Raw genomic sequence first — 133807 nt, 5'->3', positions numbered from 1 at the left:
AGTGGCAAAAATTACTTTAATGATTACCTGCAATCAAATGTCCATAGAAAGCAAGACTTTGGGTGACTAAGTAGTTTCTTCAATAAAAAAACACTTTATAGACAATGAAGAAGTTGGGGAAAGAAAATGATGAGCTCAGGGCTTTAAATCCCCAGCTGAAGGTCTGGGTAAAGGATGAGAAATATTCTGTGATTGCCCTAAAAACAAACAAATTTTTCTGTAGTTACAGGGCCAAGATTTCTGGAAACCAAAACCAAAGTCCAATTCAATTGAATTCCCAATCTTATCTCTTTTGCTAAAGTTAAGGCAATGATTGGAAAGGAGTGGGACCCTAAAATTTGAGAAGGAGACATATAGGCATAGTCAGTATGGCTGGGGACCTTGAGTTCCCAGATTCTGTCAAGTCTTCCATGCCAGTAGAAGAAATTCTTTCTCCCATGTCTAAGGAAGTGATTGTCCTTATGCCAGAAGATCATGCAATGGTCTCTTCCAAGGCCTTACAGAAGACTGGTGACCCTCTGCAGGGTGAACTCATTGATTCTAGACCAGACTCAAATTCCAGCAAGTCCCAACAGATACAAAATATGACCTATGAGGTTGCAATGCACACCAGACAAGCTGCAAGATTTTACCAATTTATAGCAATAAAAATTTGGGGGACATGTGTGGGAAGCCAATAAGGGTGTTGGATCATAGCGGAAGGAGTACAATATTGAACTGGATGGAATTTTTTAATAACAATACATTAAAATGTGTGTTATGTTATATAAATTAAAACAGAGATCCAAGTGTTCTTGATTCAGTGTGTTAGCTCAAGTGGCTGGGAGTGACCCTGACAGTTCCCTTATCTGATTGACTAATGCCTGGACCCAAAGGTAATGACACTAAGACTTTAAAGAAATAGCAAACAGAAGCTTCTGGTACAGAATGAATGGAAGAGGGGGAAAAGTAATACCAGTTTCAGACACATTTAGTCTTTAAGAATGAATGAAAAGAAACGGGTATCATCTTCACCATGTCTAAGAGATTCAACCCTTGTGAAGTTAGTCTCTGCTTTTTACACTAATTCCAAGTCTGAACATCATGGGTCATTTTTGCCCAGCCTGGTGTACCATTTGCAATTTGCAAATATTCTTGCAAGCTAAAGTCTGGGAGATGTGGTTAATTTTAATGAGAGGTTCTAATTAAACCATTTAGCCATTCAAGCACAAAACCCTTCCTCTCTTTTCTGTTGTTCTTTCTCCCATGGAATTAGTCCTTTTGTTGAGTCCAGTAAGCATTCTCCCAGCCCTAAGAGCTATGGATTCCACCAGTTTTGCGACTTTCAGTTATGACCCCAAATTTCCTCTCTGTGGGTTAGGGAAATGTGAACTTCTTCATGTCTTTGTTGGCTTTAATTAATATGTCTGGGTCAGAATCCAACAGACCGTATGAGCCATCTCTAACCAAGGAGGAAAATAGAGGAGCCTGAATTCAGCGCCAGATCTGGGGGCTTCAGCACTCTCCCGGCTCCTGTCCCCAGAAACACTCCAGTCCTCATGAGTTTCAGCAGAAAAAGCCCTCATGGGTCTAAGGAATAAAGTTAGCTGCCTGAATTAGTCTTTTAAGCAGATTCAGTTCCCAAATGCTCTTTGTACACTTAAATTCTGTTTCTTAGTTTGAAAAAAGGTACATACTTCATGTTTTTGACAACTCTTTCTTCTATAAAGATCTTACTTAGCCCTTAAAAAAAAGTCTTTTTAAATGGAAGGCAATTTTGCAATGGCCTCTTAAGAATAGAAATCTTAATGTGTGACCTAGGTGAATATTTCTTTTAAAAAAACTCTAGGAATAAACAGAAAGAAGAAAGTGTTCTGAAACTCATTGCCCATTGTTGAAATCATGCATAGCATCCATCACTTACGTTAACCTCACTTATGTTCCTTGAAATTATTCAAGGGGCAATATTTGGTCTCTTTCTCCAAATTTATATGGAACTTGCCGATTTAATTTCATTTTAACTTCTTTTCATCTATTATTTTTATTTAGGAAATTTTATCCTTTATCATACCAATATCATAATGGAAAAGTTGAGCCATCACAGTGTGAGAGATTAATTCAACATCTATTATTTATTAGAAATAGTTAGTTAAAAAAAAAAATCTATGGTTTGGTTAAGTGCTGTGCCATGTAACCCCTAACATATTCTAATTCCAATTTATCAAATTATTAAATTCAGAACAATTTATTGCAGTTTTATGTTTTCCCAATTGTAAGATAAGAAAAATATTGACTGTTGTTAACACTGTACTAAGAGAGCATGAACAGAGCTTTGCAGGCACCACTTGCTAAAAATTGCTTAATAATCCTGCACTGATTTATGCCACTGTAGCAGTTTCATGCTGGATTTTCCAGTATCAAAACAGGGGTGTGGTCGCTCTGTAAAGATGAGCATTATGCAAGAGCAAACATAAAGAATTCTGCTCGTGGAGGATTACTGGACTGAATGTCAATATTATGACATAGCATGAGTGTGTTTCACGTTTGGTAATTGCAATCATTGTTGCTTTTGTTGTGGTCATCCATGTGCAATGCTTGGTGTCAGTCTATTTATCTCTTGTAAAAATAAAATACAGTGTGTGTGTGTGTGTGTGAAAAAAAAAAAAAAGAATTCTGCTCAACAGAATTTGCAAACTGAGACATCGCCTTAAAACAAATACGAGGGGCTTCCCTGGTGGCGCAGTGGTTGAGAATCTGCCTGCTAATTCAGGGGACACGGGTTCGAGCCCTGGTCTGGGAAGATCCCACATGCCGCGGAGCAACTGGGCCCGTGAGCCACAACTACTGAGCCTGCGCGTCTGGAGCCTGTGCTCCGCAACAAGAGAGGCCGCGATAGTGAGAGGCCCGCGCACCGCGATGAAGAGTGGTCCCCGCTGGCCACAACTAGAGAAAGCCCTCGCACAGAAACGAAGACCCAACACAGCCATAAATAAATAAATAAGTAAATAAAGTGAAACCTTTAACAAAAAAAACAAAACAAAAAAACAAATACGAGACCTTTACTTGAAGCAGCCTTCATTTTCTTCCATAAAGCATGACAATTGTATAACAATCTTACAATCTTTGCTTTATGGTAAATCTCATTGTGTAACAATCGTTATGTAGTAAATATTTTATAATAATTTCTCATCTACTTGAACAAGTCAAAACTTTTAAGCTCCGCACTCATGAACTTCCCCCAGAATGTTTCTAATTCAAATGGCAAGATTCATAAAATGTAAAGATTAGAAGGCTCTTATAAAATATCCAATTCTTCTCTCTTCTAAACATTTTCTATAATTTGGGGAAATTTTTAATAATACAATTTAAAGTTATTTCTTCTCTTCTTGGATCTCTCTGCTTTGGCAGCTACAGTTAGATTTTTTTTTAAAAAGATGATTATCATTAAATCAAGAAGTTCTTGATCTTAGTTAATTGCTAAACATTTTGATGCCCAAAGTATGTAGGGGCCCCCTTAAATCTCATTTAAATGACATCTCATGAACTATTTCTTCTTACTTTTGCTGTGGATTAGTGGTTTCTGAGACATTGAGTTAAAATGTAAGTAGGGTTGCCAAATAAAATACAAGACATACAGTTAAATTTTAAACAGTGAAAATATTTTTATTATACTTCCCAAATATTGTGCAGGATACACTAAATTTTTTCACGGTTTATCGGAAATTCAAATTTAACTTGGCATCCTATATTTTTTCAAACAGCTTTATTAAGATATTCATGTATCATAAAATTCCACTACTTTGTGTACAATTCAATGGTTTTTAGTTTTTCACAGAGTTGTACAACCACAATCATAATCTAATTTTAAAACATTTTATCACCTAAAAAGAAACGCTGTAGCCATTTTCAGTCACTCCCCTCCCTACCCCCTTATTCCACAGCCCTAGGCAATCACTGATTTACTTTCTGTCTTTATAGATTTGCCCATTTTGGACATTTCACATGTAGGGATTCATATAATATGTGGTCTTTTGTGACTGGTTTCTTTCACTTAGCATGGTTTCAAGGTTTATTCATGTTGTATGTATCAGTGAATGTGTTTTTGTTTGCTAAATCGGGCAACCCTAATCATACGGCAACATAAAATAAAACCACTTTGCCTGGTGTAAGGCCAACAACTGTCCTTTACTACCAGACTCAGATCCGAACTGATCCCTGGAGATATTCTTTCAAATTCCTTTGTATGTACTCTCAGAATTTGTCCTTCTGCATTTGGAGACCTGGGGTCAGAACTATCCTCAAGGCAACAGGATTGGGGCAGTTAGTGGAGAAGTTGCCCGGAGTCAGAGGTAAAGGATGGAGAAAGAGCTGGTGCCCCAGTTGGTAGTAAAAAGGACCTGAAATAACCTGAAATACACAGAACACACAAATACAAGGCGGGGGTGGTCAGAGCTGGATGTCTGCATTCCACACTCCCCGGGCTTTTCTCTTTCCTTTGAGATCTCCTCTTGATGATGTTGGCTGTCACCAGATTTTCCCTCTATGAAATGTTAGAAATCACACAGTGGGGTTCACCCATGACCTAAAGTTTGGGCTATCCTTGTCTGTGACAGTGGTCCTCAGGTAGAGGATGTGATTTAAAGAAACAAAAACAATTTTGCTGTACCAGTCAGAAGATCTTGATTTCACATCCGATTTCTCGGCTCTAGAGAAACTCTTACAAAAAGTCAGCTTTAATGCAATGCATATCAGCTCCATTTCAAGGAATCCAGGGCTTGGCTAACTTGTTCCCAAACTTTAGCTCGTTTCTTAAGTTTTTTTTTTTTAATTTCCCAATCCACTTCAAAGTCCAAATATTTATGGTTCCCTGAGAGTGGGCCACTGTACTTTGCAGCACTGCAAACCTGAGGCAGCATTTTTCCCTGCCAGGATTCTAGAGGGAGACAAAAGAATGGTATAGAATTCACTGTGGGTGAGTTTGGTCTAAAGAAGTGCCGTTCCTTCCGTGCTGTGGGAACGGTATCTGGGAGCCACGGGGCACCCAGGACCAGAGACGCCTCAAAACCTCAGGAAAGTGCAGCCGCCCAGCCCTCAGCTCCACGCAGCCCTCAGCTCCACGCAGCCCCTGCGCCCCTCTGCTCACCCCTCACTCCTGACCAGGTCAGTGAGGAAAGTGCTAGCATTTCCCAAATCAGATTTCCTCATGTTCACTAATTAACAACAGCAAGACATAATGCGACCAAGTGCATATTGTACGCGTAAAAACTAAATAAGAATACCCTAAAAATGAGAAATGCATAAGAAACAAACACTCACAAAGCCACTGAATAACCCAGGAAATTGACATCCTATCCCTGGGCCTAGTAATTTTCAAACCTACTTCCCTCAAGAGACCATTTGTAAGGCATGAATGATAGTTATTTTATCAATCTATCCATCAAGTATTATACATTGAACATACCCCACAGTGTGTAAGGCACTATGAAATGATTACCTGAATTTAAAGTACTAAATGCATTTCTTTCAAATGCATGGGATTATCTCATTATTTCCGAATAAAAATTCTAATTACAAAAAAATTCTGAATTCCAAGATTTTATAGAAACTGTGGCCTTGTAAACAATGAGTGAACCCTCACAGCAAAAATTCCTTAGGAAGATAATGGTTCACTAATCCCTCCTGGCTGGCATAATATCTTGGGTTTGGCTCATTGAACCAAAGAGATAATTTCAGCTGTGCATCATTTACTGGACAGGTCTTTTGAGGGAGTAAACCTTTGATAAGGAGTAATTGGGAGGACTCCTCGCATAGCACCCCTGTACTACTTTATACCTATATTGTATCTGTGTGTGTGTGTGAGTGTGTGTGTATTATACACACACACACAGGCATACTTCAGAAATATTGTGGGTTCGATTCCAGACCACTGCAGTAAAGTGAGTATTGCAATAAAGCAAGTCACACAAATTCTTTTGGTTTCCAAGTACATATAAAAGTTATGTTAACACTACGTTCCAGTCTATTAATTGTGCAATAGCATTATGTCTAAAAAAAACAATGCACTCCCTTAACTAAAGAATACTGTATAGCTAAAAAGTGCTAACCATCACCTGAGCCTTTAGCAAGGCATAATGTTTTTGCAGTAGCAACATCAAAGATCACTGATCACAGATTACAATAACAAATATTAATAATGAAACAATTGAAACATTTCGAGAATTACCAAAACGTGACACAGGGACATGACGTGAGCAAATGCTGTTGGGAAAATGGTGCCGATAGACTTGCTTAGTGAGGGGTTACCACAAACCTTCAATTGTAAAAAAAGGAAAAAGAACAATATCTGCAAAGCACAATAAAGTGAAGCACAATAAAATGAGATACACTTGTCTATACCTTATCCTACGCTTAACTAAAATTAATCCATCTAATTTATCTCTAGAGCTCTTTCAGCTTGAAATTTCCTGGATTCTGTGTTGTGTCAGCATCTAGCTCAGACCTGAGGGAACAGAACCCAGGCCAGCCCTATGCTTTGAGAAATGGGGGGATATGGAGCAGGAGGTGCTGGCTAAGGGAGCGAGAGCCAGTGGGGGTCCCAGGGCAGAGAAGAGACCGTCAAATAGGTGGAGGAATCAGATGTGAGCTGTGCTGGCAGCAAAGTAAAACTTGGCCATGATCATAGTTTTACCCAGAGCTAGACCTACACCTGCAAAACTGGATTTACTGGCAAAGTGCCTAAAAATACGCTCAGTGAAAACAGTCTACTGACCCTCTTCTCAGAAGAAATGACTGCAGGACACAATGGGGTCAGTCAGCGTCTGAGCCTTTGTTTGTTTTGGTTTTTTTTAACATCTTTATTGGAGTATCATTGCTTTACAATGGTGTGTTTGTTTCTGCTTTACAACAAAGTGAATCAGCTATACGTAAACATATATCCCCATATCTCCTCCCTCTTGCGTCTCCCTCCCACCCTCCCTATCCCACCCCTCTAGGTGGTCACAAAGCACGGGAGCTGTGCTATGCGGCTGCTTCCCACTAGCTATCTATTTTACATTTGGTAGTGTATATATGTCCATGCCACTCTCTCACTTCATCTCAGCTTACCCTTCCCCCTCCCCGTGTCCTCAAGTCCATTCTCCACATCTGTATCTTTATCCTGTCCTGCCCCTAGGTTTTTCAGAACCTTTTTCTTTTTTTTTTTAGATTCCATACATATGTGTTAGCATATGGTATTTGTTTTTCTCTTTCTGACTTACTTCGCTCTGTTCGACAGACTCTAAGTCTATCCACCTCACTACAAATAACTCAATTTCGTTTCTGTTTATGGCTGAGTAATATTCCATTGTATATATGTGCCACATCTTCTTTATCCATTCATCTGTCGATGGACACTTAGGTTGCTTCCATGTCCTGGCTATTGTAAATAGAGCTGCAATGAACATTGTGGTACATGACTCTTTTTGAATTATGGTTTTCTCTGGGTATATGCTGAGTAGTGGGATTGCTGGGTCGTATGGTAGTTCTATTTTTAGTTTTTTAAGGCACCTCCATACTGTTCTCCATAGTGACTCTATCAATTTACATTCCCACCAACAGTGCAAGAGGGTTCCCTTTTCACCACACCCTCTCCAGAATTTATTGTTTGTAGATTTTTTCATGATGAGCCTTCGTTTTAATGCCTAGAAGAATCTGCATTTACACAGTCAATTTCCTCCTACTCTGGAGTGAAACTTTTGACTTCTCCTTTGTTGAATCCTGGCAAAAAAGGGGCCGGAGGTTAATGGACTTGAGAATCCAAGGCTCAGTAATATAAGAACTGTACATTCCATTGTCACTTAAGCTCCTACACATTATCAGACTAAATAAAAGCAGCAAAACCTCACTCATCTACCATCCAACTCTATGGCAAATGCATAAGTGGGAATTGGGAAAGCAGAAGAGGGGCCTCGTGATGGGGTGGAGATTTCAGGCATTGGAAAGACAGTGCTTGGGTTAAAGAGAGAAGGACAGAGAGAAAGACAGACAGACAGAGCATTGTGTAGCCATTCCTGTTAACCCACAAAGCAGGCAGCCCACATTTTGTAGAGTATATTGGAGGGAAGCAAAGTCCTCTAAAGAAATCAATTAATAAAACTTGTATGCTTCAAGGCCTTGATTTGAACAAGTACACAGAGCTGTGATTAGTGATACAAGCCTTAAAGAAAAAGGAAGAATTTGCTGCAGAAAAGAAGAGCCAGCAACACAGGGACAGCGTAAAAATGTCAGGCGCTCTGGATGGCTGGGACATGGACCATGCCCTGAGCTAGGGCTGAAGTGCTATTAGCTGATCCCTAATTACAAGGAATAGGAAACCAATGTCAATACCCAGAATTGTTTATATCCCTATCCAAATAAGCTATGATGTTGTCTCGTTATGTTCAAGCTTTCTCAACAAGTTCAAAGTCAGTAAACTTTTAGAATATTGGCTTACTTCTGTGTGCCTTGCATGCAACATAATTTCAAGAGAAGCCCCTTGGTCTGTTCTTAAGACTGCAAGGCTAAATTTTACACTTATAGCAAACTTGGAGTTCGGGCTTTCCAAGTCACAGAAATAGAAGTGAAAGAGGGTTTACACAAACATAAACGCTAACATCAGCGAGAAGTGACGGGTAATAACAATAAAGAGAAAGAAAATAGATAAACTCTAAACTGCCAACCCAAGTATCAGAGAGTGCAGCAACACTTCAAACCCCGTCACACATCTTTGTGACAGACAGTTAACAGCCTAAGTCTACCAAAACAGTACAATTGGAATTAGTATATTTGATTTTTAAATGTCGAAAAGTAAGCAAGGAAGTTGGGAAATATTTTGTCCAAAGGGGTTATAGAAAAACAGAAACTTGGCTACCTAGAGCAAGTTGTCAAGAGATGTGGACAAGTTGAGATCTACGCTGGGTTAAGTAATGTCTCCCTGAAATGGGTATCACCCAGAATCTGTAAACATGACCTTATTTTGAAATAGGGTATTCACAGATGTACCCAGGTTAAGATGAGATCCTGCTGGATTAGGGTGGCTCAATGACTGCCATCCTTATAAGAAGGGGGGCATTTGGAAACAAAGGCATGGAGGAGAGAAGACCACATGAAGACAAAGGCTGAGATTGGAGTTATGCTATCACAAGCCAAGGAGCCCCAAGAATTGCCAGCAACCAGCGGAAGCTCGGGCGGCAAGGCAGGATTCTTCCTTAGAGCCTTCAGAGAGGGCATGACCCTGCCAACAACTTGATCACACAGCTGTAGCTTCCAGAGCCGTGGGAGAATAAATTTCTGTTGTTTAAAGCCACCCAGTTTGTGGCACTTAGTTTTGGCAGCCCCAGGAAACTAAAACAGGAGCCTATTCCCCCTGGTTCATTCCATTAATTGAGACAGTTGCTTTTGAAATACATAAATGTCATTTTTTTGAGTGATTACCATTTTCCAGACACCATTCTAAGCATCTTGCACTTGATCTTTACAATAAACCTCTAAAGTGGATACTGTTATTATAAGGTAAGAAAATTGTGTGTGTTTTGAAGCTCTGTTGTTACAGATGAGAAAATGAGGTAGAAGAAACATCAGAGGACTTGCTCAAGTCCACTCAGCTAGTGAATGTTGAAATAAGAAATTGCACTCAGGCAGACTGGCTCCAAAATCATGCTCTACCGCCCACATGACACACTTTGGAGGCTAAACCATCCAAATCAATTGTTTTCATAGAGTAAATGGTCCAGATAATTCACTTAGCTTCACTGTGGTCAATTCAGGTCAAAAGTTGGCAAAATAAAATACAGTGAATTTTCTGGCTCATTGGTGATCTCTGCCACCCATCTTCTACTCTATCAATATGGTGCTTGTCATTTCTTCACTGACCATGCCATGCTATGCACTGGTGCCTTTGCAATAGTTAGTCCTATTTCCTGGAATGTTCCTCCTGGCTTTGGCATATTTTATTTATTTATTTTTTTTTAAATGAAGAGTATTTTTTTTTTAAATTTAATTTTATTTATTTATTTATGGCTGTGTTGGGTCTTTGTTTCTGTGCGAGGGCTTCCTCTGGTTGTGGCAAGCGGGGGCCACTCTTCATCGCGGTGCGTGGGCCTCTCACTATCGTGGCCTCTCTTGTTGCGGAGCACAGGCTCCAGACGCGCAGGCTCAGTAGGTGTGGCTCACGGGCCTAGTCGCTCCACGGCATGTGGGATCTTCCCGGACCAGGGCTCGAACCCGTGTCCCCTGCATTGGCAGGCAGATTCTCAACCACTGCGCCACCAGGGAAGCCCTGGCATATTTTAAATCGCATCTTATATCTCAAGTCATAGCTCACACGCAACAGTAAATGAATATGCATCTAACAACAGAGCTTCAAAATACACAAAGCAAAAACTGATAGAACTTAAAGGCTACTTGAACAGATGTGTACTTTTCATTGGAGACTTTAACACTCGTTAAAAGGGGAAGTGGGGCAAAAGAGGTGTTCCCTCCACGCGTAATTCAGGAATGCCAGAACATTGTATTCTCTTTTCCTCATGCCCTCCATACAAACTACTCCTGGTTCACTGGTGCCTGAAATTCCATAACTTATTGCTTTGGCTTAAAGCCAGGAGAAGGGAAGGGACATAAATTTCTTCTTTTCTAGAGCTGACTATGTGCCAGGTACATTCTTACTTATTCTCCACATCAATCTTACGCATTGCACTCTTTTATAAAAGAAGGAACTGAGGCTCAGAGAAGTTAAGTAATTTTTTCAGGGTCACAAAGCAAGTAAATAGAAGAGATTATAACTGAGCCCGAGGTGGGTTAACTCTAAAATCTACTACTCTAGGCTAATATTTATGTTGGCCTAACACTGTATTGTCTCTGTCTTATTTAATCTTTACTCTCAGAGTAAATAAGCTTATCAGGGCAAGACCATTATAAATATTTTCAAATCCCCATCGCAATAGGAGAGCAACATTTAAAAAACCCTCCGACAATCTTTTCAATAAAATTAGGTGACACGGTTTACTCTGCTCTGGTGGTTTGGGTAGGACCAAACCACCACTATCCACGAAACCTACTCACAATCTTTATAGGTTAGGAAATGTGTGAGGATCTAAGGGAAGAGGAGAGGGAGTTCTGATGGTATAGGAGCCGGTGATGTGCTCGTAAGTTAGCTCTCAAAAACATTTAAAAACCACCAAAACACATAAACAAACAAAACTCAGAAACCAACTTGACCTGTAGTGTTTGCTGATCTTCAGGGTATAAATACTCCACCATAGTTAATGTCACTGGCTGCAGATCTGGGAAGAGCTGACACAGTCAAGTCTTGCAAGAATCTCAGCTTTAGAATGACCCTTAAAGCCACTGTTGAGAGCCTTAGAACACAGACCTTGCAACAAAAGCCTACCCTCCCGACAGAGGACCCTTCAAGGACCCCAGAAATACTCCATAAAAACTCTCTCCTAGGGACTTCCCTGGTGGTGCAGTGGCTAAGAATCTGCCTGCCAATGCAGGGGACACGGGATCGAGCCCTGGTCCCGGAAGATCCCACATGCCGCGGAGCCACTAAGCCCCGTGCGGCACAACTACTGAGCCTGCGCTCTAGAGCCCGCGAGCCACAACTACTGAGCCCGTGCGCCTAGAACCCATGCTCCAAAACAGGAGAAGCCACCGCAATGAGAAGCCCGTGCACCACAACGAAGAGTAGCCGCCGCTCGCCACAACTAGAGAAAGCGTGTGTGCAACAACAAAGACCCAACGCAGCCAAATATAAATAAATTAATTAATTTTAAAAACCCCAAAAAACAAAAAAAACCAAAAACTCTATCCTAGGAGGAAAAACTCTCTCCTACCCTGAGTAAAAATCTTCTAGTAGTAGAATAAATTGATCAGGTCAGAGCACTGGATATAAAGAAGGTACAAAGGAATAAGATCTTGTAACTGTGGAGGTGAATCCATGGAATGAAATACTTTGAAGTGACAATGGGGAGCCTTCAAGACAGAAAGCACCTTGGTCTAGCCCCTACTCCCTGCATGGCAATATTGCTTTTAAATTATAGGAAAACCCACCTTATATAAGTATAAACATTAGAAAAGAAATGTAAATCAAATATGAAGATATTTTAAGGAAAATGAGAAAAATGAACTAAATACTGCATTGGCAGATAAAGAGGCATACCAGAAAAACATGGCCACAAAGCAGATTGAGAAATGTTTCCTAATAGAAAATGAACTAACAATAATTTTTAAAACTGTAATAAGTTACAGAAACATGACATAAATATGACATATGAAAGTTCAAAAATGAGACAGTTCCACAAGAGGGATGTGTCAAATAAGAGTGGAGCGAGCTCAGGAAAAAATTAAAAAATAATACTTTATGAACTAAGCCTAAGCTAGAAGTTACACAAGAAAAATTAGATGTCACAGAAAGCATAACAAGGGAGATTGAGGTTATAAAGGAGGAAATTAAACAGAAATAAAGAAAAAGATTGTTTATAAAGGTAGATGTAGAAAATAGGCAAAGAAAAATCCAACAGTGTACAACTGGAGTTCCTGAAGAAGGAAACCAAATCAATAGATCAGAGCAAATACTAACTTAAGAAATCTGTGATGAGATAAAAAGACACTTGAGTCTATATATTGAATGGGGTCAGTATGTACCTGGGAAACTCAACCAGAATCATCAGCAGTGAGACACATTCTAATTAAACTACTGGAATTGAAAGATAAATTCATTTTGGTCTCCAGACACAACCCACCACCACCAAATATCAATTTTTTGATGGAAAAAAGGACAAATTTGAAATGAAACTCTGTTCATACAAAAACCTGCACAAGAATGGTCATAAAGACTTCATTCACAGTAGTCAAAACTGGAAACAACTAAATGCCCTTCAACAGTGAGTGGTTGAACAACCTGGTACATCTGTACCATGGAAATCTACTCAAGGATAAAAAGAGATGAACTATTGATACAGGCAATAGCTTGGATGAGTTTCCAGAGAATTTCCAGAGAATTATTGTGAGTGAGAAATGCCAGTCCCAGCAGTTACAAATTCTATGGCTTCATTTATGTAACATTCTTGAAATGACGAAATTATAGAAATGGAGAACAGATTAGTTGTTGCCAGAGTTTAGGAACCACATGGTGGGTAGGAGGTAGACAAGGTTATAAAAAGTCAACATGAGGAATCCTTGTGGAGATGTGTCTTGAGTGTGGCGGTGAAGATACGAGAAAATTGCATAGAACTGAATACACACACACATATATATGCAAAACACAGTTAAAACTGGGGACATCTGAATGAGATTGGTAGATTGAACCAACGTCAAAATCCTGGTGTGACATTGTACTCTAGCTTTATAAGTTGTTACCTTTGGGGACACTGGTAAAGGGTACACAAGATCTTTCTGTATTATTTCTTACAAATGCATGTGAATCTATAGTGATCTCAAAATAAAAAGTTTAATTTAAAAAGTGCACTGCTCTGAGCTAACCAATGTTTCACAATCAGTCAACATAGAGGAAATTTCGATGACGAGGATGATGGTAGTCATGGTGATAGTGGTGATTATGATACTAATTCCCATTTACTGAGCTGTCACTGCAGGTTCCAAGAGAACCGAGGCTTCCTCTTAGTCGCCACTGCACCCCAAAGACTAGCACAGTATTGAATAAATATTTGTTGAATAGCTGGTATTGAGCAAATACTGGTTGAATAAACGAACAATTCTGCAAGATACCTATTATTATTCTCATGCTTCAGATAAGAAAGCTGGGACTTAAAAAGGTTACGTAATACCCAGACGTCACACAACTTATAAAGAGAAAAGTTAGGATCGGCTGATCACAAAGTCCGCTATTAATAACGACGTCAGTCTCGCAAAACGCTAGGGTAACTTCCAATAAACCAACATGAATGCTCTTCATTTTGGTATCACCACTTTAACTGCCTGGCATCTCTCTGCTGAATCTCATGACTATTCTTATTTACAGTGATGCATCCTCAGCCCTCCCCCCTGTCTTCTTGTTCTCTGCACATCCTTGTGAGACATTATTATTAGTGCCACTGTGTGTGAAGGGAAAAGGAGACTAGTTTACGCGTGTTCAGAAAATCTACCGATGACTAGAGCATTTTTTTTTTAAATTTTTATTTATTTATTTACTTATTTTTGGCTGTGTTGGGTCGTCCTTTCTGTGCGAGGGCTTTCTCTAGTTGCGGCAAGTGGGGGCCACTCTTCATCGCGGTGCGCGGGCCTCTCACTATCGCGGCCTCCCTTGTTGCGGAGCACAGGCTCCAGACGCGCAGGGTCAGTAGTTGTGGCTCACGGGCCTAGTTGCTCCGCGGCATGTGAGATCTTCCCAGACCAGGGCTCGAACCCCTGTCCCCTGCATTGGCAGGCAGATTCTCAACCACTGCGCCACCAGGGAGGCCCCTAGAGCATTTTTTTAAAGCATGTTAGATGCTTTAGTAATTTCCACTAATTTCTGAGAATACACTTAGGAATCACCTTCTGAATTTATCTTATTCCAATTTAAGCTGCCCACATAAAAATCTGCGAATGGATCCGCTGTCAGGCATGAGAAATAGTTTGAAAATAATAGGTCTGGCTGCTTCGGGGAAAGACCATTTAGGAAACAAACTCCCCTGATGTAAAGAATAAACACTGGGGCTTCCCTGGTGGCGCAGTGGTTAAGAATCCGCCTGCCAATGCAGGGGACACAGGTTCAAGCCCTGGTCCGGGAAGATCCCACATACTGTGGAGCAACTAAGCCCGTGTGCTACAGCTACTGAGCCCGTGCTCTAGAGCCCGCAAACCACAACTACTGAGCCCACATGCTGCAACCACTGAAGCCCGCGTGCCTAGAGCCCGTGCTCCGCAACAAGAGAAGCCACTGCAATGAGAAGCCCGTGCACTGCAACGAAGACCCATGCAGCCAAAAATAAATAAAATTTAAAAAAAAAAAAAAAAAAGAATAAACACTGGAAGTAAATTCTCCAAGATGTGCAAAGTCTTTATCATTAGGTAATGAGATTATGAGTTCTTTTTGTTTTTCTGCATTTTTCAAGTTTTCTGCTCTGCATGTATATTATTCTTAAAAATAATGTAGTAAAAATAAGAAAATGAGTAGTCTAGGTAAAAATTTTACAAATTTTTTAATTTAAAAAACAAAGATATTCTGGTATAAACCTATCTTAGCCCAGGTTGTCTAGAAATCAGAATGAAGGACAATGCATTCGTGCTAACACTTCATCGGGGAGAACGATCCCGGGAAGGAGAGAGAACAAATATTATAAGAACAGTACTGAGCTGTTCAGAAGCACAGCTGATTCTCCATCTTACGGGGGGTCTTCAGAGGGGCTCAATAAACTAACAGATGTCTTGAAACAGTCCATGGGGGCAGGAAGAGAGAAGAATTTATTCATCAACTGCCATCTCTCACCTGCCAAAGTGTACCCTGCAGGATGTTAACTCCTCATCTCCTGGAGGAGCAGGGGGCGGTATCTCCAAGCAGCCAGTGGGAAAGCAGACCCCAAGACAGCGGTGGTGGACTCTTCCCACCAAGCCCCTCCCCCGCCATCTGCAGTCATCAGCCTCAGGGGCCTGTTCAGGGGGACAGTGAGTGCGGGCTCCATGAGGTTCCCAGGGGTCCCCTGGCTCTGCGGCAGGAGGCCGGGGAACAACAGGAACCCCCAGAGCACCACCATGGCGCCCTGGCCCAGTGAGCAGGTAGACGCCCACTTGCCATTGCTGTCAGCACGTGATGGTGGCAGAGCTAGACAAGCTGCCTCCAGAAAAGATGGAGCTTCCTGTCTGGGAAGGCAGGCTGGTTAGGAGTCAGAGAACACAGGCCGGTGCCTCACGCAGGGCACCCAGAACAGGCTGTCAATATGTGCTGTCCACAACGGTGCCTCTTTGGGCCTTCAAGGGGGAAACATCAGAGAGGGAAAAGTTCTAGGTTCTATGTATCCGTGACTCACATCCTGATGCCTTGATTTTGATGAGAAAAAATTTTAAATCACCCTCTTTTTTACTGCAGAGAAAATAAGATAGCAAAACCTTGCAGGGAACTTTCACTGAGATACGGAAATGACACTGCCCAGCTGGATGTCTCAGGATAATGCTCAGATTCACTGGTCCCAGCATCTCTCCTTCTAGGGCATTCGCAGCACACGGCCCTAGGGACCACCAGTCCCAAAGTTCAATGTGGATGGAGCTGGGCAACATGGCAGTCCGACCACGCCTCTTCCCCTTCCTTATATCCGTAGGGAGGCGACCGGGACTCCAAATTCAGGAAGTACAATTTTCTTACAAATTGGGGTCCCGAAGACACAAGAAAAAGAAAAACAGGAAGCGGGAGGGAGAGTGACGTCTGCAAGGGCTTCTGTCCAGCTCCTCCTAGGACTGTCTTGCTTTACTGAGGCCTTGGGCTGGTGACTCCGTTCTTAATTTTGTGATGATGAAAATGCCATACAGAGTTTTGGAAGAAACATCCAAAAAATAATATCATTACACCCTGCATCATATTTTACCTTTCTAGAAGAGTCCCCCCGTTCCCCAAAGATAGCATTTTCTACTGTCTAGAGCTTTCATTGGGGCACAGGACACAGAAACAGGGCTTGCGGAAAGACAAGAGGATTTTGCAAAGGGAAACAGAGGCTGGTGCCTCTGGTGTCTGAATTACACAAATTACATTGGTCCCTTAGCCTGCAGTGTCTGATAAGTCTTCTCTTCCTCACTTTTTGACAAGGATCGTTGGCATCCTTGTAGGTCACCGATGTCCCAGTCACTCTCACATTTACAGGGAGCTGGAAATGAGAATAATGGGCACAGTTGGACTCATCTGGGTTTTGGTTTCCGCTCTTCCATGCCTCAAGACTTTGCTGGGATGGGACTTAGAAGCTTCTAGGGATCACGCATTGGCTGTGGCCTGTGGGTTTCATTGTCATTCAGATGGGCCCATTTTTTTAGTGAATGACTGGATCCATAGTGGGCAAATGACAAATGGGCATGGGGTGGGTGAGGAAGGCATTCTCCTGTTTAGATGTAAAAGTGAGAAAAAACAAAAAAACAAAAAAGAAGAAGAAGAGGGAGAGAGGGCAAGAAGTAAGAAAGAACAGGAAAGAGAAATCTCAAAAACTGGGAGATTTCCATAGCGTAAGTCTGTAGTTTATCAATATATGCCATAAATATTTACCAGTCCCTTCTAATGTGTCAGGAATGGTTCTAGGAGCTAGGGACAGATCAGCGAAGAAAACATGTCTTTGGAGCACTTACAATCTCGTGGTTCCACTGGAAGGCCCATTTAGGATTCTGTGGCAAGAAGGAAGCTATTAGGTCTTGTTTAGTTAAGACTTTGAAGCTCTTCGGGTCCCTTTGACATCATCCCCTAGTCAGAGATCTAAATCGAGATCTGCTTCCTACAATCCAAAAGCTGAGACACGGCAGAGAATTCCCCCAGCCCCAGAGGACTGGCAATTGGAAGAGAACCAGCTCAATGAACATGTCGTCAAGCAACAGATCAGAGTCACCAACATCCTGAGGAACCTTCTGGGTAAGAGAAAAGCATCCTGGCTATAACTACAGTGGGGGCTCATCTGCTTCTTCCTTGAGTGGCCGCAAAACAGGAGCACATCTTTATCTTCAGAATCTCTCCAGGAATCCACACGGGTGCTTCCGGTGGGTATATTGGTATCGTATCACCAGGTGTGCCCATCCATGGACTCTCTTCCCACTGGTGCTGTGATACTGTGTTTTCTTTTTTTTTTTAATAACTTTTTTTGGTCATTTTTTTCTTGTTAGAAAAAAACCCATTTACTGTTGAAAACACTTTAGAACAGATAAGTAAAATGAAGAAAATTAAAATCATCTATAATCCAATAATCCAAAAATAGAATTTGGTGCATATACTTCTGGTCTTTTTTCTTTGAGTATGTATTTGTGTTTTTGTAGTGTTTGTTTTGTTTTGCCTTACAAAGCAAGATCATATCACACACACTGTTTTGTAACTTGCTTTTTTCTGCAACAATACAGAGCGACCATTTTTAAAGGTGATTTCACCAGGGAGGAGGGCCCTTCTTACAAAGAAAGATTTGTCTGTTGGGGTTCGGGCCCCACTTAAGAGCTCTGAGCTCTGCCAAACCAAACAGAAAAGAAAGAATGAAGGAGGGACCTGGGTCTGGCAGCGCCGGCATCTGCAGTGCGGGCCACTCTCCCTTCCGGGCGAGGACATTCCAGAGGCACCTGAGTCCGATGCTCTCATCCCCTGGCCTCCCCTTCAGATACCGGCCACCTTCTTCTGGACACGGAGATTCTCCACTCTTCTCTTCGGCATCCGAGGAGGGTGGGGGTGAGGGGGGCTTGGGGATGCCAGGGTGTTAGGACCCCGGGTGGAACGGCCCCCACAGACCCCAGACACCTGCAAGTGGCCTGGAGGTTCTGAGCTAGACACATCCTCTGTCTTTCTGGACTATCATTCCACCTGCAAAGAAGAGGTAAAACTGATACCGGTTCACCTCCTAGGTGGGCTTTGCAAAATCCTTAGAAGGCGTTTTGCATTAGCTTTAGAAACTCGCTGTGCAGGCCTCTCTGAGCGTGGCATCCTGCCCGCTTTCTGGAAGTGGCTGCACCACGTTTAAGCCAGGGGTGACCGCAGCGGGGTGAACGTCCATCTCAGAGGCGCTGGGGGCCTGTGAACTCCTTCAGGCTCAGCCCGCTGCAGCTCCAGCCGGGAACCGGGTCCCCGCATGAATGCAGCTCGAGCCCGGGGGGATGCAGGGACGCGGGGGAGGCGGGGATGCGGGGATGCGGGGATGCCGGGATGCGGGGATGCGTGGCAGGGAGCGTGCGTGCAGAGTCCGTGCTCACCCGCCCAGCCAGGGTTTCTGCAGGTCATTCCAGCAGGTGCAAGAAAACCTTTTCGCTTGCTCGTCACAGCTGGGTTCCGATTTTAAAACATAAAGGCTCCTTGTCCTGAAGTCACCCAGCCTGTCTAACCACTTTGGAAATTTCTTTCTGCTTCGCAGAACCCGGAGTCAGTCATCCGACGTCGTCCTGGGTAGTGAGCCGGAGTTATTCATGCACCGAGCCTCGAGCCTCGGAAGGGAGCAGCCCTGGTTTTCGTTTTCTGTGAGGGAGGGGGAAGCAACGCTTGAAAGGTTCAGCTTGCCCAGCGCGCTCAGACACACTTGACTTTGAGAACAGTAAACATTCTACTACCTGATAGAGGAGGAGGAATGATTAACCTGCAAAATAAAACATTGCGGTTAATGGTTGTAGGTGGGTATGGACACATGCTCTCTCCTTTGACCAGACTTTAATCAGGCTCCTCTGAGCACCTCTGCTCGACCAGGCCCGAACTGGGCTTCTCTCCCAGTCCTTGGAGAATCCTGTTTGGGCAAGAATCCTGCTAAATCAGTTTCATGGAAATCCCCACCTTGGTACCCGACCACCCTGGGCTGCCTTCAGCCAGAATTCTGTTGAGTTGGTCTAGCAAGAGCCCCCTTACCCCTTAGGTTTTCCCATCCCATTCCCATCTCAGTAATTTCCCATCCGCTGACCCCTGCCTGCTCCTTGCCTACAAATCCACATTTGTCTCTGTCGGCGTTGGAGTTGAATCAATCTCTCTCCCCTGCAAAACCGCATTGCAATGGCCCCTCTTGAATAAGTCTGGCTAACTGTCTTTAACAGGTGTCCTGAATAATTTTTTTTAACAGTATCTGTGTCTGTGTTGAAAGATCCATCATGCAGTGATTACCGGTTTTCAAAGAATTCGTATAAAATCCATTTATTAAACATCATTTAATCACTCCTTCATGTCAGGCTCTTGCACTAATTCCCCAAGGGAATCACTTGGACCATCTATAATATTGATTTGAAGTGTGTGGTTGGCAGAGGTCTGCAGGAGTGGATGTCTGACACCAGTTTGTAGAAGTTTTCTTGTTGGTCTTATCCTTACAGCTGAAGATTCCTTGTCAACTTTACTTTTCAAAGCAGAAGCTCTAAGCAGGTGAGTACAGGCATAGGATCCCTCTGTGTGGAAGAAGCCAGATGGAGGGTGCTGGGTGTCCTTTAGAGAAGGTGACAGCTGCCACCAAGATGTCAGAAGGCCATCACACCAACCTCCCTGTTCTCCAGCCTTTCATTTACATGATTATTTCATAAGAAGAGGGGAGAAAAGGAGAGGACCAACAAACCAAAACGAAAACCAAAGCTCTTGAATAACACGAGAGTTAGTGAAGTTACCACTCATTATCCTGAAAATTATAAAGAGAAAGAATCAAGTTATTAAAAATTCTCTCTTTCCTATAGGAACTATATTTTAGGGTAATTAAATGGACCTAGTAGATGAGGGGGAAAAAAGCTTCTATATAGCATAATGCCAGCCAATAAATGCAGGACAGTATATTAAAATTACATTTTGCAACTTCTAATTAAGTAACTGATTCAGACAATTGCCAGTGATGGATGTTCAGCTGAACCTTATAATAAAGGGATTAGGCTGTCATTCTCTAAACCCATTGATCCATCTTCGCATGACTAAAAGTGAGGCAATCAGACCTGTGTGGCAATAGGATGTGTAGCATGTCATCTATGAGATATTATTACAGAAAAAAAGCAGGGGGGAGGCAGGCAGAAAGGGACTCAGACAAGCTTTGAAGTCTAACTCCCTGTCCACAGGAAATCCAGGGGACAGAGAAACAAGCCAAATGACACCCTGGGGAAGCAGTCAGCCAACACCAGGATGTGGAATATTTTACAAGACGTTGACTGCATGTCTTCAACAGGTCAATGATAAGGGATAGAAAGGAGGAAGGGACTGTTCTACATTAAATGAAACTCAAAACAGACTTGAGACATAATTAAATATAATGATGGACCTTGTTTGGATGCTGATTCAAACAAACCAACTGTAAAAAGACTGCTTAGTCAATCAGGGAAAATTGAACATATATTGTGTATCAGGCAACCTTTAAGGAATTACAGGTAATTATGAGATGTAATAAGGTATTGTGGTTATGTTTTTAAAAAGTCCTTTTATTTATGGGTGAAATTACGTAAGAGGGGAATAGATGTGGGTGCAATATCATGTAGACGGTAGATGGCAAAGTATGAATGGCTACAGAGCTGAGTACAAGCATGGAAGTGTGGTATTGTCTCTACTTTTGTGTATGTTTGAAAATTTTCACTATAAAAATGAAATAAAATAAAGGGTAGCGATTAGAAGTAGAGAAAATATTGCAAATGTAGTCTAAGCAACTGGTAAGCACTAACACCTCTGATAAACGCATGAACTATCACAGAGCTCCTCCCACCCTGTGTTTAAACGATTCAGTATTTAAACACATCTTGAACGTAGGGCTTCTTATTGTTTCCTGTTAAATTTGGCATTTGGGATTCAGTCCTTTGCTGAGACAGTGGTTTTTGATTATCACCCAGGGTCTAAGATTCCTCAAGCTACAATTCTTCAATACTCTAACGAGCATTATACAACTAACAAGAAGACACCCTTCGTTCAAAAATCCTCGAATTCCAACAGAAAAAGCCCTGTCCTCCAGAAGCAGCGGTGCTGACAGCAGCAAGCATTGTTTCAGTTGTAAGTGAGTTTCAGGCCTCCCCTAATTCTCTTATCACTGAATAGGAACCTATCGGGTAGGAAAAGCAAAGCCAGCTTTACTCAGCGCTGGACAGGTCTGTCTACTCTATGAACGCTTGGTGAGCCTGGGGGCTGTCTGGTGTGGACGCCAGCCAGCACCCCTTCATCACCTGCAAAGCTCTTCCCTGATATGTTTACTTTACAAACTTTTATGTGCCCTCAAAACCCAGCTCGCATAACAGGATCTGTTCAAGGATGATGGAAACACATTCCCATACAAGAAAAACACAGAGCAATTTCATGAGGATCATGAAAACAACTCCAGGGTCACTTCTGGAGGAAGCCATGCCTGTCTGCTGCTTCATCACTTGATCCCTATAAATCACCTCCACTGGGGTTCCTTTCTACCTTGTATCTTTTATTTATTTTTATCATGGAAAGTTACAGACATATCCAAAAGTAGAGCCCCCAGGCACCCTTTACCCACTTTTAACAATTATTAACATTTTAAAAATCTGGTTTTGGGGGCTTCCCTGGTGGCGCAGTGGTTGAGAATCTGCCTGCCAATGCAGGGCACACGGGTTCGAGCCCCGGTCTGGGAAGATCCCACATGCCGCGGAGCAACTGGGCCCGTGAGCCACAATTACTGAGCCTGCGCGTCTGGAGCCTGTGCTCCGCGGCAAGAGAGGCCGCGATAGTGAGAGGCCCGCGCACCGCGATGAAGAGTGGCCCCCGCTTGCCGCAACTGGAGAAAGCCCTCGCACAGAAACGAAGACCCAACATAGCAATCAATCAATCAATCAATCAATCAATAAATCTTTAAAAAAAAAAAAATCTGGTTTCATCCACTTCTCTCCAACCTGGTTTTTTGTCTTCTGGAGCATTTTAAAGCAATTCCCACACATCCCATCAGTTCACCAGTCTTGTACCCACTTCTATTGCAGTAATCGCATGGCAGTAGAATGTGCTTGCATGCCAGTGTCTCCTGCTGGACCACAGATCTTCAGGAAGAGGATTCCTTTATGCTTTAGCAACCAGCACAGAAACTGGCCCATGGCAGGCGCTCGATAAACACTTGGAATTCAACGTGTAATTAAGGTCAACAGCTTTATTGCCATAGACTTAAGGTCTTTTTTTCCTCTTTTTTTTTTTTTTTTGCCGTGCCGCGCAGCTTGCGGGATCTTAGTTCCCTGACCAGGGATCAAACCCACGTCGCCTGCACTGGAAATATGAAGTCTTAACCACTGGACCACCAGGGAAGTCCCAAGAACAGGTCTTAATTCACAGAATGCATAATGCCTCAGTCATCAAATCCATATTTAGCCCAAACTCATTTATTTAGGAGCAAACACTGGCAGCATTAGAGTGGTGGCTGTGTAGCATAGTGGCTAAGCACGTGGGCTCTGCAGGCAGAGTGCCTTGAATTGAATCCCAGCTCTTCCACCAGTTGCCGTGTCATTGGGTAGGACAGACTGTATTTTCCAAAGATGGCTGCAATGATCTCTCCTGTCCCCCCCTGTTCTTCTAGGATGTGGCCATTTCCCCGTCAGGAGGTAGGGTTTATATTCCCTCCTCTTAAATGTGAATGGGCCTGTGACCATAGTTGAAGTGATGTTATGTGATATACAAGGCCAGGTCATAGAAGGCAATGCATCTTCCACCTTGCTGGCCAGACCACCCACACTGGAGCTCTGTGCTGCCATGAAAGCATCCAACTACCCTGAGACCGCCATGCTGTGAGGAAGCCCAAAGACCACATGGGAAGGTCCTGAGACTAAATGGAGAGATGCCTGGCTAGCCCCATGCTGCTTCAGCTCCCTCGTTCTCACAATCCCCACTATCCTAACTCCAGCTACTGTCAGATGAGCAACTGCCTGAGTGACGGCAGACCAGAACTACCCGGCCAAGCCCTTCCTGAATTCCTGACCCACTGAAACCATAAAAAATAATTGTTGTGTTAAGCCATCAAGTACTGGGATGATTTGTTTTGCAGTGATAACCAGAACACTGGGCAAGTTACTTAACTTCTCTGTGCCTCAGTTTCCACATCTTTAAAATGGGGATAATAACAGTACCTACACCATGGTGGGCTTTTAGTAAGAACAAAGTTGCCCGGCACACTGTAGCCCTCAATAATATCAGTAATTATCATTTGCGAAATATACATGGTTTAGAAATCCTGATCAACCTAATAAAGATATTATTTGCCAGTTCTCATATGCCAGGCAGGCTGATACATTCTGGGTAAAGGTGTATTCTATAAATGAAAAACTACTTCAAGATGGCTGTGAGTTTTGCATTCTCTCAACGACTGGGGAGAAAACAGAATTTAAAACATGGCTCGACCTGTCACTTGCATGGTATATGTCACCTGAAATGCAGGTGTGCCTGGCAGGGTTGACTTTGGTTACATGTTCCCCTCTGGTAAAACACGCTTCAGAAAGCAGACACAAAAGGCCCGGTGATCACTTTCTCTTTTGTTCTCAGGCACAAGTAAATTGAGTGGAAGGGAAGGTTTCTCATAAATTTGACCTTTGAAGAGAACCTGAATATACTTAAACTACAAATTTCTTTTCTCATGCATGAAAACATGGGATTTCATACTCATTTGGTGAATTGTATGCAGTTCTTTAGTAGCTGTGTCTGAGAATGGCATCGTTGGCTAAAATAAAAGGAAGATGGTGATGGGGCTCACCACAGGATGGCTTGAGGAGCCCTTGGTAGAAATGTTTCAGAACAAATCCACAAGCAAGAGAAAATGCACATTTCTATTCGGTATCATGTGTTCATTCAACAATCTCTAATCACTAATGCTGCACCTAACCGCTTCTTGACAATTATAGTCATTACTATTTATTCACTCAACCATTAAATAACACAACCCATCTCAAGTATTTTTTTACACTAGGAGTTGAGACACTTTTAGTGACTTTTCTGGGGTTTTAGATCAAGAGGAAAGGTGTGTGCTGGGACTACATAGACCCTCCCCATTACAAGAGTAAGCTTAACTTTTCCACTTGTTTTGTCCTTGAAAGCACCCCCTCTTTCACTGCAATGCCAATGTGGAAATCACAGCTCAGAATTTTTTTTTTTTTTTTTTTTGTCTGCGTTGGGTCTTTGTTGCTACGTGCGGGCTTTCTCTAGTTGTGAACGGGGTCTACTCTTTGTTGTGGTGCGTGGGCTTCTTATTGCGGTGGCTTCTCTTGCTGTGGAGCACGGGCTCTAGGCACACGGGCTTCAGTAGTTGTGGCTCACAAGCTCTAGAGCGCAGGGTCAGTAGTTGTGGCGCACGGGTAAGTTCCTCCACGGCATGTGGGATCTTCCCGGACCAGGGCTCGAACCCGTGTCCCCTGCATTGGCAGGCGGATTCTTTTTTTTTTTTTTCTTTTTTTTTTTAGTGATGGATGTTAACTAGATTTATTGTGGTGATCATTTTGCAATACATACAAATATTGTATCATTATGTTGTACACCTGAAAACTAATATAATGTTGTATGCCAATTATACCTCCTCAATAAAAAAATAAATAAAACAAAACAGTGGCAATTATACTACCTTACATACTTCTTTAATATTTAAACCTCGTAATTACAAAAAAAAACCAATAATTTGTAAAATCTAGTTTACGAAGTGAAGATGACAGCCAACATTTGTGTAGTCCAGAGAAAGCTGCCTATGAATTCACTGATTTTCAAACTCCAAACCTTGCATATTTCCCACTCGCCATGCAATCTCCAACTAAGAAAATGAAATTAAACGAGAGTGGTTATTGGAATTATTTCACTTATTAACTATTGCAGGTGTTTGTTTAAACTGAATCCTGTCGTCCCAGATTCCCTGAAGACTGTTCAGACTTTCCAAGAGCAAGTACAAGTCAGAGGCATCTTCTTCTGATGGTGGTAACAACACCACCTCCACCACAACCAGCTCACTGTGCTTCCTGAGAAAGGGTCCTCTTCTAAGAGCCTGATGTGTATTGACTCACTGCCTCCTCACGATAACCCTGTGAGGCACTGTGGTGGACAGACTCTAAAGGTGACCCCACAATCCCCATCTTCTGTGTTCATACCTTTGTGTAATCACCCCACCCATACCTTTGAATGAGTGGTGGGTGGGACCTGGGACTTGCTTTTACTCACTAGAATACAGCAGAGAGAACATGATAACATGTGTGTGATTATAGTGCCTGCCTTGCTGGAGCCTCTCTCCCCCTGGCTGGTTTTGAGAAAGCAAGTGGCCTTTGGTCACCAGCCAACAAGAAAATGAGTCCCTTGGTCGTACGACCAGAAGGTCACACATTTTGCTAACACCTTCGGTGAGCTTGGGAGTGGATCCTCCCCCAGTCAAGTCTCAGATGAGACCTCAGCCCAGCCAGACCCTTTGACTTCAGTCTTGCTGAGGACCTGGCTGAGCTGTGCCTGGATTCCTGACCCAGGGAAACTGCAGACAATAAATATGTGTTGTTTCAAGCCACTGTGCGTGTAAGTAGCATTGCTCTTCAGCAATAGATAACTAACACAGTGCTGTGGATATCTGCATCCTTGCTTTACAGGGGGAAGGTTAAATAAACAGTCCGCGTTCACGGAGTGAATGAGAGGCAAGATGAAAAACCAGGAAGTCTGGGGTCTGGACGATCAGCGTTAACCACCGCGTGTTACTGCCTCTGCTGACATTTTATAGCCCACCTGTCTCACTCCCGCTTCTGAGGGTGGGGACTCCTGTCCTGAAGCCATGGGCCCCATTAGGGCACCAAACCCAATCCCTTGCAGCCCCGGTGCCAAGGCCGTGGCATGGCATTTGTGCCGGCACAAAGGAGAGAGCAGGGGTAACGGGCCATGACTTCCCTCCCATGGCCCTGGCAACTGGAAAGGAGCAAAGCTTGGTCCCACACCAAAGGCTCCAACTGCCAGGTGGATTCTTAACCACTGTGCCACCAGGGAAGCCCTACAGCTCAGATTTCTTAACACCTATTGTTAAGAACAGTATCGAGAGAGGCTTTTAATATTCTGGGTGGAGTTACTAATGGACCATGAAAGAAATGACTGAATGAAAATGAACGTAAAGAATCTTTTTTTTTTTTTGGGCTTCCCTGGTGGCGCAGTGGTTGAGAATCCGCCTGCCAATGCAGGGCACACGGGTTCGAGCCCTGGTCTGGGAAGATCCCACATGCCGCGGAGCAACTGGGCCCGTGAGCCACAACTACTGAGCCTGCGTGTCTGGAGCCTGTGCTCTGCAACAAGAGAGGCCGCGACAGTGAGAGGCCCGTGCACCGTGATGAAGAGTGGCCCCCGCTCGCCGCAACTAGAGAAAGCCCTCGCACGGAAACGAAGACCCAACACAGCCAAAAATAAATAAATTAATTAGTTAAAAAAAAAAAAAAAGAATCTTTTTTTTTCAAGTAATGTGAAGACTTTTTTAAAAATTCAATGTAAGAGCCATGCTCTGGAAAGCCTCTTAATAAAAAGAAGAATTCAAGGATAAAGAATCTAAGGCTTTCTGAGGAAAACTGAGTTGAAGTTGCACTTTTAGGACCACAGATACATAAAATTAAGCAAATTGGAAATTATTTTTATGCCAAAGGCAATACCATCCTCATCCTCTTGGTAACATGCAACATTGATTATCCACCAGCTCTTACCATCAAGAATCAGGAGTCAAACGTTAATCCATAGCTCCCCCAAATTCCAAATTTTAAACGCTTTATATAAAAATTTATACCCCTGAGTGGCGCATAATACTGGTAAGGAGTAATACTGAGCATCAAATGGCAACACGGTACTAAGACAGAAGACAGGGTCCTCTCATGAGGGACAGATGATTGTGGCCGGTGCACAGAGGCAGGAAGGGAAAGACTCTGAGGTCCTGCTGGACACTTGTAACCTCAGTGAGTCAACAGCTCCTGCAATTGTGTGACAGTTTTGTTTTTGGGACCCAGGAAGATCATGATTTCATGTATTTCTGAACTAAGACTTGCAATTTAAAAATAAGTGAATAGAATACATTCACAGTAAAATGAACGACATGGGAGAATTCCTGGTTGAGAAAGGATTACGCTATTGAGGGAAAGCACAGACCTGTTTATGTGGTGTATTTACACTCACACAAATCACACTGACATCGAGGCTAACAATTTTAAAGTGGATGCCAATGATTCATCTGTCCTGACACGCACTTAGTACTTCGTGTTTGACGATGGCGGTGTTAACACGTGAGACCTTTATTACATAAGCACGGCATGAGACGGACCTTTGGATTTTTCAGACATCAGGTTACATCCCCTTAGTGAGTCATGAAATCAATTCAGCAGGTTAAACCAGGAGTACTTTTAACAAAACAGAGTAGGATATAAAATATAAGCGCATATAGAAAGTATTATCTCATGAAATTTTTGTTTACAGTTCCTCTTGTGTATTTAATTTTTATCATTCTCATACCGAGTCTATGAGATAGTATTATCATCGTCCACATCTTACAGGTAAGAACAGAGACAAACAAAGGGCAACATGAACAAAGTCACTGGAGCTGGGATTTGGCCCTAGACAATCCGACAAACTCCTGTGGCCTCCGCCTGTAAAGCTGTGATAACAGGGAATTCATGTCCTCCCTGCCCGCCACCGCCCCAGTCTCCCCGAAGATGGGCAGCGCCGGCTCTAGAACACGGACCTATTTCCCGTCCTACACACTCCACCATACCTCTGCAACCGTGTTCTGAGTAAAAGCTGTTCCACGGGCTTCCCTGGTGGCGCAGTGGTTGAGAGTCTGCCTGCCAATGCAGGGGACACGGGTTCGAGCCCTGGTCTGGGAAGATCCCACATGCCGCAGAGCGGCTAGGCCCGTGAGCCACGACTACTGAGCCTGCGCGTCTGGAGCCCGTGCTCCGCAACAAGAGAGGCCGCGACAGTGAGAGGCCCGCGCACCGCGATGAAGAGTGGACCCCGCTCGCTGGAACTGGAGAAAGCCCTCGCACAGAAACGAAGACCCAACACACCCAAAAATAAATACATAAATAAATTAAAAGGAAAAGGAAAGGAGGGGGGAAATTGATTAAAAAAAAAAAAAAAAAAAAAAGCTGTTCCACGAAGCTGAACTCAAACAAGCGCAAAATAAATAAAAGATACATAGAAGCATATCTGAAAGAGAACATATTTATTTACATTATTCTTTTCCTTTTTGAAACTCCTACACTTTTAAATAATAAAAATCTCTGGGAAATGGGGTAGTTTTAAATTAAGATATTTTAACAAAGAGGATTTTCACAATATGATTTTTATTTACATGAATTTTCAAAAGTTTTAAATAGTTCTTTTCAAATTGCACAACATAACTAAAAGCTCTTATTGAGACCTTGCACCTTTCTCAAAAACTTTTAGTTTAGGGAATTATGCTTAGAATCAGAATCTCGCAGTTCAGATACTGACAGGTAAGGATCTTGTTAACATACTTAAAAATACAAACCTGCTTCATAAATGATCCACCTTTTGGCTGCAAGCTGAACCTAGTTGACATGTTTTGATGGTAAGCAAAGATATTTTTTAGACATCTTAAATTGCTTTAAAACTTTCTGGAAGTTTTCTGCATCAGTCACGTGACTGCTTTCCGCTTCCTGTGTATGTATTCTGAGCACACACTAGATTCACGAGGATGGATTTACCTCCGGTTTAGCCAACTCTGAAAGAGACACCCAGGGATTCAGAACTTTCCTGGGGCAGACACTGGCGCGCGTTCCCCTTGTCCAGTCATATTTCAGATGCTTAACTTTCCTCGGCCACTGCATGTGCAAATCCCTTACTTTGAGAAGACGTTACTATCCATAAAATGACTTTCAACAGTAACAAAGGACTGACATCCTTTCACGTCACACTGACAGATTTCAAATATTTATTAGTGAAACTATAAGAGAGGATAGATTTTCCTAACATTTTAAGCATGAGTTCCTCTGAAGAGTTGGTATAACATCCATTAAAAACCGGCAAAGATTAACTTGTACCATGATCAAGCTACAGTTCACCATGAAAAACTTATACAGTTCTGTCCAGCGTCTCCGTAAGAACAGCCGAGGCCCGTCCTGAACATCACGCGGCAGCGATGGAGGCGTCGTCCGTGAGTCGGCCCTGGGGCTGCCGAGTGGAAAACAAGACGGGTTTACAGAATGACAACAGTAGCGCTATTAATTGAAGAGATTTTGAAGTTCTTGGAACTGTTTCACGAAAACAGAAGAGACGTGTGCAAGTATCCAAACAAAATGTGTCGCTTTCCTCCCCTCCCCGCACCCTCGTTCTTCACGTGAGCCTGGGGACGGTGACCGCGCGGGCTCCACGCTGCCCGCTCCCTCCGTGCCCAGCAGACGCCACCAGCTGATCCCACCCGCCCGCGGAGTCCACCTCGTCACTACTTTCCTCTTAACCTGGTGTTCTAGCAGCTACCACCAATCTATCAAGGTGCCGCGTGTGAAAGGGAACCTGGCCACCATTCCTGCTCGAGCGGTAAAGCTTTACCCTCTCTCCCTTGCTCAGCCTGTGTCCCGAGCTTTAAGCAGGCCACAAACCTGAGCTAACAGCAAGCTCTTTGGGATTCAAGGTTTCCCAATCTCCTGTCTGAGAAAAAGTGATTCACAGTGAACTCTAGGGTATTAACAACGAAGATGGCAAGGATTGAAGCAGCAGATAAAAAGAAAATTTCCCTTTCTCGAAGTTCACTGATTCAAACAATTCAAAACATCACATCAGAAGAAGAAACGCTAAGAGTGATTAAAAGGTGTCATGACTGTTTTTAGGTGGAAAATTTCTGACAGGTCAGCAACACCCCCGAGAGTCATCGAGTAGCTAAAAGAATGAAATTCTTGCAAATGACTGCTTCACTGATGTACGTTAGCAGACCTTCGTGGGAAAAGCATGAGAGACGGTGTTTGGGACATGAAGTAGATTAGCATTACAACCTCAGCACCACAAGCCCACTGCTGTGTTTCAAGCAGCTGATTCCTGTGGGTTCCCTGGAGCAGTGAAGGGGGCGCTCCGGCTCTGATCTGTTGCTGGGCAGCTTTATGTACGTACGTAGCATGTGTGCATGTGTGAGTTAGGCATCTGAATGGGATGAACGAAAGACTAGGCTGCTGGTCTTTCATACTTCATGTAATTTTTAGGACTCATGGAGGACATTTAGTTTTAGAAACAGAATAAATGGCTCCACCAGGTCAAATCCTTACCAAACACAGCTTTACAAACAGGGACAGAGAACAATAAATTCGTGTTCTTATCATGCGATAAGAAAACAAATCTATTTTGCAAAGGAAGAAAAATATGGATCCAAGCTTGTTCTAGGGCGGCACTGTCCAACAAAACTCTCCGTGAGGATGGAGACGATCCACATCAGTGCTGCTAGTTGCATGCCTACCGAGCGCTTGAGATGTGGCTAGTGCAACTGGTAACTAAACTTTAAATTAAGTTTTAATTAATTTTAATCTCAATAGGCACATGTGCTCGTGGCTACCATACTGGAATAGCACAGGTCTAAAGTTTAATAAAGGTATGACGGGATGTAAAATTTTAGTCAGTGATTGTTCATGAAGTGGAAAAAGGGTAATCCTCATTCACTGCCCTTAGAGTGACAGGTAAAACAATTTTAATTATTGAGTTTTCCCAGATGATAAAGGAGCTGGCTCTGAATAAGCCAGTCAATGTTTTTAGCAGCTGTCAAGTTACTAGAAGATGGTTCTTAAATTTAGAGAAAAGATCATGGCAGTTAGAAAAGGGCGTGCTGATTAGGTTACAACTTATGAATGTTTATTTTTCTCGAACCTTTCCTTATGGACTTAAACACCACCTTGAAGAGGTTTACTGTGAAAAAAAATCAGAAGACGGAACTACACTTATCTGGGATTAGTTTTGGTGTTCTGAGCGCTTCAGAGATTAATTGATGGGAACAAAATGCTGCTTCCTCAACATGATCAACTCTCACATCTCAAACAAGCTCTGTTTGTTCGGCTAGAATAGGATCGGGTCTGTACATCGATAAATACTTTCACGCTGATGAAAGCCATACTTCTGAGTTTAGGAAGAGCAAACTTCGCAGGGTCAAACAGCTAAAAGGACATCAGAGACCACCCATCCCACCGCTGCTCCCCAACCCAGTCATGACTTTTCCCCTGCAGGGTAACCTCAGACGTGACAGTGAGGAAGAGCAAGGGAAATGGCTTTAGAGTGTGACGAGGTGGAAATGTTAAGAAAGCCACTGTTGTGTGCAGGCGGGCAGTATATGGGAAATCTCTGTACCTTCCTCTCAATTTTGCTGTGAACCTGAAACTGCTCTAAAAAAGATAAAGTCTTAAAAGAACAAAAAGGCCACTGTTTAAACACAGGAGATCCAAAATTATGAGATTTAAAAAACAATAATTTAAAAGTATGGTATAAAAGGGAACCCTTTTGCACTCTTGGTGGGAATGTAAATTGATACAGCCACTATGGAGAACAGTACGGAAGTTCCTTAAAAAACTAAAAATAGAACTACCATACGACCCAGCAATCCCACTCCTAGGCATATACCCAGAGAAAACCATAATTCAAAAAGAGTCATGTACCACAATGTTCATTGCAGCTCTGTTTACAATAGCCAGGACATAGAAGCAACCTAAGTGTCCATCGACAGATGAATGGATAAAGAAGATGTGGCACATATATACAATGGAATATTACTCAGCCATAAACAGAAACGAAACTGAGTTATTTGTAGTGAGGTGGATGGACCTAGAGTCTGTCATACAGAGTGAAGTAATTCAGAAAGAGAAAAACGAATACCGTATGCTAACACATATATATGGAATCTAAAAAAAAAGGTTCTGAAGAACCTAGGGGCAGGACAGGAATAAAGACGCAGACGTAGAGAACGGACTTGAGGACACAGGGAGGGGGAAGGGTAAGCTGGGACGAAGTGAGAGAGTGGCATGGACATATATACACTACCAAATGTAAAACAGATAGCTAGTGGGAAGCAGCCGCATAGCACAGGGAGATCAGCTCGGTGCTTTGTGACCACCTAGAGGGGTGGGATACGGAGGGCGGGAGGCAGACACAAGAGGGAGGAGATATGGGGATATATGTATATGTATAGCCGATTCACTTTGTTGTAAAGCAGAAACTAACACACCATTGTAAAGCAATTATACTCCAATAAAGATGTTAAAAAAATAAAAATAAAAAAAGTAAAAGTATGGCATAGAATAGGAGCTTAGAGGGTGAATAAAAATGATTTCTGTGCAGATGCAAAAAAAAAAAAACAAAACAAAACTGTGTAAGTCTGGAAAGGTAACAGGTGGGAAGACTATGACGGATACATGAACACAGGCTAACTTATAATTTACCAAATCCCAGATTATATAAACAAGGCTTCCCCAAAGCCTGACAGATACAAAAAAGGAAATTGTAACTTGTCATCCAGAAAGGGGGTATAAACTTAAAATAAAAAGAGAACACACAAGGGACTTCCCTGGTGGCACTGTGGTTAAGAACCCACCTGCCAATGCAGGGGGACACGGGTTTGAGCCCTGGTCCGGGAAGATCCCACATGCACAGAGCAACTAAGCCCATGTACCACAACTACGGAGCCTGCACTCTAGAGCCTGCGAGCCACAACTACTGAGCCCGCATGCCACAACTACTGAAGCCCACATGCCTAGAGCCCATGCTCCACAACAAGAGAAGCCACCGCAGTGAGAAGCCCGCGCACTGCAATGAAGAGTAGCCCCCGCTGGCCACAACTAGAGAAAGCCCACGCACGGCGGCAAAGACCCAATGCAGCCAAAAATAAATAAATAAATAAATTAAAAAGAAAAAAGAAAAAAAGAGTGTGATCCTCTGTCAATTATTAAAAAAAAACCACCACAACAACAACAATAAAAAAGAGAACACACAGGATTCATATATGTTCATGTATCTCTGGTTACCAAGGGAAACCAGAACTATCTGGAGAAACAGCCTTAATTTAGGCATCAAGAGTGGCTTAACCCGAGGCAAAGTGACGACAATCCTACAGAGTCCTCTACTGCAGGAACCTGGAAATCGTACCACTGTTAAAAAATCAAAACATTAAACCAGAGTATAGTTTCTGACTGGTGATCATTTTCAGAAAATACCCAAATCCAGTAGTATTACACAGTTAGAATCAGAAAAGTTCAGGGACTGTATTCAGAAAGTTAATCCATTTTGATTAAAAAATAGTTACAAATTAACTACAATTTTAAAACATACTTTTAAAAAGTAAACAAAAAATTAAAATAAAGAAATAAAAAAAAGAAAAACAAAAATAGAAATATACTTTACTAAACGCCAAAGAAAAACCATGTTTAAGGATGCCATAAAGATAAATCTTTACCCAAGGGAATAAAAATCTTTGAAATTAGATCTAAAAAAAATCTATAAAATAGAAATCTAAAAAAAATCTATAAAATAATAACTTTATAGAAATGAATAGCAATAGTTCCAAATTTATATAGTAACAGTCAAAGCCCTATCCTGTTAGTCTCAAAATACTTAGTGAAGTTTACATGAAAAAACATCTTCTTTTGTTTGTTTTCAAGACAGTGAATTTAAAAAGCAGAAAATGTTTAAGCCTCACCTTTACAAAAATACTGGTGGGTATAAAACGCCTGAGCAGTTGATTCGTGAAGTTGGGAAACCTGAGCAAGTTGATGTTGAGAGATGGCAGCTGCTGGTACCCGGCCATCAGAGGGTAGAAATTATATAACATTTCCTGTTCGGTGCCAGGGAGGATACGTAATCGAATCTAAATCACAAAAGTTATAGAGAAAGATGATCAAATATAGATATCAAATACACTTGCAACATCTACATGATGTTACCCGTAGATTACGAGCAAATGACAGGACACCTAAATCTTTCTGGTGAAATATTCACACCCTCTCCTATCCCTTCTTCCAGACAGATACCAAAATATACAGCTGAATTAATGAGGTCAGGATCATGCAGGTAACAAACATAATAAAAACATGTGCATGATTTCTCAGTGTCTACCAACATCTAAAAGGCAACCTGTAGCTGCTTAACAATGGGACCGCAGGGTGGATGAGTATTTCCTGTGTCTTAGACCAGGCAGGCTTTACAGGCACAGGGCGCTACGGGAGAACGTGCAGAAAAGCACCTTTGTAAACATTATGTCAACATGAGACAAACACATTGTTTCCTGTGTTTTGTGTTAGGGACTCTACCTTTGAGGTAAGGTAAGTAACTTCAGGGGAAGAAAAGATGTTTGTACTTTAGGAAAGAACACCAACAGGTTAAGATTTTTGGTATCTTACATTATCTAATTATTTTTAAGTCAATATGTTAAAGAGATCAAAACAATCAAGAAAAGCTTACTCGTTTGCAAATGAGTACATATAGGTAGGTACGTGTTGCGTCAGAGATAATACATGTGTGTGTGTAACCACCATATTACAGCTAATATTATATTTGGTATATACTATACATTTAAATTACTGTACAGATTTACAGTGTACTTCATGTGTAATTCTACTTTCATTTAACAGCAATCGCAGCACTCAGCACGTGCGTGCCCAGCCGCGGCGTGGCTGGTGAGTCAGGGTGGGTGCTGCTAGGTGCTGTGACACGTTTGTGCTCTAATTACATCCTTGTTAATAAAAAGCACTTACTGACCACTGAGGTGGGTCCCTGTTGCCACTCTTTGTTTTGTTTTGTTTTTGTTTTTGTTTTGGCCGCACCACACAGCTGGCGGGACCTCAGTTCCCTGACCAGGGATTGAGCCCGGGCCCTGGCAGAAAGCCCAGAATCCTAACCACTAGGCCATCAGGGAGCTCCCCTCTGTTGCCACTTTGAAGAGGAGGACAGTATTCTCACTGCAACATGGTTTTGCCTGAGAGTGTATGTCCCACCCAAAAATCTGATGAACTTTTCTACCCCTGATTTGAATAGATGAATCAAAACATCTGAATCACTTATTTTTATGTATAGATACAAAATTGTGCCTACACGAAACAAAGATAAGTAAATTCTATGCACGATCAAAATCTCTTAAAAACTGTACTGACAGGTCAGAAGAGAATTAAGCTTCGATCTGTGTAGTCATGCCTCAAGGCCTCAAATTAAGAGACACACACACACACAAACTCATTAGTAACAAAAGGGATATTTTAAAATTTTCAGGAATTCTAATGTAGTCCAAGAATTTGTGAACTCTTGTTTTATACGGAGAAAGAACCTATATGTGTGATCTCAAAGCAAAAAGGGTTGCCCATTTAACCCAGTTCTATAGCAAGTTGTAATTAACCTTCAAAAGTGACTGAAGATTCACTACTATCAAAACAACAGGGACCACAGTCAGCCTTATCAATTCATTTGTAAACACAAAATGTACAGTTTTCCACTTCCTGGCCACACTTTTGTGTCTTCATAAACAACCCAAAGAGATATGACCTGTACCTGTTTAAGACCTGAGAACATGAAGGCATCACTGGGCTCCACAGAAATCTCCACATCTTGAACTAAGTCAGTCTTATTCTGGAGGTGATACTTGACTGGTAACGACTCTCTGACACGCCCGAATGATGGCAGATCTGCAGAGAAAGACGACACAACTCTTGGTTTAAAAAAAAAAAAAAAAAAAAAAAAAGCTCACCATTTATGGGTTCTTTTTGTAAATAAATCTCATTCTATAGACATGGGATTATTTAAATTAATGATAGCACCACACTCTTGCTAAATAAGAAAATTCTCTGATTGGACAAAAGCCACAGGGTGATGATAAAACAGACTAAGAAGAATCAGTCTCCTTCTACAATTGATTTGACTTAGATAGGGGTCTTGGCTACCAAGAGCTGAATTATATTTTAGGAATAATTTTTTAAATCTACAAAAGATTTCCCTAAATATCAGTAATGGCTCAAGATGGAATGACAGACATTATGTGCCCCTTGATGGGAACTGTGATGTATTCTTGCCAAAAACTTTAACCTGAATCTGATCAAGCCAACAGATCTAACTACCAATTTATAGGGACAGAGAAACACTTAAAAAAACTGATACAATGCAATCAGCAAATCCAGACTGTAGGCACTGAGTTTCGTTAACAAATGAACATCAAGGAAGCGAGAGAGGAGGTGGAGGTGGTAGAGGAGGTGATGAGGAGGTGGCGGTGGCGTGGGGGAGAGGGAGTCTGCCTGCCTATAGGTTTCAAAAGTCTAGACATCCATGAACGGCAATGCAGAGACCTTAAAACACACTAAAGAACATTCAGAGTCAACTAGGGAAATTTCAATACTGGAATTTGATCATATTACAAAATTATTGCTAAGTTTTAAGGTTATGATAATGGTATTGCGATCATGTTTAGAAAAATAGCCAGTAATGTTAAAGATGCATAACTGAAATCTTTATAGATGATATAATATCTGGGATTTGCTTCAAAATAATGAGGATAGGAGTGTGTAGAGGTATAGATAAAACAAGACTGGTCACAATCTACTTTTATAAATGGTGGGCATTTTTCATAATAGAAAGTTAAAAAAATCTTAGAAGCTAAAATAAATATTCTTATTGGATTTTTTGGATCAAATAAAACGTGAGTGCCGTTACCTGCGTTCACATGGAGAGGGATATTTTCTACAATCACGTGTGGCAGAGTGATGACAGTCCTGATGACAGGGATGTTGTCCGTGGCTGAAGTCCTACAGCAGAAAAGGGTACCTTTTAAATCCACATTTCACGTGAGAAGTTAATAAGTCAAAACCAGGGAACACGTATATTCACCAACTAATTACGAAGGAAATACAAATTATCCCTTTTCTAAAAGTTTCTTAATGGAAGGAGTTTTGTGAAGAGCTTTTACAATCCCATTTTTGTTTTGAGGATTTCTGATTAACAAATGTTATAACTCCAGGCTGCTGTTTGGTCCCAGTGATGAAGTAAGGAGTTGCGTCAGAATGTAAGTCAACTGCACCACGAGCACACCATTTAACACAGTGTTTTGGTAGCAAAATGTTCTCAATGTCGGCAGCAGTGCGGTGCTTTACATTATGCCACAAACACCTTCTCACACCAAGGACCATCTCCAGATGAGCACCAGGCCACTGGACGTGCCCTGCTGAAACTGCACTGTGGGCGCACAGGAGAAACTGAAGACTAAAAATATTTTACTATCAGTAGACACAGTGGCATTCCAACATTACTGAGATAAAGTGAGTTACGTTCTGAGACTGTCAGATATTTTTCCCTGTAGTACAGTCAGGGTGGGAACTACAGGGGCAGCTGGCATCTATCTGACTGCCGAGGACAATCGTGGGAAGAGCACGTATGTAGCGGTGGAACAGCTGACACTATTACAATAGTGCAAACCACTGACAGGCAAAAACACCCAACCTCTCACCATTAAGAAATACGTGTCTTTATAGTAACACAGCAGAGTAATTAAGCAGCGCCTTCAAAATGCTGTTTTAATTCCTACAAACATGTGAATTAAACTAAACATCAATATGGTAAATTCAAGAGGTGGGGGAGGGAAAGAGAGACAAGTTAGTTTTTTTTAAATAAAATTACCTATTTTTCCTTTCTCATTTTTAGTATCTTAATTACTGTTTCAAGACTTACAAAATAATTGAGCCATGCCAAGAAAGTAACACATGAAATATCATGCATCTACCTCCTGGCCTAAGAGAACATAAGAACATAGCTGAATCTTCCCGTGTACCCCTTCCCACTTGCATCCCCCCAACCTCCACTCTAGAAGTAACTACTCGCCTGAATCTGGCTTCTAGCATTCCTATGTATTTCTTTATGCTTTTCCAAATTATATGTAGAGCCCTAAGAAACAAATGTTTTACATGTTTTCTAATACTATATATATGCAATTTGTTCATATTCTGCAGTTGCTTTGTTTCATTTAGTATTAATAGGCTGATAGGTGTAGCTCTGGTTCCCTCATTTTCACTGGTATATAATACTCCATTGTACGAATGTGCCACAATTTATCCAATTTCCTGTTGGCGGACATCTATTTTCTAACTTTTTACTATCATAAATAGTGCTGCTATGAACATTCCCAGACATGTCCCCTTCGTGTATGTTTGAATCTTTTCTAGGACTGCAGGGTACAGCCATCAGCTTTACCTGGTACTGCCAAATATATTTCCAGAGCAATTGTTCTAATTTATACTCCTCCTCTTGACAAACTCTGCACTGTTTAACCTTTTTATTTTTCCAAAGTAGTGGGAGTACAGTTGAATCTCAGATAACTTATAAGGCTGACCTTCTCTCCCCCTACGTTTGCTGGCCATCCAGCTTCTTCTGTTCACTGTACTACCTACTCAAGTATTTTTCTCAACTCTCAGTTAAGAGACTTGTGTTTTTCTTATGATCTGAATTCGAATCCTTTGTCAGCTTTAGATGTTGCAAATGGCTTCCCCCAGTTTGTATTTTGTCTTTTCACTTTCTTCATGGTGTTTTCTAACGAACTGAGAAACAATTTTAAGAAATCAAATGTATCCATTTTAGTGGCTTGTACTTTTAGGGTCTTATTTAAAGAAATTCTTTCCTATGCCAAAGTCATAAAATGATTCTCTTATTTTTCTACTAAAAGTAATAAAGTTTTGCTTTTTACAATTAAACTTTAATAAACGTGGAATTTTTATATACAGTGGTACAGCAGATACCCCATTTTTTCCCAAGTCAATATCAAACTGTTTACCACCAGTTATAAAGCCGTTCCTCCTTCCCCTACTGATCTATAATGCTACCTCTGTGAAATGTAATTTCCATGTGTGGATCTGTTGAACTATTTCTAGACTCTCTATTCTGTTCCATTGGTTTACTTACATCTCCCCGAGCCAATACCATAGTGACGACTACTTACAATAAGTCTTAGCATCTGGAAGAGCAAGTACCCTTGCCTAGTTGTACTTCTTCTGGAATATTTTGACTATTACTGCCTTTTTGCCTTTCCATACAAATTTTAGAATCAAGAGTGTCAAGTTCCACAAAAACAAAAACAAAACAAAACAAGCTGTTGAGATCCTGAAGGACACTGCATTGAATCTATAGAACAATTTACAATATTAAATCTTATCTAAACCCTATCAGAGATTATTTTGTATCTCTCCCATTTATTTAGGTCTTCCTTTAATGATTTAAATTTTTATAATTTTCTCCATAAAGATAATGCACATCTTCTACTAGATGTATTCCTATGTATCTTACCATTTTGTTGTTATGTAAATGACACCTATTTAAAAAATATTTTCCCTAGAGGTTTATTACTGATATACAGAAATCCAACTGATTTTTGTATGTTGATGTTATATCCAGCAACCTTGCTGAGACTCTTTATAATTCCAATAATTTGTTGATCCCCTTGGGTTTTCTATGCGAACAATCCTATTGACTGTAAATAAGGGCAGTTTCTCCTAATGTTTTTAGTGGTTGGTTCTATCGGCAGAATTAATTTGGCTAAAATTGCATCTGTAATAGGTCACAAGTTGTAACAAACAAAAACCAAAGTTTATCCTTTTAAATCTTTGTGTTTTTGACAAAAGGTCAATGACAGCATGTGACTTCTAGTTTGTTCTCCAGGCTGACAGAAGCTCTCAACTATAAATGACAATGACAAGGACTTCCCTGGTGGCGCAGTGGTTAAGAATCCACCTGCCAATGCAGGGGACACAGGTTCGAGCCCTGATCCAGGAAGGTCCCACATGCTGCGGAGCAACTAAGCCCGTGCGCCACAACTACTGAGCCTGTGCTCTAGAGCCCGCGAGTCACAACTACTGACCCCACGTGCCGCAACTACTGAAGCCAGCGTGCCTAGAGCCCGTGCTCTGCAACAAGAGAAGCCACCGCAATGAGAAACCCGTGCGCCACAACGAAGAGTAGCCCCCGCTCACTGCAACCAGAGAAAGCCCATGTGCAGCAACGAAGACCCAACACAGCCAAAACTAAATATAAATAAATAAATTTATTAAAAATAAATAAATAAATAAATGACACATAATAAAGGTATTAGAATAACACAAATAATGAAGAAAAGGTAGGGCTGATACAATTTTACCTCTTCCAGGAGATAATATAATGCCCAGTTGCTACTCCACCTTCAACATTTCCAACAGATGGGCAACGAAGGCAAAAGCATTCACTGGCACTCTCTGTGGTCTGTAAGACAACTATAAGAAAGAGACTTCATAATCCTCATGTAGTGATTTCATCTATAAAAAGAGAGCTTTACATCCAAGTAATATAACAAAAAAGAGCACCTTATCAATTATACAGTATTTATAGAGACTTGCAAACTAAGGCTCAGAGGTGTTAAATGACTTTTTCAAGGAGACAGATAAACAGGGCAAATAAAATGACTCACTTGTATTTGGTCTTAAGAATACATCACGATTTTTTCCCCTCACAATATTTGCCCTTATAATCTAGTTGAGCAAAATTTTGCTTGGGTTAACATTCAAACTAATTTTTATTCCCTCTAACAGCTTGAGAAATATACAGAAGCCCAAAGTACCCTGAACCAGAAAGGTAATATCACCTCTAGAAACCGTTTTTAGTTGGATAATTTAGAAAACTTATCGTCTGCTTTTCTGTATTTTCCAAAGTTTCTTTGGTAAACATCTTTTCCCATTTCAAATTATAAACAACAGTAAACATCAATTAAAAATTATAAAAAACAATCTATAAGAAATCCAAATATGAAAAAGCACTGTATCTTCAAGTACATTTTTCAGTCACTTTCTTACAGTATCAGGAATCTGGCTTTTTTTAAAATAAGGTAGACTCAAGCAAATTGTAAATGATGCTAATTCTAACTTAATTCTGAATACAGCTGCTTCTTGTGAGTATAACTCTCAACTTCCCTTCCTTAGCAAAAAGCTAACTCCTACACACGCACACACTCTACTGCCTTCTGCTAGTCAAGGGGGATGATCCGCGCCCTCACCGCCGTCCACCTGGGACTCCAGCTGGTCCACGGGCGCCATGGAAGGAGCAAGCTGCAGCTCACTGGAGACGATGGTGAGGGCCCAGGGGGAGGCACTCAACAGGTCCGTCATCAGCAGGAAGGGGATGTCGGCATAAACCCTTTCCAGGTGCTCAAACTGTCACGGATGGAGACAAAGGTCTGTCAGGAAGTAAGTTAATCCATTTTCTTTTTTCTGTTCATGTCTACAACCTAAATGATTTCCAGTCTGCTTCCCAGGAACGTACCTTTGTAGAAACAAATTTAACCGCAACGTCAAATGGAAAGACGGTTTCTATTGTTACAGTTTCATCCTGCAAGGAAACGTAAAGGGCACGATCAATGGCTTTTCTAAATCTTAACAACAAATGAAGTTTTAAAAACAGAAGGCATGGAAGCAGCCGCATAGCACAGGGAGATCAGCTCGGTGCTTTGTGACCACCTAGAGGGGTGGGGTGGGATGGGGAGGGTGGGAGGGAGGGAGATGCAAGAGGGAAGAGAAATGGGAACATATTGTATATGTATAACTGATTCACTTTGTTATAAAGCAGAAGCTAACACACCATTGTAAGGCAATTATACTTCAATAAAGATGTTTAAAAAAAAAACAAACAGAACAGAAGGCATACAAAACACAATCGATTACTGATCAATAAATAATTCCAATTTAAAAATTAAGAAGCTAGGGTATTTCCCTTAGGTAGTATTTGTAAGAATCTATGTAGAGAGCAGACTAATAGTTCTAATCATCTGTGGTTTTGTAACAGTTCACACTGCAAAGTGCTTTCTCATACATTATTTATCTCAGGATCTAGCAACAGTGGGCAGGGCAGGCACTGTCACCATCTTACAGAAGAAGAACCCGAAGTTAAGGAAGATTAAGTGATTGGCCTTAAGCCACAAAGCTAGTGGTGCAAAGCCTAGAATCTGGGTCTTCTTTTTGTCTAAGTCCTTTACCTCACCTTGACTCAAGACAACTAAAACAATGATAATGACAATGATAATAATAATAATAGTAATAATGATGATGCAATATGACATAGCATTATAATCACTGCACACATATTATGAAATGCTCATAGTAACTCAAGGAAACAGACACCAGTATCACTGCCATTTTAAGATGAAGTGGTCACACAGCTAGCAGGTGACAAAGGCAGAAACTGAACCAAATCTGACCCTGGAGCCTGGACTCTCAACCATCCTGCTCCATCTCCTCTGTACAGGGCTGTACAAAAAACAGTGGGCTTATAAAGCAGAAACTAACACACCATTGTAAGCAATTATACTCCAATAAAGATGTTAAAAAAAACAACAACAAAAAACAAACAGTGGGCTTACTACATCTTTTATAAAAAACAACCCACACTGTTGGTGAGAAACTTTTAAAAAAGACCATGTTGGGTTAAAACTCAGGCTGTAAGGCCAAATAGATCTGGATTTTATTCCTGGCTGGATACATACTTACTAGCCATGGAGACCTCGGACACAGTGATGTGACCTTGGGAAGGGTACATGGTCTCTCTAAGTCTCAGTTCATAGTCCTCACAAGGTTGTTATGATAATTAAATGAGATAATGCACACAAAACACTCAGTGAAATGCCAACATCATTTTTATTATTATATGCTTCAAATTATTTCCTCTCTCAATTATTATCAAGCTATCCCACCCCTCTAGGTGGTCACAAAGCACCGAGCTGATCTCCCTGTGCTATGCGGCTGCTTCCCACTAGCTATCTATTTTACATGTGGTAGTATATATAAGTCCATGCCACTCTCTTACTTTGCCCCAGATTACCCTTCCCCCTCCCGGGTAAAATAATTTTGAAAAATACTCATTAGAGCCTTTTGCGAAGCTTCACGATACACGCTAGCAAATTTAAATGCTGTGCTAAGTCCTGAAGTAAAAATACCTGTTTAACACCCTTTAACCCAGTATTTTCCAAACATATTTGACCAATTAATTCTTTTTTTTGGGTAATATCTATCTCTATTCCTCAGAAATTAGCGTCCCTTACAAGCACATCTTGGTAATGGACTGGCTGATAGAAGAATAAAAACATTCTTCTCTAAAAAAGTGGCATGTACCTCGATGATCTCATGTCTTGAGAACACTGCTTAAAGATGTAGCAGCACACTTGTTTCGCTCGAGTTCAGGACAGTTACGAGGTAGCAAACAATTATTTCAAAGCACATTCCAAGTCTACCATCAACTTCATTATCAGAAGCAGAAACAACATCCAAGGCTTAGGACTTTAAATCTGCACAGAACTTTAACATTCTTATTTTATAGATGAGGAGACGCAGGTCAAAAGGAGTTACTTGGCTGACCTGAGTTCAGGATTTAGGAGGCAGTGCTGAGACTGGCACCCTTATCTCCTACTTCACCAGCAGGGTTTTTTAATTACTTCAGGCTGGTGAAATTTTTGGCAGTATATTACATGCCTTCCTCCCTCCCACTTGGGAAATCCTCCTGAACTTGAACTCTCTTAGGATGGTTTTGCTTCCCAGTGACTTATAAAACAGCCGGCGGCCCAGCCCTGTGCAGTGACCAAACTACAAACCCCCAGATTCCTAGGTCTTCTGCTCTGCTGGACTGAGGACCCCGTTCCTAAGAAAAGGCTGCCAGGACTAAGAAGATACCAAATATCATTATTTTCCATTAATAAAAGGGGATACAAGCATTATATACAATGTGGTTAAGTCTATATAAAAACACGTCCCCCTGCAATCTCTTGAAACAAAAAAGACCGATAAGAAATACATCAAGGAGTTAATAGCAGTTGCCTCTGAGCTGTTGGACCTGAGAGCTTTCTTATTTCTTCCTCATCAATGTGCACTCACCAGAAAATGATGTTCATGAGAATCTTTTTTACTAATAGAAGAAATATTCCACAAAGGGAGACCTCCCTCCCACAAGACCTTCTTCATATTAGCCAATTTACAGATTTTATCTAATGTGTGATTTTATAAAGAAGCAGATAGGTTTAGAGTCTCAAGACTTTTTTGCATGAGATCTCAAACCTTTTGGTTCTCTGTACAAAAAACCATATAGGCCAATTTTCTAATGTTTGAGCGATGAATACCATATCACATCATTTATAATAAACATAAATGGTAAAAAAAAAAATCAACAGATGTTTCATTAAAACTTGTAATGGGCTATAAGCACCTATGCTGCTTATTTTACAGGTTAACTAAGACAATACAAAATAGGAAACACTCCAAATATGGTATTTCTCGAAGTAGCTATGAAATAAATACCTTGTGACACTTGCAAACAATTTCTTTTCCTTCAATAGTTGTATTGATCAGGTAAGAAACATACACAAGAAACATTCTTGAGCCCACTGTTCCACAGCGAACATATAACATTTTTTCCAGCTGCAACAAAATAAAAGCATTTTAGTTTAATTAATATTACAGAGGTTGCCTCCTAATATATATTCTAGGATAATGCTCCCACCTTTTAGAGTTTACTGTACCAACTGGCTAAATTCTTGACCACGTTTTATAGCTGTTCCTGTCGCAGCATGAGTGGGATCATTACTACTCCATCTTTTTTTCATTACCATTCTCAACTTCCCAAGAATTCTTTGTGTTTGGTTTGGAAATAAAAGTTGACCAAAAGGTTATTTAACTAAGCTACAAATTTCGTGTTATTTAGTTATTTTATCAGGCAATGAATTCTCCATATTAGCATCATTTGTTCTAAAATCCCTTGTATAAAAACTGAAGACATTTTACACATTAAATATGTGCAATGTGTATAAAATGTGCATTAGTTAAACCACTTTTTTAGTCTCGGGATATGCTGTTAAAATGCTCTAAAACTAAAACTCACTACATATTTAACACTACAACCAAACCGATTTCCTCTCCAGTCACAGGTGGCCAAGTTCACCTGCTCCCCGGGATGCAGGTCTCCGACAGGAATGTCCGTGAGTAGAGCCGGGTAGGACTCATCACACAGTTCTGTTCCATGAAGAGTCACGTGAGTTTTCTGAGTTAAATTGGCATCCTGTCCTAAAAGTATGAATGTTGGCGTTTTAAAAATACAGGAACTTCAAACGTTATCTTGACAATTAATACTGCATAGAGAGCACTAGATCATAACCATTTTTTAAACAAACTTCCTGCAGTTGATATCACTGACGTTTATTTTATGTTGGATCAACACGGCTCAAATTTTCAAAAGGCAAGTTTACCGGGTTTTAAACCAGCAGTGAGCTTCACGTCTCTGATGGGGGTCTTCTCGTGGGATTGCACAGTCACAACCAAACAGTACATTTCGTTAGTCAGGGCAGGAGGGTCATGTCGCAGGTGGACAGAAATGTTTGGAACTCTGGAAATGATCCTTTGGGAAAAAATGTTAGCTAAGTCACTGATTTTTTTTAAAAGAAACAAAGTATTCAAAGTATTCAAAAGAAGTGAGGTGACCTCCTACCATCCGCCCACCAGGCCGACTCACATGGTGCTCGCCTGGATCACTATGCTGTCCCAGTGAGCCTCGCTGTCGGGGAGCCTGGGCCTTCTTTTGAAAGAACGGGAGGCCTGTAAGGCTTCCTGGGTGGAGGCGGCATCTCCTCCTCCCCCCTGCCAATTCAAGACCACGCATCTTCCTGCCTCGTTGCCCAGAACCAGATCCAGGGATGTGATCTAGAAGGAGGAGGTCCGTCAGAAACGCCATCTCATACCAGTTCGTCACCATCCCCTCCCAACAAATTACAGGGTGGGCTGCTGGGCTATGGCGTTCCTCGGATCCACGACGTGACAGAGGTCAGAACACCTGCTGTGGGAGTCCGATCCCGGACCCTTCTCAGCTGTGACACGGACTAGCCGTGTGTGGGGTTTCAACCTCTTCACCTTTAAACAAGGATAATAACCTGACTCCCCAGCTCAGACACGACGGTGCGGTGCTGCTATCTCAGTGCCTGGCATGGTGCCTGAAGGCGCAGACACTGAAGCAGTGGCTGCTGAGTGAAATAAATGAATGTCCTGCTAACCATCAACATACTCACAAGCTAACTCCTAGTGCCACACATATTCTTCCTGACGACATCAATAGTATTAGCAATGAAATTCTTTATTAATTGAATATATGTCCTTTCCACTACATCCATTAACAAATATACTCAAAATAGTATTATTAATTATGATTTACATCTGGTAGGCTTCCTTAGGTACCTCGTAAAAAATTAAAACATGTCATGAGGGATTTAGCCAAAATCATGCAGAGTTTTTTTTTTAATGAATAAGCAAAAACTCTGGATATTGGTTAATAATAAAATCAACAGATTCACAGAACTTATTATGAGAATATAGGGGGTACAGTCTTAAGTTTTTGTCTTAGAAACCGTCTCAAGTTCACATTCGCCGACCATTCCCATTCCAGCCATGAAAGCAGCACTTCATGAGAGCTCACCTCGTCCTAATCACTATTCCAGGAAATTTACATTAACTAACTGATTTAATTCTCATGAAACATTGCGAAGTAGGTAATGTTACTATCCCCACTTTATAGATGAAGAAACGGAGACACAATGAGGTCAAGTAACTGCCCAGGGCCACAAGCAGGTAAGCCAGAGAGCTGGCGTTGAAACCCACGCAGCTTGGCTCCAGAGTTTATGCTCAATAAAAATATGACTTTCATCACATGTTTCTGAAAGGCATTTTAATTATCTACATTAAATGAATCCTTTGAAGTATATATCTTCATTTTTTTCTTTAAAAATATGCAATCAGCAATGTTTAAACGTCAAAATGATATAGCTCTTTAGTGTGAATTATCTCATATTTTACAAAATATAATTACTACATTATAGAATATATATATACAGTTTAAAATTCCTTAGCTGATTATGCAGCCATTAAAAATGAGGTTGGGGCTTCCCTGGTGGTGCAGTGGTTAAGAATCCGCCTGCCAATGCAGGGGACACGGGTTCGAGCCCTGGCCCGGGAGGATCCCACATGCCGCGGAGCAACTAAGCCCGTGTGCCACCACTACTGAGCCTGAGCTCTAGAGCCCACAAGCCACAACTACTGAGCCCACGTGCCACAACTACCGAAGCCTGCGCGCCTAGAGCCCGTGCTCTGCAACGAGAGAAGCCACGACGATGAGAAGCCTGCATGCCCCAACCAAGAGTAGCCCCCGCTCACCGCAACTAGAGGAAACCCGTGCACAGCAACCAAAAATAAATAAATTAAATAAATAAATAAATTTAAAAAAAAAAAAATGAGGTTGGTCTCATGTACTAACAGGAAATGATGTCTAATATATCACTATCAAGTGAAAAAAGCCAACTACTGAATATTATGTATAACATATTCTCACTGAGGGGAAACCTACCAAAAAACCATAAAGAATGGTTTCCCTTGGGAAGTCCAAGTGGAAGATTTTCATTTTTTACTTAACAAACTTCTGTGTTATTTTTATTGTAATTTTTTCTGACATACATATTATTATTTTTATCATTTAAAATATTTTTTAAACACATTTCATAACTAACCTCAATTTTCTTTCCCACATCTTCAGTTTTTGCCACAAATTTAAATAAAAACTTCCTTGTTTTACCAGGAACTAAGCACATCTTTCCCTGAGTCAAATTTTCTAAAACGTCGCTTGCTTTGGATGCGTCTTCGATTACACAGAACTGGTTGTATTCCTGAAAAAGAGGTGAGCAAAGGTCACGGTTTATGAACTCAAATGTCATATGTTTTGCTAACACTAAACACCGAATTACTTGGAGCTTGTTAAGGTTAACTGCACTGAAACTGAAGCATTATGAATTTGTTATTAATAAAAGAAAAAGTATTTTTATGCCAGATGGTAGCAGTTAACCACTCATTGTTGCCACAAGATAAAGACGGTTCACACAGAAGCTGACCTCTGAAAACATTTATTTAGCCATCCCTTTCCTGGAGACAGAAAGAAAGATTTATTCTTTGTTTTGCAGCGGATGCTACTGTCTATCATCTTTTCTTAAAGAGCTTCCTTTTTACCTGGCTTCTGTGACACTATAATATCTCCTGTTTTTTCCCTCAAAGGTCTTTTTTCCCTCTTGTTCCCCTCATTCAGAGGTTCCAAAAGTTTCAGTCCTTGGCTTTTGGTTCTGCTTTTCTCTTTATGTTTATTTCACTGCAAAGTCTTTCCATGTCTACATATTCTGCACCTCTGTGCTAATATCTCCCACATAAAAACTTCTAATTCTGACCTATTCCTTAACTAAAAGCTTATATCCACAGTTGTCTCAGGGATAATTCCACTATCACTTCAAGTTCAGCATGTCCAGAACTGAGTGTCTAGCTACCTTCCCAGAAAAGCACATTCCTTACAGATGAATAAACAGAGACACCTTTCATATACATATCTAAGGGATCACCATTCTCATCCTTTCAATAAATACTGAGAACTTTCCAAGAGCCATCTTCTATCCCAGCAGGTGAATTATCTTCACAGAAGATTCTAATACAGTTAAGTTTTATACCTTCCTTCTAATTTTCATTTCTATTCCAGGCCTATGAAGCCTCGTACCCGCTACTTTTTTCCTTGTGATTTGCATCTTGAATTTCAAGTAACATATATTCAGAATACAACTTTAAAAACAAATTGCTTTACATTTTATTTTAATATTTTTATTAGTTTAATTATAGATGTGGTCTCTGTTGCTAAAAGGGAGAAAGGAAGGAAAAGAAATGGAATAGTAGGCTATGATGTGAAAAGTAAAATGAGAGTGCCTTCCTTGACCCTCTAAATTCCAGATTTAGAATATTTCATAGTGAGTAAAAAAAAAATTGTCTGTCCTCTTGGAGCTTACATTCTTGTAAGAAAAACAAGTAATTTACCAAACAATCACATGACAAGAGTGAAACCACAGCTGTGACAAGTACTATGAAGGGTTATGTGAGCCTGGCTAGGTCAGTCAGTCATGTAGGTCAGGGGAGGTGTCCCTGAGGAAGTGAGGCTTTTAAGGGGATAAAACATGAGGAGGAATTAAGCAAATAAAAGAGGAGGGAAGACCAATCCAAGCATAAGAAACAGCACATACAAAGCTCCTGTCCTAATACTGTATGATCTTACTTATATGCGGAATCTATAACTTATAGAAACAGAGAGTAGAATGAGGACTGCCATATGCTGGGCGTTGGCAGAAACGGGAAGATGTCGGTCACAGGGTATAAACTTCCAGTTATCAGAGAAATAAGTTTTGGGGATCTAATGTATGGCATGGGGACTATAATTAGCAATACTGTATTATTTACTTGCACGTTGCTAAAAGAGTAGATCCTAAATGTTCTCACAAAGACAACAACAAAAAGGTGATTATGTTAGGTGATGCACGTGTTAACTAACCTTATTATGGTAATCATTTTGCAATATATGTGTATCAAATCATCATGTACACTTTACACTTACACAATTTTATATGCCATATCTCAATAAAGCTGGAAAAATACACTGTTTTGGGCCTGCAAAGACCAAACAGCCCATGCTTTATCCATCCTATCCCCATTCTGTATCCCCTATATACACTCAGCAATCCACACTTACCCATTTCTAAATGCCTCTTATCCCTTTATCTCCATGCCCATCACTAGCATCCTAATCCAAATCCTCATACTTTTGTACCTGGGTTCATACAAAGAGCCTCTGGTTTCTAAAATATCATTTCTTTCCCTTTATTTTGCTACTGGAATAAAGTTTCTTAAACATAAATTTCATGCTCTTGCTTTAAAATTCTCAAAATAATTAGAAGGAATCCTTGGGTAATGGTTTGAAGTTGAACAAAACATACTAATCTTCAAGCGACCCAGGTCCATTTAACCAATTCTATTACAGGGACATTGCTCAGTTCTTATGAGTCAAAAAAAAAACTATTTAAACGGATAACATTCTTTCTGTACCACCATCCAATAAATAAACAGATAGATAACGAATAAATGAATGAATAAATCAATCTTAAGAGACTTCTACTGATACTTCCCACCCTGACTCTGCTTAACTCTCCAGGCTCCTCTAAGCCACCCAGCCTGACTCCCACTCACCCCACCTATAATCCGCTGCTCTCGTGAGGCTGCTGCTTCCGCTTGCCCAAAAACACAGAACAGTCACTCCTGTTTCCATTCAGCGTTTTCTCATTGCCGAACACATCCTTTCCCTCTCATCTTTTTAAACCTATCTTAATTGCGCCGTCAATTTTGAAACTTCCTCTCTTTTCTCCGGCATGCCTGCCGTAACAGTGTTTCTAGCCAACACACATAATTTAGTCCTCAATACACATTTAGGCAATCTGTGAGCCAGTCCTGGCCTTGCTCCCAAAATGCTTATATTTTAGTGGGGTTGACATATGCTAAACTTTTTCAGGTTCACCATGATGTTAAGAATATTGTAACACTCAATAAATGCTTGCTGGTTAACGGCTCAATATACTTTCTGTGTGACCAGAAAATTAGAAGTGAGCTTATAACTGAAACAGAATGTAATCAAGCACTTGACTATATCACACTATAAAAATGTTCAAATGTAGGAAATATAGTACGATCCCAATTCTGGAGAAAAAGTTGCTTGTATATGTGTGCACGTAAGATGTCTAGACTATTCAAGAAGTTAATTGTGACGCCCCCTAAGGAATGGAATTGGAGGAACACACATTTACTTTCTACTTTATATCCATCTATTCCACTTTCATTTCTTTAACATCAAACGTATAACAGTTTCATAATATAAAGCTAATACCAATGTTAGAATAAGGCAAATGATTTTGAAAATTATATTCATTCTGAATATATCTTATTTGAAATTCAAGATACATATTACAAAACTTTTTGCCTATGTGTAGACAAAGTTCTTAGGTTTCCTAAGCAGGGAGTGAAAACAAAAATTAGAATAGAAAAGTGTAAAACTTGAATTGTGGATACAGAAGTTGAGAACTATTAATACATTTATTTTTAAATAGACTCTATCAAAATACATTTGTTAATATGAAACCATTAAGACCTAAAATTCACTAAGCACATTTTACCTCATTTAATGCAAGCTACAATAAGATACACACATGGTAAAAACACATTAAAAGGTACCATTACCTGATTATTAAAGCTGACACAGAGCTTAGAAAACCTAATGGGATGTGGACAATCAGCCTTCAGATAAATATCGAACTGCACGGGAACATCGACATGAAAACTTGGGGCGTGGAACTTGGCTTTGCATTGCACTAGGAATAAAACAAAAAGGGCTGAGTCAGACACCACCAGACACGCTAAACACACACATTATTCTCTGATCCACATCTACTCTTCAGAAAGGAAACAGCTACACTGGATATTCTTACTGACTTCTGCACCTGAAGCATTTCAAAAGACATAAATCAAACCAAATTTAAATAAACTCTAGCTCCAAAACCTCTCTAATTTTAAAAACATGGTTCCTCCTTAAAATGTAACTGACATAGGATTTTAAAGAAAAAAGAACCATTTTGTTATTTTCAACTTATTTCAAAATACCTGCCTAGACAATAAAGCATAAACTTTTTAAATAACTGTCTTTTCAAATGCATTTCAAATAACATCTGAACTACAAATGAACAGAGTAAATTTTAAGACCTCAACTAAGTATTTAAAATTTTGACCATCTTTAAAGTCGATGGGCAGAAAATTAAAAAAAAAAAAAAAAAAAAAGTCACACAGTTCATCTACAAAATGATTGTACTTGGAAAATTCTTTGACTTCATTATTCTGTGTCTATTTATTTTATAGAAATAAGGACGATTTCTCTAAAATAATACTGTAGACGTTGGTTACCCACCAAATGGCACAAAGTCCTGCACGCCTATTGTGAAAAGATTGCTGCCGGCCAGAGAAATTCGGTCCGCCCACAGCTTCTGAGCAGTTTTCACAGCTAATATATCACAGTCAGGTTCAGGATCAGGACTCTCATTCTGCACCAACATGGAGTTAAACATCTGTTCAGCTAGTTATATAAAATACACATATCCAGATACAGATTTTATATAAAGAATTCCAACCTACCATTAAAACATTTATGAGGTTTTTTTCTATCCGAGATTTCTGGTCATCTTTCAGAGTTGAAGCTAATAGGAAGGCAGAAGGAAGAAAATTAGAACTACAAGACAAGTCCACTACCCCCATTTCAGGTATTAAAACTCTGCAGATAAATCTCTCTTCTAAGATGGCTAAGCACAACTCTGGAAAACTGACAGCACAGCTTTCTAAAAGTCAGCCCCAATGCTTGATGTATGTGCGTTTGAACTCTATGTGAAAAATTATTTTATGCCATATTTTAAAAAGTAAGGCAGATTTTTCTCAACTACAGTAAGACCTTCAACTATAATAAGTTCCAATAAAGTATAAAACCCCTTCACTCCGCAGAGCGACTTGCATGTGGTGACAGTACTACCAGATATTCGATACTGAATTATTCTTCCAATTTAAAGAAGCTAAAGGTGCTATGTAATTGTAAAGATTCAGAATTTTACTGAAAGAACATCAAGTTACCTCTTCCAAGGAGTTCTAGGGAATAAGTGATGTAATCTTTCAGTTGGGCCATGAGGTAGGAACACTTCAGAGCTGTGGTCAGTATAGACGTGAGCAGGGTCCACCATCCTTCACTCCGATAATCACACATCACATAATCCAGCAACCTAACAGAGGACAAAATGTCAGACAGGCCGAGACAGCTTCACGAGGAAGGGTTTGAAGAGTTCATGGAGAAACTAAAATAAACTGCTTTACTCATTTTATGTAAACTTCAGAAAATCTTACTGAAATAGTTTAACAGGTATTTTCACATTAGGTAAATGTGAGGTTTCCTAAGACTCTGGTAATGACTCTACCAGCAGACAATACTTGAATAAATATCACGGAAATGGTGTTTAATAGAAGTAGGAATAAATATGGAAATAAGACATCCTTCAGTACAGATTTCCATGCTAATTCTGCTGCAAGGGAATCAGAATACTTGTAAAAATAAATAGTGAACAGAACTCACTTCAAAGCTTTGGTATAATCCTTTGCATAATAATATTCCTCTCCCATTTGAACCACTATAAAGGAAAAAAGACTGTTATGAACATAATTTAAAATTACTCAAAGTTGCACAAAGTTGTGGCATGTTACGGATACCTACTCAGATGACTTTTCATTCTTGGACACTTATATTTCTTAAATTGCGCAACAGCATTGCTCAGAAGAGTTATTATTATTTCCTGTTAGAAAAGATAAAATGTGGAACATTCCAATAAAAATAGTCTCATGTTTTCCTGGAATACTGTAAAAAATAGTTTATACTGGAAAAAAGACTTACAGAGTGAACAACACTTCTCTCCTTCAGCTGAATGGCAAGAATCCCCACCTTCTCTTTTTCGGGATCAGAAAGATCAAAACCTGTATAAGATAGGACACAACCCATTTCAGATAGCTCATTTAACACAAATCCTTCACACGAACACTGGATGTGTACACGCCTTGAATCCTTCGTATACAATGTACTTCAGATTCTTAAACATTCTAGAATTCTAAAGATTCTAAGAGACAGCTTTATTAGCATGGAATCTTCTCTGTGGTCTCTGTTCCGAAGGGTATGTTACTGAGCTCTGTACTCTTTTGCCCAGTGGAATCAACCACCTCAAAAGTAATACCAATATCATTTTCTAGACAAAATACATTTCCTGTAGGTTAAAGTAAGTAATTTCTTAACAAAAAGTTTAATGGCCACAGAAATTGCTCAAATTAAGTGTGTATAAAACAAAAAAGATAGAGAAATTATTTTTAAGGTGGCTCAAGTAATGATGTTCTAAAATGTCAAACATAAAAAATTGTTACACTTAACTGGAATTAAAATATTTAAATATTTTAAACTGTTTAAATTTAAATTTAAACTGATAAAAAATAAAAATAAAAATAAATAAATAAATAAAATAATAAAATAAAATATTTAAAGAGACCAGAGTGGCTTATTAATTGTGTCATTTAAGACAACAGATGTCTAAATGTTTTAGTCACATCCACATCTTTAATTATAAGTCATTCTAAGACGTAGTGATAAAAACAACACGTTTTTAAAGTAAATCTTAAAAAGTGTTTAAAAAGCACGTATTTTTACCTCAACATAATTTGTTATACCAGTGCAGCCACGGAAAAATTAAGATAGCAACCTGCTGCTTTTGAGGCTGAGAGAAAGGGAAAGAGGAAAAATTACTTACTTAGTATTCCTTGTCGCCACGATCGTTGTCCGTAGAAGTCAAGAAGTCCTGTTTGCGTTTCTAAGGGATCAGGGTTGGGGTACGTTACAGAAGCCTGTAAGTTAAAACACAACCCATCAAAACCAACTCTTCCTCAATCTTTGTTAAGAATAAAAAAGCTTTCATAAATACGAATAACACATTCAAATATCAAAGTTGTGAATATTTTAACATAAATTAAATTTTCATAAAATTAAACAAGAAATGTTTCATTTAATATTAGGTAGTCTTATAAAAATTAAATGGAATAAATCAACCTGATTCTGACAAATGAGTTCATAGTAACTAACTGCTCTACATATTCTTTTAATTTCTAAACCAGTAAAAATATATTACAAATTAAATTTGATGGTTATTCCATATGTATAAGTGTTTTTTGTGCAAATAAAAATAATGTTATAGGACTTCTGAAAAGAAGACACTATTCTCCTTTTTTATCGCATGTGTATTAAGTCTTGGTATTGATGGGGGAAGGATATTTTTGGCACCAGAATTTATAAATTTATACCACTTTTCTTTTTTATAACTTTTCCCTCTAAAACCAAAATGTAATACAAGTAACTGTTAAAAAATGCAGAAAATGTCCCAAAGGAAAAGGATAAAAATTTAAATTACCTATAGACCCTACTACCACTGTTAACAATGTATATACATTATTCTTCCAGATTTTGTATGCAAACGTTTATTCGTCATCAGCTGAAATAATTTTTCAACCTGCTTTTTTCTTTTAAATACATTCTGTATATCTCACCATATCATTAAAGAGTCTTCCAAAACGGTATTTTTCATGGCTGCCTGCTGTTCCACATTGTAACAGATTCCCTATAGCTGTTCACATTGTTATTTTTATTTTCCATTACAATTAATAAATCTGTCAGAACAACTCTATAAATAAATTTTAATACTTATCTCTTAGGATCTCTTCTCTGCCTTAGGCTTCCTGAATATGAAATTCTGGGTCAAAAGACAGGCATGATTTTGAGGCTTCTTAAATTATTACTTGACAGAAATATTATTTTACATTCCAGCCAATATTTGCTAATGCCCATTTCCTCATATCCATACAAGACCCAGTTTTAATCACCTTTTAAAATACTGTGCTCAAATATAATATGCCAAACTTTTAAAGTATAATACATGCAATGAAATTATACGTCATATACAAATAACATGGTAGAAAATAGTCTAGGTATATCATGATTTAAGGGGAAAAAATCGAAGCATTTAAAGTACTAATATGCAAACTGTTTTTTTTCTTTTTGAACAGTTTTTTAAGTAGCACTGTTGTTAAAATTCACCTATCTTCAGAGAAGAAATCTGAGGTTTTAAGTGAAAATAAACTGAAATAACTATGTGAATGTAAATCTCTCTATCTATATACACACACCATGTTCTTATTTTAAAGGTGCTTATGGGAAAACTGGTATTTAAATATAATCATCCCAGAGAAAGGCAAAATGAAATGTCAAGTTTAAGAAAATATGCAGTTAACATCCTCAAATAGATTCTTTAGAGTTTTCCATAGAGGAGAACCCCAGGAAGAGAAAGAAGGCCAACGTTATGCTCTCCAGTGGGTCAAAATAAAGCACATTTCTCAGTGTCCTTCAAACTCTAGCAGTGATCACAGAAACAAAACAATGGATTTACAGTAAGGCATGGACTAAACTGTGGCTTTTATTTTAAAGTAACTTTCTCTCCTCTAAATCACTGACTTATCGCTAATCATAAATCAGTTCTTCAAAGAAAAACTTCTGCTTAATTCACAGGTGAAAATAGAGTACTCAGGCTAAAACTGAAAATAATCCTAATTCCTGAAAATGTAAAAGATAAAAACTTGTTACATGCCAAGGCTTGGAAAAAATTATCAACACCAATCAGTATTATCTTCTTTCAAGAGAAGGTTAATAGATTTCCTAAATGCCAGATAATACAGGAGTCAGTGACTTACTTCATGGTTACAGAGGGTTTTCGTAAGCTGTTTCCGCTCCTGGGCATAGTATGCTGCCTGCTGGTAATAGAAACCAGGATTCTGAGTTTGAATAGCTGTCAACCCCAACTTGATAGCTTCATCAAATAAATCTCCAAAGGCCTGGAATCTTAAAGAAAAAAAAAAAAAAAAAAATCAAGAAATAGAAAAATGGAATGAAAAAGAGAAAGGAAAGAAAAAGCAGCTTACTTCTAGTAGTTATTCACCCTGGAACCATAACCTCAGCAGACGGTATCAAAATAATGCTACGGCTGAACTATTAATTGTGGGGATTTCTTTGTAAACACTAACACACACTAATCGTAGGTTACAGAAAAATTCTTTAAGTCAACTCTTCTGTGTTAGCAGGTCTTTATAAATATACCATCAAGCCAGATGTCAACACAGTTCCCACCACTCAAATACATCCATGTTTCTGGGAAAATTTTCATTTCAGCAATTTTTAGTCATCAGTCTCAGAGAGCAAGTTCCATGTCAGTAGGGATACTGTCTATTCACTGCTATATTCTCGGTATCTAGACACATGGTGGAAACTTGATATATACATATTGAATGAAAGAGATGGTCCCAGGAACTAGCTAATCTCCATTAAGAAGCTGTATGAATCAGTGATCTACCATTACTGGGAACACACTCATGGTGGATCATTAAAAACCTACTTACTGACAAAAATCTTAGCTCGATTTAGAACCAAAGTCCATGCTAACTCCATTCCTCCAAACCCCAAGTATTTGTTTAAACAACATTCTGAAAATACAATTTTAAACGTACTGTTTAGACATCCATGCAGCATGCTCAAAAGACAACTCTGCACTTCCGATTTTTTTCTTACACAAGTCGATGTGCTTTCGGAACTGAGCAATCGCGTCCAGTGGGGTGTTGTGCTGAAAACACAGCCTACAGATCTGGAAGATGTAAAATCAACCCCAAAGTAAGGAAGAAAACCAAAGTCAAAAGGCGTATTCATTTAAAAATATGTAAAAATTGAGACTAACTTCAAAAAGAGTATGGAATTTCCTTCTCTGAAGTTCAATAGAATTGAAGTGCAACAGAACTGATTTTCTCTATTTAGAAAGGTTATGCTAGAAACAGAGGTTATGTCCCTTTGGTTAATGAAATGAAATTATTCACTATTTGTAATGAATCTATTCTATACCTTACAAAGTTTTTTAAAGTATGGAATAAAGAAACATTAAACCCGATGAAGAGCATAAAGACGGGCAAAAATGAAATATTTCCGACAGGTGACTGAGAAAGGACAGATTAACTTTCAGTTTTAGAACCGTCAGAAAGCTAAAGATATTCTGTAGAACAGTTGGAGCACAGTGGCCTCCATATCAAACAAGGATTACAGAAATCCTTGAAAAATTATCTGGGATGTTATTTCAAAGTAAAAATCTTTATGTATGTAGGGTAAATGAAGAAACAAAGAAGAAACAAAGCCTAAATTTATTTCCACATGCTTATCACCGCTTTTAATTTTTTTTTGCTTTTTTTTTTTTTTTTTTTAGGTATAAGGGAATACACGAAAAGTTACATCTCTCATCCACCCCTGTCCCTCAGCCATCCAATCTCCCTCTCTAGAGGCAACCAGCTCCCAGCATACATTTGGTGATGTATTGTGTGCACAGACAATTGTGTATGTGCATTTACAAATAAAGCGTTATTTTCATACAAATAGCATCACACTAAATGTGCTGCTTTGTGCCTTACTTTTTTCCCCTAACAATGTATCTTGGATGTCATTCCATTTCAATGCATGGAGCTGTTTCATTCTTGATAGTTGTAGAATATTTCGTTGTTTGGAGTTATAATTGATATTGAGCAGTCAGTTACTGTGGGGTTGTTTCCAACCGTTTCCTATTACAGGAGGCAATAAATATCCTTACATACGTGATGTGCAAGTCTTAGCACGTACGTGGGATAAACTTCCCGAAATGGAATTGCTAGGTCAAGAGGCATATCCACTTTAAAGCTGCACTGTCATGGCAAAAAGAGCCTCTATAGAAGCCGTACCAAGTTACACCTACACAAGCAGAGAACAAAGTGTCCCCCTGCCCTTACATCACTAACCCCGTGCCAGCCTCCTTAAAAGATGAGTGTGGAAAGATTAAAAGCAAAACAAAAAGCCTCATCTGCCTTCTGGGGGTGTCTATTTCTACCATATACAACCTTAAAATGCTCACGTAACACATATAAAAAAGTTTTCTCTAAGGGGAATAGGTCCACCTTCTCTATGGCTGGCCATTAAACCAAGGAAGGCTCACCCAGTTCTAATAAGTTGCAGCTTCTAAAATTCAATACTGTAGGCAGCTTTCTTCTCACTCCCTCCTGCACCCACTTAAAAACAAACAAAAGACCCTCCTCAAGGAGTTTTACAAAGATAAAACTCCTCTAAATGAGAACTCTGGGACCATAGCTCAAAACCAAGCATTACAACTAGGCTGTTAAAACCAGGGTGCTCCTTGAGATAAAGGACATAAAACAGCATAGCGTAATTCATCAAATACTCACTTTTCAGAGCAGGTGAGTCATCTGGATTTCCAAACTTTAAAAAGATACTCCAAAATTTAAAGCCAAATTTTGTTTATTTGGAAGTAGAACTATTACCTTGTAGTTGATAAATCCTGCCATGGTCTTAATTTCCAGAATATTAGTCTCATGGGCTCTCAATTCATGTACAAGATTATAGGCGGTCCTGTAATTCCTAATATAAACATGGGGAAGGTAGTTAATTATGATATAAATTAATTTTAAGTAAAGATTCCTAAGAGCAAAATTATTAGAAACAACAGAAACAATATTTACTCAACATTTCTTAGCACTCAACAGCTCAATTAATAACATATACATAACAATCTCTGACGTCCTGAAAAATGATATATTCGTTTATTATGTGTGGGAGGAATCAACGACTTTTCACTAAGAACAGAACCACTGTACACTGCTGTCATTAACATCTGCCTATAACGGATAGGAATTCAGTTGCAAAATGAAAGTAAAGTGGAAAAGTGTCCAGAGTTACATGACAAAATTAACATTCTGTTAAAAAAAATTAGTATTTTTTAAAAGTACCATGTTGAGCTTCTCAAACAAACAGAAATTGCATTAGCGAAGAAGGTGCTATCAAGACAGAGATGGGTCAACAGCTTTAAACCCAAGTACCTCCACAACTGAAATGGGTATCACTGGTCTCGGGTATGGGCTGCAGTGGGGATGCCCTCAGGGCAGCGAGCGCTGAAGGAGAGAATAGTGTGAGAAAGGAAAGTCTGACAGAAGATGGAAGGTAATGAGAAAATCTCAGTCTTCTCCAAAGAAAAGTGTTTGCTCCTAACTTCTCCACGTAACATTTTTCTTTCCAGAACTGTGTTTGAACAGAATTGGAATTGAGGGTGTTTCACTAATACCACGGATAAAAAATGAACTACATTAAAACCAACTAAAACTACATGAAGTTGTTGAGATTTATAGAACACAATTTGATGCTCAGCACCTCATTAGCAACAAAAGAGAGGAGGTTTCTGCAGTATTCCTCTGAGTGACAGACTTATTTATTTCTCTGTTCCACCCTCCCATGTATATTTAGCCTCTCCTCAATTTTAGGAGATATAGCTGGTTTTTATCCTTTTGCTACACTGGCACTGTTAATCTTAAAAAATTGAGTTAAAGCTAGAAAGAGATGTTTTATTAAATTGTGTTTAGTAAAATAAAAGCAAAGGGATAAAATGCCTAACCACTGCCAACACATCTGCGACTACTCTTCAAAGCTCTAAGCAGAGCCTTAGAATGAAAAATGGGACTTCCCTGGTGGCGCAGTGGTTAAGAATCTGCCTGCCAATGCAGGGGACACAGGTTCGAGCCCTGGTCAGGGAAGATCCCACATGCTGCGGAGCAACTAAGCCCGTGCGCCACAACTATTGAGCCCGCGTGCCGCAACTACTGAAGCCTGCATGCCTAGAGCCCGTGCTCCACAACAAGAGGAGCCACTGCAATGAGAAGCCCGCGCACCACAACGAAGAGTAGCCCCCCGCTCACCGCAACTAGAGAAAAGTCTGTGTGCAGCAACGAAGACCCAATGCAGCCAAAAATAAATAAATAAATAAAATTTAAAAAGAATGAAAAATGATGCTACTGGCAGGTATTATAAACTAAAAAAAAATTAATTAAAATAAAATCATAGTTGAATTGAATAAATGTACTACACACCTTAAGAAATTCAGTCTGATTCAGATAATGCTTAACACACATGAAACTTTGAAAATCAGTCTTAACACAAGGATTTTACTGAGTATACAAATAAGAAGTAGGTAACAGAATGGGAAAAATTTTAATATGTTTCTTTAGATCATGAAATTTAATTAAATTACACCAGAAAGCTTTCTGACACTATAAAATTTACTTCTGATAATAAAATGGATATATTTTTTAAAAAACTCAAATATAGGGCTTCCCTGGTGGCGCGGTGGTTGAGAGTCTGCCTGCCAATGCAGGGGACACGGGTTCGAGCCCTGGTCTGGGAAGATCCCACATGCCGCGGAGCAACTAGGCCCGTGGGCCACAACTGCTGAGCCTGCGCGTCTGGAGCCTGTGCTCCACAGCAGGAGAGGCTTCGATGGTGAGAGGCCCGCGCACCGCGGTGAAGAGTGGCCCCCACTTGCCACAGCTGGAGAGGGCCCTCGCACAGAGGCGAGGACCCAACACAGCCAAAGGTAAATAGATAAATAAATAAATAAATAAATAAAAATAAAGGAATTCCTTTAAAAAAAAAAAAAAAAAACTCAAATATATTCCATTTAACTAGAAAAATTAAAGTGAATATTACAAACCTGACTCTAACCAACATAAACATTTTAAACTTAAAGTTTGGTTGAGATTCAGAAATTGCCACTACTATGTTATTGTTAACATAAAGAAAAATTTAGTTTGACAACTGTTAGAAACTTACTTCAGAGCATTTTGTGTATCTTGTTTCAACTCACTGAAGAAAGCTATTTTGAACTGATGTCTAACAAATAAAAGCTGAAAAGAAGAATGGAAAAAAAATATCATTATTACACATATTCTCTTAAAAATGTAAAAATTACAATAATTTTTAAGAGGAGACCTAAAAGTATAAAGGAAAATATCCAAAATTAAAGTTCAAGAATTATTCCAGTAAACAAGTGTAGTTAAGAAGGCTACCAAAATCTATCTTCAAGAGCTTTAAAGGCAAAGATGACAAAAGACAAAATAGTTTTTAAAAGCTTTAAAAAAAAAAACTTCAAAAGCACAGAAGCCATTTAAAAAACATCAAAGTATTAAAGACATTAAATCATCTCCTCAAAAATAATCAATGATGAATAATCTACTCTAGAATGCTGCTATTATTTCCTTCTTTAGGAAAAGACACGTACCTGGTGTGTTGTTTTATTCAAAAATTCTTTATGAGATTTCACTCTTCTAATTTCAGTGTAGTAATAAGTCTGTGCATGTTCATAAAAGGCGTTTTCTAATCTGTTAAAAAAGACCAACATTCAAACACTGAAGTTATTTTAAACCAAAGTGTTTTCAAGAATCATATTTATAAGACCTGAAAGTAAAATCCTGACAGAGATAATGTCTGCTTTACTTCATGATTAAGATAAAAAGTAAAGCAAAATATAAGCTAAATTTTTAGATAAAAAAATCTAAAAAGAAGACCCACCAAAAGCCATTTAAAATTTTACAATCTAAGAAATAACTGATAAAAATAACTTTCTTGTAATTTGTAAAAATTAGGTAATCACTAATAATCTCCTATTATTTTACAATTTTATAAGTATGAAAGAAACAGATATCTAATACTCAATTAGATTCGATTATCTTTTGTGACTCTGACATTTAGGGTTTAAAGATTAAGGAAAATAATGGGAAAAGGACCAAAAATGAGAACTGGCAAATGAGGTGGAAATAACATTTGTATAAATTAAATCCTGCTTCATTCTATAACTATGAGATTACAGGGGAACCAAGAAAATTTGCCCAGAGATGGATGAACAACTAAAAGTTCTGTTTGTGAAAATAAGTACACATCAGAAGTATCTTCCTAGGGCATGAAAGAAAGCTGAATTCAAAGTCAGATAAGGATTGAACTTCAAGGTTCTTCCGCCTCAGAATAAAACAGAGTTCTGAAGCTGCATTCAAAGGGTTTAAATACATCTAAGAAAAATCTGTAAAAAAATGAAATAAAATGGAATAGTCAAAACTTTAAAAATTCAGTATATATTCTAGGTTATTTACCTTATAATATAACCCACAAGGTGGTCCGTATGGGGCAGTACAAACAAAGACTTCCCCGAGAGTTCACACGCATTGCACAAGGCTGCAGCCCTTTCGGAAGCAATGACATCTTCTCCTGTTGACAACAAGTGCCATAAAGAGAGAAAATAATTAACGCATTTTTTCTAAATGGACATTTCCCCAAATCAGTACAATACAATTAAGAAAAAAAACCCAAACCACTTTTCACCACGTCTATAAGACCCCTGGAATCCTTGAGAGCTCTGTGGGATGCTTAGAAGTTACACAGTACATATCTGTTAGGAGAACACTGTGGAATTTTCTACTAGGCCAAGATAGGCCAAGTAATGCCAACAGATATACCGCTTAATATTAGTTTCAATACCGTAACTAAAAATGGAAGCAATAGTTCATGAAAGTTGTTTCCATAACTATTTAAGATGCTTCAAGTTTCAAGATAGAAACAAAAAAAGTATTTTGGCTTCTAAAGTCTGAGATGGTAGAATAAATACGCACTTGAAACCAGGACATTTTCTCATAGGAAACTAGAAATCCTACAGCATTTTCTTTGCTCTATTGCAAATTAAGAAAAAAGTATTACGTAAGGAATATAATTTCAAATAGATCTCAGATAAGCAAAAAACCTTCTTTTTTAAAAATCAAGTGAATAACTCTTTTGTCAATTGACATGTGCCTCCCTGGAGGTAAGGGGAACTGGGGAGCAGGACTTGAGAAGATTTGCACTCTTTAATGTTTTTAGTTTTTACGATAAGCATTTACTCATGTATTATTGGTACTTTTTAAAGTTAACACACCATATTGCCCATAACTGAATGCATGAAAGATTTCAACATTAAAAACTATGCCTCCTGGTAATAAGAATTGGAGGGATAAACCAATCAATCAGTTATTAATTAACCTTTTGCTACCTGGGGGCAAAGGGGTTTTCTTCTGAATCAGAACCACTGCAACTTTTGTGTTTCTCCCTTGTAAACTCTGCCTGCAGTGGAAAAATAACAATAAAATTAGTTAAGTAATTAAACTGTTTTAACTTAAAAAATGTATTCAAGACTACATAAAATACAAGCTTGACAATTCAAAGAAAGACAAACTGCAACTTAAAAACCCCAAGATTGGGGGAACTCTTTTCCTACATACAAAGAAACATACATGCCACAATGATTTAAAAGTATAATCTCAGATAAAGCTTCTGTTCCTTACAAAAATCTGCTTTACAGGCAAAAGTTTAACATATACTTCAATGTAAAAGTTACACTACCACTTATTTCTTTATAGTGATATATTAGAGTAGTCATCCAAAAGACTTACTTTGAAATAAATGGTGATAATGCAAAAAGTGTTTTATGAGACTAAATAGCAAACCACCGTATCTCCCCCCCAAAAAAATTATAAATGCAGGAAAAAGCATTTGGAAATTCAGGTCAGTTTGTCTTAGAAATTTCTTCACATTGCTTACCATTCCTTAAGTTAATATTAATGCTACCTGCTAGGAAGTGAACAGGTTTCACTGGAGGCCAGTGACCCCCAAATGACTACTGCAGTCTTAACGGCACTCAGCTGCCTTCGATAAATGTCAGTAAACTCCAGATGTGAGTTTGACGCAACACAGTCAGCCTGACAAACGGGACCATACCTAACTATTTCCACTCTGGTCGCGCACTCAGACTGCTTTTCTTTCCACTGGGGCTCATCCCAGTCCAGTTCGTAGAACACGACCACCAGGGCTGGCACCAGATTCAGATGTTTATTCATCCAGCCTGTCTTCAGGATCCCTTTGGGAATGTACCATTCATACGAAGTTCTCTGCAAACATTAGCCAAAGTTGAAAAGAGGTATTCTGACAACAAGAGCAGCAGAAATCACCTGTTATGGAGTGCAGGCACTTTCTCTGTATTTATCTCATTCAATATACACACGCCGGATTTTTAAGATGAGGACATTCGGGCTTACAGAGGTCAGGTAAGAGCTAGCAAGTACTGGAGGTAGAATCTCAACCCTAGAGCCAGTACCATTTCCACTTAAAGACTGACCAAAGTCAAAGCATTTCCAATGATGTCAAGGCCTTCAAATACCCTGGAAGTAAACAGCCTTTTTCCCAATAAATTCTACTTATATTCCTCACCATCCCAGATTCTGTTCTTGTAAAAGCTGCTCAAATATTCTCTAAAACCCAATATGGCTTCACCTGCTTCAAAGTCATGTCACCAGGATGGCATTACACCTCACTTGTGGGTGAAAGAAAAAAATGAAGGACAATTCTTAAATACAGAAGCATAAGGGCAGTCACTGGGGGTCAGCGCTAAGTGCCACGTCGTGGGGAGGGGATGCCCTGAAGAACCCGGGTGAAATCTCAAGTTACCCCCAAAGCACCCGCACTGGCCAGACTACTCCAGTTCACGCTGGTCCAATGGTTATTCCACGTGAGGAAAGAGAGGACAGGAAGGAAATCTGACACAAAACACCTTGGGAACTCAGGAAAGAACCAGGAGGAGGAAAATGAGGATTCTGAAGACTGAATCCAGGAGGAAAGGGGTGAGTCGTGCTGGGCCGCTGGCCTTCCTTGACACAAACACCACATTAAAAACAGTGTGTAAGAGCCAGGGTTGCTACTGCTCCCACAGTTTCAGAGAAAGCTCACAGTTTCTAGGGCTGGATATAGGAAACTGTGTCTCTGGTGTGCGAGTCTCAAACACATGCAAAAGAATCAGCAGGTGACCAAATCTACAGGTCCTACGCTCCCCCGAGTTTAACTGAGGACAGCCAGTATTGACATGCTTAATAAACACCCCAGGTGATGATATACTTGGTCAAAAGACCAGTCTGTCAGAAACGTTGCTCTAGGGGGGGAAAAAAAGTAGGCAGTTTATTTTGATCAATGTGTCTTATTAACTGACTTTCAGACCAACCTGAAAAGATTACAATAAGTGACAAATCAGTCAATGTACATAACTTTCTTAAAAAGCAAATTGACATAATAAGCAATATACGTGTATGAGTTGCTATTATTAATTCATACTATCATCATTCTAAGTATTTTTCTTCTAAGTAAATCAGAGTCTCTGCCATGATGTTCATTATAAAAGTCAGTTTTGAACTTAATACCCCTCCTATTCCACACTGAATAAACTGTTTTAGTTTATGTAGAACTCATCAAGGACAGAGAGTATGTATTATTTAAATTTCTATCACCAGCCTGTTGCATAGTTCCAGGTACTCTAAACCAAAGCAAGTGCTCAAAATATGTTTGTGAAATCAAACCAAACTGCAGAGACTATGGATTTTATAATGATACTGGCAACGGTGAGTGGGGAATGTGAGACCTTCCTTTTAGAGAGGCCTTTGTTAAAATTATGGAGCCTTGGGGTCTCTTTTTAACAACAAATAAAAAATGGAAAACCTAGGCTCATAGGATAGAAAGCTTAATAATTATAAAGCAATTATTCTTCTGGGGTAAAAAAAAAAAAAAAAGGGATTATTAGATACACCTGTAGTATATTACATACAAGAAAACGTCTGGAGTTTTCTTCATGCACCACTGTAACCATACCCTTGATAAACTCAGGGGTTTTCCTGCACAGATATAGGAACAAAAAAGATACACACACGCAAAGAAAGAGACAGAGGGAGAAGGAGAGTCCCCTTGCAATCATAATGTCATTACCTTGGGTCTACATTTGGGATACTCATGGTCACCTGGGAGCACCTTGAAAGAAATCGGTACCCGATCAGCCCTCCGATTGGCACAGAAAGCATCCCAGACAGCTCGATGGACGGCATTATAAACCACATCCAGGCCCGTGAGAGTAACAAAAGCCATAGGCCGACAACATAATTCCACAGGGAAGTCCCATTGTGTGGGGCTCATGTTCAAGGAGTCAGGAAAATTCTGAAATACAAATGTTAATACATTAATAATTAATTTCTTAAAAGCCCACATCCACATCTAACATATGAACCTCCACCATTTGAAAAACATTACAAAAAGGCAAGTCTTTGAGTGTCTACAAACTGTCAAGCAAATCCAAACGAAGAGAGCAAAAGGGCAAACTTTAATTCTTGAATTGGACCTATTAAAATTTAATAACTATTGGTATAATATTTTTAAAAATCTTTCATATACAAGGGTTGCAGTCAACTTTAAGACAAATCACTATTTCCAGTAACATCTCAGAACCACACAAAACTTTGGAATAAGCAGACCAGGAAAGCAGGAGGGTGATCAAAGTACTGATTTCAGTTATAAAGAAAAACAATGACTGACTTATATATACAATAAAGTGCAACTATCTCTAATATCTCTGTAATTGCTAACATCTAATTTCTGATTTCCTGAGATATCATTAAAATAATATGCTAATTATCTAAATAGCTATGTTTTCTCATTTCTCCACAATTAATGCAAATGTACTACTTACAGGAAAATCTACAAGGGAAAAGCTAATAATGAATGGAAACCTCTAGGAGGACATGTTTCTACTGTGCCCTTTAGCTGAGAAGCAGTCTATATCAATCCAAGATGCACTACGTTTTGAAAGGCAATTATATAAAAGTGTTCATTGCGAACAAAATTATTATATTTTAAGAATAATTTCTCATTTTCAAAAACATGTATCATACGGTTGGTTTAAAAGGTGATCTCCACCAGTATATCATACAGGACTCAAATACAATTTCTGTGAGAAGTTAGGAGCGCTCAGGCCACCACTTGATCAGCAAAACAGTATTTTTAACTGAAAAGTTAATTTAGGAAAGACTCTTAGGCTTCTCACACTTAAGTACTGAAGGAACAATGGGTACTAGATAATTGGTTTGGAAAGCCTATCAGAAACGACAAATGTCCACAATAGACAGAAGTTTTACAATTGCTTAAACAGATATTCTGAGGACAGGATTAAGGTACGAGGGCAAAGGACTGCATATTCAGAAACAGATTCTAGTTCTAGTGAATTTGGGGGGCAAATAAAAAAGAGATGGTCAAAACACAATTTAGGTACCACTGCTTGATCCCAAAGAGTCTAGATTAGAGCCCTAAATACCCACTTCCTTTAATAACCCCAGAGGCTCAAGAGAATTAGCTGTGTCCTTTGAATATGGAGTGGAAATAAGGGGAAACAGAAATGACATTTAAATCACTTAAAATCACAATCCTGTCCAAGAGAAATATAATATAACCTACATAAATAATTTAAAATTTTCAGCCGTTTCAAATGCTCAATAGCTACCTATGGCGACTGGCTACTATAACAGACAGTGCAGCTCTAAATTACGGTAACTCTGTCCCAAAATAACTGTACGAAAATTGTATCAGAAATTCTTGCCACATTGTACCTTAGAAAGCTTTGGCATTTGAAACGGCTGTGCCTATTCGGTGGCAAAAAATGGGAAGAATACCAGCAAAGGACAAGTACAGAGGTTGTATGGATCTCGATGACAGCCTACAGGAGAAATTTCCAGATCTCCTGGAAGAAACCAATGAAGCAACTAACCAGATTATGACCTGGAAGGAGGTGCAGAAGTAGGAAGTGAACACTCTGGACGGGAGATCGTGTAGTGCAATGGAAGTCGCCTGGAAGCTGGCGTGGTCATAAAATTATAAGGAAGACTCTTAGAAAGAATGACGGACTGCAAAGAAAGGTGACCTAATCAAAGTGGCAGGTTAAAAAAAATAATGCAGTCACTATCTTTTAATTAACGGAGGTTCGGGATGCAGGACACAAGGCCAGTAAGGATGGGATTCAAAGATGTCCAACTACAAAACAATCAAAAGAGGAAGGACAGTTTGGGGCCGGGATGGTGAAACAAAAGCTGATGTTGAGGTTGTAAAGCAAACAGCCCAACTTAGGAAAGGATACCGCCCCAGGGTCGCAGAATCCTGCTCCGGTAGCTCCAATGAAGAAACGCTGCAGCTTCTAAAGGCAGACGCTATCTTCCGCCTCTCCTCCCCTAACCCCCTTAAACCTGGAGGCCCTAGAAATAGGTGCGTCTTTTCTTTACAAGCTAAAAGAGAAATGCACTCGCTGATGCTGTACAAAATCACAGGCCCCAAACCAGCATCGTTAAGCGGTAGCAATCTCCTTCGGCGGTCTCGCCTAGCCCCACTGGTCTCCCGACCCGGACTCACCCAGGCCGCACGCTCCGAGCCCGCTGCAGCTGTGGCCGGTCGCCGCCAGCCGGGGGAGAACCAGGGGAAGCAGGCGCGGGGTGGGGGGGCGGGTCACAAAACGCCGGGGGCCGTCCCTACCGCCACCGCCCCTGAGCCGGTGCCCACAAGCGAGACTTCCCAGTGCCCACCCGCGCAGGCACAGGAAGCACTTCCTGGGCTTGACTGACAGCGCTCTACGCCAATCGCCGTCCAGGAACTCTACGCTGCTCCACGAAGCGTAAGGAAGACGCTCCGCTTCCTAGAGGAGCAGGAGCTGGGGGGCGGGGAGAGAAGGAGCCAATAGGAGAAGCGAGAAGGAGGGGGCGGGGTCTCTGTCGTTACCGCCTTTCTGCCTCTCCTCCGACTCGCTGGCTCTCCTGTTGCGGAGGCCACCGGCTCACCGCTTGCAGCCCTCCGCCGACGGCTTCGCGCTGCCCGGGGATCGGGAACCCGCGAGACTCTCGTCTGCGGTGCTAAGGGTGTGCCTCAGCAGCCCAAGGCGCGGAAGAGGGACGCCCCGGCCTTCGGCCCACTGCCCTCGCTTTATTTTCGTTGTCGCGAACGCCGTCCGCCCGGGAGGCGCCCCGTGACCGGCGCGATGAGTGCCAACGAGGACCAGGAGGTGAGTCCGGGTGGACGATCCTTTCCCGCGCAGGCGCGGTGCCCCTCCCCGGCCCCGCACGTGCCCTCGCCTCTACGGCGACAGCCTGGCTGAGGCGCCCTAAGTTTGCGGGTGTCTTGCGCGGGGAGGCGCGGCGCGCCTACCTGGGTAGGGGACCACCTCTGCCTTTCCCCCGCACTGCAGTTTTGAGTTTTGCAAACCCTGGGGTTCCCCCAGGTCTCCTGATAACGAGGGCGAGTGTCCTTGGCCCGCGACCCGGTGCACTTGGCTCGCCTTAAATCCCGTGCGTTGTTCAGCGCCTGTGTTCTGAGTTAGGCTCCTTGGGAATCTAATCACCTTTACATTTTAAAATCTGTTGGCTGGTAGAGAAAGTTAATTGAGTTAGTTAAATTTCTGGTGCAGGGAAATAATGGCACTAGTGTCTTCTGGCCATGTTGCTTGGTGGAAGGAATCATTTAATGTACCCATCTGACAGTTGTCCAGTATCCGGATACGAAGTCTGTTTTGACCATCCATGTACTACCGGAATTGTATGGTTTACACTCAGGTATTTTCTCGTGAAATGCCACTTTGACATTGAATCATATGATATTAGAGTTGTAAGTAGGAGTTCACTTTTCATTTAGAGTATACTGCTTGAAAGTTAGCACTTTCAAGTGACACGTGTCATGGAATCTCGGGATTGGAAGTTACCTTTAAAGAAGACCCAAAATTCAACAAGCTATGATGTCTGAATCCTTCTAAAATATTCTTTCTTTAAATTTTTTTAAAATATTTATTTATTTATGGCTGTGTTGGGTCTTCGTTTCTGTGTGAGGGCTTTCTCTAGTTGCGGCAAGTGGGGGCCACTCTTCATCGCGGTGCGCGGGCCTCTCACTATCGCGGCCTCTCTTGTTGCAGAGCGCAGGCTCAGTAGTTGTGGCTCACGGGCCTAGTTGCTCCGCGGCATGTGGGATCTTCCCGGACCAGGGCTCGAACCCGTGTGCCCTGCATTGGCAGGCGGATTCTCAACCACTGCGCCACCAGGGAAGCCCCTAAAATAGTCTTGCCAGTTGAGTTTCTAAGAAGGCGTGAACAGTTCTTACTGTGTAGCATGGAGCGTATAGTGTAAGGTTTCTCAAAGTTTGGCCCGTGGACCACCGCCTAGAACCTTCTGGGTGGTTGTTAGAAAAACAGTTACCTGCACTCTAGCTCAGATTTACTGAATTGAAATTCCTGCGGTGAGAACCAGCCATCTCCATTTAACAGTAAAATAGCATCTTCTTCCACAGGACTGTTTTTCAGATGTTTGAAGACCATTTTCCTGGCCAGTTTTTCAGACCTCCTCCTCTCATACCAACTGGTTCCTTTCAGCTCTTCTCCATTTGTTCATTCCTTTTAGTTCCTTCACTCTTCTGGAATTGTGTATCTGTGGACACATTATAAGTTTATTTATGTTCTTTTTTTAAAATTTGGGCATTGCAGTTTTCTACAGTTAGATTTACTGTTAACAAAAACCCTTAAAGTGGTTTATGCAGAGCAGTTGTCTTTCATCTTCTGCTCTGTATGTTTAGGTACCTAAGGACAAGTTCTTCTACTTACCCTGTAAAGTTTCATCTTGTTAGATTGTTTTTAAAGGGCTTTTAAATCTCTTCTTCTGCTGCCAGCATGATTCACTATCCCATCAAATTGTCATCCACAAATTTGATAAGCCTGCCTCCAATTTTTGTTCCTGTCCAAGTCATTTAATTGAAATATGGGAAAGGATTAAGGACAGAAGGAGTAGCACTACATTTTGAGTAATGTTGTTTTTCTAATCTCATCTCAGTTATTCCTTGATCCAGTTTGAATTCTTATATGTTTTTTCTGTGAAGGTAGCAAGAGAAACCTATGGGGCCTTGCTGAAGTCCAGGTAGACTGTTTTGTCTCTTTCCCTAATGTACCAATCCAGTCACCCTCCGTAAGAAGGGTTGTGAACATATATCTTGTTTTTCATATTCTTGCCAAGTCGTAGGGGCTACTCCTTAACTCTGCTGGGTCCTCGCAAACTCTTTCTTTAATGATCTGTCTTAAAACATTTGTCCATGTAGGTCAAACTCACCATCCTGTAGTTTGTAGAATTCTCAACATGCATCTTTTTGAAAACTAAAATATCTGCAGAAGTGCAGTCTTTCTTTTCTTTACCTCTTCTGAGGTCTTTGTCAGTAATCACAACAGTGATGGGGTCTTCTCATTTGTAAGCCTACAGCGTTATAAGAAGAATTTCCAGGGCTTCCCTGGTGGCACAGTGGTTGAGAATCTGCCTGCCAATGCAGGGGACACGGGTTCGAGCCCTGGTCTGGGAAGATCCCACATGCCGCAGAGCAACTAGGCCCGTGAGCCACAACTACTGAGCCTGCGCGTCTGGAGCCTGTGCTCCGCAACAAGAGAGGCCGCGACAGTGAGAGGTCCGCGCACCGCGATGAAGAGTGGCCCCCGCTTGCCACAACTGGAGAAAGCCCTCGCACAGAAACAAAGACCCAACACAGCCAAAAATAAATTAATAAATTAATTTAAAAAAAAAAAAAAAAAAGAAGAAGTATTTCCAGCCAAGGATTGCTAGTTGCATTTTCTCTTGCAGTCCTTTTTCCCATCTTGGATAGATACTTGTCAACCTCTTTCTAACTACCATTTTTTAAAAGTTCTTTTTATTGTCCGTAAGTGTTTTTTCAAGTTTTGTATGCTTCTGTGGTAGGGATTACAAATATAAATAGTATGTGTAAATCATGGGGAACGACTCTGTTTCATACTTCTCGTCCGCAAGTTTAATGTTCTTTCTACCCAAGGCTAGCCTTTAGCAGAGTGAGAAAGCACAGGCTCTGGAGTTGCTTTAAACTGAATCTTATTTTCTTCCCTAGTAGGAAGGAGAAAACAGTAAGATCTTCATAGGATTGATGTGAGAATTAAGTGAGATAATCCACCGCAAAATGCTTAGCGGTGCCTGGCGCATAGTGTTAAAGAAAGGGTTAGGATTGTGATGTGTTAGTGTACGCACCTGGGTCATAAACGTCGAAGGCCATGTAAGTCAGGCAAGTTTTATGCTGTTGAGTGGACTTGAACCAGAAACAAAAGATCCTCTATTTCTAATCCATTTATATGACTAAACAACGCTCATGTGATTCATTTCTTTCAGATGGAACTGGAGGCATTGCGTTCTATTTATGAAGGAGATGAAAGTTTCCGGGAATTAAGTCCGGTTTCATTTCAATATAGGGTAAGACCTGGCATGAATAGAAGCACTTACTACTTTGTTGGAAAAGACGAAAGTTGCTTTTTAAAATGCTGGGGGCGGGTGTTGTTTTGTTTTTTTTCAATTTAGTGGTTTACATTTATTATGTCTTTGGATTTGCTGAAGCATTTAAATGAAAACTCATCACCATGACATGAGTTACTTTCAACTTTTGAAAACTTAATTCAGAAACTTTTAAAAACTAAGATAAACGTTTTTATTGTAAGAGAATTTTAAAATGTTAGAAACAGAAGAAACATTAGAAATTATGTGGTTTTACCTTCTAATCTTAAAGATAACGTCTCAGTCCTAACTTCCCAAGCTCCCACAGCTTATATTGATAAATGTTGGGGATAAAATCCAGGTCTCTAGTCCAAGTCTAGCATTCTTTTTACTACCCTATAATTTAGTCAAGAAAAGTTGATATTTTCTTAATTCTGTATTAGAAATGTGCGTGAATGTTTTATGAGTCTGTGAAATGTCAATTTTTCTTTAAAATAAAGGTTGCTTATAACTCTTTTTCAACGTGGAAGAGTACCAGTATTTTATTTTATAAATAAATAACATAAACCGTTCATCTGAATGATTTTAAGTAGTAGTGGGTGGTATGGAAAACTTTTTTTATAAAAGACTTATGCAGGATTTATGGTTGTTAACATTGTCACCATTTAAAATAAATTGTTTGAGAAATGGTCCTTACACATGATTGTTATCGACTTCACAGGAAGTAAATCCCTTATAGTTATTTTTTTTTAGAAACTCCCCTCTCTGCTCAATGCTTCTCAGTTCCCTTTCAAGCTCCACAGTCCTTACACCACTCCACGTATATACAGCAGAGCCTTTTAATGGCCGGAGGTAACAGTGGAGTTAAGCCCTGGGCCCTTCTGTTTGAATCCAGCCGTCCCCGCAGGCTTCCCCAGCCACGGCCCCTGTCCCCGAGCCAATGGGAGAGTCCCCTGTGCTTCCCCAGATGTCCGTGCTGACACCAGCAGCTACTCACTGAGCACACAGGCTCCAGGATGCCGTAGGACATGTGTGTGTCCTGTCGGGTGGACACACTGATGCGACCTGTAGGATGGATTTCTGGGCAATGGAGTGTGACGTCTGGACACAGTGAGCTGAGTCACAGGACCTGGGGTTCGGTTCTGGCTGAGTCCTGGTCACGCCCTGGGTTCCTGCACAGACAATGTTAGCAGCCTTCTCAGTGACTCTCCCCTTTCCGTTCTTACCGCAGCTTCCCTGGTGTCGCTTCACCACTAGGCCTCCCACTACTACTAGCCGGCTCTCTGAAATACAGCATGAGTTATCCCGCTCCTCTGTTTAAAAAGGTTTCTCCATTCCTGTAGAATGAGGACGAAACTCCTCAGCTTGACACCCAGTGCCTTCTGTTTGCTTCGGACTGTGCCTGCAGACTTTCCTAGCGCCGGCATCTGTTAGACGTGATACCTCGTTAAATGTTTCCCTGCATTGTCATTGATACTCTGTCTTGGGACACATTGTTTGCTCTTGCCCTCACCTCGCATCCATCATCCATCCCGCTCCTCCGTTAATGCTTGCCCCAAGCCTCCCCTGTGACGTACGTGGGCCACGTCTCCTCTCTGTCCCCTGACTTCAGAGTAGAATCGATAGTCCCCATTTCCTCATGCTATGTTCTGTCCCTTCGGAACTTTTCATAGTGCTGCAGTTTAGTGAGTTGTCTGAAGGTCTGTCTCCCTTGAAGACAGTAGTGGTCTTGTCTCTTGGGTAACGCACAGTGTGAGGCGTGTGGCAGTTTGTTTCTACATACACTTTGAGTAAGGATTTAGTGATTGCATAAAGCAAGTAACTTTTATTACTTTGTTTTTCCCACTGTACAGTGGAGTTCCCTGTGCTATACAGCAGCTTCTTATTAGTTATCTGTTTTATACCTGTTAGTGTGTATATGTCAATCCCAATCTCCCAATTCATCCCACCCACCTCTTTTATTACTTTTTAATTATCTCTACTTAAAACACAAGCATAAACTGATGACGTCCATTATGCAGGTAATCAACTTAGGTAAGTATAGCAACAGATCCCGAAGTTTAGTTGACATAATTTCTAAGCCTCACCTTATATTGATGTGGGGTATGATTGAGGGTAAGGAGATGTGAATAAAAACATTAGTGGTCAGAAAATAAAAGTGAGTCAAGTAACAATTTGGGGTGAAAATTTTTTAAGTCTTTTGACTGATGTTTAATATTAAGTATTTAAAAACCCACAAAGCAGCACATATACTAAAAATACTACAGAAGAGATTAGCATTGCCCTGTGCAAGAATGAGATGCTGATTCGTGAATCATTCCATAGTTTTATTGGAAAATCATCATTCTGCAACAACCAATGTGATGATTGTTTCAGGCAAGGATCCTTAATGGATACTGAAAGCTTTGGGTGAAAAGTTGTTGAGAAACAAGCTATGCACATGGTTTTGTAGTATCACCCACAGATTGCTTCGTAATTACAAAATGAAAAAGATACCTTTCCATTGAAGAGGTCTGGAGAATATCACCCTAACCAAGTGATCAAACTTGGTATCACCACTAATGATTCCGGAAGATCTTATGTGCCTCATTATTTGGTGCTGGGGGAGTACACCACATCGCCTACCCAGTATCTTTATCAAAGCCATTTACCAAAGCCGTTTAGTCTGAATCTGAACAGAGGAAACAGTCAGTCCTGATCTGGGGACTTATACAAGAAAACTGGCCTAGGTTCTTTTTGTCATGAAAGACATTTAGGAGGTGGGTTGGGTACTGGGGACTGTTGTAAATTAAAACAGAATAAAGAGATCTGACAACCAGATGTAATCCACGATCCTCGACGGATTATGGATTTGGGTGTTGAGGGAGTGCTTTGTTAAAGGACACTTTAGATATGATTGGTGACTTTTAATATAAGTTATAATTAGATAATATTTTTGTATCCATGTTGAATTTCTTGGGTGTGGTAATGGTTTTGTGGTTATAAAGGAGAAGGTCCTTATTCTCAGGATACTTTAGTTTAAGGACATTTCATCACGTCTGCAGTTTACTTTCAAATGGTTCAGCAAATGCCAAAGGAAAAAAATCACATACATTGGGGAAAGGGAGTTGGTCCTGTAGTGGAAGAAAGAGAAGGCAGGTGGCATAATAGGTATGTGGTGAATAAGATACGTGTCAGTGAGTGTTCATTGTTCTATTCTAGTTTTTCTGTAAAAGTTTTCGAAATAAAAAGCTGGGAAGAGCAAAAGAAATAGAAAAGACATCTTAAATTCAGGTCAAATAGGTGATCAAAAGATACAAACTTCCAACTATAAAGTAAATAAGTCGTGGGGATGTAATGTACAGCATGGCGACTGCAGTTGATAATACCCTATCGTGTACTTTGAAAGTTGCTAAGAGAGTAGATCTTAAAAGTTCTCATCACAAGAAAAAGAAAATTGTAACTGTGTGTGGTGATGGATGTTAACTAGATTCATTGTGGTGACCATTTTGCAATATATACAAATATTGAATCATGTTGTATACCTGAAAGTAGTATAATGTATGTCAGTTATACCTCAATTAAAAAAAATTTTTTTTTAAATAAATTTATTTATTTATTTTTGGCTGCATTGGGTCTTTGTTGCTGCACGCCGACTTTCTCTAGTTGCGGCGAGCGGGGGCTACTCTTTGTTGCAGTGCACGGGCTTCTCACTGCGGTGGCTTCTCTTGTTGCGGAGCACGGGCTCTAGGCCTGTGGGCTCCAGTAGTTGTGGCTTGTGGGCTCTAGAGCGCAGGCTCAGTAGTTGTGGCACATGGTCTTAGTTGCTCTGCGGAATGTGGGATCTTCCGGGACCAGGGCTCGAACCCGTGTCCCCTGCATTAGCAGGCGGATTCTTAACCACTGCACCACCGGGGAAGTCCCTAAAAATTTTAAAAACTTTTTCAGGAGCTGCTGTCCAGCCTAAGGCACTCCTTTCCCTTATCTCTCTACCCTTTCCTTTTTTCTATAAATTTTACATGTCATTTTCTACTTTCTTGGGATTGTGCTAATGCATATCAATTTACCTGTTCTTAAAGCCTCTTATGATTTAGCAATTGGAAAACTTAAGACAAAAATGAGGTGTTTCAAGTTTGTGGATTTTCGTTTTTGTCCATTCTCTTCTTGTTCCCATAGTTGATGTCTTATCTTTGTCCTCAGAAAGCTTTGATATAACAAAAAAATACATGTATCAGACATAATCTGGGGGCTGGAAAAGATTGGAGGGCTGATGAGAGAGACAGGCCATGGACATCAGCTAAAGCTGTTAAAATAGCCTAGGAGTGAGTTAAAAGACAGACTAATAAAAGACTGAGCCCTCACCCTGTGCTGGGTCTCAGCCCATACCCCGGAGCTTTTCAACATATGACATGACTGATCTGATCACGAGCATTGGAAAGAAGTCATTTTAAAGATCATCATTTAATATTCTGCCTTTGTAGCACTTTTTACAAGCCTAAGATTTCCCTTTTCTTCAGATAGGTGAAAACGGTGATCCCAAAGCCTTCCTAATAGAGATTTCCTGGACAGAGACCTATCCCCAGACACCTCCAATCATATCTATGAACGCCTTTTTTAACAACACCATGTGAGTAGTGTTTCGTTTTCGTGAGGTTTTTTTTGTTGGGGGGCGGGGGCAGGGTAACTGTCTCTTTTACTTTTCTCTTAGCAATGTATTTCTTGTGCATTGCAGATCGTCAGCTGTAAAGCAGAGCATATTAGCCAAGTTACAGGAAGCAGTGGAAGTGAATCTCGGGACGGCCATGACCTACACATTGTTTGAATATGCCAAGGACAATAAAGAGCGGCTCATGGAGAACCACCGTCCTGTCTGTTCCGCTGTGAGCAGGGGATTCACTTTCGCCATATTTTGTTTGTTCTGGTTTTACTCTGCTCGTAATTCATTTTTACTATTTTATTATTTTTTTTAAATTGGAGGGAGACTTTGTGTTAGATTTAAAATGATGGTTACATCTGAGTTAAATAAGAACAATGAATTTTAGATTTCTTAGTGTCTACTTATCTTTAAAAATGAAATTATATTCTCTAGATTTTACCCTTCACATAAGCCTAGAATACTTCATGGGTGTGCCAAAACTGAGCCGTGTAGAACCAAATACTTTTTCAAGTTTATTTAACATCTTCCTAAAGCTCAGATAGAAGATTTCTTACATAGTGCTGAAATACATACGAAATTACGTACTTTCTCCTTGAGGCTTATTTAGTTGTAAGTAGTCCTGCCACAGTTCAATTGGAAAGTGTTGCAGCTTAAGGAGACTTCATTAAATAGGAAAAAATTATTTTATTTCTAGAACTGTTTTAGGAAATAATCATCTTTTATGACCTTAAGCAGGTATGTGTTAGACCCCTCATGCACTCCAAGGCTTTCAGTGGTCCGTATCAGTTGCGTTTTGTCTTGTAAACCAAAGGCCACAAGCAGTTCTGGCTTCCGTGTTCCCCATGAATACAAGTGGACACTGAGATGCAGCTGGAGAAGCAGTGGAGGGCCGTGCCTCCTGGACCGGGGGCCAGACCGCATGGCCCTGAGCATGCACTCCTTTGCTGTGTGACCTTGGGCAGTTTCTTAATCTCTGTGCTCAGTTTTTTTATTTTTAAAATGGGGATTATAATAGTATCTACCTCGTGAGATTGTACTAAGGATCAAATCAGTGATAGCTGTACAACATTTATGGCAATGCTTGGCACGTAGTAAGCATTTTAAGTTTTGTCTATCTGACTACATGACCCCAGATATTTAAAAAATTTCCTTCATTTCCTCTGGGAACCAGGAGGTTCTAAGTAGGCATATGTGATTTTTCTAAGGACATATTTAACTTTCAAATAATGGCACATTAACTGAATTGTAAAATTACCTTGGCACTTCAGAGCTTCAGCATAATCCTGGTATCAGATCTTGTTTCTCAGGGACCTGGTTATAACAGTATAACTAATATTATGGCCTTCAATGTGAACTTTTAGGAGAGTGAAACCAATAATGTGCTAAGGTTCCTGATCTAGTAAATGAATATAATAATAAAGGATTCTTTTACTTCACAAACCTAAAAATTGTCAACTCATTTCAGGATGTAGCCATATTTAGTGTAATTCAGTAAGTGTTAAGGCTTGAGTCTAAGAATTTGTTCTTTTTTTCTAGACGTCCATAAGCAATATCATCTCAGTTGAAACTCCTAACACAGCCCCATCAAGTAAGAAAAAAGACAAAAAAGAACAACTTTCAAAAGCCCAGAAACGTAAGCTGGCAGATAAAACAGGTTTGTGTTATTTTTTTCTCTTTTGTAACACACGTAACTGGATTGCTTTTTGGTATGATATGGATGCTTAATAAGTATATTTAGATTTACAAGATTAGTTCTCTATACTCTTCATTCTTGGAACATTTGGATCAGAGACTGTTTTAGGTCACAGACGTATATTGAAAATATTTACTACTACTTTACCACAAGAGATAAACATTTGAGAAGAAGGTAAAGTGGCAAAGTAACTATAGATGAGTCTGAAGATTGTAGACCATTAGAATAGTGTACAGATGTGTGTCCTACTGGTACCCTGTATGACATGTTTGGAATTTTCCTGTTTGTTTACCTTTATGACAGATAAGTGTATTTTTGAAATTTTTTTGAAATATAGCTTTTATTTGAAATGAAGTCTGGTATACCATCAGATCTTAACACAATAAATAATTTAATGTTTTCGTCTGTAGTTGACTTACTTATACAACAAGATTTAAGAATATATATTTGGTCCTTTTTCTTTATTTAACCTAAAACTTTGCAAATTGACATCAATCTGTAAACTTTTTTCCCAGTTAAGGAAAATGAGGACATTACCATGTGTGCATATAGATATTTCTATCCACATACACAAGTGTGTACGTATACTTAGGTCTGTATGTGTGTGTTATTGCTGTATGGTTACAAGCTGCCCTTTATTAAAAGAAGTGACCCTTTTACTTTGGTGAAGAAGTTTAAAATAATACCCTTTCTCTTATAAAGTGATGGTAGTTTTTGGTTGTTTATGTTTTGTTTAATGTCATTTGTGGCAAAATAAAAAGAAAGCAACCGTGTTGGCCCTCAAAATACATTTTTTGAGATCGTATTGGTTTATGAAATAGAAAATCTGGGACTCCATTATACCGACTGTCAAAGCAGCATTAAAGTATAAACAACTGAAGCAGTAAGTTGTTAGCCATTACAATCTGTTTTTTAGAATTTTGGTTCATCTCTTTTCAGAATGTTTTAGCATGTATTTCAGTTAGTTTGTTACTGTTGCTTTCACACATAATGATCTACAGTTGTTCCCTTTCATTACTATCTCCCTACCTCCCTCTCCTTGGTGATGCCCACCTAAAAGTCCTTATCTTCCTATAAGTATGGTGCAGGAGCTTGTGACTTGAAACGTGCATTCTAAATAAAACTTTAATGGGACAGTCGTGGCATTGTGGGTAAGTTTTGGTTACCAAAATCGGTGATCTGTCCCCGTGCCCCCTTATAACCAGTAACCAGTGAGATAAGATTCTTATTGGCATGAAGGAGAAAAGAGCCATTAGCATCTAAAATTGAGCTCCAGTGATATGATAGCTTTTCTCCTATAAGAATCACAGGGTTAGTTTCTGTTTCTCTTACTCTACAATTAGTGTCCTTGATTTGAATGCAGATTTTGAAAGTTTCATAAAATGAGGCATATATAGATATATCAAGCAAAGAGGAAATCAAGACATTTTAAATTGAAAATTTTTAGACTGCATTTATTAAACTATTTTTCAAATTTGAATATTCTATTAAAAGAGTGAAATTACTTCATAAACTATAAATTCTTATAAAAGGGTTGCGCTTGCTTTTAAGCACTCCCAACAGGTTAAAGCCCTGATTAAAGAATGTCAGATTATAAAATGGATATTTTATCAGAGCACAGCAGTTAGTAAATAAGTTGGCCCGGCCTCCTCTTAGGTTTGCAGGCAGACGTGTTGAGAAGGCCTCTTGTCTTGAGCCTGCTTCCTGGCATGAGCACTAACTCACAAAAGAGCAAACTGGCACAACTTCTCACTTCAGTAAGCAAGGACCTTTTATTATTTAAATTTTTAATACATTTGTTGTGTAGAGTAGTATATAAAATCTTATTTAAATTTAAATATTACTCATTGGTCTTAGATATAAAGTTAGTGTTTTCATCCTTTAGATCACAAAGGAGAACTTCCTCGAGGTTGGAACTGGGTTGATGTGGTGAAGGTATGTAATATTTATATTCCAGTCTTCAAAAAATTGTTACAGTTATTGCCATCAAGTAATGAAATTTATATCTTCCATTTTCTCCCCTTCAACCTTTGGATTTTACTGGGATGTCTGTTTCCTTTTTCACGTTCAGCATGTAAGTATTTTTGAAATATCTTTCACATTTTTCTCTTCCCTACACCCTCAGTTTTAGGTTTTCTTTTTTTAATAATGGAAAATCTGTAGAAATGAGTTATAACTACAGTAAAGTGTGCCTGTTTATGTAAGTACATCTGAAGACTAGACGTACTAAAATATGACTCTAAATTATAGATAATATGGAATTTGAAACAAGTCATGAAAAGGAGTGCTTTGATTTCTTGGTAGAAGTTAAGTATTTTTTTTACGGCAGACCCTAAATGTAATTTCCCACCGTTGTCAAGAAAGCTTTTCTGTTTTTGTTGTTGAAAATTGTTTACTTTCCACTTGGAACTTTTTGTCCTCTTCTCTCTGGTTTTTTTTGTGCCTTACTCGTCAACTGATCCTTAATACAGTAAGTTAATGCCCTGTCTAGGACTTCGTGAAATGAGTTTTCATTCCAATTAGTGTCACTACTGCTGTGTGGAGTAATTAATATGATCCAAGATTAGGATTAATGAGGACCCACAAGTATCGGTAATTTAAAAGCAGTGTATTCTTAAAGTTTATTTTGAAGCCAGCTGTTTGGGCCATAGGATGCTTTTTCTATAGAACCTGTTTGAAGTAATTTTTGTGCTTCTAAAATCTAGTACAAAAATATTACCTGAGAGTAGGGAGCCATGAGCCACAACTGGAATAAAGAAACACAGTACACGCAGACCTTGTTTTATTTCAGTTCACTTTATCTTGCTTTGTAGATACTGTTTTGTACAAATTGAAGGTGTGTGGCAATCCTGCATTGTCAGACGATGGTTTGCATTTTTTAGCAATACAGTATTTTTTGATTAAAGTATGTGCATCGTTTTTTTAGACATCACGCTATTGCACACTTAATAAACTACAGTATAGTGTAAACATTTATGTGCACTGGGAAACCAAAAAATTCGTGTGTCTCACTTTATTATGATGTTTGCTTTATTGCGGTCGTCTGGAACCCAACCCGCAAAATTTTGAGGTCGGCCTTTACTACTTCTTGCCTTCCTGGGAAGAGGCTGACCCTATACAAGCCATCTGTGTGGGTGAAGCTTCTCTGGCGTTCTCTCATTGACTTGGGCCCCCGCCACTGATCCGTGATGGATACTTACCATTGTCCCAGGTGCACCTGTATTTATCTCACCAGCTGAGTCTGCTCTCCCCTTAAAATGCTGCCTGCTCCAGAGGAGCTGTCTCCCAATCAGAGTAAGGATCCATCTTTTCGGTGTGGCGCATCCCAGCCAAGCATGAAAAGGAGAATAATCTGGGTCATCTCAAGTGATCATGATGCTCCTTTTTCCCGAGAGCCAGAAGTGTTGTTTTCAGTTTTTTTGTTTTTGTTTTTGATGTGGACCATTTTTTAAAGTCTTATTGAATTTGTTACAATATTGCTTTTGTTTTTTATGTTTTGGTTTTTTGGCCATGAGGCATGTGGGATTTTAGCTCCCCAACCAGGGATTGAGCCCACACCCCCTGCATTGGAAGACGAAGTCTTAACCACTGGACCGCCAGGGAAGTGCCCAGTTTGTTTTTAAGAGAGACCTTCTTAGTATAAATTAGAATTTTAAGCCAGAAAAGAAAGTAAAATTCAAATAATCCAGTAAGCTTGGGAGATGGGAGAGAGATTTTTAAGAAGGAGCTTACCACCTAGACACGGTTTGGACTCAGAATCCATTACTCTAAGCCAGTGGTTTCCACATGGGGTCTTTGGAGGCCCTCTCGGAGGGACTATCAGGTTCAAACTCTTTGCATCAAAATAGTAAGATGTTTTTGCCTTTTTTACACTTCCTCTCGCACATGTACAGTGGCATTTACGAGAGGCTGCATGAAGTGTGATGATGCCATGACTACGTTCTCCTATTAGAGCACTAATGGAATGTGTGCTTTTATATTCTTGCGTTTTCCAGAATTTTCTAAGATAGTAAGTAGGTTTAGGATCTAAGTACGTTCATTTCTGTGTTCACTCCGTTTGTTCCTAGTACTTGGACTGTTTTTTTTGTTTTTTTTTTTAACTTGGACTGTTTTTGTTGGCCATTTTCCATTATATCTGTCTTACTGTAGAAGCAGATTTGTGAGAACCCAGCTATGTTCTGTTGAGCTCAATAATAAAGAGATTTGCAAAAATGTGAAACAACACTACTCTTCACTTTAAGTTTTGGTTTTTTGTTTTAGAAAATGCAGTTTTTCATTTTTAAAATGTGACTGGGTTGTCATTATTGTTATTTTTAAATTTATTTTATTTATCTACTTTTTTTTTGGCTGCGTTGGGTCTTCGTTGCTGCGCATGGGCTTTCTCTAGTTGTGGCGAGCGGGGGCTACTCTTCGTTGTGTTGCGCGGGCTTCTCATTGCGGTGGCTTCTCTTGTTGTGGAGCACGGGCTCTAGGCATGCGGGTTTCAGTAGTTGTGGCACATGGGCTCAGTAGTTGTGGCGCACGGGCTTAGTTGCTCCGCAGCATGTGGGATCTTCCAGGACCAGGGCTCGAACCCATGTCCCTTGCGTTGGCAGGTGGGTTCTTAACCACTGCGCCACCAGGGAAGCCCCTGTTATTTTTACATGAATTAAATTTCTCAGCTTTCACATGCAGGTGGGTATAATGTATATTTTAAAAAACAAAAAACAAAAAACCTCTTTAGGATTCTCAATTTTTAAGAGTGGGAAGAGGTCCTGGAGCCAAAATGTTTGAGAAGCGCAGTTTAAGACTTGTATCACGTTTTCAAAACTAACTGTAAGAATTACCTAGTTCAGATGATAAATCTTAAGTGTTTTATATAATTTTAAAATTTTAGAATTTATTATTTGTAAAAAAACAAAAATAGAAGAATATCATTCATTTTATAAATGGTACCTTTTGTATACTCGTGGTTCCGATTTGTTTCTTGGAAAGCTTCAAGGGATTTTTTTACCTCTCTTGTTCTGTTGAGGTTATGTTTTCAAAGAATCCTGTTTAAAGTAGCTGAGGCTAAAGTTGAAAAGTATTTCCATATGGTAGAAGCTGTAGATGGTGCAAGTTACTTGAACCTTGTTGCCTGTTGTTCTATTAACTGTAAATGTTGACTTTTGATATGATGTGGAAATAGTGAACTCAAATAATATGATAGCTTAAATTTGTTGAATATTTCTTTCATCTTTTTTTATAGTTAAGCAAAACTGGCTCTAAAGATGATGAATAGCACTTGGAATTGGAGACGAGGGAGGAAGAGCATCCTTTAAAAAGTAAACTGGGTTCCAAATCTTTCATTACTCTTTTCTGGTATTGAGGTGGCTTTTTATAAAACCATTTTTTTGTATGTTTCTTACGTAAAAAAATGTTTTAAGCTGAAAGTTCATGAAGAGATCTGGTTGTATTAAATTACTTTCACAAACTTGCCTTAATAAAAGGTGAAAATGTTACTGTTTAATATACTTTATGAAGCCAATTGGCCTTTGTAAATGGGCAAATATGGGGAATTATAAATCATCGGTGTTGATTTATGTGATCTTATTCTGGTGGATGTGATTTTTTTAAAGGAGTATGAAGCCCTTTTCAAATTCTCATCCCAGTGGAGGAGAAGACTGAGTGAACAGTGCGTTCACAGCATGATCCGTATGAATAGGCTTCTCGTCTGTACGTCCTCATCCCTTCCTTCTCTTAATTACTGAAGCGTAAATTGCTTCAGAGAAATTTAAATACTAGTATTTGAACTTTATACATAATATTCTTTGTAGTTCCTTTTTATTTTTCAAGGGTGAACTGCTTTTTAATAAATGAATATGTTTATACTTTCCTTCTGGTTTGGGTTATGATGTTTGATCATGAGAGCTTTCAATGGTATGTGGGATAGGAGAAAGAAAAATAAAAAAAAAACCAAATCTGCCAAATACATTAGAAAGCATTTGACTAGAAGTGCTGGTTCCTATTTAAAACCGTTCTCTTTGCTGCATATACCAAAATGGGAGTAAAAGATGCCTTAATATTTAATTTTTATATTGTTAGAGATAATGGTTTTCATAAATTCCTATTTATCTGTTGTTGTGTATTTTTAGTTGTTTGATAACTGAGTTCTTCTAAGTGGTTTCACATAAAACCACATTTCAAGCTTTGTTTCTTTTCAAGTATCCAAATGTATGTCTCAGCCCGCTCATCTTTGTAAAAATAGACATAGAAGTCTTTCAAATGCTGTTTTAGCAAGAAGTTACTGATGTGTATGTGCCGTTTACAGTGATTCTGTATATACTCCCCAGCTTCAAAAACACTTAGAACTGCTGCTGTGGTTTCTGGAAGAGTCAGTTGTTGGTTCCTCAATTACACCTGTGCAGCTCGGGTCTGAGTTTTTAAAGAATAGTTAACTTTTAAAGAAGTTTCTTTATCAAAAGAGCAGTTTGAGTTATATCCATGGTTTTTGCTGGGTTAACATTGGCTTCAGTTAAATCGTTTCAATTATAAAGTAAGTATAACTATGGTGAAGAAGCTTGTCTCATTTTTAAATGCTGAATCACATTTTATTTCTTGAATTAATACGATAGAAACGTCAAAATTCAGGACCACTGGAATATGCCAACTTTTTTGTTTTGGGGTTGTGTGTATAGTTTTTGTTGTGCCGATTTGTTTGCTTGTTTTTTAAAGAAACTGAAACTGCTATGTCTGCTAGTGGAAGAAAATGCTTTGTTTTGGCTCTGAAGATTCTGAAATTATTCAGGCATATCGTGGTTCATAGATTACAAAGAATAATGCTAGTTAAATGCCAATGAGCTATTTTTACTCTTTTTATACGAAATGTACAAATTTCGGGGGGGTGATGGTGACAGCGGTGCCTCTTACTACCTTATGTAAAACACTTGAACATTTTCATCAATATTGCCATCATCTGTTTAAGACTCCCAGTATATTTTCTCAACGTGTTTACCTAAAGTTGTATGGAATGACATAATAAGCAATAAAATCTGAATTACACCCAGTGATGTTTCTACATGTTTTATTTCACATCACTTGAGAGAGAATTGTTGGTTCTATAACTGCACAGACTTACGGTACAAGATGTACCATCCAGCTAGAAACTGTTCCAAATGTTGGACTAAAAAAGGTTTTTTAAATGAACTGATGAGAGGGTAAGATATACCCAGAGTCTAAAAAATTAAATGAAAGTTGGAAGCTTCAGTTTTCACAGCCTCAGGGGGCCCAGAAGACAGGAGATGAAGTCCAGGATCAACCCAGGGTAGGGAGGCATAACACATGCACACACACACAGCATGCATGAGGCTGAGACGTGTCCCCCATGGGGGCCCTGAGGAAGAGTTCTTGTCTTGAACTTTGGTTCTGGGTGTAGTAGAAAATGTCAGTATACATACATGTACTCTCCTGCACTCATAACAAGTTATCTCATACTTGGGTTTCAGCCCAAATTCCTCCCCCATGTGGGCAATTTCAAAAAAACCCTCAAGCCAGGGTGGTACCAGGTGGGTAGAACCTCTGGACAACTGATAGAAAAGAGCACAAATCCACTCTGAAATGTTGAACCCACCATCAATCCAGACCTCCAAAGAAGCCCCACGGAGTGAATACAGAACAAGAGGTGTTATCTGGTAGGAATTACCTGGTAATCTATGGTTCAGAATTTCACTGTTTTTGATTATTTGACAAAATAAGGAAGTGATGTATGGTCTAAAGTGTTTTTCAGACTGCACTTTGTGATCCATTAGTGAAGAAATTAATTGAGTGTCTTTACCAGCAGTTTTTCTAATGGAATGGACTAGAATAGGATTAAACAGAAAATACCAGTATACACTGCATGTTGTAAGGGTATTTGGGGGTGTGTATGTGTAAGTATTATGTAAAATTTATTTCTTAAAGTGAATAATGGTGAAAAAAGTTTGAAAGCCGCTGATGAAAGTGTACAAAAGATGGAACAAATTTTATATGAAAACCGGTAATTTTTAAAAAGACAATATATGCCTTTCAGAGTGCTAATAACATTGGTCGTTAATTTTGCATTATTACTGAAGACCAATTAAGTAAAGCCACATTGCATAGTGTAATGGGAAAGGAGCAAAACATTTGATTTGGAGTAGGATTTTTTTAATGACTTTGTCCTGCAAGAATCTTCATTATTACAGATTTACAGTTTTTGCTTATATGAAGAACTGAAGAGAACACCTACAGAGCTAATACCTGAGTAAATAAATAAATCATTTTAATAGCTTTAATTTCATACTGATAAGAACCAAAAATAAGAAAATTAGTTCAATTTTCCCACCATTTCTAGAGGTATGATCATTTTCTTCCTGGGTTTCCTCTATCATCAATCCAGTTTCCAAAATAAATTATAACCTGCTGATGGTGGTGATAAAATAGACAGGAAGCACCCGCACCCCTGCCCATTTTCCCCTGTGTGTTAACTGCTGGCAGCTGGGAAGTTTGAAGTGACCTTGCACGTTTCTCTGCAGCCTTCTGGTGCTATAAGAGGTCTTTTTCTGTGGATCCCACGAAGATTTGGCCTGTGGGGACACTCTTCTTGATGCTTGAAACAACAAACCGTCTCTATGATCAGTTCTTTCTTATTTCATTCATAAAAGAGAATGCAAACTATAAAAGGAGGAAACTGTCCCCAGGGTTGGGAGGAGGGGCAGGAGGAGGATGCAGATGAAATCATTTTGCTTCATAATTAAGTGGTTAGAAATTAACCTTGAAAGTTTTAATCTATGACAGTGTGTAGAATGCAGAAGGAGATAAGAAAGGCTTTCATGTATGGAATTAACACAGGACGGGCCTCAGCAGCCTCACGGTGTGTAGACTGACGACTCCTTTGACCTTCCCTGCTCCAGAGCTGCATTCTGCAGCTACTGCAGGGTGACACTGCGTGTGTGTTTTTACAGAGGGCAGTAGGTGTTCTGAATCACTATCCACCTCATTTGTGAAGGAACAGACTGAGGCTTGGACCCTTGTATCCTCGGAAAATCTGAATCCCTCTGAGGTTTCAGTGGATGCAAACACTTTATTAATTCCTACATTCTTTTCACTGTCTGTTTTGAATTCTTAAAATCACGCCTTTTTCAAATTCTACCCAATAGGATGATTTTTTTTTAACACAAATGTGAAAAATTAAAAGTGAAAACTTTTCCTCCTTTTTCTGTCCTATTTCTCTGAAGATTACTAAATCTAGGATTTGTCAGTTGGCCATTTCATTCGATAAATGCAGAATACACTAAATATTCTTCCCCTTCCAGGGGCTGCTCGAAGATAAAATTTTTAATTGGTGGATGCTATTTATTTAAAATTCTCATGATAACGGAGAAATCATGGAGTGGTTATAAGAATGGCCATCCATCTGCTAAAAGAAAAACTTCACTCCCACTACATGCTGACAAATGCCATCTGTTAAATTTTTCCCTTAGTTTCTTTTTCTCCAAGTCTTTTTTTTTTTTTACTCTGAGTAAGGTGGACAGCCTCTAGAGGGGTTTTTTCCCCAGCTTTATTGAGCTGTAATTGACATATAACATTGTGTAAGTACAACGTGATGATTTGATACACTTATCACACTATGATCATTTAACACCTCCATCTGTTCATATAATTATTTTTGCGTGTGGTGAGAACAATTAGGATCTATTTGCCTTGCTAAGTATAAAATACAGTATTGTTAACTGTAGTCTCCATGCTGGACGTTAGATCCCCAGAACTTATTCATGTTATAGCTGGAAGTTTGTACCCTTTGACCAGCATCTCCCAACCCTCCAGCCCCTGGCAGCCACCATCTACATTGTTTCTACGTGTTCAGCTTTTTTCGGATTCCACATACAGATCGTAACAGTGTTTGTCTTCCTCTGTCTGGCTTATTTCACTTTAGCACAAGGCCCTCAAGTTCCATCCATGTTGTCACAAATGGCAGGATTTCCTCTTTCTCATGACTGAATAATATTCCATCCTATCGAGGGCTTTGAGCACAGGAGTGAGGCGATCTGACTTTTGTTTCAACAGTTTATTGTGGCTTCTGTGTTGGGGATGGACTGAAGCAGAAGGGAAGGCAGGGAGAGACCAGTGGGGAAGCTGTTGCAGAAATGCGGGTGAAAATAACGATGGCTTGAACTAGGATGGGAGGTGGAGGTGGGTGAGCGGTGATCAGCTTCTCGATGTGTGTTGAGAGAACTGCTCACAGGATTTGCTAACAGGTCAGATGAAGGATGTGGGAGAAATAAATAGACGCGTATCAGTAATGATTCCTAGGGAATTCCCTGGCAGTCCAGTGGTTAGGAGTCTGTGCTTTCACTGCTGAGGGCCCAGTCGGGGAACTAAGATCCCACAAGCCGTGTGGTGCCGGCCAAAAATCAAATAATAATGACTCCTAAGCTTTTGACCTGAGCAATTGCAAAAAGTCAGTCTTGGGCTTCCCTGGTGGCGCAGTGGTTGAGAATCTGCCTGCTAATGCAGGGGACACGGGTTCGAGCCCTGGTCTGGGAAGATCCCACGTGCCGCGGAGCAGCTGGGCCCGTGAGCCACAACTACTGAGCCTGCGCGTCTGGAGCCTGTGCTCCGCAACAAGAGAGGCCGCGACAGTGAGAGGCCCGCGCACTGCGATGAAGAGTGGCCCCCACTCACCGCAACTAGAGAAAGCCCTCGCACAGAAACGAAGACCCAACACAGCCAAAAATATAAATAAATAAAATTAAAAAAAAAAAATGGCACGTACGAAGACTTGGACTCACAGATGTGTGGGTTTAGATCTTCCTTCTGCTATTTCACCTTCATTTTAGAAGTGTATTTGTAATTTTTTATTCTGATATAATTTTAAATGCAGCATTGACATATATACATTAATATGTATAAAATAGGGCTTCCCTGGTGGCGCAGTGGTTGAGAATCTGCCTGCCAATGCAGGGGACACGGGTTCGAGCCCTGGTCTGGGAAGATCCCACATGCCGCGGAGCGACTAGGCCCGTGAGCCACAACTACTGAGCCTGCGCGTCTGGAGCCTGTGCTCCGCAACAAGAGAGGCCGCGACAGTGAGAGGTCCGCGCACCGCGATGAAGAGTGGCCCCCGCTTGCCGCAACTAGAGAAAGCCCTCGCACAAAAACGAAGCCCCGACACAGCCAGAAATAAATAAGTAAATAAAGCCAGAAAACATCTTTAAAATAAATAAATAAATAAAGGTCAGTCTTGTCAGAGACATTAATTCTCCCTAAATTATCCTACAAATTTAAGGTAATCTCAGTGAACTCGCAACTTGATGGGTTTTTTTTTGCAACTTGACTTTTAAAAGAAAAAAAAAAAAAGCTTATTCTAAAGTTCTTAAGGAAAACCAAGCACACTGAAACAGCCAGAAAAAAATATTGAAAAAGAAGAGTAATAAAGCAAGATTAGTTCTACCCATTAGTAAAACATACTTCAAGCAACAGGAATTAAAGTGATAAGGTACTGGCACCTACTCTGTTCAATGAAATAGAATAGAATCCAGAAATGGACCTAAATATATACAGTAATTCATGATATCTCTGTAGAAAATACAGTTTCTTCAATAACTGGTATTAGAACAACTGGATAGCCACCTGGGGGGGAGGAAAGGAAAGGCATTCCTATCTCACTATTTACATCATAGTAATTTCCATAGATCAAGGAAAAAAAAATGATTCTTAAGTATATAATTTCAGAATGAGATGACCTTCCTTATATTGGACACAAAAGCCTGAAGCCATAAAGAAAATGCTAAGTTGGATGATGTAAAAATGAAAAAGTTCTGCATAGAAATAATTTCCATAAATAAGACAAACAACAAACTTTTTCTTTTTGAAAAAAAATTTAATTTTTGAAAGAAAAATTACTTTCAATATATATACGTAGTAAAAGCTCTTAGAAATTATCAAGAGAAATTATCAAGAGAAATACGAGCAAAGAATGTGACAGTTTTAGAAAAGGAAATGTAAATGACTTAAAGAAAAAGATGTTCACTCTCATAATAAAAGAAATGAAATCTGCAGTGAGATTCCATTTTTCTCCTATGAGACTGGCGAAGACTGAAAAGTTTGGTAATACCATTTTGGAAGTTGTGAGGAAACAGGCTTTCTCCTACAAAGTTTTTTGAGTGTAAATTATACAACCTTTATGAAAGACAATTCAGCAACGCCTGTCAAAACCACAAATACCGTTGGTCCAGAAATTCCACTTCTAGGAATTGTTCCCACTTCTATGCTTGTCTATGTGTGAAATGATCCGTGTGCATGGATAATATCCTTTACTATTACTCGTCCACAATCAGTATCAGTATCTTTAGGTATATCCTGGATGAAAGGCACCAGATTGGATTTGGGATCAAATCCAATGTGGTAGAGTGACTCTTAAGCTTTTGACCTTAGCAACTGCAAAAAATCAATTGTTAGAGATATTAATTCTCCTTAAATTATCCTATAAATTTAAGGTAAACTCAGTGGTAGAGTGAAAAGGGCATTTGCATCAGAATCAAGCAGATGTATTAAAGGTATGCCCTTCCGCATTATTCGTGTGAATTTAAGTAAATGATGTCTCTCAGCCTCAAGTACTTCAACTGTAAGATGGGGACTTACTGGGAGAAGCAGACCACCGTGAGGCCCGAGGACCCCACGTGTCTTTGCTGAGATGCCAACCTACAAGGCCTTCCCATCCTCCGTCCCGAGCCCTTTGTGTAGCTGAGTCACACGGGCCACCACTGTGACTGCAGTGCACCCCGCTTGCCCCGCTGGTCGTGAGACTGGCTTGTCCACTCTTGCTGTAAAGGGTGCTGAGCCCTTGGCCCTGGACCTCAGCTACAACACAACCCACAGCTGCCGTCAGGCCCATCCCATGGGATGTAGGGTCAGGGACACTGGTTCCATCACGCTGAGCTGCTGTCACTTGCTGTGCTGAGAGTAATAAACTACCTCACTCTGGTCCGTGGAGTCTTGTTTACTTCCCAAAACTATGGCTTTATGGCCAGTCGATCGGCTTGCTTGCTTTGTCACATCCTTTGGAGCCTCGTTACTTCTTGCCATCCTCTATGAGGCTGGGGTTCTTCCCTTGACAGGAATAATAAATAGTACCTTGAATTGAAAAGTTGTTATGAAGATTAGAGAAAACATTTGTAAAGAGCCTAAAATCGTAATGGGTACAGAGTGAGCAGTAAGTGGCAGTTATTATTTTAAAAACAAATACTTTGTCAACTTGGTTCTTCAAATCAGATGTCCTTGAAGATCAATACCAAATGTTTTCTAGTTTATAATCTTGGCTATCTATCATTCCCCTATATAGATAAATGAAATAGAGAAAAATGCATTTTTTAAATTTATATTTTATTGGGGTGACATTAGTTTATGTTTCATGCGTCCAACATTAAATTTCTACTTCTGCATACCCCACAGCCTGCTCACCACCAAAAATGGAGTTTCCATCCATCACCATACAGTAGACCCCCTTTACCCATTTTGCCCTCCCCACCCTGGCCCCTGCCCCTCTGGTAACCACTACTCTGATCTCAATATCTGTGTGTTTGGTTTGGTTTAGTTTGACAAATACATTTTCCAAACCTGTGTTTTTCTAACTGGTTCACAACCCAACGCATGAGTGGGTATAAATTCAATTGTGGGCTTCCAACAGCAAGTTTTTTTTAAATGAACAGAATAGAGTAGAATAGAATAGATCAGAACACAATATACATTCTAAGAGTAGGTGAAGTTCTGTGAAACATTTCCAGCTTGTTTTAGAACTAGTGTGTGTTTATATTCTGGGCTGTGATGGAAGATGTACTGTGAGTTCTATTTCCTAAAAATTGAAAACCACTTTTCTAAATCCTAAATTGCTGCTTGCCTTAAACGCCTGTGAGGATTTCAATGGAATTCGATCAAATAATCCTGTGTTTAACCAGAACGCTGCTTAGTTGGGACCAAAGATGGCAGAAAGTCTGCAGGAGTGAATTCTAACAAACCAGCTGCCCGGAGCGTGGCCGGGGTGCTTTATTCTGACACCGGTCCATCTAACAGAGTCCTGAGAGTTCAGGTTAAGAGATCGCAAGAAACATCCTACCACTTTCATTGTCAGCAAATGGATCCTTGCTTTAAATTTTTAGTTTCCTTCAAATTTATAGCAGAATCATGCATTTTATTTAAGCTTCCTGTGTCCTTAATACGCTGCAGAATTAGCTAGTGTCCCACTGTTTCCCACCTGAGCTGTCCCTCTGAGTCATTCTAACCACATCATGCTTTATGGCAGAACTGTTACTTTACTACTGGGTTGAGTCAGTGATTAAGAAACAAAAATATACTCCGTTTTGCCACCCACATTTTGATTCTGCAAGCAAAAGGAGAATGTCGTTCCGAAGCAATCTGATAAGCAGTTTAACATTTCTTTCTCCGTCTTCCTAAATCTCACCCTTCAACAGTGTGCTTTTTCCATACTCGCTGGTTTTATTGATTAGTGAAAGGAATGCTGAGTGACAGTGTTTTAGTAGGAAAGGCCTGTCGGGCATCTCCACTCAGACAGCTGTCCCAGGCCTGTCTGCAAAGGAAGCGCTTGAATCTGTGTCAATACCTGGTGACATGGACTCTGGTCCCTCCTCCTTGGGCCATCGGGCTGAGGCATGTTCCCCAGCACTTGTCTTAACTTCTCTTCCCCGAGAGGACTATACTTTCTTAACCTTCATTGATTAACTCAGTAGAATTTGGTTTCTGCAAGGATTTACAATTTAGATTAGGAAGAGGCAGTCTGTGGGCACTTAGGTCAAAGATTCTGGCGAATATTCATTAGCTCAGCACCAGCATAGGCAGCCCAAGTAGAACCACAGAGAGAGAACTGTACTTCCCCCCGTGGTCCCCCTTCCCTGTCTCCCTCCTCTGTTCCATAGACAGCACCCACATGCCACTGGGAAACCCCAAAGTTCCCACTTCCCGTCCCCCTCCTCATACCTGCCCATATCCTAAGTTCCGTGTCAACATTCCCCATGAAAACTCACATTAACGCCTCTGATTAAATGCCACTCCTCAGTTTGGGGGAGAACCACTTGCTTAAAGTAACTCATCTTCCCACCATCACACTACCCCCTGGGCTGCGAGTATACTCAGGTTCACCTATGTTCACTGAGTGAAAGACCTCCGTTCTAGCCTAGGCCCACCTCCCCACTTGGGTTCTAAATCCTGTTGCCTCTAACAGTCTCCAGGACTTTGCTGTCACCCCCTTCTTGCTACGTCATCAGTTGCTATCTACCAGATCCTTCCCTTGGGCCATTTCACTGGGTGCCCACTGCACCATGCTGACCGGCAAGCATCTTCTTTGATTCAAAAAGAGACACATTTGCATACACAGTGGCTCCTGGAAGGCTTGTGCTCTACTGAGAGCGCTGGAATACTGGGGAGCCTGACCTCACTGGCTTCTGGATATCCACTGAAGGCCAGGGAGTGTTAAAGCCAAAAGGGGGTCAAAGTCAGGTCTTCCTTCTCTAGAATAAATTCATTGTCTTGTTTCGTATTCCTCGGGAGATCCCTACAACTTGGCATTCAGCCATCAGGACAGATGGCCTTTATTTCGGCAAATATTTCTGGCTGAGGCTTACAGAAGATGTGCATCACAAATGGCACCAGTCTCTGTAGAGGGAGGGAGAAAGACATAGCCAGGAAAGTCTTCAGGAGTGCCGGGCGCTTGTTCTTCCTCACCCTGAGCACAGTTTGTTCTTCCTTGTCCCAGCCCCTCAGTCTGAAATAGTCATCCAGCTCCTAGGTTCCTTCACCTTCCCCTGAATATAGCTCAAGAACAATGCCCTCCTAGAAACTTTACTCTCCCTGAAATCTAAACACAGTGTAAATCCATTATCCTTCCTTTAAGCCACCATACCTTAAAGATGTGAAAAATGTGAGATTGCAAACAAATGGAAGTACAGAAATGCAACATTCAAGACATTCACGTGCTGTTGTAAGGTTTGGTCTGGCCTTACTAAGAGCCAATAGCATGCAGCGAGATATGGCAGGACTCAGAGATGCTCTTGCTTTTTAGCTTAAAACCAAGAACCTGTAAGGTTCGAACTTGCTGCTGTGTCACCTTGTGATCAGAGAGACAGATTGTAACACGGACGGGATGCTTAAAGGCCTACAGGGGCTAGGCAGTCACAGTATGAATGAAGCTGGTTGGGTTTAGGGAAAACAATACAAAGCATTAAGGAAGGACGCTTTCTACTTGGCCTTTGAGTCTTCTACAACTGGGCTGATGGGGAGCACGGAGGTTTGCAGAGCAACACGTTAGCAGCATGGCTTGACTCCAGCCTGTTTTTGCCATGGGAGAAGGAAGGTGGAGTATTACTAGATCTTTAAAGAAAAGCAGAAGTCTGTATTTTTACATAGGGTCTCCTGAATTTCAAACGTTATAAGTAAAATATATTTAAAAGAGGCCAAATAAACCTAGCCATGGGTTAGGTCCTGGGCCATGAGTTTGTGATCCCAGCAAAGCAGAGCCATCATGTGTGTTTGTGCTTTTCACAGGGCCTCAAGTGGGGTTAAAATCCATGTCACACACTAATCGCCAAGCTGCATGCCCAGGCTTGAGACTGCCTTCCACCAGCGCGGGAGAAGGAAAACGCTTTTCTGGTCGGTCTGCCAAAAGGAGGGATCCTCTTTTCTTAATTTGCACAAAGGTGCCTGTATGTACCAGCAGTGATCCTGCAGCAAAGATAAACAACAGAATAGTAAGGCTACTTTGGGATACAGGACTTTCAGTGATACAACTGGAAAATTCACAAACTGGTTACCCTATATACAGCTGTGGCCAGCCTCTGTTCCTGGTGTTAATCTCTTTGATGCTGAGCATAGCTTAGTTTATATCTGCACAAGCTTTCATGTTGGAAATGAATAGATGTGCTTTTGCTTATAATTATAACTTACAGTAAATTTTAGAGGAAGAATCAGGGTTTTATGAGCTAGATTGACCGGAAGGTCCCGCTCTTGTTAGGCGACGGCCAGGTGACAGGGTAAGTGCACTCCAGGAAGAGAGAAATAGGTGCTTTTCCCAGCCCTTGGATTACCCATCTTTACACTGGGAAGGCAGCCTCTTCTGTGGGTCCCTGGGACTCCAGATGTACCAGCCTGGGTGCTGGGTGAGACATCCAGAGCTGATGAACTAGTAAACACATCGGCTGTTTCGATTATCAATGGTAGGTTCCAACGGTTGACCCCAAAACCACGTTTCTCTACTCAGTCTCTTGGCTTTAAGTTTGCAGTTTGTATCAGTCTTTTTTCCCCAAAGGACGACGAGGGGGGAAAAAAATCACCACTCATTCTACCACTTTGACATCTTTACAGCATTTGTGACTCCCTAAAAATTTTTTCTAGCCTGACCCAGTTCTTCTCCAAAATGATACATGAGTGGATCATCCGTGAATGTAATTGGTTTGAACTATTTATATAAAAATTTCAGGGAAAATACTCTTTATTTTGCTAAAGTTCCCTCTTTCTTATGATGTATTTCCACATGCTAATTTTATATTTATTTCCCAGACGGTTTAACTCTTGCCTGAGAACAAACTCTGTGCGGAGAGGATCTTTGTGCATAAATGAAATGACTTCCCGCCCTCTGTCTGAGTCTCACCTTTCAAGAAGCAGTACAGTTCCACTTTGTTAACAGTTGCAACCGTGGGGACCAACTGCCTAGGTTCAACCCGCGATCCCCCCGCCTCCTATTCTCGTGAACCTGTGTTCTCCTTAATACCTCCGGGCTTCAGTCTCCCCATCTGCAAAATGGGGAGAGAAGTATGAGCAACCACCTGGTGGGGTTGTGTGTACATTAAATAAGACAGGGTGGACAGTACGGAGAGCAGGGCCTAGAATCTAGTGATGCTGAAATTGGAGTTGTTACGTACCTGCTGCTTCGGTCCGCAGAGGATTCGTGGCAGGTGAATAAACACACAGACAACCAAAAAGACATCAAGATGAGGGAAATATAAAAAGCACAGCACCAATGGGGATAAATAGAACACAGAGAATTTCCTATAGGGTCCTATATGGTGGCTACAGTTAGCCAGAAATTTAGCTCTGAGCTTTCTACAACTCAAAGTGAAAAGGAAAACAGGTACACTTTTAATAGGCAAAAAGAGAAACGAAAAAGACTTTGGGGGGACGCAAAGATTTTCTAGCTTTTAACTCTAGAAGAATTTTCTCATATTAAGTTTCACAGCAAGGATGCAGAGAAGCTTAAACCTCCCACAACAAATATAGTAATGGATTTCATGAGATCATTTTTTTGTTTATTTCCACTATGACGTAATTTCGGACCTAGAGAAAAATGGCAAAAACAGTACAAAGTCCTTTACACTTTCACCCAGACTCTCCAAATGTTGCATTTGTTATATTTTACCCTATATACTTTATCATTCTTTCCCTCTCTCTCTCTTTCTCTCCCCACTCCTCCCTCCCTCCTCACCCCAATTTCTCTATTTCTCTCTCTATATGCATACATATATACAAATATACATACTACTAAACCATTGGAGACATTATGCCCCTTTACTCCTAAATACTTCAGTGTCTATTTTCAAGGACAAGGATGTTCTCTTACATAACCACAGTGCTCTGATCAAAATCAGGAAATGAACATTGATACAATACTATCATCTAATACACAGATCATTTCAGATTTCATCATTTTTCTCAAATGTCCTTTATAGCAAAAGAACAAAATTTTCTGTTCCAGGACCAATCTAGGATCAAACTCGCACTTCGTTATCATGTCTCTTTGCTATTTAATCAGGAACACTTCTGTAGTCTGTCTTTATCTTGCAAGACCTTGATATTTTTGAACAGTACGGGCCAGATATTTGTAAAATGGCCCTCGATTTTGGTTTGTCCAGTGTTTCTTCGTGATTATATTCAGGTCATGTTTTGGCACGAGTATCCTGGTAATATCGCGTTCTCAGTGTGACCCGTCAGGAGACACAGCGTACCTACTCTTCTCATCCTGATGACGTCAAACCTGAACACTTGCTTAAGGTAGTGTCTGCCAGGTTTCCCCACTGTGAAGTCACTATTTCTTTTCTTTCCTTTTTTTTTTTTTTTTTGGCTGCACCGTGTGGCCTGTGGGATCTTAGTTCCCCGACCAGGGATCGAACCCGTGCCCCCTGCAGTGGAAGCACAGAGTCTTAAACACTGGACCGCCAGGGAAGTCCCTGAAGTCACTATTTCTTACCTGTATAATTGAGAAATATTTTGTAAATAGATACTTTGATATTAAGCAAATATTTTGTTCCAACTTTCCCCCTCTAGTTTTTATTGCTGATTCTTGCTTGAAACAGCTATGACCATGGGGAGTGTCAAGTGGTGATGTTCTAATTCCATCATTCCTTCTGCATTTATTTGTTGGCGTTTTATGGTGCAGCATTTTCCTCCACACATCAGTGTGGACTCATTTCCATGCTGGATTTATTCTCTAATCCATTTTATCCTATTTATTTTACTGCTCAGTTTCTCCTGGATTTGGCTGGCGAATGCCCCACCAAACTGGCACCTGTACCCTTTTGACAGGTCCTCATCATACTTGAGTGATTCTTCACTTTCTGGCACAGCAATACACGCGGTTATAGCTTAATGAGTTCTTGGACAAAATCTCAAAACGTGGCTCAATGCAAGCAGCTCTGTAGAGAGCCAAGACGCTGGGATCCAAAAACGCTGTTGCTGGTCTTGCTTGATCCAAGGCTAAAGCTCAAAGAAACCATAGGAATGGACCCTCTTCCACCAACCTTCTGTAAATATTGCTTCTCTAAACAGGCTTTTGATAAGATCTGGACATTGGACAATTCAAGATTTTGTCTCCTGGCAAAGGTCAGCAGCACTATCTAACGTAACTTTCTGATGATGGAAATGTTCTATAGCCACATTATCCAGTGAGGTAACCACTAGAGACATGTGACTATTGAGCACTTGAAATGTGGCTCATGTGACTGGAAACTAAATTCTTAATTTAAATTAGTTCATTGTAACTTTAATGCATAGAACCGTATGTGGCTAGTGGCTACCATATTGGACACACAGGTCTAGAGGGAAGGTTTCCTATGGCATTGATAGAGGATGGATTTAAACATGTTCCAGACAGAATGATGAAACGCGGCCCTAAATGATTAAATAGTTAATTTTGCAAAGTTATGCAACTCAGACCACTTGAGTAGTTCTATTTATGCATCCTATAAATAGTAGATAATAAAATCACCGTGCTCCACTGAGGCTACTCCTAATTTGGGACCATATCAGCACAGCATGGGCTCAGGGGGTCCTTTTTTTTTTTTTTTTTAGAATTTCAAACAATGATAAAGGTCTGGTTTAATTCCTCCTTTTGCATTTAAGTAAGACTGTTTCCCATACCAGTTTTACATGTTCTAGTATAGCTTCAAAAACTATAAACACACTAAAATTAAAACATGAACTATTAGGAATCAAAAATAACACAAGGGCTGAAGACCATGATATGAGGCAGTCAGCAGTGTAGCTAATATGCACATCACCCCACCCCCTGTGGTCTCTCTTGAAGTGACTGTGTGTGCAGATCATCTAAAAGTTCTTTCAAATCTGTAACTTCTGGGAGCAGTAATGGAAGGGAGAGAGGCAAAAAAAAAGTCCTAGTTAACGTTCCCTCAACAATCTAAACTTTACTTAAGATAGGCTTTCTTTACGAATTGTCTATATACTTTGCGGAAAGACAAACAAGATTGTCTGACCCTGAAGACTCAGGTTGCCTGGCAACAGTCTGAATGGGTCCAGAGCCTCCCCATCCCCCAGCAGGAGGGGCTGTGCCCAAAGGCAACTTCCCACAGGTCAACAGGTGCTGGCAGCAAGCGCTACAGACAACTAACTTCCTGAACAGCTGCCATCTAACTTCAGACTGCCCGATGCCCAGGCAGACACTGCATCCCAGTTGGCAAGGCCACTCCCATGCTTGCTCTATAAAAAGGGAACGCAACTGAGTGGGGGTGGGAGACTTGAGTCCTTCTTCTGGGGTCCCAGCCCAAGCATCCCTCCACAGAGCGCTGAGATCACAGACCGTGCATCTGCTCCACATTTACCCATACATTCTCACTTGTTCCGAAAAACTCTCACCTTGTTTGCTCAAGGACAATGTGAAGGACACATTTTTAATAAAAATAATCTATATTTTCCCCCAAGTAGCTGACATCAAGGAGAATCATCAATGAAAATTCAATATATGAATCACAGAGAAAAGAATGCACTTGAATGAGATCCGTGGATTAGATGGTATGAAGATTTCACTGTTAATTTCCTGGTTTTGATGGTGGTCATTTCGCTTAGGTAGGAGAATGTCCTTGTTTGTAAGAATTACAAACTAAAGAATTCAGGGGTGATGGGGTATCGTATCAGCATCTTACTCTCAAGTGGTTCAGGAAAGTTTCTTCTATTCTTGAAACTTTTCTGTATGTTTGACATTATTTTAAAATCAGCAACAAAAGAAGTGTGTCAAGTAAAAGGGAAATCTACACCCCTCCCCAGGGAAAGCCCTCTCCCTGGTCACACACTTCCACTTCCTTTCTGCAGGAGGCATGTTTGTGTACCCCATATTTGTTTCCTTCTCTTCCTTTCCAGAAGAACCCTGGTTGAGTTTAGAGTGGAGACCTGCGTGCAGCCTGGGTTCCTTTGCGGCAGGGCCTGGGCGTGGGCCTCAGTTCTGGGCAATGACATGTAACCTGAGGCTTTGTGGAAAAGCTTTTGTTTTCTTGATACAGGTCACACCTCGAACTGTTACCCTTACCTTTCTTCCTTCATAAAAGGTGGAAGTGAGGTTGGCAGTGTAGCCCTTATCTCGTGATGATGAGTCATAAAAGCCAGCACTCTTAGGATGGCAGAGTAGAAGCTGGGCCCCTGATGGAAAAGCCTGGGTGCCTGCTGGCCACACTCATCTGCTGTGCCAGCTCTGGACTGTCCTCGTCTGTGCTCCTTGTCATCTGAGGAATATAAGCCCTTCTTTGTTTAAGCCACTGTAGCCAAGTTGCCAGTTATTTGCAGCCGAAGCATTCCTAACTAATACACCACCTCCCTGCGTTTACATGTCTATACATGTATGGTTGTATGTATGGCTCGTGGATTTTAAATGTATAAATGGATCATACTATCCAAATTGTTCTGCATATTGCTTCCTTTTTAAAAAAAATTTATTGAAGTATAGTTGATTTACAATGTTGTGTTAATTTCTGCTGTACAGCAACGTGATTCAGTTATACATATATACTCTTTTCCATTATGGTTTATCACAGAATATTGAATATAGCTCCCTGTGTTATACAGTAGGACCTTGTTGTTTATCCATCCTATGTATAATAGTTTGCATCTGTTAATCCCAAACTCCCAATCCTTCTGTGTATTGCTTTCTATTTTTTTACCTAATAGTATATCTTTTTTAAATTAATATATCTATTTTTAATTTTTTAAATTAATTTTTATTGGAGTATAGTTGCTTTACAATGTTGTGTTAGCTTAATAGTATATCTTAAGGATCTTTCCATGTCAGTTCTTTTAAACATAGTATGTCAGAGTATGAATAAACCACAATTTATTTATCCATTTTCCCATTGATTGTTTCTAATTATTAGCCATTGCAAACAATGTTGCATGGGTTATTCTTTAATTTATTTGTATTTAATTTATTTATTTGTGGCTGCGTTGGGTCTTCATTGCTGCGCGCAGGCTTTCTCAAGTTGCGGTGAGCGGGGGCTACTCTTCGTTGCGGTGCGTGGGCTTCTCATTGCAGTGGCTTCTCTTGTTGCGGAGCACAGGCTCTAGGTGCGCGGGCGAAGTAGTTGTGGCTCGCGGGCTCTACAGCACAGAGCTCAGTAGTTGTAGCGCACGGGCTTAGTTGCTCCGTGGCATGTGGGATCTTCCCAGACCAGGGCTCGAACCCCTGTCCCCTGCATTGGCAGGCAGATTCATAACCACTGCGCCAACAGGGAAGTCCCAGAAGATTCTTGATAAGTGTGACTTGAACTTCCTTAGAGGAAGCATAGGACGCCTGAAGGATGGAATTCCACGCAGATCCTTAAAAAGCTTCTCTGAGTCCTCATAAATTAAACCGCTGTATGGCCAAAAATAGCTTCACAGGAAAGACACGTGGGCGTGCAAGACATATTCGTTTTTACAACCTGACTTTCCTGCATGGGTTTGTCTTTGAATTTATTGCGTGCTGTCATGTTGAAACGGAGCAGGACCCTGTGGTCCTTGCCTCTCCGTGTCCTCAGCCCGCCTTTTGTCTGTGGAAAAGCTTTAGCCAAAGTTTAATCAGAGAAGTGAGAAAATGCAGAAACAGAGGAACACAGTCAAAGGAAACCAAATAATAATAGTTTAGTCATTAAGCAAAGTCAAGGACCTCTAGTTCCTCCTCAAGGGCTATAGATCATATTCTGGGCCGTGTCCTGTGAGCTGTCTTGTAGATACTGAAACCCACACCAGGTGGAAGAAGTTAACTACATGATGACCAGGCTATAGCCATGACCTAAGCTGCCGCAATTCCAAGAATCGGCCTCAAAGAAATGGAAACAAACCAACCCTGGAACTGAAGATTGACTGTACCTAAAACAATGGAGATGATGCTGGTCGGACCACCAATGACCAATTTCAAGATGACTGTCAGAGCTGACTGTGCTGTTTCTGCATGTAGCGCCCTCCCTCTGTGTATCAAAACTCCTGCCCGACCCAGCAATCCCACTACTGGGCATATACCCTGAGAAAACCATAATTCGAAAAGAGTCATGTACCACAATGTTCATTGCAGCTCTATTTACAATAGCCAGGACATGGAAGCAACCTAAGTGTCCATCATCGGATGAATGGATAAAGAAGATGTGGCACATATATACAATGGAATATTACTCAGCCATAAAAAGAAATGAAATGGAGGTATTTGTAATGAGGTGGATGGAGTTAGAGTCTGTCATACAGAGTGAAGTAAGTCAGAAAGAGAAAAACAAATACAGTATGCTAACACATATATATGGAATCTAAGGAAAAAAAAAAAAAAAGGTCATGAAGAACCTAGTGGCAAGACGGGAATAAAGACACAGACCTACTAGAGAATGGACTTGAGGATATGGGGAGGGGGAGGGGTGAGATGTGACAGGGTGAGAGAGTGTCATGGACATATATACACTACCAAATGTAAAATACATAGCTAGTGGGAAGCAGCCGCATAGCACAGGGACATCAGCTCGGTGCTTTGTGACCACCTAGAGAGGTGGGATACGGAGGGTGGGAGGGAGGGAGATGCAAGAGGGAAGAGATATGGGAACATATGTATATGTATAACTGATTCACTTTGTTATAAAGCGGAAACTAACACACCATTGTAAAGCAATTATACTCCAATGAAGATGTTTAAAAAAACAAAACAAAATAACTCCTGCCCCCTGATTGTCAGGGGGAGGGGGGAGGGAGTTGGCCTTTGGACAGGCATCTGCCCTCCATCACTCCCCGCCCAGCCCGTAGCTGGTATCCAAAATAAAGCAAACTTTCCTTTCCACCAAACTGGCCTCTTTCTTGGCTTTTGAGTGGCGAGCAGCCAGAACTCACTTCCGGTTACAATAGCATCATGAGTTTAATGAATCAACCGATTTTATCCCTGTTTCAATGAGAATTGTGTCACACCCTGGGAGAAATCAAGGTACATGCACCCTTGAATTCAAAGGCATTAATGGAACACAGTGATCTCTACCCTATATCATCTGGATTTGATAACATCTTCTAATGGAAATACTGACATTCTGCCAGCAACCAGGAATATAATTCACTTAAATATCTTGGCCAAAAATCATTCATCAATTTCTGATTTGGAAAGATATTTTTTAGATATCTTTGATATTTTAGATATTTAGATATAAAAATATCTTAGATATTTCTTAAGATATGCTTATCGAAAGCAAGGGTTTGGAACTTATCTGTACATATTTCTGTACTGATAGTAATAACTGAAAGCCTAGATATACTCTTTCTAAATATTTGCATAATGGAGGGTGGAGTTCTCTAAATGTCACTCATGCACTTGCACAAACACACACACACATGCACACACACACACACCCTACGCTATGCAATTTCCCCATTTAGAAGAAAGAACACGCTAACCAAACTCACCTCTATCTAACGCTTATTAAACCACTTGCTGTGAATAATATGAAACTGAGGCTTTTACAAAAGCCCTTTGGAATTTAATCTGTAGGCAACAGAGGGGTTAGAATTTTATCTTACCCTGGGGTGAGCCAGGGAGTGTGAATAGCAATTCAGCACTTTCAGATTGCTTCCTGTGCAGCAGGCACTGTTCTAAGTGCTTTTGTTAACTCATTTAAACCTCACAACAAACCTTTTAGGTTGGTTCTATTATTATTACCACCATTTAACAGATGCTGGAAACCTGGGTACATGGAAATGACTTAATGCACCGAAGTCACGCAGTTCATAAATCGTGGTGCCTGGATTCAAACTCAGGCAGTCCGGCTTGGAGACCGTGGTATAATAAGAAATACATTTGGTGTCTGTCCCTTGGAATTTCCTGAATGGTAGGAATGTCTTTTGTTATTCATAATGAACCCTCTGCCACCTTATCTAAGTTTATGTTACTGAGGTGATATAGGGTGGAGCCCCTACATAGCCTCAGGATGGGGCTGGTCACCAGAAAGACCAAGTTATTAGAAGGTTGGAACTTTCATCCCACCCACCAACCTCTGGGAAGGGGAATGGTGGCTGGAGGTCAAGCTCAATACAAACTCTGGAATAACAAGATTTGGTGAGTTTTCCAGTTGGTAAAGATACTGAGGCATTGGAAGGGTGACACACCAGGGAGGGCAAGGGCGCTCTGGACCCCCCATCTCGACACCTTGCCCTGTGTATCTCTTCCATCAGGCTGTTTCTGAGTTGTATCCTTTATAATAAACCAGTAAACCTAAGGAAAGTGTTCCCCTGGGTTCTGCTGTTCTAGCAAATTCTTAAACCTGAAGAGAGGGTCATAGGAACCCCTGACTTATAGCTGGTCAGTCAGAAGTACAGGTGGGTAGGACTTCCGACTAGCGTCTGAAGTGAGAGTAGTCTTGCGGGACTGAGTCCTTAAATCTGCGGAATCTGATGGTAACTCCAGGTTGTTAGTGTCAGGATTGAACTGCTGGACACCCAGTTGGCGTCTGGAGAATGGGTTGTTGGTGTCTCAGCTTCTACGCTATGCCCCCTCTCTCAGGGGTGATGCTTGACCCCGTGAAAATGGATATCTGCCAAGGAGGCCATAGAGAAGGAAGAAGGAAAATTAGGTGAGTACAGAACTTTGAAGAACCTTTGTTCTTGGGACAAAAGAAAGGGCAAAGGAGACAGGAAAAAAAAGGTCAAAGAGATTAGAGAACTTGGAAGCACAGTGTCAGAGAGGCTGCAAGGAACAGGTCAGGGGACAAATGTCTCCAAGAAGGAGAAGGTCCGTGAAAACTTCTTATAGGACTTTGGGGATATTGGTGACTTTCAGAAATACAGATCCTGCAGAAGACAGGAGTCAGGAGTCAGGAGGATCCAGATAGAAATCATGGGAAGGCTTGTCTTTTGGAAAATTTGCTGTTGAAAAGAATGAGAAAGGGGTGTGGAAAAATAAGCTATTATCAAGGTATAAAATCTTTGTATGTTTGTTTAAAAGGCTAGAAAAGACATATTAGGTGTTCAATTAATTCACAAACAAATGAAAATCATAGCTCACACTTATTTTGTGCTTTCTATATGTCAAGCACTATTCTAAGCATTTTACATGTATTAACTCATTTTTTATTCCAACAATCCTACATGAATTATTCTCATCACCCCAATTATATGTATGAGGAAACTGAGGCACAGAAAGGTTAAGATACTTGCCCAAGTCTGTGCTCTTAAGCTACACAATCCTGCCTGTAATGATGAGTTGGAAGATCAGACAGAGACAAGGCTTTTAGAAGGTCCTATTTTAAAAAATAAATCCACAGTAAATTGCATTAATCTTCATTCATGATTTAATCTATTACCCAGGAAAGGGGTATGATCAAGAGAAGCATTAGGGAGAAAGCCTTGCAGATTTATAAGGTAAAAGAGCATTATTTAAAAATAACTCTCTCCCTCATCACTGTATCCTCAGCACCCAGCACCATGTACAAAGTGGGCATTCCAGAGATACTTGCTGAAGAGTAAATGAGTAACTCCAAGCCATAAATTATTATGATCTGCTTGGTAATGTTTATTGGTGCTGACATAGTTTTTAGTCGTGATGAAAAGGAAGAAGTTGCGAAAGAGAAAAGTAGCCATTTTTCAAAAGTACCTTCCGTAACTTCTTGTTTAGTTTTTCATACGAAGATTACTTCTTTAAAGAATCTACATCTAAGGGGTATTCCTCACCGTGCCTGTCTTAGCCCGTTCGGGCTGCTGTAACAGACGCCCTAGACTGACTGGCTCATAAACGACAGGAATTTATTCCTCGCAGTTCTGGAGGCTGGAAGTGCACGCTCATGGTGCCGGCAGATTTGGCGTCTGGTGAGAACCCGCTTCCTCACCCGTGGCACCTTCTCACTGTGTATTAACGTGGAAGAGGTGAGGGGTCTTGCTTAGGTCTTTTTTTTTTTTTTTAATATATTTATTTATTTATTTATTTATTTTTGGCGTGTTGGGTCTTCGTTTCTGTGCGAGGGCTTCCTCCAGTTGCGGCGAGCGGGGGCCACTCTTCATTGCGGTGCGCGGGCCTCTCACTGTCGCGGCCTCTCTTGTTGCGGAGCACAGGCTCCAGACACGCAGGCTCAGGAATTGTGGCTCACGGGCCTGGTTGCTCCGCGGCATGTGGGATCTTCCCAGACCAGGGCTCGAACCCGTGTCCCCTGAATTGGCAGGCGGATTCCCAACCACTGCGCCACCAGGGAAGCCCCTAGGTCTCTTTTTTAACCACTAATCCCATTCATGAGGGCTCTGCCCTCCGAATTAATCACGCCCAGAGGCCCCACCTCCAATACCATCACCTTTGTTAGGATTTAAACACATGAATTTGGGGGGACATGTTCAGACCATGGCAATCTCCAATTAGTTTCTGGTTTTTTCCTCCCCATAACTATTACTTGGTGTGTGTGTCTGTGTGTGCATGGTGTGGTTTTTTTGGTTTTGGGGTTTTGTTTTTGTTTTTGTTTTTTCCCTAAATGATCTGTGTTGCTGAAACAGCAGAGGGAGCTAAAATTAATGAATTGAGATTGCTGCTATCATCCAATGCTTGCAAGCACAAAATATTTCAAAACCAGTCATGTCAGTTTTCCATTCCACTAGAAATGAGGTTTGAACAGGGAGTAGGGGAAGTGTGGTAGTCAAAATAAGGTGCTAGAGTTGAAGTATTGCTTTCCTGTGTTGAGAAAGCCTAACTCATCCAACAGTACCTTCCAGAGGGGACCTGAGGGAAGTACTCTGACTTCTAGACCTGCGAATGCACACACTAAACCTCACCCACGTGGGAGAGAAGTTAGGCCCAGAGGCCTCTGTAGGAGGCTAGGTCACCTCCAAAGGATATAGTGGTCAAGTTGGGAAAAGAGTTCTGGACCACAGAAGTCCTTTAACTATAACATATAGTTCATTTAAGTATAATGTGATGACTGACATATTTGGGTTTAAATCTACCTTTCTATCTGTGCCACCAATTCGTACATTTTTGTGATGATTAATTTTATGTGCCAGTTTGACTGGACTGCAGGGTGCCCAGGTATTTGGTCAAATATTATTCTGGGAAGGTTTCTGGGAGGGTACTTTTGGGTGAGATTAACCTCTTAATCCACAGAGTAAAGCAGGTCATCCTCCATAGTGTAGGATGGGCCTCACACAACCAGCTGAAGGGCTGGAGAGATCAAAGGACCAACCCTCTCCCAGTGAGAGAGAATTAGCAGGTAGACTGTCTTTGGATTTCATCTGCAGTGGCGCTCACCTGGGTCTCCAGGCTGCCGGTCCACACTGCAGATATGGACCTGCCAGTCTTCATAATCTTGCGAGCCAATTCCTCATAATAACTGTCTTATCTCTTTCTCTATATATCCACATCTTCTTGGTTCTGTTTCTCTGGAAAACCTGAATAAGAATATATATCTATATATATCTCTCTCTATATATATCTGAATCACTTTGCTGCTGTGCACCTGAAACTAACACAACATTATAAATCAACTATACCTCAGAATAAATAAATAAAAGCAGTTACCTATGTGATGTTTTAGAGAAATTTCCTTCAAACTGATAAAATTAACGTTTCAGAGCTTACAGAAATAAGCTTCAAATATTCGGGAAATCATAGCCTGATTGTGACGCTGACTGCATGAGCTGTTAGTACCCGCTTATTAGTCTATTTATTGGTCCATAGCTCTATCTCACTCCAGGAGGAACATAGCTGAGGATTATGAGGTCACATCATAAGTCTCCGGTGGAGTAGGGGGTATTGCTTCAATTTTTTGATTTTCCATTTACTGATCCAGACACTAAACTAACTGAAGGCAGTGCGTGAGCCTTCTTTTTCTTGCTCTATCTGAGAGAGTTCTCAGCATTTTTTATCAGTGCCATCCCTGCTATTACAGAAAGGGCCAGTGCATTGCTCTTATTAATATGCTGAAAATATTTGCTTCTGACATCTGTCATTTTGCATAACTATGAATACAAACCGTAGACACCATCTGGGATGTCAGAACAAGGGGGAATGTGACTGTTTGAAATTCCCTTCCAATTTAATTTCACAGTTTTTGAAACTCTTGCTTTTCTTCTGTGATAATCATAGAGGGAGATAATTAACAATTATTCTCTGAGTGATAAAATTACTGCAAATTAAGAAACTGTTATGAATATAATTTACAAATAATTATGTGACAGGAGCATGAAAAGTGCAGAACTAATGAAACAAAATTAATTAAAGCTACTAAGAGATCTTTTTTTTTTAATTTACTTGTTTTGGTCCCTTGAGGACAGACTGTCCCAAGATGCTTTACAACAGTGAGAACTACGATGCAAAAAGAAATCTGAGGAACTTCCCTGGCAGTCCGGTGGTTAGGACTCCGAGCTTCCCCTGCAGGGGGCACAGGTTCAATCCCTGGTAGGGGAACTAAGATCCCGCATGCTGCGCGGCGTGGCTAAATAAATAAATAAGAAATCCGAACAGCTTGCTCAGAAGTGTATGTGGCAAATGTGTTGGGTTGCATTGCCCATGGTACATGGTATAGGTCTCATCAGAACCTTCAGGAAAACAGAGCTATCATAATGCAAAATGTTACATTTATTGACATGAACATGAGATGGGGGTGAATGCGTTGATATCTAAACCAGTGCTTCCTTATTGGGGGTTGACATCAGAAAAATAAACAAAATAAGACCCCTGAAAATTATTTCCACTATAAAAGCAATGAGAAAACTGTTAAAAATTTGTCGGAATGTAGTCTTTTCAACAAACGGTGCTGGAACAATTGGATATCCACATGCAAAAAAATGAATCTAGACACAGACTTCATACCTTTAACGAAAACTGAAAATGGTTCATAGACCGAAATGTAAAATGAAAAACTATAAACTTCTAGATGATAACATAAGAGAAAACCTAGATGACCTTGGGTATGGCTGTGACTTTTTAGATACAACATCAAAGGCACCATCCATGAAAGAAATGATAAGCTGGTTTTCATTAAAATAAAATAAAATTTAAAACTTCTGCTATGTGTAAGATAGTATCAAGAGAATGAGAAGACAAGCCACATCCTGGGAGAAAATATTTGCAAAAGACACATTTTATAAATGACTGTTTCTGAAATACACAAAATATTTTTAAAACTCAACAATAAGAATACAAAAAGAATACAAAAACACTGATTAAAATGGGCCAAAGACCTTAACAGACACCTCACCAAAGAAGATATACAGATGGCAAATAAGCATATAAGAAAATTGCTTCACATCACGTGTCATCAGGGAAATGCAAATTAAAACAATAACAAAACGGTTTGGGTTTTTTTTTTCCTCCAGCCACCTTCAAGATTTTATCTTTCTCCTGGTTTTTAGCAATTTGACCATGAAGTGCCTGGGTGATCTTTTTTTCTTTCTCCAGCTTGGAGTTCTCTGAGTTTCTTGAATCTGAGATTTGCTGTCTTGCCTTAATTTTGAAAAATTCTCAACAATTATTTCTTCAAGTGTGTTTTTTGTTGTCGTTGTTATTCTCTTTCTTTTCCTTCTGGGACTCCAACTTCACCTGTATTAAGTTGTTTGATATTGTCCAACAGCTCTTGTTGCTCTAGGCTTAAAAAAAAATCGTTTTCTCTTTATGTTTCAGTTTGGATAATTTTTGTGAAACTCTCTTCACATTTCTTGATCCTTTCCTCAGCTCTTTCCAATCTGCTGATAAGCCCATTATAGGAATTCTTCATCTCTAATATCATGGTTTTTTTATTTCTCGAATTTCCATCTTACTCTTTTTTTTAAATTTATTTATTTTATTTAATTATTTTCGGCTGTGTTGGGTCTTCATTGCTGCACACAGGCTTTCTCTAGTTGAGGCGAGCGGGAGCTATTCTTCATTGTGGTGTGCGGGCTTCTCATTGAGGTGGCTTCTCTTGTTGCGGAGCACGGGCTCTAGGTTCGTGGGCTTCAGTAGTTGCAGGCACGAGGGCTCAGTAGTTGTGGCTTGCAGGCTCTAGAGTGCAGGCTCAGTAGTTGTGGTGCACGGGCTTAGTTGCTCTGTGGCATGTGGGATCTTCCTGGACCAGGGCTCGAACTCGAGTCCGCTGCATTGGCAGATGGATTCTTAACCACTGCACCACAAGGGAAGTCCCCCATTTTACTCTTTTTTATAGTTTCTATCTCTCTGCAAAAATTTCCCATTTGTTTATGCATGCTGTCCACATTTTCCTCTAGTTCCTTTCCTTTAACATATTAATCATAATTAATTTAAAGACCTGTTTGATAGTTCCAACCTCAAGGCTATATCTGGATCTGGTTTTTCTGATAACTTTACCTCTTAACAGATTGCTTCTTCCTGCTTTTTTGTGTATCTCATAGTTTGTCGTTGTTAACCAGCTTTTTAAAAATAGACTATTTAAAAAATTTTTTTAAATTTTACTTATTTGGTTGCGCCACATCTTAGTTCCAGCTCGCCAGCTCCTTAGTTGAGGCACACGGGCTCCTTAGTTGTGGCATGAGAACTCTTAGTTGCGGCATGCACATGGGATCTAGTTCCCTGACCAGGGATTGAACCCGGGCCCCCTGCATTGAGAGCACGGAGTCTTATCCCCTGTGCCACCAGGGGAGTCCCAAAAATAGGCTATTTTTTTTAAAGAGAAGTTTTAGATTTACAGAAGTAAAGAGAGTTCCCACGTACCCCCAGCCCCCCTGACACATACACAGCTTTCCCCACTATCAGCATGCCCCACCGGAGTGGTGCATTTGTTATAACTGAGGAGCCTACACTGACACACCAGTATCACCCAAAACCCATGGTTTGCATTAGGGTTCACTCTTGGTGGTGTACATTCTGTGGGTTTTGCCAAATGTATAATGATATGTATCCACCATTATAGCGTCCTACTCTGAAGATCCTCAAATAATCCCTCCCTCCCTACAACCCCTGGCAACCACTGATCCCTTTATTGTTTTATGTTAAACTTTTATGGTTTTGCTTTTTCCAGAATGTCATATAGTTAGAATCATACTGTATGTAGCTTTTCAGATTAGCCTGTTTCACTTAGTAATATACATTTAAGATTCCTTTATGTCTTTTCATGGCTTGATAGTTCATTTCTTTTTTGCACTAAATAATATCCCATTGTCTGGATGTACCACAATTTATTTATCCACTCACTTACTGAAGGACATCTTGGTTGCTTCCAAGTTTGGGCAATTACGAATAAAACTGCATAAACATCCATGTGCAGATTTGTGCTTGAACATAAATTTTCAAATCCTTTGAGTTAATACCAAGGAACATGATCGTATGTTGAGTATCATATGTTAAGAGTATGCTTAGCTTTCTAAGAAACTGCCAAACTGTCTTCCAAAGTTTCTGGACCATTTTGCATTCCCCCCAGCAATGAATGAGAGATCCTGTGGCTCCACACCTTCATCAACAGTTGGTGTTGGGGCTTCCCTGGTGGCGCAGTGGTTGAGAATCTGCCTGCTAATGCAGGGGACACGGGTTCGAGCCCTGGTCTGGGAAGATCCCACATGCCGCGGAGCAACTAGGCCCGTGAGCCACAACTACTGAGCCTGCGCGTCTGGAGCCTGTGCTCCGCAGCAAGAGAGGCCGCGATAGTGAGAGGCCCGCGCACCGCCATGAAGAGTGGCCCCCGCTTGCCGCAACTGGAGAAAGCCCTCGCACAGGAACTAAGACCCAACACAGCCATAAATTAAAAAAATAATAATAATAAAAAAATAGTTGGTGTCATCAGTGTTTTGGACTTTTACCATTCTAATAGATGTGTGGTGGTCTCTAATGCCGTTTTAATTTGCAATTCCCTAATGCCATATGATGTTGAGTATCTTTTCATATGCTTATTTGCCATCTGTATGTCGTCTTCTTTGGTGAGGAGTTCAGATCTTTTTCCCACTTTTCCCCCCTTTTAAACAGACTTTATTTTTTAGAGCAGTTTTAGATTCACAGTATGTATGTAGCCCTTTCAGATTGGCTTCGTTCACTTGGTAAATGTACATTTAAGTTTCCTCCATGTCTTCTCATGGCTTAATAGCTCATTTCTTTTTAGCACTGAGTAATATTCCATTGTCTGTCATAATTTTATATAGTATGGTAAATAATGATACTTTAAAAATGTGATACCTTGACTTAAGATTTTTCTGGCTTGCTTTTCTGTAAATTAATTGATTAGATCATCAAAAACTATACTTTTAGCAATTTCATTTTCAATCAATATAATTGAAAGCAACATCAGTCACTACTACCAGATGCAAGATCACTAATAATTTTTGATGATTTTTTATTTTGAGAAAGAAGAAACTATTTCCGGAGCTGTTAAGAGAATTTGCAGTCTGTAACAACAAGATAAATTTCTGATACATTATTTTGAAATTTAAAGTTTAGCACATCTAGAGATTATTTTCACAGGATAATTTTTCTAAAAGATTTTACTCAATACAAAATCAATTTTGTGTAAGTCTGAATTCTATTAAATTTTAAATTTCCCACTGGCATTTTAAGGTTTTCCCTGGTATTTCCTCTAACTTGTGGAGGTGTTTGAAATTGCCTTCATGATTCTTATATAACTTAAAGCACTTATTTATGCATTCTATAATTATATCTTCAATTACAATGAAAATTTAATTTTAAGAATTTCTCCCTTATTGATAATTGGTTTCCTTGAAGCTTCTTATGAAATCAGTGTTCTTTTCCGTTGAATGCAATGACCTTTAAATTTAATTTCCAAGCCTGTGGATGTTTGCTTTGCTTTGCAATGTTCCAGCAGTTTTAAAAACTGGAGATCCTAAACTCTGAGAATTCTAATAACTTCCTGATATGCTTTGCTGCAGTTCCCGTGTATATGATTTCCTTTTGTAATAATTTGCTGACAAACTTTACTGCTTCCCACCCCAGGTACTGGCACTGCCTGCATACCGAGCCACTATTTTTTCCCCATGGCTGCAGCTGGCACCACTGCCACCACTGCTTCTGCTACAACTGTTAATCACCACCTATCAGGGCCAGGTCTTGGCCTGGCCACCTTAGGACCCCACAGAGCCCAACTATCCAGAAGGCATACATATGTGTGCTTGGCCACGAGGCTAGTTGCTCAGTGCCTGGCCCCCGGCATATCTCTGCTGCTGACATGCGTATTCCATTGTCCCATAGGACTTCCTCGCAACACACAAGTTCAAAGATGCAATTATCGAAAATTTCAAGGTGGCAACAGCAGAGCATAAACCCCACACCCTAAGTGAAAGACCACATATCATATGAAACCAAGTCACGAAGTTAGGAAGGCAGCAGTGGCTTTTGCTTGCCCATTTCCCAATGTGGTGCCACCTCCCATCAATAGCACCGGAGGGCCATGGGGTTGGCGGCAGGCATCCTTTACCCTGTATAAACTTCTGCTGTCACCCGGGGCAGTCACCTGTCTCCTCCATAGGTTCCACGTGTCAGGCAGTCCTCCAGAGTTCTTGTACCCAATCTTCTCCACGGGCTTTCAAGACTACGACTCCGTGATGCCAAAGGGCCCCTCCAGCACAACGACCCTTCCGATCAATGTCCTCTCGTGTCTGCAATCCACGCCCTGCCGGTTTTGCCAGATAAAGGACTGACATTCCCGGCACGAACTGGTCCGCTCTTCTCTTCCTGCCCATGGCCCCTCCCTGCTGGTGGCAGTGTCTGGAAGGTAGGGGTGCAGACGACATTCAAAGAGATCACGTTCTAGCAATGCAGGGATTACAGTGTAAGGAGTGCAAGAGGAGACCTGTTCGGATCATGAGTTGTTCCATGTTTAAGCTGTAACATTCCAAATAGAAAAGCCGACCTGGCCAGAGAACACACCACTGTTCACATTTTCCTGCAAATTCCAGATCAGACTTGCCTTTGTGGTCATCATCAATGAAGCGCAGTGACAAGCTTTAAGGTTGTCATTGGAAGCCCAGTGGATCATGCAGCCTCATGAGTAAGGACGTAACGAGCGTTCACTGTGGGGAAGGGCAGGGACTGAAGATCTATGCTGTTTCAGTACATCCGGGTTCTGAAGAGCCGTGCACGGTGAATGTGAACAGTGTTGCTACCTTATTCTCATGATGAGAGACGTGAACGTAGTCAGGAAGGGGGCATCTGACCATGAAGGACACAAAAGACGGTTCCTGGACATGAACAGAAAGAGATGGTGCTTGGACACTAAGAAGAATTTTTATGTGCTCTGATTGGACATTAAGTGAATCCTTTAATATCTCTCCTCCAACTAGTATTCTAAATCTTCATTAATAAATCACTGTATAGTGGCAAGACAGGAATAAAGACACAGACCTACTAGAGGATGGACTTGAGGATATGGGGAGGGGGAGGGGTAAGATGTGACAAAAAGAGAGAGTGGCATGGACATATATACACTACCAAATACAAAATAGATAGCTAGTGGGAAGCAGCCTCATAGCACAGGGAGATCAGCTCTGTGCTTTGTGACCACCTAGAGGGGTGGGATAGGGAGGGTGGGAAGGAGGGAGATGCAAGAGGGAGGAGATATGGGAACATATGTATATGTATAACTGACTCACTTTGTTATAAAGCAGAAACTAACACACCATTGTAAAGCAATTATACTCCAATAAAGACGTTAAAAAAAAAAAAAGATAGTACACTAAATAATCAATCAATCAATCAATCAATCAATCAATCACTGTAGCTCATACGGGTCCATAAATTTTCTAATACATTTTTAAAATCAAATTGTTTATATAGACAAGGAGCTTGGAAAAAATGTATTTGCCCAGAATGTGCACATAGTAGGAATAACCTTGACTTTCTATGAGACTATAAGCTTCTTGAGAATAGGATTTTTGTCTGCTTTGTTTACTATGTATCCTTGGTGCCATACTGGATTGAACTGATTGTTCTATACTAATCAACTTCTAGTGAAATTCATGGGTGTCCCTAAATGATGTGATGTGTTGTGTAGAAATTATTTTGCTGGAAACTGTTGCAATAATCAGGACTTAGAAATTATTTTGTAAAACAGAGATTGCTATATTGGTCTTTGCATAAGCCAAATTGGAATCAGGTAGCTCTTCTCCAATTCACTTAATGGGTTATAGAACGCGTGCCAGATTTCAGGCACTTTTATATATATAATTTCAGTTCACCATTCTGACAATCGGTACACCATCTGAGTGTACAGTGGAGTAAACAGACATGACAGCGTGGTGTCACCATGTCATTAACAGAACAAGGATGAAAGCATAGCACTCGAGTGTCTAGGGCATTCATTGCCTGAGAGGTGCTGGGCAGCCCCCTGTGCTTGCCTCTATAGCCTAGGCTACAATATTTTATTCGTAAGTCTTTCAAATTAATCCAAGCAGCCTCTAACTGCTTTGAGGGTGTCATTTCGTTCATACAGCAGGTGATGCCATTCACTTGGGGATTGTAATGACGGCTATTCATCTGCTCCTGTTGTCGCTACAGCCAGTGCCATAAGTACTAATCTTCAGGCAACGAAGTAGCATCATTTGTGAAAATGATTATTGGCAGGTAGGCTACACCTCTCTGCAAAAATTGTTTGAGGTTATGTTTGCAAATGAGTCCCAAAGTGCCCTTTATAGACAGTGAGTCATCACCTCTGCAAGGGCCCCATTCAGACCCTGCATCTCTCTGCAGCCTAAGATTCCACGCAAATCTTCCCTCACCAGAGTCAGAGCAGGGCAGCCACTTGAAAGGCTTGAATCTAGAGAATGGGTTTAGTTTTGGAGAGTCTGGAAGTTCCTGGCTACTTAGAACATCCTTGATGAAGCGTCACCAGGTAAACATTGCATGGACTTAGCTGAAGCATCACTGACAGGCTTGTCAAACCCACGTCAGTACTCTTTAGAACACGATCACCCCGTTTTGTAAACTAGAACCAGAGATTGTTGAAAGTGAGGTGTGCAAATGTCAGAGGAAGGACTCTACTAATTCAGAAATGCCTGAATAAAACGCCACACATTCTACAACTCATTTTCTGTATCCTAATTCATAACCAGCCTTCCATGTAAGTTACACTTCAACCAGGATTTAGAAATTCTTGCAGAACATGTGCAACAGACAACCAAGATAAATTTCATGATTACATATGCGCCACTATTTTTCTTATATGAATTTTTTTATTGACTGTCCACTAGCTGATGAATGTAGAAATAAAATGTGTGTACACACAAAACAGAATGTTATTATTTTGGCAATAAAAATAAATGAAATGCTGACACAGGCTACAACATGGATGAACCTTGAAAACATTATGCTCAGGGAAAGAAGCCAGTCACAAAAGACCACATACTGTATGGTTCCATTTCTGTGAAATGTCCAGAATAGGCAAATCTGTACAGACAGAAAGTAGATTCATGGTTGCTTGGGGCTTGAGTATGGGGGCGGCGGATGGGGGAGTGGAGAGAGTGGAGAATGACGTCTAATCGGTACAAGGTTCCTGTTAGAAGGGGCGAAGATATTCGAAAATCTGACTGTGGTGATGGTTGCCCAATCTGGTGAAGGTACAAAAAAAACATTGCATTGTAGACTTTAAATGGATGGATTGTATGATATGTGAATCATATCACAATAAAGCTATACAACTTTTTGTATTTGGGTTTTAAAGTATTAATGGTTTATTACAAATTACAGGCAGACCTCATTTGATTGCACTCTGGAGATATTGCATTTTTTACAAATTGAAGTTTCATGGCAACCCTCTGTTAAGCAAGCCTATGGGCGCCATTCTTCCAAAAGCATTTGCTCACTTTGTGTCTCTGTCTCACATTTTGGTAATTCTCCCGATATTTCAAACTTTTTCATAATTGTTATAGGTGTGATGGTGATCTGTGATCGGTCCTCTGATGGTACAATATAATTGTTTTGGGGTCCCATGAACCGAACCCATATAAGACAGCAAACTTAATTGATAAATATTGTGTGTGTTCTGACTGCTCCACTAACTGGCCGTTCCCCCATTTTTCTCCCTCTCTTTGGGCCTCCCTATTCCCTGAGACACAACCCTATTGAAATTAGTCCAATTAATAACCCTACTATGGCCTCTAAGTGTTCAAGTGAAAGGAAGAGTCAATCAATGGGACAAACTTCAGTGTTGTCTTATTTTAAGAAATTGTCACAGTTACCCCAGCGTTCAGCAACCACCACCCTGACCAGCCAGCAGCCATCAACATCAAGGCAAGACCCTCCACCAGCAAAAAATTACAACTTGCTGAAGGCTCAGATGATGGTGAGCGTTTATAAGCAATAAAGTATTTTTAAATTAAAGTATGCACATTTTAAAAAAATTAATTTATTTTGGCTGTGCTGGGTCTTAGTTGTGGCATGCATGTAGGATCTAGTTCCCCCACCAGGGATAGAACCCAGGCCCCCTGCACTGGGAGCTTGGAGCCTTAACCACTGGACCACCAGGGAAGTTCCCTGTACATTGTTTTTTTAGACATAATGCTATTGCACACCTGATAGACTACAGTATAGTGTAAACATAACTTTTATATGCACTGGAAAGCCAAAAAATTTGTGGGCCTCACTTTATTGCCATATTGGCTTTATTGCGATGGTCTGGAACTAAACCTGCCGTATCTCCAAGGTCTGCTTGTATAACTCTAAATATTAGAAGACTCTCACTTCAGAACTGGGTTATTTAGATCAATAACTTAGGTTAAGGCCATGTTCATAGTACAGAACATGACAAATAAGAAGGGCAAAGTTATAAATAGGCTGGTTCTCAGGCTCCTCCCTCTCCGGAACTTTACTACCGTTCTTCCCTGACATCTTGTCAAATTCTGACCTGAGGATCTCACGAAAGCTGTTGGGACACTGGGGAAGGGGGACTAGTGTAGTGTGGCGTGTGCCTGGCAACTGAAGCTTATAAATCAAGCTGAAAGCTGGTGAATCCACAAGATTTATAGCTCATGTGAAAATATGCTAGCTCAACTGCAAATTGATACCGCACCAAACTGGGCTCCATCTTCTTACATAACACCGCTTAAACTGTCAGGCGGTCTTTGGGAGAATTTATTGCAGCATGTTCAATGGAAATGGAGTCGCTGGCGACTTGACTGAGCCTTTCAGACACAGCTCAAAATGATCTCCAACCAGCTTGCAGAAGAGATGGACAGAGCCTCCAACACATGCCTCAGCCAAAACAGCAGAAGGGATTTGAAAAAATTAATTCATGGAGTCCATTAAAAAGCGATGGGAATTTTTGGCCTTAAATTTAACTTCACTTAACCCTTTAGGACAAGTGTAAAGGCCCCCTATGCCTTTACTTTTGAAAGCACAACTTGGCTTTAAAATCTTTTGAACACGATGCGAAAGGATCACAAATTAGGACGGTTGAACAAATTAGGAATCATGAATGTCTTTCTCTATCACTCTTTTTTTCCCCTTCTGTTTCTCTAATGGAAATCACAGCGTTTGAAATTGCTTCTTGAATAGCTGGAGTTCCAACCATCTTTCAGGAATCCCCATTTTCTGAGCAAATTTTGTCTCCCAATCCTAGGTCAAGAGGGCATGAACTCTCTCTGTGATGAGCCATTCAAAACTGGCTAAGAGCCCACATCCTCTGGTCTTTGTTTGTTTCTGGCTCACTTTTGGGGGGACTTCTGTCCATAGAGTGCCTTTGTGTCTCTTGGTGACGCCCGGCCTCCCCTCATGATAGTCAAGAGTCATATGAGCAGCAGCTCTGCTTAAATCAGAAAGAGCCTCCATGGAACCTTCTACCTTCTGCCTCTGAATCTTCTGGTATTTTGAATAATGACCTCAGATCTATTTTTGTTCATGCAGTCCTTCTGCATCCTGAATTCGTGACATAGGTCTTAGGATTTGATATCCTGCATTTCAAATTCTCACTTTCTGTAGTTTAAACTAGTTTATGGTCTTATGCTATCAATCACTAGGTTGAGTTATTTAGTAGTAGGACAGTCTGCTTTCTTCACATACTACCTCTGACAAGAAATTTGAGAGCTGTTTTTCACAGGTTCATGTTCCTTCCGCCCTGACTTGATTGTATTTTAAGGGGTGTTTTCAGGTCTGATGAACACTGGGATTCCAAGATTCCGACAACCCTCCTCTTCCCTCTGTCTCCCTGTCTCCTGTGTGTACAGCTCTCATTCTCTTCCTCTGCCTCCTTTTTTAAAACTGGTCATAAAATTTAAAATATAGCTCACTATTTCATATATGCCCTAGGAGATTTTGTGCTCTCTATTCTTAATTCAGGAAATGGGTTGATTAAACACCTTTTACTCCAAACCTTTATTTATTAAACAAACTTCTAATCTAATTTGATCTTCTGAGTGGGTTTATTCACACCATCACATTAGACTTATCTTTCATTGTTAATACATGGGGAGGCTTGTTAATTTAATTAAACTTTAGAAAGAAGATGTGAAGGACAATAAAGAGATAAAAAGACCAGTTGACTAAAAAATCCAGTCTAACCTTGAAATTCTCTAATCCCTAAGATTCTGTAGAGTGGACGAGTGGAACGTGTCGTGTCTTTAAAGCAATGCTTATTCAAAAGGCTGGTTGTTATTTGTTTTTTACAATAGCGTTATCAAGATGTATTTCACATACCACATAATTCACCCACTTAAAGTGTATAATGTAGTGGTTTTTAATATATGCACAGAGTTGTACAACCATCACTAAGTACGTTAAGAACTTTTCCTCACCGCAAAAGAATCCCCATGTATATTAGCAATCAGTTCCCATCTCCTGGCTTCATCTCCCAGAACCGTCCCACTGGCCCTCTGCCCAGCTCTAGACAACTACCAACTTACTTTGTACCGCTATGGATTTGCCTATTCTGGGCATTTCATATGAATGAAGCCATACTATATGTGATCCTTTGTGACTGGCTTCTTTCACTGAGCATAATGTTTTTAAGGTTTATCCATGTTGTAGCATGTGTCAGTACTTCATTACTTTTTACTATTGAATAATATTCCATTGTATGGCTATATCTCATCTTATTAATTCATTCATCAGTTGATGGACACTGGGCTGTAAAATCTTTTGGGCTATTAATATAATGCTGCTGTGAACATTTGTGTACAAGTTTTTGTGTTCACATATGTTTTCAGTTTTCTTAGGTATATACTTAGGAATGGAATACTGGATGATATGGCAACTCTATGTTTATAACCTTTAAGGAACTGCAAGACTATTTTCCAAAGTCTGTACCATTTTACATTCCTACCACCAGTGGTTGAGTGTTCCCATTTCTCCACATCATTGCCACCACTTGTTATTATTTCTTTTTCATTGCACCCATCCTAGTGGGTGCGACATTGTGACTATTTTTAATGGGTTGTTAAAAATAAGCAGACCAAAGCAAGTAAAAAGAAAAGAGACTTTGCCTATTATGATCACCTTTGTCATCTGGTAGAGTTTATGTTCTCTGTTCTGATTCCATCGTCTTTTAGACTAGCGTTTCTCAATCTTTTTTTTTTTCCTAACCTATGGCCCCCTTGGAAAAATATAAAAGCTCATGACACCCCAAGGTTCTCATATACCTCCTAGGTTGAGGATCATCTTAATCTGATATCTGAGACTTTCTGATTTCAAAGATCCGGAAAACAAATTTGCCAACTTTGTATTTGGCCAATTATCAAATACAGTAAACATAATTTTATCAAGTAAAGGACAATTTAACCCTCAAAACAGTAGAAGAAATATTTCAGGCTAAAAGATAGTCTTTCCAATTTTACCTGCACACACACACACACACACACACACACACACACATACACACACCACCCTACTGTCCTTAATTTCCAGCACTAAAATCCTAGTTTCCCGCATGGATTCCTACGAAACCCCTGGTGAGGATTTACGTTAGAATAATGCTGTTGCTACTCTAACAGGCGGGTGCCTTTTTTGACAAGTATACCCATCCGGAGGCAGGCAAACGGGTGAGGGAACAGAGAGGCCGTGGAGAAGGAGATTTTTCCTACACCCAAGCAAAGAATATTCCTACAGCCATCTCTACACTACCTGACACAGCTCTGTGCTGAAAACACTGGCCCTGCTTATCCTTGTAATCTGAGTACAAAATGGTCCTTTGTTGACAGAGGCCAAAACCATTAGATGAAATGTTGGTGGGAAACTTCATAATGGAGGGATCAGTCTGACAATCCGGCCCATAATGATCAGTCTTGGCCTTTCTAAAAGTGGAACAATAAGCCATTATGTACCACGTAATGTGATGCCAAAAGAAGTACACAGCACCTTGAATAAAGGATTCTTGACCGTAAAATTGAACCTAAGTTCATGTACAGGAAATACACGAGTTTGCAGAACAAATCAAATGACTCCATGAGGAAACAGTCAGCCAGTACAGATTGTAGGAGAGTCTATAGTCAAATGACTCATTGTCTTTTACGTACCATACATAGCATGTAGAAAAGAGTCGGCTATAGAATAAAAGAGAGACAGCAACCAAATGTAATGTGTGATACTCGTTTGGATCCTGATTCAAAAAATAACCTGTAAAAAAGACATTTTTAAGATAAAGTGGGGCATTTCCAGTATGCTCTGAATTTAGATTATCTTAAGGAATGGTTATTTTTTTTAAATTGAGGTATAGTTGCCATACATCATTATATTAGTTTCAGGTATACAACATAGTGGTTTGACATTTGCATATATTGTGAAATGGTCACCACAATAAATCTAGTTAACATCTGTCACCATACATAATTACAGGATTTTGTTCCTAAGGAATGGTTATTAATAAATGTGGTAAATGTCGAGTGGTTATGTTTTTTTTAAAGTCCTTTTAAATTATCTCTTAGACATGCACAGTAAAGTATTTATAAAAGGACACATTGTTTGAGATTTGTTTCAAAATGCTCAAGAAAAAAGAAAAAGGAATATGTGGGGAAATAGATGACGTAAGATTGGGAATGTTGTGACAATATTTGGAACTGCATCATGACAGATATATGGGGACTCATTATACCATTCTCTTTTCTGTTTTGTATGTTTGAAAGATTTCATAATAAAAAGTTAAATAATAAAATAAAATAAGCTTTCCTCCTAGGAAATAGATGTAGATTCAAATTTTAAAGTACATGGTTTATTAGGGAAACAAGTGAACAGGGGGTGGGGAATAAACATAAATTTCTCTATGCATTATTCTTTTGCATTGTTTCGGGGAGATAATTTGGTGTTAACTCACTGATTTAAATATTATAAGAACTCATAACTCTACAAGTCACTGCAAGATTAAGGTAAAACAAAATTCCCTCTGACTAAATAGAAGGCAAAGTATAGAAAAACTCCCAATGATCAAGCCATGAAAAAGAGGTGTCGTGACTGAAAGCCCAAGAAATCCAACTGTGTAGCCTAACGGAGACAGGGGAAATAGCATTTTAACCCTGGAATTATAAAATTGAAAGGTTTTTAGTTGATTTTTTTCACACTGATCCCCTAATCCTGTTACTTCTGACAATGACGCTTTCTGCTCTAGGCTAGAGTTATACTTTCAGGTGAGTAGAATGAATGCCTTGGACTCCAGCATGCACAAGCCCTGGAATTTAATTTTGTTCCCCTGGTAGTTGCATAACTTACAGCATGTCCAGTAACCTCTTATGCAACTGGCATCTCATGCCAGGTAGGCTGGAACCAGAAGCTAGTCATGGGCTCTAATCTCTACTAACACCCAGTTGCTTGCTTGGACAATGTTTGACAGAGGTGATTAAGCCACATGAAAGAACTCACACCAGTGTGGACGAGATCAAGTGTTCTGACTGAGGTAACTGGGCAAGGAATTGATGCCAAGAGACCCAAAGCCAGCTTCTAGATCAGTGTTGTCTACTAGAAATATGGGCGCCACAAAAGTAATTCTGAATTTTCTAGTAGGCATACTTGAAAAAGTAAAAAAGAATAGGTAAGATTAATTATAATAATATATTTTATTTAATCCAATATATCCAAGATGTTACCTCTTGTACAAGTAATCAATATGAAAACTATTATGAGATATTTTACACTCTTTTTTTATACTAAGTCTTCACAATCTGGTGTGTACTTTATGCTTTAAGCACATCTCAGTTTGGACCAGCCGCATTACACGTGCTCAATGGCCACATGAGGATATTGGCTACCATGTTGAACACCTTTTTAAATGATTGAGGGTGGAATTGTACAGATAAAACCCAGAAAACTTTCAGCAATCCATCAGTACAAATTAAATATTTTTATTAGCAAGGAAAAACATGCAATATTAAATACACGTTCACTTCTGTCTTGTGGACGGTGAGATGAGGAGGGAAACTCTAGTCAGTATTAGACACGAGCTAAGCCTTCTCCTCTTAGGTCAGAGGACTGTGCATTGGATATAAATAACCTCAGGAATGGCAAAACTTGTTCATACAGGCTTATAAACATGGGTCCTGCTGAATATATAATTTGTAAGTCCTAGGAGGAAAAAGAATTGGTAATAGCTAGGGAATTACTAAGAGAGAATCAGACAAAAACTCTTCCCACGATTTATGGTTTAATAACATTTACAGAGCCCGACCTCTGGCTAAGAACCAAGTTCTACCTGGAAAGTTACAACACCCAGGTATACTCTCACAAGGGTCAGCTCATCCTCGTTCTTTTAGTTTTATTAAATTCATAACCGTGCCCTCCTCCCACTGGCCCACTGAGCACATCTGCGACACTGTGTGTACACCACTAGTTTCTAACGAGTGTGTTTTACAAGCTGTACTCTCGTGCCTGGAATCCTATTTATTGAGATTCAGGAAAGGACATCTACCTCTCCTGCAGGAGTCGTGGGGTACCATGTCAGCCCATTGCCGGACAGTCTGAAAAGACCAGGCAATTCCAAGTTGCGGTCAAGAAAGTATCTGCACCAATTACATTAAACCTAATCAAGTTGCCAACAGTGTCCCTCTGAGGGCCACAGCCTACCAAGCTATGAAAACTCTCTAAGTAATGACAATTTTTTTTTTTTGGCTGAAGAAAATTAGCATGTATCAGAATACAATGCTTAGGTAAAATTCATGAGGACTGGACGTGTCATCTTTGGACTCAATGAACTATGGCAAATTGGGAGCTAATTTAGTTTGAAAACCATTTTTATCAAGATCCAACAGAACGAGAACAATCTTACCCAGTGTTATGTTAAAATTTAATACAAACATCTGCTTTACATTTGTGAATAGTGGCTTGCTGGGCGCTATTGTCATGAGTGGATCGAGTGTCATTATTTTACTAGTCCTATGATGTTGCTGAGACAAAAAGACACAAGCCCCCTTCTTTCATTTTCTCGTGGGAAATGCCAAGTACAAGGACTGGCCATATCTTAAGGGAACTGCGCCCAACTAGTCCCATTGCATGGGAAATAGTGAAGGTAGTATATGCCCGGGGAACCCACGGAAAAGCCCTTTTAGGGACTCCTAAGCCATTTGCCGTCTGTGACTCTCTCCTTCATCAGGGCAAACCTTGGCTTGATAAAAGTGTTGCTAAAGTTCCGAGAACATGATGTTGCCAGGCCTGGGCTGTACCAACTCCCCAAAGATGATTGACAGAATTTTTAACAAAGGAAGGCATACAAAGTATTCGAGGTTCTGCAAAACTTTTTTTTTAATTCTAAAGAACTTAGATTTATGTTTTGAAGTATAGTTGATTTACAATGTTGTGGTAATTTCTGCTGTACAGCAAAGTGATTCAGTTATTTATATATATGTATATATATACATACACACATTCATTTTTTATGCGTATATTCTTTTCCATTATGGTTTATCTCTGCAAAACTTTTTCACCTAGTCACGCCCAAGTACTACTTTGTAAGCACAAGGAAGCATGTCTTACTTACTACCTCTATTAGAAAGTAGAGTGGGCCCTCCTCCCAGTGTTCCAAGCGAGAGGAAGAGTTCTAAGTGGATGCCATCACTGTCATTAACCCCAGCTATTTATTTTTAAGGGTCAAGGGACTCACCAGAAAGGCAGGGACCAGTTCATAGCCTCTAAGCTTGACCATGGATGACTTCTTTTTGCTGGTTCTACTCCTGAGACAGAAGGAGCCTTCAGCATTTAGACTTTTAAGACAGAAAGAACCAAGCAGAGGGCTGAGAAATTGGTGCGTGTGGCAGAATGTTGCATGGAAAATGAAAGGGATCTATGAAGAAAAATGAAATTGGGTTCTAACCTTAGACCATATACTAAGGTAGACTCCATATGGAAAGAAGTCCTAGGTGTAAATGATAAAAGCTATACAGTTAACAGAAAACAATATAGGGGAGTATCTCTGTGACTTCGAGATGAGAAAGAATTTCTTAAACAAATCTCCAAGAGCTTAAGCCATAAGGCAAAAAAATTGATGGAATTGGGGACATCAAAATTAAAGGTTTCGGTTCAACAAAGAACACCAAAAATAAAACTCACAGACAGATCACGAATTAGAAGGAAATGTTTGCAATATTAATATTAATATCTTAACTATTTTAGAAAGTCCTGCAAATCAACAAGGAGGCTGGGGACCTCTTTCACACCATCCCTCGCTGGTGTGAAGCACCATCTCAAACCAGGAGAATTTTCACCTTTCTGATCTTGCTAAACACAAGCCTTTTACTTAAAAACCCATCCCAACCTTCAGCAAGCTCACTGGTGAGTTCATAACTGCAACGGGCTCGGAGGGACGTCACATAAAGAGTAAACCCTGCTGTGTTGAGGAAGCACAGGCTGTTTCCACGTTCTGATGAGGTGGGAGGTGGAGGAGGAGATCCTGGGGACTTTCCTGGGAATGGCAGTCATTGGGGAAGGCTGTGTGGGGAGAAAGGATTCCAGTCGAGAGGGGAAAGTCTGTGCAGTGTCCTGGAAGGGAGAAAATGTAGGACGTGGAGAGAAGGCAAGCGATGGGATTCTAAATTATGAGAGGGTAAAGATCAGAGCCAGACTGGCTTTCAAACCCGTGTCAAGGAATTTGGACTTTATCCTGAGAGCGGTGTGGTGCCGCTGAAGGATTTTAAGCAGGGAGAGATTTATTTGTATTTCAGAATGTTGACTCTGGTGAACGTGAACCGCAATGATCTTTAAAGAACAGCAGAAGCAGCCTATGAGGGGTGCCAAACAGTCTGCTGAAGAGTGGGAAGAAAATATGAGATCTCCTTTTTCTAAAAAAGGAAACTGTTAAGCTTCCCTAAAGTTTAATACATACAGGTTTCAGCATATAATTGTATGCATAATTTAGAAATAAATACAGTTAATCCTTGAACAACTCAGGGTTAGAAGTGCCCACCCTCTGCTCAGTCAGAAATCTCTGGATAACTTCACAGTCGCTGTTCTGCATCCAGGGGTTCCATCATAGATCAGGTAGTACGTATTTGTTGACAAGATTCCGCATATAAGTGGGCCCTTACAGTTCAAACCTATTTGTTCAAGGGTCAACTGTGTACATTGGGGGTACATGCTCAAAACATTTTCACTGATAGGGATGTACCATCAAATACATTTAGAGACCACGGATACAGAAGATGACCTGGAAGGATCCACAGGATGTTGTTCCTTCCCCTTTCCTAGTAGACTTGATCCTACCTTTGGGAAGAAGGGCTGTAACCAGGGCCTTGTTCACAGCTGAGGCCCGCACCAGGAACCACCAGGCCCCAGGATGGAGGGACGAAGTGAAAGGGTTTCACGGCCGCCATCCCAACTGTGGCCCAAACAGAGAACTTTCCAGGGCATGGAGGAACCCCGCTGATCCAAGATAGAAAGGACAGACACAGGCAGTCCTCGTGGGACCCGTGGAAGGAAGCTAGCAGGGCCATTTGGCTGACACCCCCAAGGTTGAGGGAGCCTCAAATTTTGGCTGCTGTTCAATGACAACTTTGTGAGAGGAACAGGATAAGGCTTCTTCACAAACGTAGAGTTTGACCTTGAACTCTATTTTTTTCTAAGAGGCACACTGCTAACCTTTACAGAGGCTGTTGTCATGGTTACTCATGGCTGGCCATTCAGTGCAATAGTGAAGAGCTTTGGGTCGCCAGGCTGTACTGCAGGGAGAGGAGGGTTTTTTCATGTTAAAAATACTCCCTCACATTTGATAGCCTATCTCCAAGAGAGAACTTAGAGATATGAAAAGACTGATTTACTTGTCTGTGCTACTGTAGATTGTGATAGCATTGCTTGATGAGGCCCCTTTGAAAACACATATTTTTCTCATTTGAGCCTGCTTTGTATTAGGTTTTCACTTACTATTTACTTTTCTCTTAGCTTTAAATTGAGGATTTGGAAAATAGGATATTGCACTCAAGTTGTGTTTATTGGTGGCTTCCCTCTTTTAAAAAAATCTTCTCTGTGTACGATTTTCAGCCTATTTAAGCTTTATAATCCTTATCATTTGCCACTTAATAATTAATTGTTGTCAATCACACACTAGTTTTTTCAAATGTCAGCCTTATTCAGAATATAATTTAAGTAGAATGTAACCAATGAATAATGCAAGGATTTAGTTATTGCAGGTTTATAATTTTTCAATTTGTTCATAATATAAAGTCATTATGCAATGATTTTATTGTTATCCCAGGGTTCATTATTAGATCCTATGGAAACCCATGACCATTAGTACTAGCTAAATGTGAGGGTAGAAGGATAGTTTTGAGAGAGGGGGACCTCAAAAAAACCTGTATGCTACCTGGTTTCACTGAAGTTCCTTAGAAGTTGTTTAGACTAGCATGTGACAGTCATGCTAGAGGAAAAACAGAGGAAAAATCCACTATTTAGGAGTTTAAATCAGCAGAATTCTGTTGTATTACATTTGGAAGATAAGGATAAGTGACAGGTTGGGCATGACACCTAGGTTCTTGCTTGTATACCTGCCTGGTGGTTCCAGTCACAAAGCTAAGAAACTATGCAAAAGAACCAGCTTTGAGCTGGAAGATAACAAACTCAGTCTTGAACATGTTGAACTTGAGAAACTTTTGAGATAGTCAAGTGGAGAAGTAAAGTAGGCAAGATCTAGAGTTGAGAAGAGAAGCTTGAAGATGTCAATTTGGGAGTCATTAGCATAGATAGTGATTGAAGATATTGGCAGAGCTGAGATTTACCCAGAAGAGTAGAGAAGGAGAACAGCGCTTAGGACAAAGCCTTAGGGAGTCCTGATATTTAATGACCAAAAGAGGAAAGTGTTAAAGAAATAGCTATTGTTTTAAATGCTGTTCAAAATGAGGTAAAATGAGCATGGAATGATATCAAGGGCACTGCAGACCCTGACATAAGCTACATGGATGTGATGGCAGCGGGTCTATACACATCTGTCTAGAAATCTAGCCATAAAGGCAAGAAGAGAAACGTGGTGGTTGTTGGAAAGGGTGCAAATCAATTGGAAAGAGCAAATCAAAGCAGAGATTTTTGGTTTGGTTTTGCTTTGTTTTAAGATGGCAGAGCATGTCATGGAAAGACTCCAGTTGAAAGCGAGACGCTGAACCAACAGAAGAGCAAAGGGATCCTCGCAAAAGTGATAGGGATGGAGGTCTCCAGGTCAGGAAGAAAGAACACCTCCTAACGGAGAGCAGGAGAGGCTAGATATGGGGACAGGTAATTAATTCACAGCATGTCAAGAGAGTTCTTGGCTGATGACTTCAGTTGACTCTAAGAAGCTGAAGAAGGAAGGTGAAAAGATTAGAGGCTGGAGGAAAGTGGGAAAGTTTCAGAACAGTCACTGAATAGACAGGGAAGATGAGTAAAGCAGAGAAATGTATTAGGACGTCCAGACAGCACTGAGAGTCCATTTGAATTCAGTGATGATTAATTTATAAACGCCCCTTTTCACAGCCCGTGTGAAAAGACTGCCAGAAACTCATTAAATAAGTTAATATCAGGAATTCCTTGGCAGTCCAGTGGTTAGGACTCCACGCTTCCATTGCAAGGGGCACGGGTTCAATCCCTGGTCGGGGAACTAAGGTCCCGCACGCCACTTGGTATGGCCAAAAAACAAAAAAGAAGTTAGTATCTTTCTTGATGATTACTCTTAATAAGGGCACCATACTGTTTTCTTCCACACATATTCTATTGTCTATATTTGTCTTTTGTCATTCTTGAACATCAAATTCAAATCCATGAGAAAGAGTTAAGATACCTGAATCTCATTCTTTTTTTCTTTCCAATTAAAAAAAAAAAAAAACATACCAGAGTGGCTGAAAAGCTAATCCTTGAAACGTCGAAAAATACTAATCTCAGAATTCGTTTTTAGAAGGTGGATGAGGCTTCACAGATAAAACCATAGCAGAAAAACAGTAAGATGGACTGCGAGAGGGATTAGCTGAAAGTGTGCAGAATTCAATAATTCACGAGGAATAACAAAAGTCATTAAGATGCAATTAAGGATATAGTATGCAAAACCAAACCCAGAAAATTAAATAAACCTAAGAACTTGAGTGTTTGAAAGCAAAGAAGCTATGTGGCCTTGAAAAGGACCTTATGAGACATACCGTAAGGGGCGGCATGAGAGCGACCGAAGGCTGATAGGGTGAGAAAGGCAATGAAATCCACAAGGAGGGGAGATGGTGAACAATGAAGGCAAACATTCTGGGAGGGGTATGAATACAAAAAGAAACAAAGGCAGGAAGTACAGAGAATATTTTAAATGTACCAACATGTATTGTATCGCTTGGTCTCTCACTATTACGAAGTTCCTGGAGTCCTGGGCAGAGAAGCAGTGAGGGATCTTTTACCCAGGGTTTCCATTCTAACCTTCACTGTTGAAGTCTAGGCAACATCCAACATGAGCTGGCCATTTTCATGTTGAGCTCTGCTCCCTCCTCTGTGTCCTCTGCTGGGAGATGACCCTTCCCTTCACATGTGCACATCTTCCTCCTTTTGGGTATGTTCAAGAAAAATCTGAATAGGAGATCAGCGTCTAGGTCAGGGGGTTCCCTGGCCACCCACTCGGTTGCCCCTGACAGCAGCCTGCTGTTCTCAACTCTACTATCTCCCCACCACCTGCCCAGATTTCATCCATCTACAGGCCCTCTCTCATCTCAGCCACAAGTTCTACTTCTGAAATGTCTTTCCAATCCCTACGCCTCTCCCTCAATCCCACTGTTTCTACCTTGGACCGCCATCGCTTCTCACACAAATTACAACCATTGCCTCCAGATTGGCTTCCCTGCCCAGGTTTTGTCTATTTTCACCCTCACTCTTTTCTAGTTCTTTGTGGCCAGAGAATTTCCCAAAATGCAAATCTAATCATGCTAGTTTACTGCTAAGTCATGCAGTGTCTCCCTATTGCCCGAAGGATAAATCCCCACATCCCAAAGCCTTGATCACTCGGCCCTCTGCAAGCATCTGTTGAGCCTCCTGCAAGCATCTAAAATTCCAGCCTAGGTAAGTTCATTTGACTCATACTTTATATTCCACATATAACTGCTATCATATGGTATTTGTTTTTCTCTTTCCGACTTACTTCGCTTACTGTGATGATCTCTAGGTCCATTCATGGAGGTGCAAATGGCATTATTTCACTCACATTGCTGTGCACCAGAAATTAACACATTTAAAATCAACTATACTTCAATTAAAAAAATTAAAATAAAAAATTTAAAAATTTAAAAAATCAAAAAAATAAAAGGCCAGCCTAACTGAACTTCTCTCTGTTGACTTCATCCTGCTTCTCCTTCCCCTGATTTCCTCTGCTGTCTTCTCCCTCTTCCTGCCCCAGTCTCTATTTAGGTACTGTTTACTCCAGAAAGACTTCCTGAACTAATCTTCTAGACTCAAAATTTTTCTTTTTTTAAAACATTGATGCCAAGAAACCCTTGTCATATGTTATTATAACTATTGTCTTGAAAGCTCTCTGTCAGGATCACATCTATTTTGCTCAATGCTATATTCCTAAGCAAAGTAGTTGGGCTTTAAGACTCTTCCAAAATATTCAACTGAATGAAGAAATGATCAAATGAATTTCCCAAGGCAGTCCACAACTTTTTGAAACTTAGAAACTAGATTGAGTCAATGTTCCAGGTTTGATCAGATTTGGGGAAAAGCCTGACAAGTCATTGAATGATATTAATCAAAATTCCAATGTATTCATTTCAATAAGAAATATTACTGACAAGTAGGCCCAGAGTTCATGTAGTTCTTATTTTCTCTGTGGATCTGAGAAACCAAATCACAGAATGGTTTTTGATTAACATAGATTCAGAGAAAGGGAAATTATGATTCAAATGTTTATAACATAAGGCTGTAATTGCCTGAGTCCCTCACTTTTATAAGTGAAGGGTACACCTGCCAGGTAAAGACTCTGTATCATTTTTTTTTTTGAATTTTATTTTATTTATTTTTTATAGAGCAGGTTCTTATTAGTTATCTATTTTATACATATTGGTGTATACATGTCAATCCCAATCTCCCAATTCATCCCACCACCACCATCCCCACACTTTCCCCCCCTTGGTGTCCATATGTTTGTTCTCTACATCTGTGTCTCTATTTCTGCCCTGCAAACCAGTTCATTTGTACAATTTTTCTAGGTTCCACATACATGTGTTAATATACGATATTTGTTTTTCTCTTTCTGACTTACTTCACTCTGTATGACAGTCTCTAGATCCATCCACGTCTCTACAGGTGACCCAATTTCATTCCTTTTTATGGCTAAGTAATATTCCATTGTATATATGTACCACAACTTCTTTATCCATTCGTCTGTCGATGGGCATTTAGGTTGCTTCCATGACCTGGCTATTGTAAATAGTGCTGCAATGAACATTGGGGTGCATGTGTCTTTTTGAATTATGGTTTTCTCTGGGTATATGCCCAGTAGTGGGATTGCTGGGTCATATGGTAATTCTATTTTTAGTTTTTTTAAGGAATCTCCATACTGTTCTCCATAGTGGCTGTATCAATTTACATTCCCACCAACAGTGCAAGAGGGTTCCCTTTTCTCCACACCCTCTCCAACATTTGTTGTTTGCAGATTTTCTGATGATGCCCATTCTAACTGGTGTGAGGTGATACCTCATTGTAGTTTTGATTTGCATTTCTCTAATAATTAGTGATGTTGAGCACTTTTTCATGTGCTTCTTGGTCATCTGTATGTCTTCTTTGGAGAAATGTCTATTTAGGTCTTCTGCCCATTTTTGGATTGGGTTGTTTGTTTCTTTAATATTGAGCTGCATGAGCTGTTTATATATTTTGGAGATTAATCCTTTGTCCGTTGATTCATTTGAAAATATTTTCTCCCATTCTGAGGGTTGTCTTTTCGTCTTGTTTGTAGTTTCCTTTGCTTTGCAAACGCTTTTAAGTTTCATTAGGCCCCATTTGTTTATTTTTGTTTTTATTTCCATTACTCTAGGAGGTGGATCAAAAAGATCTTGCTGTGATTTATGGCAAAGAGTGTTCTTCCTATGTTTTCCTCTAAGAGTTTTATAGCATCCAGTCTTACATTTAGGTCTCTAATCCATTTTGGGTTTATTTTTGTGTATGGTGTTAGGGAGTGTTCTAATTTCATTCTCTTACATGTAGCTGTCCAGTTTTCCCAGCACCACTTATTGAAGAGACTGTCTTTTCTCCATTGTATATCCTTGCCTCCTTTGTCATAGATTAGTTCACCATAGGTGCGTGGGTTTACCTCTGGGCTTTCTATCCTGTTCCATTGATCTATATTTCTGTATTTGTGTCAGTACCATATTGTCTTGATGACTGTAGG

General features: G+C 40.2%; 2 protein-coding genes and 1 non-coding gene across 4 annotated transcripts; 2 read left to right on the top strand and 1 right to left on the bottom strand.

The window, feature by feature from the left end:
• Positions 1-28857: 28857 nt before the first annotated feature.
• Positions 28858-69358, bottom strand: TRAPPC11 (trafficking protein particle complex subunit 11). Its single transcript, XM_068532059.1, has 30 exons — positions 69197-69358; positions 66737-66961; positions 64709-64878; positions 63984-64054; positions 63055-63169; positions 62190-62289; positions 61742-61815; positions 59407-59503; positions 57568-57701; positions 56758-56905; positions 54771-54864; positions 53873-53952; positions 53696-53774; positions 53558-53612; positions 53065-53210; positions 52579-52640; positions 52355-52487; positions 51634-51764; positions 48057-48212; positions 46019-46206; positions 45756-45904; positions 45452-45573; positions 44812-44931; positions 41795-41860; positions 41529-41685; positions 40641-40752; positions 37178-37269; positions 36026-36159; positions 34185-34352; positions 28858-29695 (listed from the first exon to the last, which is right to left on the bottom strand). Exons 2-30 carry the CDS (start codon positions 66938-66940, stop codon positions 29651-29653), a joined length of 3402 nt encoding a protein of 1133 aa, XP_068388160.1. The 5' UTR covers positions 66941-66961; positions 69197-69358; the 3' UTR covers positions 28858-29650.
• Positions 69359-69566: 208 nt separating this feature from the next.
• On the top strand, positions 69567-86442 carry RWDD4 (RWD domain containing 4). Of its 2 annotated transcripts, XM_068532226.1 has the most exons (8): positions 69567-69839; positions 72991-73071; positions 77586-77695; positions 77801-77948; positions 79262-79379; positions 81304-81353; positions 84646-84721; positions 85016-86442. In XM_068532226.1, exons 1-7 carry the CDS (start codon positions 69816-69818, stop codon positions 84676-84678), a joined length of 564 nt encoding a protein of 187 aa, XP_068388327.1. In that variant the 5' UTR covers positions 69567-69815; the 3' UTR covers positions 84679-84721; positions 85016-86442. The 2 variants fall into 2 exon arrangements, with proteins under 2 accessions (XP_068388327.1, XP_068388326.1); XM_068532225.1 differs by having other exon boundaries at positions 84646-86442.
• LOC137756128 (U6 spliceosomal RNA) lies at positions 75311-75418 on the top strand. The gene has a single exon (XR_011072185.1). It is a non-coding gene; the product is annotated as a U6 spliceosomal RNA (small nuclear RNA).
• Positions 86443-133807: the final 47365 nt, after the last annotated feature.

The sequence above is a fragment of the Eschrichtius robustus genome, chromosome 21 (genome assembly GCF_028021215.1).
Source record: "Eschrichtius robustus isolate mEscRob2 chromosome 21, mEscRob2.pri, whole genome shotgun sequence".
NCBI lineage: Eukaryota > Metazoa > Chordata > Mammalia > Artiodactyla > Eschrichtiidae > Eschrichtius > Eschrichtius robustus.
This window is presented reverse-complemented; position numbering and strand designations above follow the sequence as displayed.

Coding starts and splice junctions, on each gene's coding strand:
- RWDD4 (XM_068532226.1), top strand. CDS start 69,816: ATGAGTGCCAACGAGGACCAGGAG. Junction 69,840..72,990: donor GTGCCAACGAGGACCAGGAG/GTGAGTCCGGGT, acceptor CATTTCTTTCAG/ATGGAACTGGAGGCATTGCG. Junction 81,354..84,645: donor ACTGGGTTGATGTGGTGAAG/GTATGTAATATT, acceptor CTTTTTTTATAG/TTAAGCAAAACTGGCTCTAA.
- TRAPPC11 (XM_068532059.1), bottom strand. CDS start 66,940: ATGAGCCCCACACAATGGGACTTCCCTGTGGAATTATGTTGTCGGCCT. Junction 57,702..59,406: donor CAGGATTTATCAACTACAAG/GTAATAGTTCTA, acceptor TACATCTTCCAG/ATCTGTAGGCTGTGTTTTCA. Junction 53,211..53,557: donor GATTATACCAAAGCTTTGAA/GTGAGTTCTGTT, acceptor GTCCTCTGTTAG/GTTGCTGGATTATGTGATGT.